Source organism: Lutjanus erythropterus, chromosome 1 (assembly GCF_056507025.1).
Source record: "Lutjanus erythropterus isolate fLutEry1 chromosome 1, fLutEry1.hap2, whole genome shotgun sequence".
Classification (NCBI taxonomy): domain Eukaryota; kingdom Metazoa; phylum Chordata; class Actinopteri; order Lutjaniformes; family Lutjanidae; genus Lutjanus; species Lutjanus erythropterus.
Genome location: NC_139317.1, coordinates 38,402,602 through 38,546,780, shown reverse-complemented (window position 1 = coordinate 38,546,780; position 144,179 = coordinate 38,402,602). Strand labels below are relative to the sequence as shown.

At 40.4% G+C, this 144,179-nt stretch overlaps 1 protein-coding gene across 1 annotated transcript; it reads left to right on the top strand.

The window, feature by feature from the left end:
* The first annotated feature begins 33,730 nt into the window (after positions 1-33,730).
* adamts18 (ADAM metallopeptidase with thrombospondin type 1 motif, 18) lies at positions 33,731-116,358 on the top strand. Its single transcript, XM_084721273.1, has 24 exons — positions 33,731-34,047; positions 34,326-34,407; positions 36,094-36,407; positions 55,190-55,463; positions 57,521-57,735; positions 59,009-59,092; positions 59,217-59,376; positions 62,609-62,714; positions 64,286-64,423; positions 64,529-64,682; positions 67,532-67,627; positions 69,059-69,207; positions 79,730-79,902; positions 80,906-81,036; positions 82,866-82,989; positions 84,235-84,479; positions 95,010-95,130; positions 97,699-97,825; positions 105,907-106,111; positions 108,940-109,134; positions 111,731-111,801; positions 111,933-112,098; positions 113,899-114,094; positions 115,412-116,358. Exons 1-24 carry the CDS (start codon positions 33,946-33,948, stop codon positions 115,525-115,527), a joined length of 3,744 nt encoding a protein of 1,247 aa, XP_084577399.1. The 5' UTR covers positions 33,731-33,945; the 3' UTR covers positions 115,528-116,358.
* Positions 116,359-144,179: the final 27,821 nt, after the last annotated feature.

Below are 144,179 nucleotides of genomic sequence, written 5' to 3'. Positions count from 1 at the left end.
GTCAGATGATACTCGATGGGTTCCCAGATTGTATTTTGGTCAGTGCATTCTGTCTCATTTGCTCCCCACGCAGACTGTTTACCTGCATGCAGCCAAAGCCTGACAAAATGTGACTGGTCAATACTGATACTAAAATCACGTTGTTTGCCCACAGATTCTGCATTCATGAACTGTTTAGGAGAGTACTGAAGAGTTTAAGAGCATATTAACGCTGATGTAAGCAGTTCTGGAGAACTACGGTTGATTGTTGTGTCTCTCATTCCCAGATTGTTCAATACATATGCTTTGGGTTGGGAGACTCAACAATCAACTAACGAAAAGCATCAGTATTTGATGACCTGGGAATGAGACAACTATCATTCTCTGGAATCACTTACCCCACCTTTAACTGTAAATATATTACTCCTTTCAGGATGCGTACAGCCCCAACAACCTTCCTGAATAACATATGTTAACCCATATGTAGACTGAGAGGTGAAACCAAAGGCAAAAAATATATGCAAAGCGATCTGTGTCCTGCTGCTGCTTGTTAAGATCATTGTTTGAGTACAGAGTAATAATTGAAGATGACACAAGCATATCAAAATCTTTATCAACTCTAAGGCTGGATAGTATGAGGACAATGTTTAAAAAGGCTATATGGATTTGTTCTGAAAGAATGTCATCTTATGTTATTGAGTGTTCATTGGGAATTAGTCACTTAAAAATAAAATATTGTCCCATAAAAGATGTAGAAAGATAATGTGAAGATTCCTGGGGACATTCTTTTCCCTGGAGAGATTTTGAAAGCCACAGGTGTAATTAATAAGTAAAATTAATGCTGAATGAAATGAATGTTATTAATCACACCTGTCCTTTCAAAAAGCCCACTGTTACCCTGTTCCTGTTACCCACTGGCATCATTGAAACTGATTAGGCAGAAAAGCAGAAGTTAATGCTTACTGACTCTTTATAATCCCTACCTGTATACAGCATTAATTTGATAATATAAAACATGTTTAAAGGCTAATAGTCTGCAGTGGTGTGCATCCTTGGCATGTAAACAAGCATCAGGCTTGGGATGATGTCACGTCTCGAGCTGTAAGAGTGTGTCATTTTGCCTCCACACTGTGAACTCACAGGAAAAGAGAGATGGAGAGTTTCAGCTGGGCAACAGAATGGCCACTCATTCACTCCAATCAGGGCGGAAAATTGAGAGACAAGAGAACCCCTTCCCTGCTGGACACACACACACACACACACACACACACATACACATGCACAAACACCCCCTCCCACACACACACACACACACACACACACACACACACACACACACACACACACACACACACACACTTGCACAGTGAGGATGACTGGCTTCCTGTGGTCCTGGCAACAGTTGAAAGTGGTCGGCGGGATCAGACGAAACGAGTTAGGCCTCTATTGTAACAGATGACTAGAGGAGCCGTGTCACCACTCCCCACCACTGCGCCGCAGGGTGGGCGGGGCCTGTCAAAGGATGAGCTCATGTGTGTGGCGGTCGCTCTTGTTGTCATTATTTACTGTTGCTGGTGTTTGGTCACGCTGGCATGCAGCTTCTTTGTGGACAGGAGTAACAGATCAGAAACCATGAAAAGTCTGTCAAGACATCAATGCATCTGTCACAGTCAGGAGCTGTTACTGTCACGTTGGACTCGACCTTTAGAAGTCCGAGGCTCCTGCTCAGGTTGAGTCACTGCACTTGCACCAGCGTGGGACTGGTCAGTATGTCTGTCAGTTGCAGAAAAATTAAAAGTTTACTGTAAACTAGCTGAACAGGTTAACTTGTCAGTGACAAGGTAGCCTCATCCTAAGGCATACCCTCTTTTATCATCTATTTTACTCTAAAGGGGACCATAATTTACACAATAAGCATCAAGTTGGTTTGAAACTAACTATGGAGACCATAAACACACTAGAAAACTGTTACTGGGGTCATAAATCAAGTGAGAAGTAGAGTAATTTTATCATAAGCTGTCATACAGTCTGACTTCATTTTGCAACCAGTGGAGTCGCCACCTGGTGTCCATAACAAAGAATGCGGATTTAAGGCACTTCTGCATTGGCTTCACTTGTCAGAGACTTTTCAGAAGCTCCACCCACAATTTATACACTCCATGGTTTGCAGTTTGCTGGACTGCCTCCAGGTGGCAATAAACTAGTTACCTACAGGTTGTCTTCACATTATATTGAGCAGAATGTAACTGCTTTTCAAATGGCTGCAGTAACTGTTGTGTTATAAAGTCATATTAGGACAAAGACATGAATATATGTGACATTTTAATTTTAAATTTAACTTTTATTTGACCTGGTGAGTCCCACTGACATTAAGAATCTCTTTTTCAAGGGAGACCTGGCCAATAGATCCTTGTAACAGCTGTCAGAAAAGCTGCAAGTGCATTTCAGCAACAGAGGTAGTGGTATCCCCCAGTCATCAGGATGAGTTATCAAGCTGCAAATGCTGAATTAAACATTTTATCAGCACCAAAATCACCAATATGGTTGTTGCATTTATATCATAATCAATATTCCACTGGTCAACGTAAGTTGTCCAGAATTCTAACAGGATAACAACTGTTTCAGAGCAATCTGTGTCTTTGGCTGCAAGCTATTAAACATGTTGACCAAACTGAGGACAGGATCAAACCTGCTCATGTTTGCAGTACCTATTGACAAGTTGTTGTGGTCCACCATACTTCCATTGCCAAACTGCATGCACAGCTTGCTGATTTCATTGTTCACAAACTGTAAAAGGGTCTATATATTCAGCAGCAACCCACAAAGGCGCAGATATAATTTGTAAGCACTGAAATTTGCAAAAAAGGGAACTTTCTATGAGTCAAATAGAGACCAATAAAAGTATTTTGCAAGTATTCAGTGGCCTGTTCAAGAGCTGCCACATATCAGTATACAACAATATCAGCATAAAAATTTAAATTAGCATTTGACACATTTTGACCCTGATTAGTCACAAAAATAGTAAATAAAAGTATTCTATTACAGAGCCCTGTTGCATACTCTTGTGGACAAATGCAATATCAGAGCACAGACCATCATACCAAATGCACCGAGACCGAGTTCATACACCTAAGTTTTAAGATTAAAAACAATTTTAAAATCATTACTAATGTTGTGAACACAGCAGTTTGTGTGGCTTTTCTTTCAATAATGAGAGCCTGTGACCTCTGCAAGTTGAACACAGACAATAGAAGCTTCTTGCTGCATCATAGTGATGCATGGTGATGAAGAGTATAAAATGACACTTATTTTTTTCGTTAAAGCTGCTAGAAGCAAGATTATGGCATGCTTGCCTTGCCTCTAGTCACACAGCTCTTATTGCAACAGAAATAATGAGCCATTGTCACACTGATGACTATATTACCTTCATTAGTCAACCCTTTCAAAGATTATAAAAAGAAGACCTTTGCTTCCATACTTGACTTGGCTGTGGTGCGTATGAATGAGCCTCAGTTCCCCGTCTCTTTGATACTGACATTAAATCACTTTCAGCCCAAACCACCAGAGACATGAAGCCTCCCACAATGTAGTAAATCCTTAAATCCGTAATGCTCCTCTTCAACAATAACTCACTGAACATCCGCAGAATTCCCCTTAAATCTGCTTTAAAATGTGTCAGGTTTTATGTTCTCGTACTTAACAACAACAAGGGTGGATGGCAAAGTCATGAGTGGATGACAAAGAGTAAACATTATGTTTTAACACCATTTTAATGTTCAGGGGTCTTCAGTGTGTCTGTGCTGGTGTTAAACTGGGACTGAATTGTCTGTGGAATCCTGATTGAGAACTCATCTGTTAAGTGTGCGTTTACAGCTGCTTCTGCTCAGAGCATTAAAGTGATTTACACATGAGAAAAGACATTTCTCTCCTTCTAAAACTTTCTAAGACTTTCAGATGTGCTCTACAGCAGAGACACAAACTGCATAAATCAGATAGGACAGAATATCTTCCCCGACAGAGGAAACCACATATCTAAAATTTGTGTAATGATTATACACTGATCTTGGCCACTAGTTTCAGATTTTTCTGTGAAAGCAGTAGGTACAAGTCTGTATTTTCTACTGTATTTGATGACAAATAACAAAGTTGTGCATTACAGTCAAGCAGGCCTGACATGTTTCACCTATTTGACAGACACTTTCTACCTAGTCTCAGAATTTTTTAATAGCAAGATGAGGAAGATTTTGAAACTCTTATCATCACAGCAATGCTTTTATCCTCCCTCTCACTGGCTTTACTTTACAAGTTAATGTATGAGCACTTGCATGTCTCGCTGGATTATGCTGCATTGCTTTGGGGCCACATTAGTCCCATGTTCAGCTGTTTTGCTGGACAACCCTATGAAGTTTTTGGCTGCAACCAGCTGCTCAAGACCTTGAGGTATTTGATTTGCGGTACCAAATCTTTACACACTTAACCATCATGTTCACAAGTCTGGTAGCTCTGCCTCCTCCACCACGTAGACTAGAGTCAGATGGTGGCCATTGAGGGTGAGACGTGTCCAGCGTTTCACGAGTGTTTTTAGTACAACATCTGGGTACGGTGCCCTTTTTTTTGCTGTGCATGTCGGTGTGAGCACACTTATGTGCTTGAAACAGAAAATTAAGGTACAGAGGTATGCAAAATGAGGGGCAGCACAAGCTTCTGTGATCTATTTGATGCCTTGGGAGCCAGAACAGGCTGGTATGTACACTTGTTTGGCCAGTTCATTGAGGCTGCATTGTGTCTGAGCCAGGTGTTTTCGTATGTGTTGACATGAGTGTGGATATGAACCTGAGTTGGTAGAGCTAAATGTCAACACTTGTCCAACTCTAAGACCTTTTCACCCGCTATACTGATTCAGTTGTCGTGTAATTCTTGTATTTGTCATGTGCTGACCACATCTGCAATGGCCGGCATGCTTATTTCACTATAATTGGGATTTAAAAAAAAACAAAACAAACAAAAAAACACTTTTGTTTGAACTTGACTAAAATAATATAAAGTTGTCATGCACAAGTGCAGATGGCATGATTTTAAAGAAGTGCATTTAGTCTCTCATGCTCTCAGCATGAATTAAAATAAACAGAAGCATCTGTGTGGAACTGGAGCACCATGTTTCATCTCCGCAAATCACCTGGCTTCATTGTCTCTTGAATATAGCCCTTTTGGCTTACATAACCTATTATTTATTTTGAACCTCTTAATTCTGTCATCATTAATATCCTCAGGAAGTCACGCCCTGGCAGAATCCCCTGCCATCCTTTGAACCCCAGCATTTAAACAAAGACTTTATCTTTTGTGATTGTGCAAAGGCTTGTTCAGACAGTAGTTTATTGTGGTGTTTTTGAGCACCTTGAGGTGTTTTAGCAGGTAGCTTTGGGAACACTGCCTGTTGAGGATGACTTGAACAATGGTGTGCCAGTAACAGCTAATAAGAAGTAGGTCGCTACATGCAAGATGGTAAACTATGCTCCAACACTAGGTGCAAACAACATTTAGGGCAAAAGTTAAATTATTTTTTTCTTAACTTCTAAACTGCAAAGTCATCACAGTCATCTCTCCATTAGAATTCAGCCATGCAGAGTCAAATGGAAAATATACCAGTCTTCATTGTTTATATCATGCAGTTGGTAGACTAACAGTCGACGCTTTGTTTTCTTGCTACACAAGCCTTCAATTCAGGTTGGTAATTTGTGAACACCATGTCCATCCTGCACATGTCAGCACTGTACCGCTCATGGTTTGAAGTTTTTCTCGCTGTCACTGCCGTGCTTCATCAGCACACTGTGAAGCTTCAAGTGTCAGGGCAACTGCTTGCCAATTTTGTGACATCATTCACGTCACGTGTTGCTACACATGGTGATGATCTGCGATAGTCATTTGTTACACTGTTTGCTTAGAAAAGTAGAAAAGTATTAAAATGGAAAATAAATCTTGTGACAGGCTTCCTTGGGATACAAAACAATGTGTGGCAGTCCAGTGACTGATGTTTTAATGTTGTCTTGTTCATATATATATATGTATACATTGCAACACAGCAAACTCCTCAGATTTATGGCCTGCAGGCTTGACTCACAAAAGACATTGTCAACAAAACAACAGTAAAAAGAGAGAGGAGGAGGAGGGGGTTTCCCTGCACCAGGGAGGTGAGGATGAGGAACACTGTGTTACACTACTGTTCTGTCTATTTTGATCTGCTGCTTGATTTATTATGCTGGCACTTGAGCCACAAACAGGGCATGAAGAATATGTGTGTATTGCATGTTTCCCCACAGAAATTCCCAGCAACAATTTCATGTGCACCTGCTGACATTTTTATTTGACCAAACATATTTCCAACTATTCTCATCCTAACTTGACACAAACCGATGTTTTGTCACTACCCCTAAGTATGTCATGTTAGGTCAATGAACACGAGCTCCGTCTTTATACTACATTGAAAACCTGGTGTGTCTCAGCTGCTGATTTCACTTTGCGTGGCACATCTGTGCAACAACGCTTTTGTACCTTCCTCCACATGGCTGCATGTCCCACCGACAGCTTTTCAGAAGTGTTCCAACAGCGGAGCATTTCACCCACTAGATTTTGTTGACTTGCTCAAATTTTGTTGATTTGGTCCTCTTTCTTTGTTTCTTTGGTTTCTACCATAGATAAGTAAGCTACATGGTTAATTAGTTTCTTTTCAGTCTGTTTTTATTATTGTGAGTCTGCGCAGGGTCTTTTATTTTGAAAATTGACCAGATTTTCTACAGTTTTTCTGAGTCTGACTTCCTGCCCATTCATTCTGTTCTGTGCAGATTGATGCAGCATCTGTTGAAATTAGACTGGGAGTGTATTTGAAATGGAGTGGAAGAGAGAGCGGCATCCGGGACACTCAGCTGGTGGAATCACCAGTAGCAGTACTGCTGGTGGTTCCAAAATTTTGACACAGCTGTCACACAACACAGCCATGCCCGGTGGATCATACAGCCGTGGATGGGTTTACATTCAAATCACTTGAAAGCCAGTGCATATCTTTCAGCTGCTAACAGGTACCATGCGCATCTGCATGAGTTGGTGACAAAACGTTGGTTATTTGACGAGTTGGGAATGAACCTGAGCTGATATATTGGAACACAGCATCTCATTGTCTCGTGACAAACACAAACTTCTCAAATTTATGGCTTGCATGATTGTCTCATAAAACACAACCAAAGCATGAAGGGAGGTGATAAGGGGGTTTCCTTCCACCGGGGAGGTGAAGATGAAGTACACTACAGTGCTGCTCTGGCTGTTTTGGTCTGCTTGATTTGTCATGCTAATCCCGGGGCTGTGCACCTGTTGACACTTTTATTTTACCTCAAATTCTTGGAGAAATGCAGAAAAGCAGTTGTATAGATTCATCTTGCTTCTTCGGTGAGTGTAAGAGAACTTTCTGTGCTTGCAGACCCTGAAAAACCTTGAGCTTTAGCTTTTGTTAACTCAGCAGGCCTGAGACCACAAAGTGAAAAGACTGCATGGTGCAGCAATATCCTGCTCTGTATTGTGTAGGTTGAGTAGGGTCAGGGACAATGAAGCTGGTGTGTGTGTGTGTGTGTGTATAATCCCATTTGAAATGATCTCACCTCTCTTCAGGTCACTTCATCATTGAGGCCCTCCATCTTTTGTCCTCTCCTCTCTCGCTGTATTTCCTTCTGTGTTTTTCTTTTCATTGAAAAAGCAAATTGGCTTACCCACACACACACACATATACACCAACACACACACTTACACACACACAGTGAGAAGAGAGGAGATAGAAAAGTCAACATCGCCGGCAATAATCCAGTGTTGTCCCCTTGGAGGACGGGGTGTCAGGGGTTTGTCTTTGCCCATTGTTCAGCCGCGGAGGCCAGAGACAGGGGAGGGTTTCCAGCTCCTGCCCCCAGACAATGGGGCCCTTGGAGGGGGCCAGGACTGACAAAGTACAACAAGGGCCCTGGTTCAGATAGAAGGGGTCAGAGGGGTCATTTGACTTCACACCTCAATGTGTTTGACTTTTGCTTTTGGGTGCCAGAAAGTGACTAGTCTTCATGGACTCCTATCTGAAGTTGTCTCAGGTGAAGCTTAGGGGTATGATGGATTAAAATTGCTGTGTTCTGATGTCAACATCAGAGATTTGAGCAATTTTAGCTCTTTACAGTGCTGCAAGATATCTTATTTTTTGCCTAATACAGCACTTTAGCTCCCTATTCTTGAGCTATGATCGTCCTGCCAGCAAGACACCATTTAACATAAAATAAATGACCTCCCTGCGGCTCAAAGTTCTCTTATGCTCTCTGCCTCCCTTCTACTTTGTGGCGCATTTTACAAACAAGCTATACATATTTATAAATACATCAAAGCGTGGCCCTTCCACCCTCGGTCCGTCAGAGAAGCCACAAATTGAGATCCATTTGCAGAAGTCGGACGATGAGATTATCCCTAGAAAGACAGGTTCTAAATACGGCCGGGCCGACGTGCCTTCCCCCCGTCGCGCCCTGGTGAACCTGCTGGTTTTTCTGCTCCTGGCCACTCGGTGTATTTTTACAAGAGATGTTTATCCTCAAAATGCCGGTTGAGCTGTAATTTTGGGTCGTCCATCCGTCTCTGTGTCTGTCTGTTGCTCTCTTGGGGAGGAAAGAGGTTGTGGCTGCTGACCGCCAGCGCAGGCTGGGCCTGAGCTGCTCCTACAGCTTCTCCTCTGAGTGATACACTAACACTGGTGCAACATGTATCATCTCTCATGTGGTCAAAATGCTGCTTCTCTTCTCTGGCTACTTGAAAGAGAAGAACTGCTAGTTGTTGCTGTTTCATTTGAATTTGTGATTTGAAGGCTGCAGTTTGGAAAATATGAATTTCAGTCCAATAACATACAGCTGTCTATACTTTCCTATGACACGTGGAGCATGAGTCATCTGCAGCGCCTTCACACTGAAGTCTGAAGTCCAGCAGAGTATCCAACCCTCTGTCATCCCAGATTATTGAATACGACTGATGCTTTGTCACAGCCCCTTGGCATCTCATACCTATGGACTCTGAAGCCTTTTGAACGTGTGGTTGTCATGAAACAGTTGCAATTTGGTCAGGTTTAGGCATCAACGCTATTTGGTTATGTTTAGAAAAAGATCATGGTTTGGTTTGTAATAAGTATGTTAACTTATCTACATTATGTTACATAAGTGAAGCGTCGCAGGATTAAAGTCGCATGATGCAAGTCATGTGATGCAAGTGTGATGAAAGTCCAGTGTTTGTTTAGCCAATCCATCCATCCAGCTGTTTATACTAGATCCAAAGCCCAGGACATCTCATATAGCCCCTATACCTTATCTGTAGGAGTCACCAAGGGGCGTGGAAAGACACTGGTAGTCTATTTGGCAATTTTGGAATGAGTATGGGCTGGAATAGCCTCCAGTGATAACTAGACTACTGTAATCCTGTTTAATAGATGATTTAGGGTTGAAGAGAGTTGTTTCCACCCCCTCCTCCCCAGACATGGCAGAGACAGGCAGTTAATCAGCTGTTTATAACTGTCAGTTGTCTGTCAAAGTTAAGCCTGTTATCCTGAAAACAAAAGCTCACTGCTCTGAGAATACACACTCTGGATGATGAGTTAACTCTCTTCCTGTCTCACTGCCTGCCAGACTCTACTGAAATTTTGTTCAATTTAACAGTTCTAAACATCTACAGGTTCTGCAAGATTATTAATGATTTCTTGCAACTCACAAACAGACACTAACTCATTCTGCAAACATTCTGCATTCTGCTCTCTGATTAATGTGAAACGGACGTACAAAACAGTCGGACATTTCCAAAGGGGGACACTGCGCTGTAGCATTCATGTCAAGAGAAGTGAGTCTTTCAAATCAACATTTTCTTGATCTCTGATGACACATTGCGGTCATTTTATGTTTTATTATAGTTTTATTACAGTCATTTGCAGTAATATTATGTTTTGATACAGTATACTTGCAGTGCCGACTAGAAAATAAAGTCTTAATCTATATAGGAGTCAAGTTAATTTGGTACAACTGCTGTAACCTGGAAGCAGGCCTTGTGCAAAAAAAAAAAAAGACAGAAAGAAAGAAAGAAAAATGTGTTGTCCCTCAGTCCATTTTGACTTTGACTTTCCTTTTTTCAAGGCAGCAGTTTTTTGATGCCATCATACTGTTGCTGTTGCGTGCAAGTATTTGTTTCCTGATTTCTGAAAAAAAAGAAGAAGAGAAAACATGCTTAATTGTTCTCCCTCAGCATGGATAGATAAATGACCTACATAGCCAACATGGGAACTGCAATTTGAGTTCATTAGTATCAGTAATCCATCAGTCTGTCAATTTTCTAAACTGCTTATCCCATTCAGGATCGTGGGGACCTGGAAGCTATCCCAGTATGGACTGGGCAAGAGGTGGAGTACAACTTACTTTATTTTCATTATCAATTAATCATTCAGTCTATGTATTGTAAACAATGCTCATTCCAATTTCCCAGAGCCCAATGTGACACCTTGAAATTGTAGCAAATCCTGACACCAGCAAATGTTTGAAATTTTTGCTTGTAAAATGACTGAAACAATCCATCAATTATCAGAATAGTTGGTGATTCATTTTCTTTCGATCAACTATTCAATTAATCTACTAATTGCTCTACACTCTGGACACACTGCAGAAAAACACATTGACATTTATTGGCAATTTTAGAAATTCTAATTCCACTAAATGCCATGTCACGTTCTCCCATTGGTTCTTGGAACGAGCGACACGTGTTTCCTTTGTTTGCCCCCATAGAAAAAAAAAATCTGATTTGAAAATTATGTGCAAGGACATCTTTACCCTTGTTATATAATGAATCATGGAACATTTTGTCAGTGCTTATCAAACCTCAGAGTTCAAATCAGGCCTTCTCTGAGCCAAGGACACAGCAGCAATCATATCAACCAGTGTCTATGGTGTAAAAAAAAAAAAAAGCAATGGCAAGCAGCAATTAGCCCATTTTACTGTGCCATGACAGCACAGCTACGGACCTGCACTCTGTCACGTCCCCTCAGAAAGCGAGTGGGCCTGACCTAGCCTGCAGGAGGAGGAGGGCGGGGTAAAGGGGTATGAGGGCAAGGGGGACACCAAGGGTGACTATGGGAAATCCCAGCGTGCAGGGCCAAGCCAATGGTCGTGCACTGATGGCGAGCCAACAGACAGCGGGCTGTGTGTTGACTGAGATGGGTTTGGGGTGGAGGTGGGTGTGGAGGAGGAGGGCAGACAGGAGGGACATTGGCAGGCAGCACATCCCAGATGGAGAGAGATGAGTGCTGCCAGTTGTCACGTTGTGTTTGTAGCACGGTGGAAAACACAGAACCACAAGTCTGGGGCTCCTGGCCGGACCTCGTTATCCCATCAGCTCTGAAGTGACTCACTGAGGCAGACTTTCTGTGGTGCTGCTGTCACCTACTCACTCCTACTCACTCTTGTAGCTGCTGCACCTTCATCCTCCCTCTTTCTTTGGATATTCAGACTCTGAATGCTACTTCCATCATTCTACTTTATCTATTTAATTGCCTACATTTTTTTCAGGACTAAATTTCACTCGCAAAGGAAAAGATCTGTGTTATTTTACTGATGTGCAATTGAGTTAAACTGTTTTGTGGAATTTCTTAAAGAAGAAATTTTTGAAACAATCTAAAAGGAGGTAAATCACTTCCATTGTAGGCTACAGTGTAAAAAGACACCCTCATCTTTCATTCTGGAAAAGTATTGAAATAACATAAAACTGTGTCATTTATCTATGGGCGGAATTAGTCATTTTGGGGCCTGAGGCAAACAGGCATGGCCCCCTCCACATCCCTTGAATAAATAAGTCATAAAAATAAACTTTCATCCAGGGTGGAGTGCTGAGGATGAATTGAGAAATGTCACAGCTTCAAGAAAAAAGCTGTTCTTTAGTCTGGTGGTACAGTCGCAGACACTTCTGTATCTCTCGCCATTTGGAAGCAGAACAGGCTGTAGCTGAGGTGGGTATTATTGTACCTTTGCTTCATTTTTCAATGACCACACAGAGCTGTATGTTTACACAAGCTGCCTATTGTCTTCCTGAATCATTTCCCCAGATGTGTAGTAAGATCATAGATTAGTCAAAGCTGGTGTGGAGGCCCAGAGACACTCATGAAATCAGCATTTTCATCATTTTAGCTTATGGATTTTTAGAAAGACATAATAAATTAGTAAAAACTAAAAAAAATACCTAAAAAAAATAGTTTTCTTAACCATAAGTTTATGAGATATTCTTATGGGGCCCTTGGTAGCCTAAGGCAATTGACAGCCTTTGGCTAATGGTAAATCCCCCTATATGTATCATTCATTTGCAGATTTTCCACTTGTTTTTTAAGTTAATTGCACAATATGTAAGTTCTGCCACTAGAGGTCTCTCTCACAATAACAAAAAACATAGTTTGATGATATCGTGAGGCATGGGATCATGGAAGTTGATGTCTTCACTGTTAACAAAAAAAAACACCATTACGGATTCAAATCTATATGACATGACTTGGGCAAAAACCTGCTCATGAACAAGGAACAAGGAAATCTTAAAGTTCTGTTTAGTCATGTTTGCCAACTTCTGGATTTCTTTGGGTTTGGTCATTACATATGTCCAGCATCTAGCTTTAGTGGCACATAGTGGTGAGGTTGGAGATTACAGCCAACTTCATACTGCTAACCTCACCCTCCCCTTTCAAGCAGAACTGACAGTGGCTGTGAAACTTGCGAAAAAACAAAATAAGACAACAAGGCCATATTTAGAGCCTGTGTTTGGTTTGACCATTCTGGACTAATATAGAAACATGGTGATGCAACATGGCAGACACCATGGAAGAAGACAAGCTCTCTCTGCAGTTATAAAGAGCTCATTGTAAGGTAACGAAAACACAAGGATTCGTATTTACTGGTGCTTATACACAAATGAACTCTTACACATGAATATTATATTGTATTCCTGCCATATTCTGCCAACAGATCCCTCTAAATCATATCCACTGGACTTCAGCATCTGGTACTTCACTATAGCTTAACATTATTAGGTGAAATAAAGAGAGAATAAAGAGAGAAAGGAGTTTCTGATCCAACCTTTGTCTTCAGATTTAGTCATTTATTCCTACACAACTGGGCTGTCCGCTCCAATCACTGTTTTAAACAGTAGTATGTTACTGAGCTGTCGGATGCCTGTTTGATTTACGTGTCTCTTGCTGGATCTGACCACAGTTAAAAGTACCCTTTGGAGCAGTAAACAAACACAGTTTTGTTTACAGTCTACATTTCGCACAAACCTAATACAAAATGCATTGTGTGTGTACTGAAGGTCTAACAAAAGTGTTGTATAATCTTTCCACCTCATACAACATTTGCAAGCATTTAAATCTACATGTTTTACATTCTGCATTGGTTTGTGGCCTTCTTCTGTGGTCTTACTTGAAAAAACATGGGATACACTGTAACTAACTGCAATATACTATAAAATATGAGTAAATTTAACTAACCAGTTAAGACTATACCACCTCTATGTTGGTATAAACTCTCTGGACAGGCATGTCCACTGAGGTCAAGCCTCACCACTTCTGGTCTCACTTTCTTCCTCTGCCACATCCGTGAGCTGGTCTGCTCGTCTACTCTCCTGCCCAAAACAAGGTTAACTAAACACCTCTGCACCAAACAATGGAAAATATTCTGCTACCACTTTCTCTACTGTCCTGACCAAAGCTTTTCACAGATGGTACCATGAGGACAGGATGGAGGAAGATCTGCAGTCACTGGCATATTCAATATAATACAGTGAACAATACTGCATTTTCTTAACATCACAATAATCCATGCACTTCATTTAACAGCTGTAAGATACTACAAAAGACACTATGTCTAAAGTCTTGCATGCACACATGAGACACAAGTGATCAAATATTTTACATGACACCTTTAATTAGCTGGTAGAATCTACCTTTTTTTATCCAGTCTAGTTCTGGTCTAAATCATTGACAATGTGGATCTTCAGGTTGGGGAACAACTGACCACCAAAACTGACTAAATACAGAGGTTTGGGGTACCTATAAATTAGCCTGAGACAGCTTGCTATAGATGTGGAGGTATAAATATGCAATAACTGTAAGACATATGACAGTGGCTACAAATGTACTACATAAAATCAAAATAATATACAGGTAATCACACATTTTAATAATGAACATCATCCTGTCCCTAGTCTGAGCTGAATATCTTGTCGTGTGGCCTAGGCTTTAGAGGAGAACTGGTGTTTAATACACCATTGTTTCTACAGGCATTAATCTGTCTTTGGACATATTTGTCCTCTTTCATTCTTTAAGAGCACGAGTCAAAAGATCCTTGCGATGTACAGACAGCTTCACTTTTATATTTCAGAGTTCAGAGTTCCTACCAAAGATCTCACTTGGGGAGTTTGATATTTGGCCATAAAACACCTTCTGTCTGTTAAGCTTCCCTGAGTACACAAGGAGAAATGGTGCAGATGACACAGATGTGGCTCCTCACACATCTTGCTGACTTGTAAATATATTTACTGCTTCTGTCTTCCTTCAGTTTATATCTTTCACTCCCTCCTTGGTCTCACCGCTGACTTATTGCATGCTAACTCAAACAGCCATATTTCACGTTTCAGTTTAAACAATAAACATTAGGGGTCTTTATCACAGAAGTTTTTTCACCCTGTGAGTTGTTACCTTTTTTACTACAGAGGAGCAAAAAGTCTTAAAAACAAACCACTAGAAGGCTTGATATACTGTGGTGTAACTTGAGAGACTATCCTCCCAAGAACAAGAGTCTCCAGTCGTGATAGCAGCTCTATAAGGCTGTAGTTTACCAGTGGTACTGTGGGCTTGATGGTAACATCAGCTTGCTAAAATGCTCACAATGACTATGCTAACATCCTGATGTTTAGCAGGTGAAATGTGGTCTAAAACATAGTGAACAAACATCTGTCTTTTAGTTGTCTAGATATTTCAGTTTGGACCAAAGTGGTGGACCAACCAACTGATACAGCAAACCATTTTAGATTTGACTGAACCACACTTATCTGGAATAATTTATAGATTTGGTTTTTCCTAGTAAGAACTATATTGCAGACATCCTGAATGTTCATTCTAGATGTCAAAAATGCAGTTCTGATTGGAAATTGAAAGCCCAATAAATGAATGGCAAGAAATATAATTTTCCCTAGGAAGAACACTTGTATATAGGACGAATGTCATTGTGTATGACTGAAATTTTCTTTTTCGTGAGGAGGTACTAAATTACAGATTAATAGAATACATATCCAGTCTAGCCATTAAATGTTAAGATGTCTTTCACTGGTCTGATGAATAACATCACCATCCCTAGAACAATGACACAAAAATGGTTAAAAATAACAGAATCAGTCATTTCAGTCCCAAAACAACATATATGGCTGTAAGTAATTATGACTGTTGTCCGTCGAGAACAGTGAGTTAATTAATGTGATGCACTACACATTTTCCTACCAACAGTCAACGTTGCTTTCTTTTGACCACGGCAATGATCACACCCCAGCCTTAACCAAGTACCAGAATAATTAAAGTCCTCTAACCATAATCAAATAGTTAACCAATGTATGACCTTACCCACACTCACCAAACTGTTTCTGCCCAAACCTAACTAAAGCTTAAACATAAAAGTTTTATTGTTGCAACAGTGTATTCCAACAGTTTTGGAAAACACTAACAAAGTATGTCAGAAAATGCTCATAAATAATGTATTTTAAAGTTGAATTTGTCCTTCCAACAGGAATAATAATAATAATTGTGTTGTACAGTTTCCTGCATCAGTTGAAATAACACAACATGGCAATTCTTTGTTGAAGTGTCTAAACATCTATCCTATATTCTTTTTGTTTCAGGCCTGGTGTGTCTCTCCAAACTGTGAAAAATATGAGGGATCTATTTAGTTTGGTGGATTTTAAACTCTTCACTAGTCAGTGCTGTAGTTTGGTTTTCTGCTAGGTAGCAGGGAGAAAATCATCCTATTTACTCTACTCTTAAAGTAAATTTGGAATCACTTATAAAAATGGCCTCTTGCATTGATTAGCTGGTTGATGCCCCCATTATAATGTTTTATATACCCCTGTTCAAATCTGGGACCCTGCCTGCTGTCTCTGTCCTGTATAATAAAGTAATAAGTCTATTTAGCATTAATGACATAAGGCTGTTACAGATTCATCCTCTGCAGATAACACCAGCTTGAAGTCCATAAAAACTTTGAAAACCTCACACTTGGCTGTTCATTTATGCTCACTTTGTTCCAAACATTTTTTGGAGAGAATATCATCGCTGAACCGACGCTGTTCAAAAGACACCTCATCAAGATGAGTGACAAGTGTTGGAACCAAAACTTTCAAGATTGAAGTACTAATAACAGACTTTCCTGTCTCAAGGCAAGACGTTTTGTATTTCATTTCCTCTCTGGTGGACGACAGTGTCTATGTGCTCAGTGTTTACTTCCTACACGCCCAGGCTGTCGTAAGCGGTTCTCAGGTAGGTACTGTGTTGCACTGTAACCTGAAGGCGTCTACTGTCAGCTGTCCCCGATGCCTCACCCATGAGCAGGAGACAGATAAAAAAAGAAAGCAGTCAGCTCCAGAGGTCCTGAAAAGACTTAGATATGAATGGAATAGTGCTGACTGGGAGGTTTTGCCAAACATTAGCTCTTTTTATCACCTGTCACCTGACGCCCACAACTCTTTGTCTGCGTAAAGCCATTAGGCGGGTACCTGAGGCTGCCAGGGCGCCGTGTGACACAAAACAAACGCCCTCTGTTATTCTTTACCTGCAGTTCCTGGGGGAAGTGGAGTGAGGTAATGCTGCTCCACTTACATGATGTGTGCTCATGGAGATATATGCCCTCCATCTTTCACACGCACATGCACGTACATGGACACAAAGTGAACAAACAGAGATCATAAAGCTGTCTTGTCTGACTGAGGTGGGAAGACACAAAGTACAAATACATCCTTCCTGTACTTAAGTAGATTTTTCAGGTGCCTGTACTTTGCTTGAGCATTTATTTTTCTGACAACTTTTTACTTAATTCCTACATTTCAAAATAAATAATAATAAAATAATACTACTTCTTACATTTTCAAAACATTCAAAACATTTTCTTTACCTTTATAATGCATTTTAGGGGACTTCTTGATTACTTTTTTGCATTGTGTGCCACCTTCCCAACATTAAGACCGAACACAGAGAAAAGATGATTCCTTTTGTATCCATCAGTGCATATCAGGCACAAGAGACACAATGAGATGAAGTCAATGTAAATAATTTAACAAGAAGAAAATGACATAACAAGATGAAATATGCCATAAAAGACATTGCAAGATGAAAATGAAGTGACAAGATAAAAAAGGCGTAACGACAAAAATGATGTAACAAGACAAAACACATGGAAAACAACGCAACAGGACAAAAACAATGTAAAAGATACAACAAAAAAATAAAAAACGTCATAAAAGACATCACCAGATGAAAACACGTAACAAAAAATGACAAGGCATAACAATATTAAAAAGATGTAAAAGATGTAACATGATGACAATTGCATGACATGATGAAAAAGACTTAACGAAACAAAAACAAGATGTAGATGGTGTGCATAAAATAGATGTAAAAGATGTAAGATGAAAACAACCTAAAAATATAACAAGACAAAAATGACATAACAAGGCATAAGATGAAAAGGGTGCAGCAGGAAAAAACAACGTAAAAGATGTAACAAGACAAAAACATAAAAGAGTTGCAAAAAATTATATAACTAAAAGAAAGGGTTAACAAGTATGTAACAAGGAGTAACAAGATGTAAACAATGGAACAAGACAAAACAAGACATACGATGTAATAAGACGGGAACAGCGTAACGATGTAACACAACGTAAAAAAATGAAAACAGTGTGAAAGATGAAAAGGACAGAAAGGGAAACTCCACTGTGGTGAAAAGATGAAGTTCAGTTAGCTTTGCACAGAAACAGGGAGTAGAAATGTCCTTTGTACTATTACTTTTTACATTGTACCTTGAGTACATTTCAGAGCCTGCACTTTTTCACCTTTACTTGAGTAAAGAAGTTGAACCAGTCCTTCTACTATTACCAGAGTCTTTTTTTTTTACACAAGTATCTGTACTTCTACTTGATAAACAAATGTGTATACTTTTGCCACCTCTGCTGTCTAATGGAGAAGAAGAGTGGGTTGAATGTCCCAAGTCAACTTTTTCTTTCTGGGACAAACTCACTGCAGCTGCTGGGTCTGCCTCCTCTCATCTCCAGCTCAGGCTTGCCCTCTTCTTTAGGAGCATTAAGATATCAAAGGATTACCCCTATAGTCAGCCTTGTGAATATTCTGGTCCAGTAAAGGTTTATTAAGGGCTTTTATTAAGGGCTTTCTATTTTCACTGGAGAGCGGATGAGGGGAGGGGTTGACAGCTGCTTGGATTTTCTTTCATTAGCATAGTTTATACCTTTCAGCTTCACCGTCATCCCTCTCATCACTGACACAATACTTGGCCAAATTCACTATTGAGTCATCTCTTGACAGAGTTTGCACCACTGCCAAATTCCTATTTGTGTAGTTATCTGTGTGTGTTTGTGTCTCCGTGTGATCTAGTACAGGCAAAACTAAGAATGAGTTGATATCTGAAAAGCAGAGCTAGGATTTATTGCATGGGACATGTTTTTTAGAAATAAATGTTTACAGATAGTAAGCATTTTGCAGGAAAACGGTGAGTCAGTTGTGGTTTTGTGGCTGAGCAGAATCTCACAAACCTTTTAAGTCTGATATATACTTTGTGTACTGTGTACTGTATTAATGACAGCAGGGTGTAACTGGAGCACGGATTACAAACATGGTGTGTAGGTATTCTAAAACAACAGATGTGTTTTAATCCTGGGTGGTTGGACTTTAAAGTGTTTAGAAACCTCAAGCTGCCTTTCAGAGTCACGTTCTAAAAGCACTGAATGATGCCATTAGTGTACTCCATACTGACACTGACAGTGTCCAGAGGACACTTGACCAGTTGAGACACTAAGCAAGACAGTGGACCTTTAGGGCCCTCATTGTTCCTTAAACAAATCAGTTCTTATACCATTTTTTTCCAGCCATGTCTGAAGGAAAATGTAGTTTTTTGCTGTGACGTAGGCATTTTAATGCAAATGTTTAGCGCAAATGTTCCACCAAAACAAGTTCATCGCTGCATCCCAGGCTTAGCTCCACCCAAGACGTTGAGACGTGATTGGTTTATAGAAATGCAAACAAGGCAGGACATTTATTCCCCAATAGTATAATGTGTATGTGTGGAGCCAGACCTTTCTCCAGCGTTGGAAAGAAGTCTGACTATGCAAGACTACTGCCTCGCCAATCTCACAGTCTTTACACACCAACATCAATGCAAATAAATGTCAGGAAATTGCAAATAATTCAGAGGTTAATTTAGACATGTCTGAATATTCACATCAAGCGCAATGCAAATGTGCAAATTAATAATTACAGATCTTGTAAAGCAACAACAAATGTTCTGAGGAGAGCCAGAGGACAGTAACAGGATGGTGTTTTTGTTTTGTCTTCTGTGTCAGGTTGTTATTGTGAAAGTTTACTGGTCCATTCCACAGTTCAGTACTACATAGTTCTCAGTGTTTTCACATGTTTTTAGCAACTATGTTCTGACATGTATAATAACCTTCAGTAATGATGATGTGGTGCTCCTTTTAAGCAAAAAAGAGAAAAAAGAAAAAATGATATACCAGGGTACACACCCAATATTGGGAGAGAGATCATCATACTTCGTTCATACACCATTTGCTATTCCTCTCACCACACGCATGCTGAATATACACCCAAACAGATGTGGACATGGACAGCTGCAGACACCACAGATGCATGACCTACCAATGCATGCTTCTGCACCCTTGTGGAACCAGGCCTGATTGCATTGTAAGACAATGGTTTCCATCAACACGCATTATTACACACAGTTCATTCAGCGAATTTGGGGTACTGTGATGGTATACAGTACGGGCTTTCTTCCACTGTCAGTGAAACAGCTCTCTGGTGTTTGTTGTGGTTTGTTTACTGTTGGGTGATTTACTGGCCTGCTGCCTCATCACAACAACTCCACAAGAAGGAACGCCTTTGATACTGATCAAGGAGGTTTTTCGCAGTAACATACCATCAGCTCTGTAAAAGGAGGTAATGGACAGTGCATTATGTGTGTGTGTGCGTTTTGTGTATGTGTGTGTGGGAAGCCTGCCACTTACAGTGAAACCCCAGGGCAGCACCAGACCGTATCTAATGAGAATTAAACAGCGTATTAAAACATCACCCAGTCATCTTTCTGCCCAGCTTCGTCACAACAGTTGGAAACTTCCTATGCTTGGTGACTGGACAGCTCAAGCTGTACACTGAATCCAGTGATGGAAGAGTGTAAACTGCAGGCAGTTCATAAATTAAGTCATTTAACAATGTGCATAAAAATAAAAAATCTATGTCCATTCTTCTTTTACCAGTGCCAGCAGTAACCTCCGACTAGTAAACAGGATAAAGCCACTTTTACACTGGACAAAAAAACAAAAAACAAAAAAACAAAACAAAACAATAACGTGTTGGTGGTACTAGGGGGACCTACGCAACATTAGGTGGTTTTAATGTTGTGGCTGATCCTGCACCTCCATCATCACTGAATCTGACATTCAAGTATAGTGATTCAGAAAAAATGAAAATTGGAATTGTTCTCAGATTGTACAAATCAGCTTCCTGCTGAAATTTTCATGAGGTGCAAACCCCTTCCTTCCCAGGTGAAGTGGATAAGGAGTGAAACACGCCAAGCAGAGTGGAAGTGTTCAATCACTTCAATGTGAACTTCCTTATTCATCCTTGATTCTTTAATATAGTGGATAAATTCAAACACTTGTTGCCCTTAAAACAAAATAATCTCCTTCAATTAGTAAAAAAACCCTCCCTGACTATGAATGTAGTAACAGTGGTTTTATACATCAAATACCTTCATCATTGATTTACTCTTATTTCTTTTATTACATTAACCTTCATTTATTGAGCACTTGTCAAAACTTTGTTATAAAGTGCATTATGAGGCAAATAAATGGGCACAGCCAGACAGGAATATTGGAAATATGTGCTCCACCAACATTACTCATTAAGTGGGTAATAGAAACCAACTGGATCAATACTGGAGGAGCAGAGCCATTAAAAAAACTTTGAGGATAGGAATATGTTCTTGTTGGTTTCAGTCTTCTGTGGGCCTTTCTTTTCAAAATCATGGTCTTTAGTGCTAAGAGGTGATTGTCATCTGCCAATGACACAGAGGCCTATTTTTTTTATTTTCTGTTGGTGAAGTTTGAGTTTCTGGAGGCAGTGTTAGTTCCTCCCTTCCTTCTTTATTTCTTTCTTTCTGTCTTTCCAGGAAAGACCTTCAAGGCTACATTCACAAAGAGCAACTGAATATAGATTAAATGCAGTGATGCCTGCAAGCTAGTTCAGGCAGTCAACTCGAGCTGCACTGCAATCACACATGACTCGCCTTACACTCAATAGTACATACCAAATGCACCCTTCCAATCTGGTGGTCTATTTAAACCTCCCATCTCTCCCTCTGCCTGTCAATGCCATTGCTGCCTTGCATCAGCGTCACTGGCTGTTCATTCAGCACCACCACCACCGAGTCCACCTGCAGGCTCCAACAGGGGGTCCAAGATATGTGTTCATCGCTTCTCAGTATCTCAGTGTAAATATAATCTGTGAGGAGCGAGTTGTCTGACTGAAATCATTACTGTGTTAGCGCTGTGAAAAGTAGGGTTGGGTACTGAACATGGTACTTTTAATGGAACTGACCGATTTACGCCGTTACCACCGAGTACCAGTTCATGTGCCAAATTTCAGTGCCTGGGAGAACATCCGGGTAAGCATCTCAGAGTATAGAGAGAAAGAGACGGAGAGAGAGCAATGTTAGAGCAAGCAGCAGCAGCTTGCTGAGTGAGTGGGTCAGGTCAATAGTGAGCCGGAAGCAGCGGCTGCACTTTTCAAAACTAGACGCAGACGACATGATTTACCTAAACACAATAACAGTACACCTAAAATCTGAAGGGTGTGCCGTTTACATAGCCTGAAAGCTAAATCCCCCAGCAGCAGCTGCAGCCGACCTTAGCATGCCTGCAATGTCTAAACGGTGTAATTTAAACCTCCATGAATGACAAAACTGTGAGTGAGGCATCGAAAACTTCATCAGCATCTTCAGGTGATTAATTAGCTCCTTGTATATGTTGTTGTTGGAGATGTGAGATTAATAAGTATGTCCAAAATGTTAGTATGGTACCAGTGTTCTTGGATTGCAGACTGTTGACAGGGAAATATAACAGTATGTGAGCACAACCTTGGTAACAACAATAATAACATAACAGGAAGGATATCACATTTGTTTCCAATGCCACGTAAACAACAGTGCAGCCCTGGAGACAGGCTGTTGTAGAGATGGTTTGAGAGCGGAGAGTGAGGGATTTTATTTTGTGTGGTGTGTAAAATGCTCTAAATAAATAGCAAAATCTTCAAAATGAATCACAATGTTGAAATGAATAAGTTTTTACTTGGAATAGATTTTTTTAGAATAGAAATCACATTTTTCTATTACAGAGAGAATACAGCACTGAAAAAAGGTACGGCTGGGTACTAGTATTGAATGGTATTTAATACTGGTATCGGTACTGTATCTGTTCAAATGTGAGTGGTACTCAAACCTAGGGGGACAGTCATTCATGTAAAAGTAATTTAGATTTATCCTGCACCCACAGTTGTTTTCATTCAGGTATATTGCTTCACATGAGGCGGTTATTCTAGGTAGTATTTACAGAAGTGTTTATATGTATATGGATTGCATGTGCATGTGTCTGACTCTGAATGACTTCGATAGATTCTCCACACACATTTCACGATGAATACAAAGCACAGAAGATGATCTGAAAATAGTCAGGCCCCGTGCCACAGGCCCAGCAGGCTTTATTTTTATTCTGCCTGGCAACAAACAGTGAGACTCATCAAAAACACACACACCGGACAGTTAGCACCTCCACTGGCACCCACCAGCCTGTGTGATGTCATCAAAGACAGAAATCCCAGGTGCTGATGGGATAGGAAATGGTCTCTCTGGCTCTCCCCCGACTCCTGGCACCTGGCTGACAACTGATGACATCTCCCTTTTCATGTAATGAGCCCCTTGACTTCAAAGTGAAAGTCGGGGATTCCCACCTCACACACACACACACACACACACAAACACACGTACACAGAGCATAAGAATATGCATTCATCTAATTTTTCTTCCTGGTGGCAAGGTGTGAGATGATTATAGCTGTCATTTCCTTTTGGTAAATATTCTTTAGATGTCTCAAATAAAGGGTTTGGAGAATACTTGTTTTATGTCATTATGGTCACATTATGTGAAACCTGAGATATTTAACAACAAACCCAGCACACATGAATGAATGGATGTACTGCTACTAAGCAAATCTGGTTAATTCACCAGATTTTAATGTATTTGATGGCTGCATACATGATATCAAATTGCCTAAAGCATCCCCACCAGTTCATGATCCATCACATGGACATGTCAGGGATCATGGATCATTGTATTGTTCTTGTACTGAGCAGAAACATTTAAGATCAGACTGTTCATTCTTGTGTGACCCTGACTGGCTGCTTACATACGTGTTCAAATTTTCAAATCGTATGTTTTTGTTTTAGACATTACAAGAGAAAAAGGCTTGTAGGATGAGAACCATTGTGTTTAGCAAAGGTAAAATTGTCTTGGGTAATACTGACTGCCGTTGGAGTGTAAACTTCCTGAAATATCATAAAGAACAGGCAAAAGCAGAGGTCTGCACATGCTGAGTCCAGTAGGGCCAGGTTTAGGACATTAAGACTGTTTTTTTTAAATAGCCAAGCTCAGGTCAGACTCATTTAACTTCTCTCCTTTCATTGTGTCCATAAATATGCAGAGCACACAGGCTGGATAACATTTTGTTGTAGATTATATTAGAAATATGCTACATAGCCTTTTATTCACATGCCTTACAAGTGAGAGTTAACTGTCAGCTCGGGCTGAAAAATTGCAGACTTTGTTTGACTTTGTTTTTGGCCCCTGTGGGACTCTAGACCAGAGACACAAACTCTGATAGCTAAGATAAGAAGTATTCATAAGTAGTATTGTTTTGGACACAAACACTGCACACAACATGCCTCCACAGTAATAAAACAAACAACATAATAAATTGCACATAATCCACATTGCACATTACAAGATATTGCACATACCCTGTGGTAAAAAAAAACACCATGAAACTATTGCACAACCCCTGCAGCCTCAAACAGCACTATTTAAAAGTAGCAATGTCACTCTGCAAGAATTATACTTGTGATGAAATATTTTAACAAAGTACTCAATGGATGAAATTGTCCCTTGAGTGTAATACTGTTTTATTATTGAATCATTCATACCTCCGCCAAGGAAGTTATGTTTTTGGCTTGGTTTGTTTGCGTCTTTGTCAGCAGGATTACAAAAAACTCCAGGCCTGATTTTCATGAAACTTGGTGAAGGGGTGTAACATGGACCCAGAATCCATTACATTTTGGAGCAGATCATAATTATGGAGTGGATACATGAATTATTTGTCACTTTAGTTAACATTGTGAGAAAGGGCAATTGTAATATAATTATAAGTAAATGCTGCACTGCAACTAAACATACAATAAAACATAACAGCAACCCATAGAAACAATGTCGCAGTACATAAGAAATAAAGAATATCTAAATTATCCTGACAGTTTTTTCCAAGTTGATATAGCTAAAATAAAACAGAATACCCCAAATAGTTTGATTATTACTACTGATCCATTAATGTTCAAGTAACATTTTACTGTTGTAATTGGTTAAGGTATGATTTTATACTTGTAGTATAAAACATATACAGTAATAGAACTGTCATCTTCCTCTTGACAACAGAGAGACAGTCTGAGATCTCTCCCATTTGCCTGTAAGCTAAAGCACATATTCATTGTAAAGCCATAAAGTACTATTCTCTCCAACTCTGCATGACTGATATCACAGATGCTGTTTCAGAATTCGAGATGGACCATCTGTGAGCTAAACTATAGCATTTCATGTCTTTGATGCTGGTGGGGGGCAGAGACAGATGCCAGAAGGCCTGACTGCAGAAGAGCTACTCCCAAAAAGATGAGGATGGATCAATGACACTGACTAATGCTGGAAACACACACAGAGACATACAGTGGCTGCACGCATACACATTCATCAGAAGTTTGGCTAGACACTTTCAAAATCGTAGTCATTTGACCTATGTGATGGATCTTCCTAACTATCACATTCTTACACACACACAGGCTATATGTGGTCGGCCAGCACGCGATCTATTTCCATCCGCATGCAGGAGGAGATCACACGGGGCTGCAAAGGACGGGACGTGACTGACAGGCAAACATGCTTGCCACTGTGGCAACCGCTGACTCACCCAAAAATAATTCTGAAAGAACGGACGGAAATTCACCCCAAAAAGTCCCACAGATACAAGCAGCAGGGAAATTATAAGGTCTGAAATGAGGACCAGATACTGGATGAAAGCACAGGACAGGAGAGAAGAGACGAGCAGTGTGTGGAGCCGGAGCTGTGCACTCTGGAGCCCACACTTTGGAAAAAAGCAGTGCCACATGACAGGCAGGACAAACAAACAAAGCAAAGTGAAAGGAGGCAAAAAGCTGACATGTTCCTGAGGTAACAGCTTGCTCCTGTTAATTCTTCAGTGAAGTGTTTGACTATTCAGTAAATAAGGCCTATGTCTGATTAGAAACAGTTAGTCCACTTTCTCAGCCAGCTACACCAAACCTGGAGGGACAGGGCTCTCCCGTGGGCAACTCTGTGGTACAGTGTATTGACACATGTATAAGTGATGATGAGTGATGCCAGTGTATTTGAACCAGTGCAGACTGAGCCCTAAATAAGGACTCACTCATTGGGTGGGGTCTGGGGTCGGGGTTAGGGAGTTTTGCTTGTGTTTTTAATTGTGTGCGATCAGATCAGGATACAGTGATAAGCTGCTTTTTGGCACAAAGTAAATTGTGTTCCTGCTCAAAAATGGGTGAGATAGCATCAGTGGAAACAGAGCTGTGGAAGTAAAATGCCAGAGGAAAATTCACTTCAAATCAAGGCGTCCGCTATCCCGGTTTTCAAAGTCTCAAGAAAACAAGAACAACCTGCAACCTGCATGCTGAAAACAGCAAATTAGGTTACGTCTGGGATGCTAATGGTAAGAATGTAAACAAGCTAACAGCTGTTACCTTTTCGATTGCAGTGATGTGGTCGTTTTATTGCCAGAGCTTGCCTACCGTCGTGCAAATGTTCCACCAAAACAAGTTCCCCTTTGACACTATTTTGCAGCAGCATCGTCGCTGCATCCTGGGCTTAGCTCCGCCCAAGACATCTGTGATTGGTTTAAAGAAATACAAACAAGGCAGGGCATTTATTCCCTTATAGCAGTGTGTGCTTGTGTGGAGCCAGAGCTTTCTCCACTGCCGAGCACTGTGGAGAGAAGTCTGGCTATGCGAGACAAGCAGTGTTTTCACTCAACCTTTCAGTATTGGCTCAGCTTGCTAGGAACCTTGCAAAGTGATACCAAAAAGAGGAACCAGGTACCAGGTGCTAACTATAACTTTTGACAGTAAAACCAATAAAGAGTCAAGTCGAATGAGCTGTACCATGCAGTGGCAGTGTGGCACAAGATCCCTTTAGGGTGCATTTCTGCACAGAATGAGGACTGTGGATTTTATTTCTTACAGACTAGTCACTCTATGAAGGTATTGCTTTGTGGCCAGTATCGACACCAGCAATGATTGTAACGATTTCCATCTCTGCAACATAACTATGGCATTTTGTAGAGATAGACTGGAAACAGGACCATGCTAATGGCTCTGTGAATCTGCACTTAGTCACAGTGGTGCTTTGAGCTGAATTCTAATTTCAGCTAAATTAAATTTAAATAATTACACACAGGCCAGGACTGCATCTGTGTTAACAGCAACATGAAACCAAGTGTTTTAGATGTTCGCTGTCATGATAAATAGCTTCAAACCCACCTTGAAAATAAGAATTTTCAAGCTGTATGTTACCCTGTGGGTCTGTGTAGGTATTTTTTGCAGTCTACCAGTTCAACACCATTAACTTGTCAGAGGGTCTCTTTCCTCTGGTTCCTCTCACTCACGTTCCCAGGACAGAAGGCTTGGGGGATAGATCTCATCTCAGTGTGGTCTCTAAATCTTACAATCTATTTCCATCTCCGGCCAGAAAACCCAACTGCTTATATTTCCAGCTGCAACCAGATATGTTGTATTGCTTTTGGGAAACAAACAACAGACTGGCCTGACCCGCGGCGGTAACCCAACGACCCAACTGGGGGAGCGAGACATTATGAGAGTGGGAGAGACTGCTGAGGGCTTCAGACAGTTGGTTTAGCATGCCGTAAATAAGCACATCGTCTGTCAACACAGGGGCACGGCGCAACAAGCTGCGGTGAGCCGGGGTGTAACACTGTTCGGATTTAACAACATCTGTAGCCACCACCAACAGTACAGACTGCATTTTCAGGCGTCCATGCTGCGAGAGACACATCAACAGAAGAGAAGAAACAAAAGACATGATTTGAACCACATCCGCTGCATTAGAAAATGCTTCTGGGCCCACAAGTCTTTCCACTTTCCAGTCTTAATGTTGTCTGCACATGCAAACAGATTGGTGGACTGCAGCAGAGTAATCAGGGAGTCAGCTGGGGCGTCAAAGACGAGCCGCATATACAACAACTCGGGGACCTTTGCTAAGAACTTGCGGAAGCGGTGTGGTTGTGTTTCTTCACTAACTCTACATCACATTGTGCAGATGACAGTGCAATTACCCTCCAAAGTACAGTGCAGGAAATTTCCCAGCAACCTCAAATCACAGACACTTAGGCCAAGTACAGGGCCACCAAATTGCATCTTACATCTTAATGACAAGTCATAATGAGCCAATGAGGTATAATATCAAAATGATGGTATCTGTTCTCATGAAGAGTTTTATTCCATAATGTGACATCTTTAATTGGAAGAGTCAAACTATTTTAGATACTGAATGCACAATAAAAAATAGCTTGTTATATAAAGGAAAGAAAGTTCTTTCTCACACTGCCTTCATCCAATAATGGGAGCCAAAGGGCTCACTCAGCCCTGCTTAGCAGCACGCTCAAGTGTATGCCACATTTCTATTTTCCCAGCATGCTTTACCACTGCACATGCTTAACAGTGGACTCAAGAGAGACTGCCATTTTTACAGTCTCACTATGATCAGCTCTCACTTTTTCAGGATGTTGCAGGATGTAGAAGGAGACCCTTCAAATCAAACCTTGTATCACAATGAGACAATGACTTGTAATCAGGAATTGAGGTTTCAGCCTGAAACAAGATTCCATATTGTTAGTCCACAGACGGGATTAATATATTTCCCAAAAATTTGACATTTTCTATCTCTGGAATAGCTGCGAGAATGAAATGCCGAGTTAATTACTGATGATCTGTCACTGTCCATTGTATAAGCAAATGAAATTTGTTAAAGCAAGTCATTTGGTGTTTTCAAAGCCATACTATTAAGCTGAGACACACTGAAGGGAGCCCTAGTACCTCAGTTGGTAGAATGTACGTCCCATGGACAGAAGCTGAGTCCTCTGTAGCGGCCATAGCTTCGACTCCAGCATGCGGCCCCTGAATTATACTGCTTAATGTAAACTGTCACCCGTCATATGCTGCCATCTCTGCCAGTATTTCCCCCAGGGGTGTTCTGGATAAAGTATGGATCCACTGTTTTTGAACTCTTTGGGCTTTCATTTTGAATTTTGTCTGAGTTTCAAATTCAATCAAATCAAATCAATTTTTTGAAGTATTTTCCACACAAAGCTGGTGTCAAAAATCACGTTGTGTTTGCCTAATTTAGATGGGAAACAGTGCACAAGTGACTGTGCTAACAGCACTAATGGTCAGAAGTGTTTGAAATCATGGTGCATCATTTTTAATTATTGATTAATCAGCATTTTTAGTGCATTCCACCTGCACATGCACACAGCTGTCCCATCATCGCACATACAGAGCTGTTGAATATCCATCCATCTTCAACTGCTTATCCAAAGTCGGGTCACGGAGGGGACAGTTCCAGCGGTGGACCCCAGCTACATTAAGCAGGTCTTGACTGGGGGATTCCGAGGCATTCCCAGGCCAGGGTGGAGAAATAATTCCTTCACCCAGTCCACGGTCTGCCTCCTCCCAGTTGGACTTGCCTGGAACACCTGGGAGGCGACCAGGGGGCATCCTTACAAGATGCCCGAATCACCTCAACTGGCCCCTTTTTATGCAAAGGAGCAGCAGCTCTACTCCAAGTCCCTCACGCATGACTCAGCTTCTCACCCTATCCCTAAGTGAGATGTCAGCCACCTTCCCGAGGAAACCCTTTTGGGCTGCGTGTATCTGCGATCTTGCTCTTGTTCTTGTCCACTGAGCATGTGGAATTTTTAATTTCAAGATGGCTGAGTTTTTCTCACTTTACTGAATACAAAGGTTCACACATTCACCTGTAGAACATAACAGCTCTTCAGATCCTTGCGTGCAAAGCAATCAAGGATTTGGAAAACAGGAGGAAAATAAATCTGTTTGAATTAATAATATTTTGCCAGCAAATTCTTTACAGGCTAGTCAAACATGGTTTCACTGTAACACATTTGTGATTCCAAATACTTTCTTTATAGGAAATGTAAAAAGTGATACAGGGAATAGATATGTGTTTGCCATCTATTACAAATCTTACTTGGTTTGGTCTCCAGTAACGCTTCTTGCTTCTTCACAGAATGTTTTATTTGAACACCCTCTGCTGTTTTGGCGATTATTACCACGGGTATCGCATAAATGCCTCTGGTCATTCTTTTTAGCTTGGCCCACGCAGTGTCTTGCACAAACACAAATAACACTGTCCCCACCATTGACAAAGATGGACAACATGACAGCCCCTAAAAGTGAAGCCAAAACATCTTGACTGCCCCCTAGTGGCTGGATGCAGTATAGGTCCTAAATCCTGCCATCTCCTTGGTAGCAGATGGGACGTGGGCCAAACTGAAAAAATCAAAATGCATGTCAAATAATTTTTTCCAAAAGATGGTAGTTATTTCACTAACCTGGTGTATGGACAGGACCCCAATACTGCAGCCCTGATCACTACTGTGCAGACTCTGGTTCCAAATGATGTCAACAGTGTAGTGTTCATATCTGGGATATTTTGGCTTCATTTTTGTGCAGCCCCCACCATTGTCCATGACACCTCGCTCACACAGTGTGGATTGCACAATGAATGATGCTCTCAAGTCTGTGTTTCACACCTCGAAGAAACGTGTTAGTTGATCGTCTTACATTTTAGCAAGATACTATGAAATTGTCCAAGCAACGTGTCACTACATATTATAATATTGAAGAAATAATACCATGAATGATTAAAAAAATGTACAAAAACATACGAGCAGTGCAGACATTCATAAGCCCCATGAGAATATTGAGAGGTTATTAAGGTGATGTTTTATTTCTGCCAGAAAAGCTGGCAAGAGCTGTGAGGGGACTTATTATGCTCGGCAGAGTGTGAATATCTGAGTAGTGAGTTGGCCGTACTCTTCAGCTGTGCGTCTGTCGGTGCATTCCAGCAACCTATTCAGGTGTCTGCAAGCCACCAGAACGGAAAAGGCAACTGCTGAACCACCTGTTCACAACAAATAAGGATGACACACACATCTGTAACAACACAGGCTGGTGTGCAACCTGTCACTTCAGCAGGACAGGTTTAATTATATGACTCTTAAACACTTAAAATATGTGCCTCTATTGTGGCTAGATTAATTGTCTAAACTGCTGCAAATGGGAGAAATTTTGTAAACCATAACGATGCCTTCAAATGGTGTCAGAAATATTAGAATTTTAACATAGAAGACCCAGAGAAGTCCATGGACACAGAAAACATTAAATGTCAGACTTAATTTGAGGCATCACAGAACATGTTTTAATAGACAGACAGCTTAAACACTGTAGAATAACACATGCATACCACGTTTTCTACAAGCCGTATGTATAAACCATCCTCAGTCCTTGTTTTTATTAAGCTAACGTCTGTATTTGTTTTACATCCTGTGCATTTGTCCTCATTTGTTCTTGTTTTGTTCTTTGTTTCTAGATTTTATTCACATGCATTGTAATATTGTTTTTGTTACTGACTGATGTGATGAAACGGTGCTTAATATGGTCTGACGTACTTCAGGGATCGCTGCAAATGATCATGTCATGCTAGAATGGGTAAATATTGTGCCTTAGGCAGCATCGGGGAAATGTGCATCCTTTCTTGTTTATGCATCTTAGCTGCCACATTATGGTTCACTCAGGTCTTAAATTTTAGTTGTTGTGCAGCCTGACCACAACAACTAGACATTCTGCAATACAAAGAAGACGTAGGAGATGAAATATCCTTGTGTAAAATTTTGTGTGGAGACTGAGGCTGAGTTGTAGGACAATAAAAACAAAAGTTGCCATTTCACATAGACTGTGACCAAATGCGTGCGTGTGACACACCCTGATGAAGACTTGTTTTGAAGTGGAAGCATGTTGGTTTTCACGCTAGGATTCAATAAAGGCATTTTTTTTTACTTATTTATGGCTTTGAAGTGCCTCAGATTTTTCTGTCTGTCTGTTCTGACCAGTGATTATTCTGAAGAGCACGTAAACTGACATGCCGTTAGACTTTAGTGGCCCAGAAAATTCTTTATATGTTGATATTGATGCATAAAAGTATTTCTGTCTGTATCATGAGAAAATTAAGTATGATGGTGAGAACGGTTTTTCAGATTTTTTCTTTTTTGGTCAGCCTGTATTTTCTGTATAATAAGCCTGAAACCATGATATACTTAAATGTGTGAATTAATTCCTCTCTCACCACAATTTGTCAATTCACAAAAACAATAAGTATAGAACATTTGCCACTACATTTTATGTCTTCTAAAATTTTGTGACAGACTTTGATCAAAATGTTTGATGTGTGAGCAAAGTACTGTGTCATCCTTTCTATTTGTCTGTTTTTGCTGAAATCATTAAGTGTATTGCACTTGTGTTGAGCTAGAGGATGTAAGCATCACAAGTTTAGATTTTCACACTGCTGGACTTCTGGGTTAAAACATGTCCTTGTTATAGCACCACCATCTGGCTGATCTGTGTTTTTTTTTTTTGTTGCCAAAAATGTGTAATCTGTAGGGTTTAAATTCTCTAATTTGGAGTTATAAATGGTTAAGTGCAGAATGTGCATTTATCACAAAATGTCCAATTATCAGTTGAATGGTATTTTACATTTTTAACACAAACCAGTGCATGTATAAAAGTGAAGGTTTTGCACACTCACATATTTTGCAGGTAAAGTCATTATTTATTTTATTTATATTTTCATCTATATTTATTTTTCATTTATTTAGACAAATGAAAAGGCTGTGAACCAACTCCCATAAATGAATTTCCTAGTTCTACTTGCCTCACTGCTTTAAGGGTTATAACACATGGTGTACTGCCACGCTGGTCAGTTGTTCATAATTTTTTGGATGACCAGGGGAGAAATATAGAGTGAAACAAAGTTAAATGAATATAATTTATGTAGGTGAAATAATCAAACAAGAGTTTGCTGATGCTATCATGTTAACCTTACCTGCTATCATGTTAAGAACTTGAATAACTAACTTGAATAATTGTTTTTTACCAGTAGTTTCCCCAATTATTGTTAATGATTGATTTAAAAAAATGTGGAGTGGGGGTGTGTGAATTTATTTATTTATTTATTTAGCTTCAGAAGGTGGGCTGCCAGAAAAAGTTTGGGAACCACTGCCCCAGAGTGACATGTGGTGTTCATAATCTAGTTTTAGTACAGGGCTTTTGTTTAGGTATCAACAAGCATTTTTGTGCAAACATAATGTAATTAAAAATACAAAGTTTAATTTCACAAATCCAGAATTGGAGTAGTACAGTACTTGCACACACTTAACTTTCAGCACTGCTAGCTTTCCCCACAAACAGTAGCAAGAGAGACTAAATCAGCTGATGGTGTAGCAGTCTGTGTTTTCTGTATTTTGTTAGTTTACTTACTTTTAAATAAAAGAACTGAAATGGTCACGTGCCTATGTATATTGTTTCCCTTTCATTCTGCTTCTCCAAAGACCACTGTTTCTTTACAGAACCAATGTTAAAAGCAGTAAGTCATCTCTCTGCTGGGGGAACTTTCAAATTAGAAATTTACGAGCAGCTCCTGAAGGCAGCAGTAGTCCTGCTGCTGCCAGGAGGAGAATCTCTTTTCTTCTCTTTTATCTGCGCGTGGTAAATGATGCTGCGCGCTGATTGGCTGCTGGCCGCTGACTTGTGCTCCATCCTGAGGGCCGACTCTCACAGAGCCGGGCAGAGTGCTCAGTCAGCGCTCCTCCCGCGCGGTGCTCCCCGACACCGCTACCTGTCTGCCGCTCCTCCTCACACACACTCATTCACTCACTCACTCACTCACTCACACACACACACACACACACTCATGAGTGCGCGCTGCGTCTGTGCGCACCACCGGCCGCTGCAACCTGCAGACTTCACCTGAACGGGACCAGAAGCACTAAACAATGCGTGCAGATTGCATTATGCGGTATCGCAGGTTATTAGTACTTTTGCGCTCTTTTAGGAGGTAACGGGGGAGGTGTCAGCGCGCTGCCATCACCATGGATTGCCTTTTTCTTCTGATATGGACTTTACCCATTCCGCTGGTCGGCTGCACCTCACTCAAGCTCCTGTCCACCCTCTTATCCTGGAATATCATCAAGGCATGTGGCACTTTATTCAAAACGAATCAGTCCAACACCTGCACCAAAACAAACAAACACTTGTCACTTTTCGGCATGATTTCTGTCAAACTAACTGCTCTCTGCACTGAAGTGATCATTATTTGTGGTGAAAAGTAAAGACAAGTGATTGTCACCCCAAATTAAACTCAAGTGCAGCTCATGTTTCTGCAGAGAAGCTCCATTTATCACCTTTTGGCTTCTCTCAGTGCTTGCAACCTGTTGCTACCTGCCCATTTATGATTTTTTTTTTTCTGCAGACGCTGCATATTTACTGCTCACACACCTCCCACACCGTGTCGGCCAGCTATTCTTCCAGCGACAGCCACGGATTAAATCACGGTGAGTGCTTGTCTTTTGACATCTAAGGATGTTCCTTCCAACTGGCTTCAATCCATGTTTGCAGAGAGAAAGTGAATAAAATAAGATATATGGCTTCATGTGGGTCCAGTTACCAGACCAGTGGTTCCCAGAAGATGTTCTTGAATGAAAAAGTTGACATTATTACAATTTTACTATTGCCTTTTTGGCAAAAAATGTTAGGAACTCCTGCTTAGATCTTTGTAAATTGCTTACACTGCTACAATAGCTATGCAGGCATGACCACTGAGTACAGTGCACATTCTGGGATTCCCTCCTGGCTGATTTAACCTGCACAAACTGAGGAAAGAAGTTAAGATGAGAAGGATTTTTTGTGAAGAAAGCATCCTGATTGTCCCAGCAGTCCCATTATTGAAGAGTTCAGGTGCCAAACATAAAGTCAGATGCTTTAACAAGGCTGGAAGAGAGAGGAAACAATGAGAAAACTGCTTTTACTATGGAGTCTCTCATTGTATTGAAATGGTTAGCAAATAAATTATTTCAGTATTTTATGTGCCTGGAACACCATGACAACTGCATGAAATCAGAACATCATAATATTTACAACCCCTGGGTCTGAAGAATTGACCCACATCTGACATGCATGGAAGTATGATGTTGGCATTATGGCTTCTGTTAAAAGCCATCTGTGATCCATATGAAGCGCTGTGCTCAGAGCAACAGCTGAGTGCTGAACCTTTAACTCTCGAACACAAGCTTGTCATCTCAGCAACAGAAGTTTTGTTTCTCACTGGCAGTTCTGAAAGTTATCTGTTAAGATGCTGGGGATACGTCTGGAGTGCATTTCTTGGTATAACTGGCTACATATGACACAATGCTGAGCTATTTTGATCGCATTTATGATATAGTTTGGTAACAGAGTTTGTTTTTGTCGGTCCGAAACAAGATCATCATCTAACATCTTGGACTTTGAAAAACTGGGATGGACAGTGGTCACTATTTTATATTTTCAGCCATAGATTAATTTTAACTTAAGTCTTTGTTGTTATTTAATAACAGCAAATAAAAAATGTTTACAGGGGCAAGTAAATACTGACTTTGGGCAAGTAGATGTCTGACCCACAAGTGAAAAAAAACATGTTGAACCTTCACAGGGTTTCAGCCGATCCTTAAAAATTCTTTAAAAAGTCTTTAAAAGTCTAAAATACATTTTATTTTTAGGCCTTCAAAAGTCTTAAATACATTGTGACAAACCTTAGAAAATGATCAGACTATAGAGTTAACATTGTTTTTATAAAGCTGAATTAACTTTCACTTGAATCTGTTTTGGGCAAAAAATGTACCAGTAATGCTGTAACAAGTATGAAATAAAACTGTGCATGTGCTATTTTTGGTGGGATGCATGTATGACTGTCTTTGAGATGTCTTTACATGTCTTAGATTCAACTTGTTGAAACCTGCAAAACCTGTTATGGTGTCATTGTCGCTGTCTCTATGGACATTTAGAAGCAAGAGCTAAATGCAAATGTTTGCACTCTTTCTTTAAATATACTCTGGAAAACGTTGGAAATTAGTGACTGAAGCAGAAGGATAAAGCAGGAAACTGTGTATGCTAAAGAACTGAAATCAATGACAAAATAACTCCTGGAGCAAAAGCATCTGAGTATTTGATGTTGGCACTTTCACGTGATTTCCTGTCCTCCTCAGATTACGTGTTTGTCACCCCGGTGGAGGTGGACTCTGATGGGGGATACCTGACGCACGATGTGACCAGGCGAAGCCATCGCAGCAGGAGGTCCCTCTCATCTTCTCTGCACTACCGGCTCTCGGCCTTTGGACAGAACATGCACCTGGAACTGCATCCGTCCTCCGTGGTTGGCCCGGGGTTCACCGTGCAGGCGCTCGGCTCGGACGGCATATCCACAGTGATGGGTGATGCAGGGTTTCACAGCTGCCTGTATCAGGGATTTATCCGTAACCTGTCGGCCTCCTCGGCAGCCATATCGACGTGCTCCGGACTCGTAAGTCTTTGCCAGTAACTTTTTGGTTCTTGAGACATTGCAAGGTTTCGCTATGTGAAAAACTCTTTAATTTGATAACATGGTTGTATCCTTAAGTGGATTTCATGGTTTCTGCATGGTTGAGATGATTTACCATCCCTTGGGTTGATTGGACATTTCAAAACCAGGTTAGATGATCTCAAACATGCTAATAGGACTGTTTTCCATTTTCTATAAAGTTTCAAGGACATTTTGGAAATAAAAGGCTCTCACCCAACTGATTTTGTGCTCCACCCCTACCTCAAGCCTTACGCCTTTATGCCCAAGAAGCCCTCTGTCCTCTAATGACCTGATTGTTTTGATGCATCATTGTCTGCGCAATGCAGACCTCGCTAATATTGTAGGTGAACTGTAACATGACATCATTGCCCAGGAGTCTAAGCATCAGTTTCTAGTGCTTTGTCAGGCGCTTCTTTGAACATTGGGAGGAGCAGAAAGAAGAGAATGAAAGGATAAAAGGAGGAGAGCGGGAGAAGAGAAAAATGTTACAGTGCTGACAGTGCAGCACATGAAGAAAGGCCATAATTCAGTTTCACTGTTTATTGTAGCGCCAGCACACATGACAAACACACCCAGCGTACTGATCAGAGAGGACGGTCTTAGGAAGGCTGGATCGACTCTCTGTTTGTATCTGTCATGTGTACTGGCTTTAAAATCAACGCCTGCAGGGAACTGATTTGTTAGCTTGTGGCAGGCAGGGCATCCACAAGTCCAGCTGTTCACACCAGCACTAATTGCATGATTGCCTAAAATTGGAGGACTGGTTGCGTTGCCTTGTGGAAACGTGTCTTCATCACATTTTCCATGTCATTGGTTTTGTTTGTGTATCTGAGTTAAGTTTTGGTCTCTGCTATTTCCAGTTTTCCTCAGTCACCACACCCACTGGTTTGTAAACGAATATTAGAAAAAACAGGTCAACATTTTGGGAAATTTACTTAATTGCATCCTTTCAGAGAGTGAGGAGAAAATCTCAATATCAGTTTCAGGTCTGTGGGTTAATTGTGGAGCTGGAGTCAGAATGGCTTTAGTCTAGTTTGAAGCGTGGATTACACTCCCAAGTGGAGACCTGCGCAGGATGGATGTTCATAGGGAGTCTACACATGTATCTTCTAATGAAGAAGTATACAGCACATGGACCCTCACACACTGGTCATCCTGGAAAGTATAATCTAGTATTAAGACCCATTAGTAACTGCAGGCACAGTCGAAACCTAATTTTGTTTACCTGTTATCCAGAAGCAGGTTATATCCTCAAAGATATTTCTGTGATCTCACACATGTCTGTCTTCAGCCTGGAATGACAAAATGTTTGCCCGGCACAAAACTAACATTTAGATCCAATATTTCCCCAGGCTGCACTGCTGCAGGTAGGATTTAAACTTTGTTTTAGCCTACAGCAAACATAATTTCTCTGGGCAGACACAAGACATTTGTGTGGTCGAGGAAATACTTTCAAACCTGCTGCGGTATAACAGGCAAAAATGTTTAGACTTTTCACCTAAGGTTTGTGTAAAGGGAACACAAATTGAAGCTAACCTGCTGTATTTGTGCTAAATGCGAATAGCCTAGCTTAAAGGCTGGAAGCATGGGGAAAGAGCAAGCCTTCCAAAGTAATAGAAAACTTACTGACAACTCGAACATGCACTTTTTAACCTATAACATCTGTTAACAGAAATTAATAAGAATTTTTCTTTTAGCTAACCAAACAAACCGAATGCTGAATAGAAATAGTGAGCAAACGGATAAACTGAAAGTTACATTCCTGTTCATTTGTGAGCTCTAGACATGTTGGTAGGTGTGTTTGTTCAGTTTGAACAGAGGTTAGCTAGCTCATTTCTTTATGTCTTTATGCTAACCAAGCTAAACATGTTGTAATGAAGGATGAAACTATTAGCAGTTTCACGATAAATGAATTTCTTGATAGTATCATTGTTTAAAACTTATATCATCATTAGAACCATGTTTGATTACTACACTTTGAAAAACTCAGAGAATTCAATAGAAAGCTGTTGAAACTCTACTGCAATACTACTGATAACCCTGATATTTTTGGTTACTATGATCTTGATATGACATTTTCATCTCTAGTTGTGACTCCAACTCCATACTTTATGTACAGTTTAAAAAACGATATTGACATTCTCTGTCTTAAAATTAAAACAATTAAAAATGTTTCCCAAGCATCTTAGGGCGTGCTTGATTTGGCTTGAATTCTGAGCAAAACCAAATCAAAGAATTGACAATATCAGTGATGTTTTGGCTTTTGATGCTGACTTTTATTGACTTGTGTGAACTCACATTCAAGGCAACAGATATATTTTCCTTAAACCACATGGACTCTGTAATTACAAGATCCTTTAGCTTTCATTCGTGGTTTATGAGCTACCTGGACCCTCTGGCCCACCAGCCCACACGCATTCCTTGACACATCCCACACCAGCCTGAGCCAGATGGACACACTACACCTCCATAAAAGCCATACCTCCATCTATCATCCAGCCTTCATACCTCCTCTTACCTCCTCCTGTGCTGTCCCTGCTCTTTTGTCCTCTGTTTGCCCTGCCTCTACATCTCCTCTTGTTTGCAGCAATTAAAGCCAGGGTGAAGTTTGAGCCGCCTGGCTGGCACTGCTAATCTTCGCATTGTCCCTTTCATTAGGCTAGCTCCCGCTCACAATAAAACACCACTGACCCGTTCTCTTAAAAGCGCTCGAAGAACACAATGTGATTGGGTCGTGATTGCATCTGAATGGGCCGGGACGGACACTTTGATCTATTTTTTACTCCTCCCAGGCTTTTGCTTCGTTTTTTTTTCTTCTTCTTCCTGTAGAGCGACCTCAGGGCCACTGTTGGTTGGATGTTCACTCGGCTTGTTAAATGGACTATGGATAAGGAACACTGTTAGAAAAACGAATGAGACAAAATGACAAGTGCATCCAAAGGGAGCTCTGGTCCCTTCCCTCCTCTCAATGTCTTTCTCTTTGTCTGTGTGCTGCTGGACTGCTGTGAGGCTTAGAACAACTAAAGCAGTTGACCCCTGCTTGCCATCTTTGCCTCTACCCAGAATACACCCCAGGCCTGTGGTACTATTTATCCAACTAGATAATTTGGTGTGAGGTGCAGAGTTTTGGAGATATCGGCCATAGAGATGTCTGCCTACTCTCCAGTATAATGGGATTAAAGGGCATTTGGCTTGTTGTGCTCAAAGCACCAAAAAACTTTTTTGAAAAAAAACAGAAAAATAGTGTCTCTTTACCAAAATTATGATCTGGTTACTCAAAATAATCAACAGACCTTGTGAACAGGTTCATGTAGGACGTACTTTCTTGCTCCAGTAGAATCTAACAGAATTACTCTCTTTTCTACTAGAACGGAAGTAGTTCCTTTATGAAACTGCTCATGACAAGGTCTCTGGATTATCTTGGGTAACTGGGTCATGATTTTTGGAAAGAGACACTGGTTTTGAATTATTCAAATGTCTTATTATGGAGCACCACAAGCTGAGTGCCATTCAGTCCCATTATATTGGAGAGAAGGCAGATATCTGTACATCCAAAATTCTGCAACTCACACTAACGAAATCTGAATGGATTAATAGCACTACAGGCCAGAGAAAAAGCAATTTTTTTTATTTAGGAGTGAACTGCCCCTTTGAGCACCAATGAGGAAAGAGCCATTCAAGCCTGCCTGATGCAGTGACAGGGCCCAAGAAAAAGATTAAGGTGGGATTAAAAACAATGCTAAAGATAAAGAAGTCAGGAAAAAGACAGGAAGACAGAGAAATCTAGGTAGATGCAAGAGAGGGAAAAGCAAAGAAGGTGAAATAATGAATGAGAAGCGCTAGAAAGAGAAAGTGTTGTGCAAGAATAATGTGAATTCATTGTTTGGAAGCTCCCTGGGAGGCTGGACAGTCTATAGAGAGTTGGAGAGATGGACTCTGTTTATGTCAAAGGGCTTTGGAGAAGAAATGGGGTGAGAGCAAGAGAAAGGGAGAAAGAAAACGAGCTGCCTCGTACTTCATGTCATTGTCTCCTTTCAACAGGGCAGACGAAAGAAGAGAAAAGCGAAAAGAGAGTGTGTGAAATAGGGTTTTTGGACTTGACCTGCTTGTTAATAGCAGCAGAGGTGTCAGCACCAGCTACCCGGCCAAACTAAGGCGAGGTCCTTTTTTTAAAACATTCACCCAGACCAAGCAGATGGAAGTGGGATATTCAGCCGTTTAAATGAGGACCAGGGCGAGATGGTATTAAGAACAGGGCAGGGTGGATGGATGGATGGATGACTGGCAAAGAGGGATTTTCTACTGTAAATCCTTATTAATTGAACATGGTGTTATTTGTCGTGTTTTAATTACAGTCTCCGTGTCCTTACAAAGCACCGCACTCATGTTTCTGAGTGAAATGAAGTTGTCTGTCTCTCTTTTGCATGAGAGATGAAAGGATGTCGTTTGAGATGTAATGCTCTCTGATTTGTAAGAGGAGTGGAAGAGGAGGGGTGGAGGGGTCTTCTCTCTTTCTTCTTTTGAGGGTTTCTCATCCGAGGTCGCTCTGCTGGTTGACCCCAATCCTCTCTGCTCATGTGAATGGGGGGGTGGGTGGTTGTGGGGAGAGAAGGGGGGGTGTCAACCTGCACTCTCACACAGGTTCTTACTATGTAGTGCAAGTTCAGAGCTGCTCGCCACTCGTGTGAATGCAGAGAAGAGAGAAGTGATTTACTGCTCCACTCTGTCCTTCCAGCCCCTTCCCAGGATAGGATTCTTCTTTCTGGGGTGACGAGGGCAGATCTGAGACCTGCGCTGCCAGGCCTGTGCCTGTGAATAAAGTAGCCACTCTATACATATCAGAATGTTATCAGAAATGTTACGTTACTTTTTTGCAGCTCATGAAGTAATTAATGAAAATATAATACGCAAATAAAAATTGTGAAAATACACCATAGGATTTGCAGTCATCTAAGGCTGCATAATTCTGAGAATATTGAATATTTTGATTAATCTGTAAATATTCTTTTGAATAAGTGTCTGGGCAACAAAATCTCAGGAAACAGCAAAATATTATATAACCTGTTTTTTTAATTCTTGTTCTGTGTATCTTTTAATATGAAAAGCACTTTGTGCGTAAACTTCAGACAGTTGTACTTGACAAATAACTTAAAAAAGGAGTCAATTATACATTTTAAAAAAGATTTTGTTGATTGACTAATCATTTAATCGACATACTCATGTTCCGGTGGCCACAAAAATGTACTTTATTGAGTTTTACTCCTATACTGCGAGCCTTTCTTCAACACAAGGTTACTGTTCCACAAACTTTTCAGTGCACCTTTCAGTTCAACATGCTATAAAAACATTAGTGAACAGTCCTTGTCACTGGCTAGCTACCGGTATGTTGGGTCTACAAATGGGGCTTTTCCATTGGTACATTTGACTGTGTCAAGTCAATCCATGTCACACTGATTTTCAGTTTCATTACCTCTTTTAATGTGCTGAGTTCCACCCGAGATGGACTTTCTCAGGAGTGAGGCCAAATGGACACATCTAATGATGTAATGTATCGCTTTGTGTGCCACCAGTTTCCTCAACTAGCTGCGAAGTTTAACTTGTTTTTCTTTGGCAATATTACCCTCAGGAAACATTATTCACAATTCGTGGATAAAATGGACAACAAAGTGTTACAGTTCAGGAAGGCTGTGTTAATTTGTTTTAAATTGCCTCTTCTGTAATGTTTTTTACAAACGTTTACATTTGGGCCACCAAAAATATACCCTGGTCACCAAATCTAGGGGCTTATTTTAGGATGTACAGCACAATTTATAGTCTTTAAACTTATGGGGAATGGCTTAAGATACAATAAGTCAACTTAAACATTTTACCAAACTCTCTGCAAATGTAAGCATCTAAATTTGGTATTTCTATCATCTCTTTTTTCTTCTTTTCCATAGGAGTCGGTGGGCTTTACAAAATACACTATACAGCATCTTTGACGTTTCCCAGTATGGCTGCTTTAAATAACACCTTAGGTCATGACTTGGCAGTCTTCATTACTGAAACATTTGAGTGTTGGATTTACCTCATGCTGGGCCGGCGATGTCAGGTTGTGGCCAAGCTGACCATGACCTTTACTGTGACCTTTCCCAAGCCCCTGCAGGGCAGGTCAGAGACAGGTTAGACTCTATGGAAACTGAGCTCCAACACACCCCTGGTTCACTGTGACCAATAGTTGTAATTCAAGTGATCAGTTTTCTTCTTCCTGAGGAACATTGCAAGCTTTTCGATTAAAACATTAAGTGCAGTGTCATTTATTTGCTTGTCAGTGCATGGTATCCAGTTGTGAGTAAAAGCAGAAGAGATCAAATGCAGATTCAAAGTGAACATTAAGAAATACTAGTGATTGGCATATTTTGTCTGTTCTTGTTTGAATCATTTGGATTCAATCATCCAGGGTATCCTGCAGGCGCACCGCCTTGCCTGAAATAATGATTGCATCCACTAACATCAGAAGAAATCATTACACTTTTATGAAATCTATTAAGCCTCAGGGAAAATGAGCAGAGGCACTAATTCACACAGCGGAGGCCACATTTAGAATGAGTTAGCTGACTGTTTAGACCGTCATCTAGACTAAATTTATCATGAGACAGGATGGTTCAGATGTGTCAGGATCCGTCAGATACAAGCTCAGCTGGCATCATCGATTGATTACATGGTATATTTGAACTTAGGTATATATGTAGCAATTCACCAGAGACAATTAGACAAAGAGAAACAAAGAGAAATCAAAGTGCTTTGTCTTTATCTGCTGCTTTATATGCTGGTTGAAATGTGAAACACTGATGATCAGTGCAGCCTAGATGTGGGAATGTCTTGGCACTTGACAACTTGATTTGATTCTGATTCAGGGTACTATGATGCTTATGTTTATTAAATAATTATCACTGCATCTTGATGCATCAAAATTTCAAGCTTTTAAGCCATGAGATGCTGGTCAGATTGTATCCATCTGCAGTTGTTCTCATTCAGCCATTCTAACCAAAACTCAATAAGTAGCCTAGTTTAGAATAATGACATGACACCTCTTATTTTTTCCCTCAGAGTGCATTTTGATGTACTTTGTGTTTGATTTTCTTAATTTGCTTTGCTCCTCAGTTGCCTCTTTTTACTTTTCCAAGTCTTTAGTCCTTGCAAGCATCTACAATGAAATAATGCAAAGATTTTTTTTTACCATGGTTTGGTTTTGCATAAGCTCCAGAGACTTCTTGATGCGTTTTAGGAGTTGGCCTAATGACCCAGCAGCCCGCTAGGTGTCACAGTTCATAGCTTAAATGTGTGTTTGCGCACCCGTGTGTGAGAGAAAAAAACAGCAGAGAAAGTGTCAATACACACCTCCTCTTTTCTCTTCTTCAGCCCCCTTCATCTTTTCAGGCAGCGCAGATCAAACCTGTCTGATGGCCGTCGTTGACACGGTGCCGCATGTTGTGGCATCCATCGGCGACTGCCGTAAGAAGGGGGCTCAGCCCCCGACCCCTGTCTGCCTGTACCAGACACAGGGCTCCCTGTGGTGTGAAAAAGGCGTTTGCTCTTTTCCCGGGCCTCACTATTGATGCTGGATGCACTGCAGCCTCCGGAGGGCTTTGTGCTTGTAGAACACATCACAGTGTGAACATGTGAGAGGTTGAGCTCCAGTACTTGTTAGGAAAATGTGACATCCTCTTTTGCAAAACTGTTGCTGGCATCAAAGCCTCTTAAGTCCTTTGGTTATTTTGTAAAACGTGCATTTGAGGAATAATTGATTTGAAAGTCAGTTCTACTCCAGAACTGCTGCATGGGATTATGAAATGACATTCAAATATCTGAAAAAGTGTCTGTAAACTACATCTGGAAAATAAACGGATTTGGCCAAAAGACATATATTTAAACACTCTGTTTGAATATTTAACATGTGTAGATGTTGTAATCCCATTAGACTCCTCATGGAGTTGAGACAATATAAGGTTACTCATCTGTAGGGTTGGGAACTCAGACAAAATATGATGTGTGTGTGTTTGTCGGTGTTCTCCAAATCCCTTAGGCTTTTGCAGAGTTAAAATGACACTTGAATGACCGATTTCCAGCCAGCACTTGGGCCATTTGTACCTGTCTGTTTTCTGTAAAGGCCAACAAATTGGAACGTCTCCCTGCTACAATATGCCTTTCTGCCTTGGCCATAATTCAGCTCCTGGGCTGGGCCACAGAGGAGCTCAGAGCTTGGCGCTACAAGAGGAGAGTGGCCCGGAGCCGTTCCCTGGTGGTCTGGACGCTGACAGTGATGTAGTGCCCAATGTTAGATGCCAGCAGGAGAGGGGGCTCAGGCTCTCAGCATGGGTGTGGGATGTTGTGTGTGTGAAAGGGGGAGAAAAAACAGAAAAGTCTGCGTGCAAATGTGTATATGTGTGTGTGTGCTTGGACGCCCTTTCTAGTCTGTGCAAGGTCTCTCTCAAGACTCGCAAGACTAATGGCTGGTGTTGAAGTCTTCAAGTGGATGCTGCAACTTCTACAAACAGAGCCCATACATCAAATCTGACCTACTATTGTCACCACCGAACAGCATTTAACATTGCTGTGGTCAAACAATCCAGGCTTACAGTAAAGCTGGCAGTTACAGTTTTTTATATCGATGTATTTTCTTGTCTAGTCTTTGTTGGCTGGGATAAATACCACAGTAATGTTTACTGCTAAAAGACCAAACCAGTTCTGTTCAAGATCCTTGGAGTCTTTGGTGCTATCCAGGGAAGCAGTCCACGTTTTCACCAGTTTGGTGTAGAATCATGGTAATCAAAGATGGCATCCTTCCTCAGTGGGCATTGCACAATGCGCAAAGACCTGTGTAATATGACACGCCCACTTTAATTCCCAAGGAAAACCTGCTATTCTTTGGTTTGGGAACCAAAAAGTTCCAAACCAGTTCCTTTTTCGTGGAAACGCTAGAACAGTTGGATTAAGCACAGGAAGTGGAACAGTCCATATTCCATTATGGTAGAAAAGGCCTAACAAGGCTTTTTTGTTTAAAGTCGCTTCTCAGCTGGACCCACAGCTTGTTTGCTAGATAGGACTATGATTCCAAGAAACCTGAATGGAACAGTTCAAGAACCAGAGCTAGTGTGATGGAAAGGGCCCTCAGTGACACACTAACCCTAACAACAGCAGGGAGAGAGTGTATTTTCGGAGCAATGGGCCTTCATTTTACAGATTATTGAAGGTCGGAACAAAGGGCAGCCCCGGGGTGGGGAGAATTTCACTCATGACCATGTAGAACTAGAAGAGCAGTTGCTGTCACTGAAGGTTTTGATGCTTCAAGTCAATAATGAGTTGTTGGATAAGTTAACAAGAGTGGTTATTTTAACAACTGGCCACATAGGGTGCCTTCTTCTCTGTATTAATTGGTATTGCTGGTTGTGTGATCAGTTATGTTTGGGCTGTTGTGTCAGTGTCCTTAAACACAGTAAGAACCTGTGTAAAAAGACACAACCATGGTGCTTATGTAAGTCAGAAGGCAAATGACAGGTTTTTCATAGTAAATGGTCTTTTAAGACAGTGTTGGACAAATTATTGTCCACGGTCGCACATTCAATAGCTTAGTCACCACTTCTGTGGGTGCGGTGAGATGTCAGTCTTCATAAAGCTTTTGTAATCATTGGTACAACAGGTCATTAAACAGGGTATATAACAGTGCATTGTTCCTGCTGTGTGATAAATACCAACTGTGAGAATTTTATTTGAAAACATGAACTGGATGTGAAGGAAAAGACAGTTGATGAATCTGTTGCATCTGTTAAAAATGGAATCCAGACTTTCTTTTCTTCCTTTTGTTTTCTGAAATGACATTGCCTCCATCAGTGTTCAGTGTATACTAAGGGGAATGGTGCAGTAAGCAGAAATCATGAATAGTAGGAGGAACGTGAGGCATGTGGATAAAACAGATTACATGTGGAGCTTTGCCATTTTGACACCCATGCACACCTGGCCGATTTCAAGAAGGAGGCGTTGTTTACTTTTACTTGTAGAAATACAGCAATGCAACCCCTCCATGTAACCTTCTGAAAAGGGCTTTTCACCTCTTTTGTACTGTCAGGATGATACTTTTGAAGAAGACAAACCAATGTGAATAGAAATTCTGGTGTTTTTCAACCTGGTTCTTACATCCTTATATAATTGTGGCCATATGGATCATGCTAACTTTGTAGTTGTAGAGATTCAGGAAAGGTGATTGATGGGCAGGGAGGGCAGAAGCATTGTAAAACTTTGCAAAGAGTCCAACTGCAAGAAAGAAATTAGTCCCCTGGAATTAAACCCAAGGCTGAAAAAGACTGAAATTCCCTTAACCCTCTGCCGCCTTCATCACATTGTGTGCATTTTGCAAGCCTGACCTGAAGCCCATGAACAGAATGGCTTTTGGAGGGCTTCATAGTTGTTTTTCTAAATGGCTGAATTGAATTGTAGGTCCTTTTCACTCCAAAGCTGAATAGACTTGTGTTTAAGTGCAAGGCAGGTTGGACCCAGGTAGGATTACACACCTCGAGCCACTAATGCCAATGGGGAACATGGTTTCCTGCTTCAGTCTGAAGCAGGTAAATATTTTTTTCTTCCTGGGAATTGTTAATCTTTTGGTATTGTGTTATTATATTTAGTCTAAGTTTTCATAGGTCCTGGAATTTTTGTGAAAAATTGAATTTATGTCTTTTGTGATCACTGGATATGATGGCCTACTGTAGAAACACTATTTTCCTTTTTCTGACAAATGAATAGTTTTGCTCCCTTTACAACCTTCAGTTCATTCAGCTCCTGTGGGTGTTAGGGTGTGACAGGCAGACACAAAGAGATAGCAGACTTCCCATCCCTGCAACCTCCACCTTTCTATCCCCATGCTGCTATTACTGGAAAATGGACAAGTCACTATCACACAGATTACACCACATTTACGTGCATTTCAGCACAATTAAAAACCTTTAAGTTGATTTAAATTACACTTACACATCATTTGCATCACAGCAGCACTGTATTTCTAAGTCAGTAAAAGTGTTAGAGCTGCACTGTAACCCAGTTAGAGAGCAATTAACAGCACTTAGAAGGAGGACATTTCCATTTGTATGGGCTGGTGTGGGAGTAGTCCTCCTGTCTCCTGCTGTGTCTACATGGGATAACGAGTGGGACCGTGCCCAAAGGCTCCACATGACAAAAGACTCATCCAACACCTTCCGTGTCTCTCTTTCTGCATGCCCACTTCTGCTCTGTTCCCCAGACATGCTCAGAGGGTGTCAGTAAGTTGTTCAAAGACAATTAGTGAGCCAAAACAAGGAGTGCGAGACCTCAGGCTATTGACTCATTGTGATCCTAATCAGTCGTACAAGAAGACGGTGATCTAGACATGCTATCATTAATGGAGTTGGTTGCGAACGGCACGGCTACAGTCCTCCAGTCCTGTTGTATTTCTATGAATGCTACTGTGTGCTGTGAAATACAGTCATTTGAAGTTAAAGGAAACTGAACCAGAGTTATGCCCTGTCATTGCTGCTTGGCTCTTGTCTACTGTGCCATCTTCTTCTGATCCAAGATCCAAAATTACCATCTCTTCTCAACCCATTTCTTAACCCATTTTAAATACACATAATTCACTTGAGCAAACTGTAATTACTCAGATTGTGATTCTATTGAATACGTTAGATGCCTGAGGGGCCTCTATGCTCCTGTATGATTTTCCCCCTCACCACACACCGTGTTCACGTGACTCTCTGCTGAGCTGGAGTGCAGATGTGCTTTAGAGCTCCGTAATCACCAGCTTGGGGCTTCTCGCCGCTCGGCACTAGTCTTTAACAGCATGTAAGCACTTACTCATTTGCCTTATAATATCATGGTAGGAAACCTTAAAAGAGGCTGCAGTTTATACAGAGACAAGCTAAAGATGCCGTCTCTCCTGACATAAACCGCTATGTTGCCAGAGACACAGAGCTGTTTGTTGGAGTGGCTTGTTTTGGCTTTATCCAAGGAAGGAGAAAAAGTCCTGAGAAAGTTTTTTAACCCTAGTTTTTCTCCTGTGGAAAATAATGCCGTTGTTCATTTGAGGTGATTTGGTTCAACCTGTAATCTGCGTGAATCTGCATGCGAGAGTGAGAGAAATGTGTGAGTCTGTGTGTAAACGTGGGAGGAAAAGTAAAGCGGTGTTTAGCAGAGAATGCTCATCCCTTTAATCTAGCCAAGTCTTACAAGTGTTAATGTACGGAGATAACTAGAGGTCTGCTGTATCAACGCTACAGCTGCAGCCTTTCTCTGGTGTCTGTGAACTCTGTGAAACTCTATACACATCATCCCTCTTTTTCATCTTAGGCTGCATCCTTTAAGGCACAGGCCAGCATGTTGGCCTTGAGTTTTCACTAAATAATACTGGAAAAATTATTATTAAAAGGGTTTGAAACAGGGAATAGTGATGTCCATCTATAATCTGCAAGATGATTATTGCTTTGGCATCACATTGCAGTTAAATTGCCTAGAGATCACCAGTGGATTCAGTCAGCTGACATTTTTAATTGCACTAGTTTCTACTGACTAGTAGACAGTAGAAAGAAATTCCACCATGAGCATCACAGCAACACCAGGCACATCTATTATACATAATCAGGCTGTGTCCTGCTTCAATTATTTGGTTTTACACTCTTTCATTTACTACAAGACAGAGGGATGGTTACAACATTATTAACAATGTCTACTGGTTGGTAGGAGAAATCGTGTTGGAGGAAACACAAGTAGAGTGAGCTGAATCAGTCTTGTAATAGTCACCATGCAATATCTCAGTATTCCCAGAATACATATATGTAAGAATACGGATGATTAAAGCACACTAATCCATAAAGAGCCAAGTTACATTTTTGAGGAGGCAATAGCCAGGCAGACACCATCAAACTAGTGGCCTCTGGGCCACATCTGGTCCACCGAAGCTTCCCATCAGGCCAACAGACTGGCCATTGATGAAAGTTTTGGATTAAAAATAATAATAATAATATAATAATTATGTATATATATATATATATATATATATATATATATATATATATATATATATATATATATATATATATATATATATATATACATATGTATAATGCTAGCTTTTATCACAAACTGTGCCTGTGGCAAAATTAGGACTGCCACTAGCGATTATTTATCAGTCCACTGTTTTCTTCAATTAATAGTTATTTGGTCTATCAAAAGGCAGAAAATTGTGAAAAATGTCAAACAGCGTTTCCAAAAGCCAAAGGTGACACCCACAGATGTCTTGTTTTGCTCACAACCAAAAGATATTCAGTTCACCAACATAAAAAAGTAAAGAAACAGAAAAAATTTCAGGCTGGAGACAGAGAATTTTGACCATTTATTCTTAGAAAATAAATCAAATCCACTAATTAATTATCAAATAGTTGAAGATTAACTTAATAATCAATTATTCATTAATTCATTATCCGTAATTGCTAATCCTTGAAGGGTCAGAGTCTATCCCAGCTGACGTTGGGCGAGAAGCGGGGTACACACTGGACAGGTCGCCAGTTCAACACAGGGCTGACACATAGAGACAGACAACCATTCACACCTATGGGCAATTTAGAGACACCAATTAACCTATTATGCTGCATGTCTTTGGACTGTGGGTGGAAGCCGGAGTACGTGGAGAGAACCCACGCAGACATGAGGAGAACGTGCAAACTGGCTGGGGGATTCAAACTCAGGACCTTCTTGCTGTAAGGCAGCAGTGCTAACCATTGTGCCACCGTGCCGCCCTAATAATCTAATTATAATCAATTAATTTTTGGAGCACTAGGCAAACATACTGCAAAAAAAGAAAATGCTGTATTAAGTTACCACTAATTAAACTACATTAAAAGCATTTAACTTGTGAAGCATGAGTTGAAGTAGTCCAAGGAAATACAAAGTGTTTACAAGAAAGCTTGACACTGACCGCTATCATTTATCAAAAATGCATCTCCAAAACAGCTGTCATTTTAGACGTTTTCTGAAAGCATGTCAGTTTGAAATATTGCAGGGAGTAATGGAACAAGAAGGAGCAGCCACAGTGAGCAGCCAAAGTGTAGTTATGGCAGCTCTGTGTATAGTATCCATAGCCCTTTAGTGCAGAACTATAAATCGACCTTTATGTCACACTTGGTCCATTGGTGCACTTCCACTTAGAGCTGCAGTAGGTGATATTTTACTTTGTTAGGTCTAATGGCAGGTAACCATTATGCTTTTATTAGTTGTTCAGTCCTTGGTATTCACTAAAACATACAATTCATGCTGACAAAAGAAAATTTAACACACACAGAGACACAGACCTCCATTATTACTGCAGATGGAATACATTTCCTGTCATTATCATCACAGGCACTTCCATCTGCTAACAGCTGGAAAAGAAAGTAGAGAGCTGGCAGATGTGACACAGCAAAAGAGTGTGTGTGTGTGAGAAAGATGTAATGGACGGGAGTTGTAAGTTAGTAGTAGCTGTAAGTAACTTTCATGGTGTTGTTGCTGGAATGCAGTGGTTGCAGGTTGGGAGTCAGTTAATAATCACACCACCTTTGTATGATGGCATTAGATATGTGCCGCAAAAAGACAATCTTACCATAAAATCCCACATTAATGAAGTAAAAGCTTATTTTCATGTTTTCTTAGCAAGGTAATGTTCTAAAGGTGTTAAAGCTGAGAAAAAGTTATGAAATGGTCTTCCGGTGTTGCAGGATGATTACTGGTATTGTCTGACAGAAGGAGCTGTCAGATTAATAGAAAGACCCAAAGTGCTTCATCTCTAAAAGAGGAATATTTAATGAGGTGTATGTTTTTACATGTCAGGTCTGTTGTAAATGCCAGACAGAGAGACAGATGAAAAGATGGGTAAATGAGAGGTGACAGCAGTGTGCGCTGATGGGAGACACCTCCTTTGACCTCCTCGAGCTCTGTTTTGAATTCCAATCTATTTTTGGGAAGCTGCAGTCATTTTTTGCCAAGGACCTTTTTCTGTCTTAATTCAAGTCTTTTGATTTGATATGTATTTTATTCATGGCCCGGGGGGAAATTTTCCTTCTCCATGCGGTGCTGCAGGAGCAGGTAGCTGTGAAGTATCTATCTCAAGGTTGTTTTGGCAGGTATTGATGTGCTGGGTTTCAAACCATTGACACTGCAGAACAAAACTCCCGACCACTGGACCATGCGGGCCTTACATGTAGTCAAAGTAATGAAGTTTGACAGTTAACTTCCTGTAAAACTTCCCAATGCACCATGGAAGATTGATGGAAGGAGAGGATGATTTATGGAGAGATGAAAGATGTGCTGGCAGCTGGACGGTTTTAGAGACAGACGGCTGGATGGTCAGAGGGATGGATAGGAGGATGGATGGATGGTTAGAGGGATGGATGGATGGTTAAAGGGAAGGATGAGGCTGATGATGGCAGCCTGCCATGTATCCAGGCACTGTTTTGACAACAAGAGCCCCGCCATGGCTTCCCTTTTGTCCTGCCTCTGTTTATTTTGCCACCTGCTAGTCTGGGGGGAATGGGGTCAGTTCAACAGGAGCAGGGTCCTGTCACACACTCATACACAATGACACACATACACACACACGCACATCAGTAGGTTGCTGGGGAAGTAGATGGCACTCACACACACACAAAAAGGTTAGAGGTCACTGGGTCAATGGGTGTATGTGTGTGTATGTTTTTGATAACTTCAGTGAATGTATGCTTTTACGGATGTGTGTGTGTGTGTGTGTGTGTTGTGTGTGTCTGATTGATTGCACAGCTATTTTGTGTGCGTTTGCGGGATTGTGCGCTGAATTAGGTAGAACTCTGTGGTCAGACGGAATGTTTAAGGTTCAGCAGCTCAGTCTCTCAGTTCAGAGGGCGGCTAAGGCCACTCGACTAAAACAGAGACCCAAAACACTGAGCTAGTCTGCTGCTGTGACAGTATGGCAGTATGCTGGGCATGCTGATGTTGCTTGCTTTATACTGATTTTGTGGGAAAAACCATGCAAGTAAAAGCAAAATCCATTCAAATTTAGCATTTTTTTTTCTCCAGTGGTAAAGTCAAATTGTCTTTGAAGGAATTTAGTAGGAGGTTTTAAGCATATTTTTGTCTAAATGGAAGTTATCACTATATTGACATGTATGATTCCAGTGCATAATTTCCAGTGAGAAACATGCTGTCTTCTTTGAGAGACTGTTTTTACAGAGGAGTACAGAGGACTGGTAGATAGCTGAACGTCATGATGTCACAGTGAAGTTGACCTTTGACCATCATCACTTTATTCTATCAGACATTTTTGATTTTTTTTTTTTTTTTCAAAATTAGCATATGTGTTAGCGTATGAATTCTTCTTGTTCTATGTAATTCTTGATTCCAAGTGGACATTTGTGCCAAAGTTGAAGAAATATGACAGAAGTGAGATCGCAGTGACATTGACCTTTTATTACCACAATCTAATCAGCCCATTCTTGAGTCCAGATGGAAATTTGTGCCAGACGTAATCAAATTCCCTCAAGTCGTTCCTGAGATATCGTGAGAATAGTACAGACACAAGGTAACAGTCACCTTACCTGTTGACTGCCAAAATGAAATCAGTTCATCCTTCAATCTGAGTGGACAAGTGCCAAGGTTAAAGAAATCCCCTGAAGGTATTCTTGAGATACTGCTTTTACAAGAAAGGGATGTACATATGTACATACATACATAACAACATAATGTTTTTGGATACGGCTGTCACTATTCATAAAAATCAATGTGTGAATGACTATAACATTAGCTGACTATTTCAAAGAAGTAAGTGTATGATTTATAAGTGTCAGGAAATATATAAAGAAGTGAATGATAAAGATTTTTTATTTTGATTTAGATCTGTAAAATTTCCAAGAACAAAGGATTTACCATCAAAAATCTATCTAAACCAGTCCTCTTTCCCATTTGACGTTTTAGTGAACTGTAATCAATCAATTTCCCTATCGGCTTTTCTTAAAGGGGTAATTCTGCACTTTTCATGTGGATGTCCAGTCAGTGTTGATGGTAAAAAAGTCAACTGAACTAATACATTCCTCAGTATGTGCTATATATTATATATATATATATATATATATATATATATATTATATATATAATATATATCTATTCAACAGGTCATACATGTACTAGGAAGCATTGTGTGCGACCTTCTGATGCCCATGCTCATCTTGCTGTATCACCACCCTAACACAAATTCTTTGTTGGCCAGAATATAGCCTTAGGTGACTAGAAATCTAAGCTGAAGTCATCTTTAGTAGTAGGAAGGGCAACATATGTTGCAGTATTACAGCGCCTTTTCTTGGTCAATATGCACAAATATTACAAAGCCAGGAACACAATGTTGTAACTAATGTGAAAATGTCAACAGCACACACTGCACTGCAGTCTGCCTTGAGTAAATGATGTTTTGAAGCAAAGCCCTAACCTGGATTCAACTCCTTCTAGTCGGACACATGATTTAGATTTTGCAAGAATCAATTAAAAACAAATCTCAACTCTCCATAAAAATTGTAATTTCACGCCATTCTTTCTTCCAACTAAATAAGACATCTCCTCCCCTAAATAGCTGTATGCTGTCGCACTTTGCACATCTGCCTAATGTTAGGATAGAGTCAGACGGTGTAGTGTGGGTGGGGCTGATCTGGGTGGGTTTGGAGGTGAAATGTGTGTTAGCCCTCTAGTTAGAGACGGAAGGATTGTCGGCTTCACTCAACAGCTGCTTTAGCTGCACTGTAGCTCTGTCAAGGGCAGACAGTGGAGAGTGGGTAGCTATCAAATACCATCACAGAAGTGCTTTTTATACAGTATGTGAGGTTTGTGACTGCAGCATGATATTACATGATATGTATGAGGGATGTTATATCATATGGCAGCTGTCTGTCTGTGTAATGTATATAGAAGCCATACTTGCCAACCTTGAGACCTCAAAAATAAGCAGGACTATATAATCAAAAAAATGTTTCCTGCATTTTGGTGACTTTTAAAGAATGAAAATTTAGTAAGTACACTACAACAGTATATTTTTATGTTAAATGTTTTTAATTTTCCTTTCAATTCTCAGGACAGAATAGAGAATAAGTCACCCCTCTAAACTAATAGTCGTCAGTTTTCTTTTATTGTTCTTTTTTTTTTGCCATGTCTTCCCTTTAAAATTTGCTTCAAGAAATGGGAATTCTTCTTTCTGGGAAGTCTAGTTTAGTCTAGCTGTATTGTTGACTGGGTGGAAACAGTAAACCTTTGGAGTTGCAGTGCCAGAAACAGATTGTGATAATGAAAAAGGAAAAAAAGGTATGAAAATTTGGGAGAAATACCGGGTAATTGTAATTCCGGGAGGAAACAGGGAGCAGGCAATGAGAACCTGGAATCTCCTGGGAAAATCATTAGAGTTGCCAAGTATGGTTGAAGCACATTGCAACATGCAGTAAGTCTGTTTGACAGCCATGCAGCTCATCCAGTCCAAGAATTTAAGAAGACTGATACATCCCTGCATTGCTTGGTGGGGGTGATCGCATACCATTCAAACAACTGATGACATGTCCATGTGAGGACGGGGTGCAGAGAGACCAAGATATGTGATGATTAAATACAGAAGGGAGGACTTGTTCTAAATCTCACAAATTCACAAGTGAGTATTCTGTGTTTTTCACTCATTTCCCATGCCTTTTGTGTGTGTCTTCCAGTCAGGGTTGATCCGCGTGTCTCAGGAGGAGTATTTGATCGCCCCGCTGCCCCAACATCTGGCTGAACGACACAACTACAGCGCCCCCGATGGTCACCACCCTCACGTAGTCTACAAACGCTCAGCGGAACACATCATCCATAAAAGATCTAGCAGCCCATCTAGCACCGGTTCTTCCACACCTAACAGCTCGGACCATCATCATCAGCATCATCACCATGACTACCAGCATGGAAAGCTGCAGAGGCAACACTTCTGCGGACGCCGCAAGCAATGTATGTAAGGGAACCTTATATTCCTTGTACATCACCATCTAAAAGTTGTGTATTTATCCTGATGGAGAGAAGTGTCTGTATAGAGTTGTCAGTTCATTACATGCACCCTTCATACATACCAACAAATCATAAGCCACATGACTGCAGTGTGTGATATAAATCAGCCAGAACAGCATTTCTACCCATTATAATTTACAACTGTATTTTGGCAGGTTTCAGAAGTTCCACTGAAGTGCATACCATGAATTAACATTTTTGTGTGTTTCCCATTTATCTGTGGTTTACAGGCACACAAGAAGCAAACATGCATGCAACTACAGCATGCATCATTTGGATAATTATGCACAATGCTGTTAACTTTAAAGGGAAAATTCAGCACTTTTCATGTTGATGTCCATCAATCGGTGTTGACTAGTGTATTCAGCTGAAGCAGTAAATTTTCATTATTTTCATTGAGTTTATGGTAACACTTACTATGAAGACCACATTTATAGTGTGTTAGGGGAACATTCTTAGTGTTTTATGTGTCCTGTGTCTACACCTATAAGCACACATAATGCTTCCTTTGATATGTATAATGCGTTTTCATGAATTTAAAAAAATCTATGTTGCATTGTAAGTGATATTATGTAAGACAGCAAAATTCAGAGACTTACAACAGTTAATCCTATATAGCTTGACATTTTTTTTATTTTTCTTGCCTTGAATATATCATACAGGTTTTCCACCAAGGTTTCATTGCTAAAGAAGACACGTTTTGCTTGTAATTCTCTGCATTTGACATCTTACGTAATTATCGGGCTGCTCCTGACCCAAGGTTTTTCGAAGATGACCAGTAGTTTTTACTTCAAGCCATTAGTCGACTAATTGCATATTTATGATATTAAATTAATTATGTGACAGAAAAATGGGCAAGGACTTCACAAAATCAAATACTTGTGTACTTATCAACACAATGGATGATGTATTCTTACAAATGAAATCGCTAAGTTACAAACTCGCTTTCAACTGCTTTAAGCTGCCTGTCGCTGGGTCTTCTTCATTCCCTGGAGTCAGAGTAATGTTAAATCACTTTGGTGCTGTATTCTCGACCATCAAACTGGACTCCATTAGTCTCAGAGGCTGTATCCCAGTTTAATAACTGCAGCTAAAGCACAGTTAGCAGCACTGCGCCGGTGACTACACACTACAACTACTACAAACAAAAAAGTTAATGTTGCAACAATTTTGACAAGTTTTATTTGTTTAATTTTTTTTCAGCATCTAATGGTTAAATGAAAAGACTCTCGGCATTGACTAACGGTTTAGTCAACTATGAAGAGGCAGCCCTAATTATCCCTTATAATGCAACATAGACTTCTGCATTATATTTTACCACCGATAATGAAATTATGTGATGAAGCATGCATTATTATAGATGCATTGATATGTACCTCTCTTTATGGAACACGTACTATGATAACTTTGAGTCCTTACTACACTTTATCATTAAGGTGTGTATTGGTGAGTATAGGTAGTCATAATGTTTTATAAGCCCCATAAGTCAATGTCCAGTAACTAGATTAGTCAAGAGCATCCATAAGACACTTGAACTTATAATTCATTAAAAGTCACATGTTACTTAGTAATGTAGTGCATCAGAGAGCAATATGTGTTTATGAGTGTGGTCATAAAACATTATGAATGCATTATAATTATAATTTAACCCTTAACCATTGCAGTCATTAGATATGTACACGTTCATTTGGAGATTGATATCAGTATTAAATGTTTTTTAGTACTTTGCGTCCATTGTGAAGAGGCCACATCAGCCTGAAGCTACTCAGCCCACAGGCTAGTTTACAGTTTTATCTTTCCATCTAGTGGTGAGAGGTAGGAAGCAGCGTGGGGAGTGAATTTCCTGTCCTTTCAGCACCAGAGCTGGTACCCTTATCACCCGGCACGAGCCAGGAAAAAAAGACAGTTCATTCATTTGACCCTCACTGCCAAGTCTCTCTCTCACTCATGCTCTCCCTGTCTCTCCTCCCTTTCCGTCCCTCCTTTTTTTGCCCTCCTAGACGCTCCCAAGCCTCCCGCTGAGGACAGTTTCATCATGCCTGACGAGTTTGCGATACCTGAGGAAGAAGGGCCAGGAAGGGCAAAGAGATCGCCCATTAACACCAACAGGGTGGGCGGCCTGAACGTGGAGACCCTGGTGGTGGCAGACAGGAAGATGCTGGAGAAACATGGCAGGGAAAACGTCACCACCTACGTCCTCACCGTCATGAATATGGTGAGGGTGGGACAGAGGAGGAGAGGAAAAGGAGGAAATGACACATAACATATGACGGTGATGGTGTGAGGACACGTAAAAAATCTGTTGTATTCTCTCACGTATCTAACGTGGCAGATATTTAACAGATCAATACAACCTGCAAGACAAGGATCGTGTGACTGAGGAGCATAGCTGAGCAAGCTTCAACAATAGCTAGCTGCTCTTCTCTTTGTATATTTGCTGCTATTTTTCCTGCCAGACATTCAATGTAATACAGATATTGGAAAGTAATTTATCTAGGAGAAATTGTTAGAGTGAGACAATGCGACCTTTGGAAGAAGAAATAGCTTGTTTATTATCTTACAAATGAAAAGTTGGATTCATAAGCACTAAAATGCATCCTTGATTCATTCAGTATGCTCAAGGATTTTGCTGATATGCTGTACTTGGTCTGGTATGACAAGTAACTTATTGTGGCTAATGTCAACAAGAGTTAGCAAGCTTAAGTGTGCTAGCAGACTTTCTAACCCCTTTGATTTTAGGCTTTACTGCATTGGTCCCTTTACTGGACAGTTTTGCTAACTTTCCAAGGATAGTTGTGTTGTTCCTCATACTGTTGTTCCTTCTATTTGTGAGGGAAAGAAATTTTTATGATCTAGGGCCGAGAACATCAACTTGCGGGTTGTGTCTGGCCTCCCAAAGTGAGCCACTAATTCACAAATTCTCAGAAAAAATACGGTGTTAAGTTACTGCTAATACAAACAAATATGTTTCCTATGTCTGCAGCTTCACATTAAAAGATTTAACTGTTGAAACAAGAGTTGACTTTATTAGAAAGTATTCACAGAAAATGCAATGTGTTTGTCAGTACATTTAGCACTTGCTGCTATCGTCCATTAAAAATTTGTCTATTGTCAGTTGCTCATAGAATGATGGAAAAAAGGAAGTAAATACACGACTTCTTTATGGAAACAACAATAGTTTGTTTTTCTGCTCGCAAGATTTTGGGCTGTGTAGTATTAAATCACATTTGCTGTTACCACCAGTAACTACAGGTGTCACACTCACAAGGACGGTGCAACTGCATAATCTCTTCAAAATCATTTAAAATTGATTAATATTTCCTGACAAACAGGGATGCATCCTGCAGTTACAGATTTTACCCATCACTCTTCAGTGAACTGCCTCCTTGGGACCTCACTGGGGGAGGCTTGACAATCAAAAAATCATCACTGTTAGATTTTACACATGTGGCACATAAGATCCTAAAATGTTTCCTTCTCTTTCGCAGGTTTCCAGTCTTTTCAAAGATGGCACCATTGGGACGGACATCAACATTGTAGTGGTTAGCTTGTTACTACTGGAACAGGACCCGGTGAGCAGATTCAGACAGCAATTGAGCAATAATGAATCATTTTGCACCAGGCGCTAGTGATTGATTAGGTAATTAACTTAATCACTCTTGCTCTGTATCTCTATTTCTCTTCTTTAATTTCCAGCTGGGTTTGACCATCAATCACCACGCTGACCAGTCCCTCAACAGCTTCTGTCAGTGGCAGTCAGGTCTGGTTGGGAAAGGAGGTAAACGGCATGACCATGCTGTTCTCCTAACCGGACTGGACATCTGTTCCTGGAAGAACGAGCCCTGTGACACCCTGGGTAAGACAAAAGCTCACCTTAACAAGCCAAACCTCTTATTTTTCAGGGCAGCACTCCATAGTATGTAGTGCAATGACACTGTTCTGTGAAATTTGGGAGCTGTCTTCAGGTGTGACAAATCGGAGCCCCTTGCATGACATTAATGTTGTCATTTTGGGCTTGTAGACAGGTGTAGAAGTGATACTGTGGGTGCAGACGTTACAACAGCAGTGAAGGAAGTTTGACAGGTGCAAGTACAAGAGATTGGAAGTGAAGAATGGCTCATTTGTCACTCTGGGTTTTTAACACTGTCATAAACTCAAGTATGTGTGAATTTTCCTGTTATTCTTGAATAGTGACAGTGCAGATGCAGACAGAAAACATTGAAAAAGAGGGGTGGGGGTATGACATGCAGCAAAGGTCCTCCCCCAGAAATGCAAACATCACCTTGGTTGACTGTGACAGTTGCCTGTCAAATCTGTGTGAAAAACACCAAAAAAATAAAATATGTAAAATGCCTGTCTCTGGATAAGCAAGTTGAAAAATCTGCACAAAAAGTAACAAATGTTAAGCAAGAACTATGCTTCACAATATCTGAGAGGACCATCGTTCTACTTAATGCACTGGTCACACTACATGACTTTCAAACTCATCAATGCTCTGTTCTGTTCAAACGAGATAACTTTCTTTCTAGCAACCAGGAATCACGTGGGGTTACACCTTACAAAATAATGAGTCTGTCTGGTCTCCAAACTATATTTTGTCTCAAAAACACACACAGGAAGTGACATTAGATTATTAATATTAAAGCATGCTCCTGACAAACAGACCCCAGGCAGTTCAGATTGGTGGTCTCGCCTCCTTTACTCTAGTGTTCAACTGGAGCTCCAGGGCTGTGTGCTCAGCCCCCTCCTTGTTCATGCTGTACACCCATAACTGCAACCTCTGACATGGAGAGAAAACGTTGACATCGTTATCATTTGTCTGATTTCAAACAACCATGAGTCTTCATATTTGGAGGAAATCAACAATCTTTCAGAAAACAACCTCCTACTCAACATCAGCAAAACCAAGGAGCTAATTGTTGATTTTTAGAAAAGGGAGGCTATCAGCATCACAGAGAACGTGATGTCATGGACATCACACATCTCTACACTGGTAAAGAAAGCTCAGGAATGGCTATATTTCTTAAGGAAGCTGGCGCAATTGAAAGGATCCTGACTGAAAACATCACAAACTGGCGTGACATGTGCACAATCCAGGATAGGAGCACTCTTCAGTGGGTCTTTAAAGCACCCAGAACATCACTGGTAGTCATCTACTAAGCATCTGTGATACTGGGGAGGTGAGATGCCCACACAGAGACCAGAGGATACTAAACTACAATACCCACAGCCAATCTAATAAATCAAAGAGAGAGCTACATCAAAATCTATACAACCTGTATATTGAAAAATATCTTGTATCAGTGTGCAGCATGTCACAGTTGGAGCTGCTGGGGGTGGTTCTTAACCACTACTACTAAATTATAATTACTTTTTGCTATTTTTTTTTTTTTTTGTGGCTACATTATATTTTTTGCTTTTAAAGTTGGATTGTTTTTATCGGGGTGAAAAATAGAGCAAAATTCATGTATATACTGCCTCTGAAGACAGAAAGAAATCTCAGTTATTTAACAGACTTGTTGAACTCCTTACAGTTAGCTTCAATCTGCTTTTATGCAGTGATTTTAATACAGTTACATCAGAAAATGACAATAGTTGTCCTTTTTGTTTTTGATTGCATTTCTATGCTGAAGTTGTTATAGGTGTTTCTATAGGCTTTGTGTAGCAGAGTGGTTCTACAAGCAAGTCAGTGCATCATTAGATGGTTTCAGAGAGTTACAAGCTTCTGTAAATGCATCAAGAAAACAATACAGCATGTATTGATATTAGAAAATGTACTTTGTAATTTGTACTTTTGAATACTTAAGTATTTTTAAAATCATGTACTTTTGAATACTTACGTATTTTTACCAAGTACTCTAGTACTTTAACTCAAGTAAAATTTTGACTGAGCAACTTTCACTTGTAGTTGAGTAATATTTGACCAGGAGTATCTGTACTTTGACTCAAGTACTGGGGTTGAGTACTTTGTCCACCACTGATTAAACCTGCTTGATCTTTCGGGTGTCTTCGAGTCATCGGCGGGGTCTCACTACATTCTTGGATGGTGCCTTTGAACAGCTCACACAACACCGTTTTGCCTCTGATCTGTGGGATTTTGTCACCGATCTCCCGAAAACAGTCGGGCTAGTGCAAAATCCAGGCTACAATCCTGCAGTGTTAACTGCACATAACAATGCACTTAAGTTGAGTTTACACATGAATCTTAAGGCTTGCATAGGAACCAAAGGCAGCTGGAACAACAATGATGTGGCCAACTAATCTTAGCTAATATCTTAACCATATTGCTTTCACACCTCTAATTGCTAGTAATCTCAGTGCAGCACTTTATCTCATTAACTGAAGGAGGTAAAAGGGGTGAAACTCACAATTAGAATGATTTATTAGCTGTATGTAACGTCTGTGTCTTAAAAAAAACCCATCAGCGAAGACAAAGACAACACAAAACCGAGCCAGTTGAGACACATGTCAAAAGGAATTGAATTTAAGAGTAACAACACTGACAGTTATGTGCAACCCAGATTTTGCCAGTGTTGTTTAAGTTTAACGTCTGGCTCCTTAAGTTGTAGGCTCATTCATCAACCACATATTGATGTTTCTCCTGCACATGTTCTTATATTTTTGGATCCATCGGGAGAAACTTCTGCCAGGAAATGAGAAAAAAACAGTGACCACTACTGAATATTTTCATCAACTTGTCAGTTACAGTAAATCCCACATTGAAGATCACTTATCTTTCCTTTCCTAATGCTGTCAGGTCCGCCATCAGCAGTAGTTCTCTAAACTGATTGGCTATCAAAGTCAAGGAGCAAACTTAAGTGAGGTTTGCCAGGTCTTGTCAGGTTGCACTTTGCATCTGGTGTGAAATCCCCCTTCATTCATGCATGTATGCAGGATGCAAATATGACAGATATTTGTTGGCTGCCAAGTCTGTCAGAAGCTTCAACAGACAGAATGTGCTCAGTTACACAACAGAGAAGTGGACAAGAGGATTTATATTGTAGATTTAGGTTTGATTTTGTTAACCTTCTGGGAGTATACTATAGTTAATATCCATAATCTGTCTCTCCCGTCCTTTGTCCGTGTAGGTTTTGCCCCCATCAGTGGAATGTGCAGCAAGTACAGGAGCTGTACAATCAATGAGGATACAGGACTGGGCTTGGCTTTCACCATCGCTCACGAGTCTGGACACAAGTATGTGTAACAAAAACTTCACATAAGTGTCAGGACACCAAGTCATTTTCTGTATTCCACAGGTGTTAATCTGCTTTCACAGTCAAAAATGACACAAATATTAACAGAAATTTTACTTGTAGAGTCAAACAGATGAAACTGTGAGACTTTAGTGTGATTTTAGAGCAGTATATAGGGCCAATATACTGTCTAGTGTCTGTACCAGTCACTTCTTTATATTGGCTCTGTGCTGTGAGTGGATATGTCAACTAATGTAAAGAAGGATATGGCATCAAAAACATCATCATTCATGCATGCAAAGTAATGTAAGTAATCAACTGGGGATGTTTAATGGTGACATCTGTTAAAATGTACCCTATTCTGCTGTAGTATCTTATTCCTTGTCTAAAAATGTATGTAATTTTAAAATACAAAAACTTAAATGCAGACTCAATCAAACTCAAAACTTTTAAGTTTTGAAATAAGCTAAACAAAGTAACCTATGATTGTGTTGTTGTTTTACATCTCATCTTTAGATTAACTTGAATCTTTGATTTTTAGAACACCCACAAAAATTATATTTCAAAAAGTGTTCACTATGAGACATGAACCTCATGTTGCATTTTCTGGGTGCTTGAAAATGAAATGAAATGAAAATATTAAACTGAAAACTTTACTGAGCAGTTTGTTCATATGACAGTATTATGATTAATAGAGTGTCAAATCACCGTCCATGAATTTTGAACCTGGCCTTATAAAATGTTCACTTGTATTCTTGAAATTTATGCAAAGACATTCTAATTTAATTGGATGATATATTATTTGTGTTTTTAACATAACATGTCAGAAAGCTTGTAATACTAAAAATGTCCTAATGTAAGTAACATGGTAACATCTGAGATGTTTGTTCATGTGACAGTGTAAAATATGCAATGTATAATTTGGATGTTTTAACATAACATTTGAGAAAATGGTGGAAGTTCCATGGTGATATCTATTAGTTAAAATGTTTACCCTATTCACCAGCACCAGTGTCTTGAATCAAATGCACAGTGAAATAAGAGCATTACGTTATAGCACTACTTCATCCACTCCGTGACACTTTAGGAGAGGATAATGGAAAACGCCTCAGGCCACACGGCTCTGTGTTTGTGTTTATACGTTTCCATTGAGATTGGATGCCTTTTTGTTTTTGCTATTTAGATTTCATGTTGCGGTAAAAGTCTTGTGTCTGCCTGGCATGCTCTCAACACAAACTAAGAACAGTGGGGATTTTTTTACGTCACCCAGGTGATGATATGTCAGAATATCTTTAAGCTGTAACATCCTAATGAATGTAGCCAGCTAAGTAGAAGTCATGCCCGGAAACAGGTTGACTCAAGGCCTAAAACTGCTCAGTGACAAATTAACAAAGAAGTAATTGTTAAACATATGACACAGTGATGAATAGAGCAAGGGAGAAAAGTTATACGCAATATCAGCCATGTGAGATTTTGCTACAAGCTCTATTTTCATTTTATTACATAGTGGAACATAAAAATGCAGGTAAACTGTCATGTCTTTGTGCCTTTTTGTCACCTCTTTCTTTCCAGTTTTGGGATGATCCATGATGGTGAGGGAAACCCTTGTCACAAAACAGAAGGCAACATAATGTCTCCCACTTTGGCTGGAAACAACGGGGTCTTCTTCTGGTCCACCTGCAGTCGACAGTACCTTAGCCGCTTCCTTGGGTAGGCCTCGACTGCCACGTGCAAGGGCATGAACACTGTTGAATATACCAGTCGGTTGTCATTGCTCTCTTTCTGACACACGGGTGGTTTTGCTGTGTTCACCAGAACAGCCCAGGCATCCTGTCTGGTGGACGAGCCAAAGCAGATCGGTCAGTACAAGTACCCCGAACAGCTTCCCGGGCAGCTGTACGACGCAGATACGCAGTGCAAGTGGCAGTTTGGCTCCAAGGCCAAACTCTGCAGTCTTGATTTTGTCAAGGTGAGGTATTTATCATGCATTTTTAGCATTAATTAAAGCTGCTGTTATCAAAAAATGTTCCATTAAAATCCATAGAGAATTATCATTGCACTCTGTTGTTCCTTTCATATCCATGGGGCATTATAGCTTTATAGCATTAGAGCAGCTGTTTTCAGGAAAATTAACTAAAAAAGAACCCACTACACGCTACCAGCTCAACACTAGAGTGTGACACAGGATTGGATGTCCACTACGGCAAAAATTCTTCTGTCCTGTCCCAGTCCAGTTCAGTTCTTATGTTTCTACTGCAAAGTGTTTTATTCATGCCATTTGGCCAGCATGTTGGCAGACCCAAGAACACAGGTTAGAAATGAGCATATTTCCATATTAGAAATGTATATTTATATATAAATACTGACTTGTTGTTATCATGATGTCCCTCCTGCCCAATCTTGACTTTTTTTTTTTTTTGACTACCATCCTGCTGGAATACAACAGGAATCCCATGACCCACACTACAGAAAAAATGTCAGCCTCTACTCGCAATAGATGGCAGAGAAAAAAATTTACACTTTGCTCGTGAACAAAGTGGAGCATTTAGCAACTGAAGAGCCAGATAGTTCTCTCAGGAGTTGGTGGAGCCCAAAACAGAGACAAAAAGAGAGTGGTTATTGGACATACATTCATCAGGTGGACACAAATACTACCAACAATTCAAACTCCTACCAGCTGGAGATGTTAAACTTTGTCCCAACAATTAATCAACTCTATCAACTTTAAAGGTGATATTGAATCTGTGTTTTGTTTGCAGATGCTTCTAGTGCCCCAGAGTGGCCAAAAATTTATTGCAGATTTAACCCAGGTCTATTTTTTGAGAAAGGTCTGGCAGCATAATTATGTTATATGAACCAGCTATACTATAGCTATATATAGCTAGCTAGCTATATATAGCTATACTATAGACTAAAGAAAGCAGGGTAACAGTTTCTGTCATTATCATGTCTAACAGGCATTATAAGCACAGTCATAAGACATTAAAATGCATTTATAAGGTTTAATAAAATCATTTATAAATGTTTTTAATCATGCATTACAACTTATAGCAATGCTTATAAAATACTATAAGTGGTGGACATAACATATTATACTGTAAGTTCAGCATTCGTAATGCGTTATAGCTCCATGTCAAAGGGAAAATAGTATTTAAAGTACTTAGTCCTGGGTTAAATAGCGCACTATACCATATACCACCCTACCATAGCTTTAGCCAGACACAGGGATCTGCTTGAACGAGTCACTTGTTAGAAATTCTAGGTTTCTGAAATGGAATAATGTCTTATAAACATCACACAGTGCGGTCACTTTACTTAAAACTCAATCATGCCCTTGCATACTATTCATGTTCATAAGACCACCATTTAAAATACTTAATAAACCTTGTAATAAGTTGCAATGCATGATTAGAAACATTTAGAAAGAGCTGTGTAAAGCCTATGATACATTATAATGTCTTATGAATGTACTTATAATGCATTATACACATAAGCTTCATAGAAAGTGTTACCGAAAGAGGAGCAAGGAAAGGACGGAGGATCAGTCCAACAATACACCATTAATCTAATCCCGTATTGTGCAGTTACAATGAACAGCATCTACAGCAGTTGAATAGTCCTGGCTTTACGTGGACTCAACCATTATTCATGTGTTCCTTTGCTTAAACCAGGACTCACTAGCTGAGCCTCCAGTAAGAGATGGAGAACCCAGATCATATAGGGGCCGCAATTGTCTGTTTTACAGCGCTAATGATGCATTGCTAAACTGGCACTTTATTAATTAGCATGATCTTTGCACAACAACCTTGAACCCCCCACATTTGACCCTCCATTAAAATGCATTCCATCATTTCAATAGGAATCCCCAGCACCCCACCTCCCCAACACCCCCAACACCCCGAAGCCTTGGTATAAGCCTTTATGTTTGGTGCATTCAGTGATGTCGATTCACATGTAAATGATGTTTAAAATACTTGGGGGTTTCCTCTCCGGGGCTGTAATTGCTGGGAAATCGACTCTGCCAAATCATATATATGACGGATTAGCACACATGGCATCGCTTTGGCTATTCATGACTTCTCTAAGTCCCTGCTATGTTTCCCTAACAGAAGATCAAATACTACATCTGCATTTCTTAGACTTGTGTTCGAGTCGGTGGGTGGTAAATTAACCTACACGCTGATTAACAGTGGATTTGGGGCTGCCTTTCACACTTTTCCCCCCTGTTTTTGTGTCCCTGATGGGCTCATGTACAATGATTTCCAGCGTGCTGGTGTGGCTGTCAACCACCTGCTCGGTATCAGAGAAGTAGACCAGCGTGAGGACAAAGACTCAAACACACACACACACACACACACACCGGAGATGCTCCCCTGCTCTTACCCTCCCTCCCTCCTTTCTGGTTTCTTTCTTGTTGCCAGTTGCAGTTTGGGCAGGTTGCCAGACTCTGCCGCCTGTCTTTCGACCCTAGCTCTCCCTCTGTGCTCACTCGCTGGCTCTGTCTCTGTATTGTTGGGTCAGATGACACATACAATTATAGCCCGTTTCATTAAAGAAGCACAGTGATTAGATTTGACACCGAGGCTTTGTGGAGAAGCTTATCCCCGGTTATCAGGGCGGTGGGGGCTGATCGACCAGCGTGATGGTGGTCCTGGCAACAGGCAGGTGCTGCCGGGTCAAGGAAGAGGAAAGAGGGGAGGAACATGATGCCAAAAGGCTGTTAGTTTACAGTCAGAAGAGAACTGATGGTGGTAAAAAAAAATACCCCACCACATCTGATAGATGTCTCATCCACTGTGTGTCTGACTTGTTTGACAGGACATCTGCAAGTCGTTGTGGTGCCATCGCACAGGTCACCGGTGCGAGACCAAGTTCATGCCTGCTGCAGAGGGCACCAGCTGCGGTCCTGACATGGTGAGGAAGTGTCTTCTTGTTCTTGTGAAGGATGACAGCAACCAGCCACTCATTCTGCTGCCTGACTATTTTACTTTACCAACACACGAATGAGACACCATGCATATATTTCTAATTAGTGATGAATGGACAATCATGTGCCTCATTTGGATGTATGTGGATGAGCATAGATGACAAATGCAAGAGGATAAACAAACAAATTAGACGCTGATAATTGGGTGATAAGGGATCCAGAAATGCTTTGAGAAATTTAAAGGACAGTTCACCAAAAATTAAATATACATATTTTCCCCCTGGCCTGTAGTGCTTCTTATCCATCTAGATTTTTTAGTGTGAGTTGCAGAGTTGTCAGCTGTAGAGATGTCTACCTTCTCTCCAATATAATGGGATTAAATGGCACTCAGCCTGTGATGCTTAAAGCACAAAATATATATATATATGGAAAATTTAAAACCAGTGTCTCTTTCCAAAAATCAAGACCTGGTTACTCACGATAATCCACAGATTTTGTTGTGTGCAGTTTCAAAAGTTGGATTAGAAGACCGATACGCGTCTCTTGTTGAGAGTCACTCCTCTCACTTAGAGCGAATATGTCTATTAAATGTCAAACTGTTCCTTTAAACAAATCCTCAGTTAGTTTGACTTCTTTAACAGCAAATGAGGGCAAACCTTGAAAAGTTCCTACCAAACTGTCAGTTGAAAACGTGCATCACAGTTCACACACTGTGACTTCTGTGACTTCTGACTTCCTGATTTAACTTTGATCTAATGTGTATTATTGTAGCTGTGTGTGCAAATACTTTTCTTGGCATTAACCAACATTTTGGGTGGTTCAGATACACTCTTGGGATGTTTACAGCCTGTCTGATCATCTAACTGCTAATTTCCTGCTGCATCAGACTTTGTTTTAGTGATGTCATGGTGTTTCCACTGTGCTGTAATTACCCCAGTGAGTAAAATATCCTGATAACTGATAGAAATAAGAACCAAGTTGCAATAACCTGAAATCATCCTTTAAGTTGAAGCATTCTCACGTTCCTGAACCAAAGTAAATCCTTGCAACAGAGTAGACAGCTGAAGCTAGATTCTTTTATTTCATTGTCAAGTTTCCCAGCTGGACACAAACTTCTTCACGTATCGAAATATGATATTAGTAAGGGAGAGAGGTGCTGATGTGTGTGAGAGCAGGCTTTGGCTTGGATTGGCTCGGGTGTGGTGCACGTGTGTGTGTGTGTGTGTGTGTGTGTGTGTGTGTGTGTTTTGGCTGTAGCTAAACAGTCGGGTGGGTGTCCAGGTGTGGTGCTGGGCATCTGTCCAAGCCAGGAAACTCAGGCAAGAAGCCCGGGCTTACGCTCAAGTACCGATAAGAACACTTTCTGCCCGTCTTTTCCTGCTCTTTCATTTCCTTCCCTCTTTCTTTCTTTCCTCCAGTGGTGTCGGAGGGGTCAGTGCGTTAAATACGGGGAGCACGGTCCCAGGGCAATTCATGGCCAGTGGTCGGCCTGGTCTCAGTGGTCTGACTGCTCGAGAACCTGCGGAGGAGGGGTCATGTACAGGGAGCGCTCCTGCACCAGCCCGAGGTATGCACACACATGCACACACACACTCATTTCTAATCTTCTATTAATCTTATTCATCAGCACCCTTTAATGCTATTAAATCACCAAACAGATGACAAAGTGATTCATGTTGTCACATGGCTGTTTCTACAATGAAAATCAGAGTTGCACTTTGTGCCAGAAAGCAATTCTTGGAAGCTGCATGTCTCAAAATCCTTCCTTTCTGAACACCTGAAAGCTCTGGCTGCCAGGTAGCTGTCAGCGCAGATGTGCACACGCATACTCTACATGCACACACACACACACACACGCGCACCTGATAACGGCTCTCATCAGTCAGGCTGACAGTCCAGACAGACAGACTATCTCTCCCCATGCTCCAGACAAGGAAAACCTCCTAATAGCATGCTCTTTTCTCCCAAAGCTGCCAAGGCAGTCAGCAAACGTCCCCTATTGCTGCTCACTCACACAAACATAATTCTACATAATTCTGCAGACCCTGATCCCACAGAGCATATCTCTTTGTTAGCAAAGAGCTCTGTGCTTGTCATTACACGAACCTGAGAGATCCTCAGTTTTAATGTGTTTAATAACAGATGTACAGTTCAATCCTTTGTTGTTATTCCCCGGACAATTGGGGATATTTATTATGTGTATAGGCCTTTATTTCACTTTCATACAATAGACTACTAGATTTATTGTTGTTCTGTCATGATTGTGTGATCAGTTATTGATTTTTCTCCGTCTGTAGTTAGTTAGCCAACCCCCACAAAACTTCTAATTTAAATTTTAAACAGGACATAATCAGGCATATTAAGAAAAAGCACTGTGAAAAAAATCACATGGGAATAATCTTTTCTTGTTAACTTAAAGACAGAACCAGCAGGATTTGTCTGAGATGTTCATAAACACACCAGAAGGTCCCATAATCACATTTTGGGTTGGTGAAATGTCCCGAGCACAGCAAAATAAGGGCAAAAATAAGGAAATCCAGGCAGATGACAGGGTGTGTGCAGATACAGACACCTCCACCCACTTCTTGTGGGTCATAAGTGATAATGCCTTTAATGTAAATATACAAGTTTTATTTATTCCGGTTAAGTAAACTTAAAATGTCTAGTATTTATATTCAGAAAAACTTCAGAACCTGAGTTCTTCTAACTTCAAGTCTTTTGACTTGAAATGATGAGTTGAATGAATGTTGATGAGTTCAATCGGCTCATTAAAGGTATATGAAACATTTCTATCCCAGCATGAGTTAAATCTCTCCTGAGACCCTCATTTCTTATAATTTGATGAAAATAAATGATGAAAACTTGCTGCGTGTCTCTCATACTCTTTCAGATAAGTCATAGTTGCTGCTCACCATGATGAAACCTAGTCCCTCAAAATTTAATAAATTTACTGGAAGCAGTTTTACATACTGTCTTTGTGCCGATGCTGGAACAAAGTAGCTCCAACAGGAGCAGCTGCAGCTGTGAGTTCTTGAAATGAAGAACTGACTTTTCAAACTGAGAAAATATAGAAGGAATTCAAATGTGTTTGTAATGTTTCTCAGTGTGACTGAAGAGTTGTTGGTTCAACTTAATATCTTCCAAGTTTAATCAACGTGTTTTCTCAAGTACAACTGAATAAATATATAACATATTCATTTTGAAATCTTACAAAATTACCTAAACTTTTCAAATTCAGTCAACTTAAAATTTTTAGGCGCTAACTTTTTGTAACTTAAAGTTAAGATCATTCAGGCCATTTTAGCCAATTTTCTTCTTTCACTGTGTAGTGTGTGTAATCCACAGACCAAAGCCAGTCTTACAGAGGTTTTGTTACATGCTGATGTTGTGTCACACTTGTATGCTTGAACAAGTTTTGTTGTTGTTAAGGGTTTTAAGTCTTCTCCTTGAAGCATGTGTGTTTACACTGTTTAATTCCCTCCATACTGTAACTCAGGAATGGTCACGATGCAGATGGTGGAACCAATTAACAGTGTTTTTATTTTCGCTTGTGGGAGCCATGACCAATCAACAAGAAACAAAGTCAACACAAATTCCTAGACAGCACCACTAATGTTTTTCCTAGTTGTGTTCCTATGCAGCTGTCAAGAGAATTTAAGCCCTCTTGATATTTAATAAAAACAAGAATGAGGCGGAATAGATTTTTAGATTTAGTTAGGTTTCTGTTCAGCTAATGCTTGGCATATTTCATGTCAATAGTGACGCTGCACAAAATAGAAATATTACTGAAATCACAACATGGCCAAGTGCAATATCCAAATTGCAGAAGCTGCAGTTCTTTGAAAAAGGAAAAATGTGTGACAAAACAGCATTTTAGTGAAGTACTGTAGTGCTGCAGGGATGCCCTGGACTATAAATTGTTTTTTTCCAGATGTAAGAAAACATGTTTGTTTGGTACAGACCCAACAATTGTCACATAATCATGATTTTCTTTCAGTGAAAATGAAAGTTGTGATGCAAAAATGATCATTCTCACTTATATATTTTAAACAATATTGTGCAGCCCTACTCAGTAGTATTTTAATAGATTAAATTGTGGCTCTTCAAACAATTAAAGAAACTGCCTTTGCCACATAGAACTCATATGCCTGCATGAACACACACAACCACACATGACATATGACCAGACACTCAAACCACAATATGTTTCCAGTAGGATCATGACTAATGGCTCACAGCCGAGGCCACTGCACCACCTTGATTGGTGGACGGGCCTTAGACTTAATGTCAAGTAGTCTGCTGTTTGGTTTGTTCTGTTAATGACTGCCATCATTTAAGAATTAGTCATAGCAGGTTAGATCATAGCGGCATGTCTCATCCAATCCTACACGTCTGCACACATACGTGTGTATCCATGTGTGTATGTGCAGGTGAAAAGTTTTTGTCATGGAAAGGATACCAGGATGACAGGTGCTCTCTTAATCACTGCTGCACCTGTATACTGTCTTTTAGCCAAGCACAGTCTGCTTATACGACTTGAATATTAAAATGACGACATACCATTCCATCATCTTTTCATCTCACATTATCATTTATGCAGCCTCCATGGTTGTCAGTCAAACACAGTGCATACACTGAGTCACCATAGGACAAAATAACAGGCGCATCTGAACAATATAATGCGATTTAACCTCAGCCTCAAGAAATCAGAGTTGAATCAGAACAGTCAGCGCTTATGAACTAACTGGCTTTTCGACTGCTTACACCGCATGCACGTGAGCTGTCCTCAGCACATACACTTCAATTGACATTTCAACTGCACTGCCTCTAACTCTTCAACTGATAACACAACTACGTTAATCTTTTACTCTCCAGCTGATAGTTTGACTGCTGTCAGCACCTACATGACAACTGGCCATTTCACTGCAATCATTTCTTATTCCTTATAGAAGTTCTGCTTTCTGTGATTTCACTTTTACTCATTTTAATACTTAAAATTTAACTGACGCTTTAAACCCACCTTCACCTTTAAAACCAAAATAAAATTAAAAAAAAAACTTCTATCTCCCTCACTTTTCAGTGTTTATACATATCAACAAGCACATTTTAGTCTGGACGGGCAGAGACGATGATGTAGACACCCACGTTCGCCTCCTCAGTGGGTCTAATCCGTAACGACATGTCCTTCCCTGACTCGTCACACCCCAATCACACGACCCTTTCAGACGCTGTGAGGCTGGCTGCTGCTTGATCGCTTCAGTTTTAATGCCCTTTTTAGTTGCTTAGGTTTTAAAGGTCTTTTAAAAATTACATTCATTACAGACAGACATTATTTTTGTTTTAAAATGTATGAAAAAGCTGAAAATGTATTTATTTTTAGCACCTCAACCAGTATTTTAGCGTTACTTTAACTTTACTCAAGGCTCACATTTTTATTGACACACCAACTTCATTCACTACTTACAGTTAAACTAAATCTTCAAATTCTTTCTCTTTAGCTTCTTCCAGTATTTGTATATTGACTACCACCTCAACTATGCCTTCAACACAAATTTATATCTTTGAGCATATGTAAATTTTCTTGAGAAAATATAGACTTTTTCCCCACCATCATATCCCCTCCACTCAGGAGTCTGTCAAGATATTCAAACACTTCGACCTCCTCTATATATCATCCTCTTTACCCCACTAGCTCCATCAGTGCTTACTTAACAGCCGGGCAGACACCGATGGGGCTGTTCTGTCCGTCACAGCCAACTCATCTCCTAATCCTCGTGAGGGATCAAAGACCAATAGGTTTTCAGAGGGAGACTGGCCCTCATATGATACACATTATGCACCATGACTGGCAGACCATAAAGGGCCACAGAGCCCTTTAAACCAGGTTAGCTGTCAGGTTCATTTATCATTCCTGTGGCACTAAAGAGTGCTTTGCAGCAGCAGCCACTGAAATATGGGTTGATGCTGCTAAACTGTGAGTTATGGGGTCAGTGGGACAGAGAGGGGATGGAAAGATGGTGAGGGCTAAACATTAAATCCAGTAATGCCAAATCATGATACTATTATCAGAATATATACAAAGGGCCAACTAGTTGTCGGTGCCAGTTTCCATAAAGTACCTTAACTTTCAAACTTAAGTTGCAAAAGATTTCCCAAAGCTAAGGGGTTCATTTAGGAGGGTTGCAGAAAGTTTCGTAGGATGTCTCCTTAACAAAGTGTTTCGACTAAGGCTTTCACAGTAGTTAAAGTCACCATGGTAACACTTAACTCATAACATCATTTGACAGAAGTCTACTCGACAGCATTACTGTCAGCGTTAGGTAGCTTCAAAAAGAGAACACAAAACGAAAAACCAAGCCAAACTGGACAGAAAATGACAATGTGGTTCTCCTCAAGGAACGTGGAAAGTGCAAGCACATTATCCACAGTAAATTTAACCCAGCCAACAAATACTCACAAGCAGAAGATGTGGCAGTAAGTAACGCTAACTGACAAAATCAATGCGACAACTCCTCCTGTGAAATGAACCGTAGATCAAGTAATGAGGGAATATGAAAATATAACAGTGACAGCAAGAAAGGAGATCCAAACATTGACAGGAGTTGACAAAAACTGGTTTCAAGAATGCATTATACTTAACGTCATGAAATAGAGTTATGTTAAAGTTTATATTTTAAAAATTGCGTATTTCAGTATGCAATATTAAGCCTCAAAAACATAAGAAAATGAGCAGTTTTCTGTGCTCTGAAATGCTCCGCTGTCTCGGTCAAACACCACTACAACCTGAAGACGACCTGAAACATGGACGCTCCGTCTAGCAGCTTTACTGGACATGTTCATGTACATGTTTGGGCCACAGTTCAGTATTACATAATTCTCAGTGTTTTCATATGTTTTCAGCAGCTATTTTCTAACATGTATAATGTGTTTAGAAGAGAAACTCTGAATTTTCTTTATATACACTTTAATTTTTTGACTAGCTAGCTACGAAGTTGCTAACATTGCTCACCATGGCTTTTCCCTGTCCTTGTTTGTATCTCCTCCTCCTCCTCTTCAACCATCACAAATTATATAACTTTTTAGAGACTGGTATGGGTCCCTTAAAATTTCTGAAGAAAATGGTCACTGAGGACCTTCTAGCAATGTATGAAGGGATATTAAGTAGCAAAGGGTAAACACACCAAGACTCTTGCAACATCCTACGGAAATCCTATGTAACTCTTTTTTCCCTCAGGCTTCCTTAGGCTGGAGATATACTTCCTTTTTAACCTTGAGTTTGCATTCATGTAAACATAGCATTCATTTCCGGACATACATAGCCATTGCTTCAAATCGACACACAATGTGCGAGGCAGCCATGGTGTGTATGTGAATGTGTGAATGGGTAGTTTCATGCAACCCTGGTACACCCCTGACAAGTCCCACGTGAAGACAATAAAATTAGGCTGACGTACGTCTTAATATGGCGTCTTTGCACCTCCCAACACCACCCTCAACCCAACCTCCACAACACACCCCTCCAGTAATATAATTCAGTCATCCAAACAGACCTTATGCTGCCTGCAGCTGTACCCCTGAGTCACGTTTCAGTCCCTGACTCATGACAGTCAGAGAGTGTTTGTCCGCAGTAATCTCTGCGATTATTTTGGCAGGGCCCCTCTGCTCTTAATCTGAGCAGAACAAGAAGGATTAGCCTGAATCTGACAGCTTGTCTCTAATGTCATCTTCACCCCCAAACTGAACTGTCTGGACAGTCTGAGCTGTCCTTCCCTGAAATCACTAGCACTTGACACTTTTATAGATTCTTTTCAAGCTTGCGCTGTGTGTACATGTATGCGCAATTCACATGTATGTGAATCCATGTCTCAAATTTTAGACAAAATCTGATATATATCACTTTGTCTGGAATTTGACTTTGCAGATATGACAGCTTCTTGTGCATGTTCACCTCTGCCCTACTACAAAATCTTCACCCGGCAGGAGCGGTCTTAAAACCCTTCATTTGACTCTGCACAAACTCATCCATTTTACGAGGCCAGCATGTATCTTTTGCTCAGTCTTGTAAAAGCGTTCTATGGGATCGGCCGATTAAAGCCTTCCCTTCTAGGAGTTGCTCCAAGACGGAAAATGAATCTTCTCTTCATGCCTTCCCTCCCTCCATCCCTCCACCTCCCTCCCTCCGTTCCCCATAGACCACCTGCCAGATCAAACACAGTCAACCTAATCCTCACCAACAAGCCTAGGAGATTAGGTTCACGATCTTGACCTGATTTTGTGGGGAGCACATTTTGTCACACACTCGATTTAAAGGGAGCAGGGGGGTGTATGATGAGGGGCCGATGGTGCTTAGATGGGACCTTCCTTCGTGCAGTCTCTCTCTGGACTGGTAAAGGTGTTTTACAGAGGTTTGGACGGCAGCAGAGCAGCAGAATGTCCGTCTATGTGGGAAGTCGAAGGGGGGGGCAGGACATTCCAGAAAAAGACGACTAGACCTCATGACCTCTGACCCACAGGACGCAGCTTCTGTCGACAGGAAGATTTTTCTTTTACTCTAAAACTGACAGCTCCACTACTTTCATCTTTTACTCTACAGCTGACAACTCAATTACTTTCACTTTTATTAGTGTAGACGCAGCCTCTACAACTGACAATTCAACGACTTTCATCGATTGATCTACAACTAATTGTGGATTTATGTCTATATATATATACTGTATGGGAAGTTGAGGGAAGGAACAGGTGGATTTAGAAGAAGATGACTAGACATAATGACCTCTGACCTACAGGAGTTCCGTCTCAGCTTCTGTCGCTGGGCAGATTTAGTGGGCTTCTGGGACATTTAAGCATCCTTAAGGGTCCTCAGGGCTGTGTTGGAGTGGGGCTGTAGAGACAGAAGAGGAATGCCTCAAACACAAACTGAAAACTTGTCATATCTGGTTTCTGTCTTGTTGTTGGGAGCAGATTTACAGTCGCAACGATACGGGAGGGAGAGGAGCAAAGAAGACAAATAAGAGGAGAGGAAGAGAAAGCAGGATGGTTGTGAAACTCAGGGACCAACTGTCCATAATCCATAAACTCCCTTCTCAAGTAAACGGTCCCTATTTAATGCTCGCCTCTGATCAAAAGGCCTTGACTGACGGAGTATGCGGTGTAGTCCCCCACTGGCCTGCCGTAAGCACATTACCATATGTGCTGCATTTGTCTGCTGCTAAGTCTTAATAGGATCAGGCCTTCAAAAACCTGGGCCAAACCCCACCCCAACCCCCCACCCAGGGACGCAACATCGGCACCAAGGAGATTTACACACACACACACACCTTGAATGGAGCTCCATCATTCTTGGCAGCCAAGTCGCAGTTTGATTGAGTCCAGGTCTGAATGGAGAGAATGGAGTAACACAACATGCATTTTTGCCTCTGCTTGTTCCTAACATTAATTTCATGCAGACTTTTTCACTTCTGTTGCATTAGTGAAGGACATTCAAAAGAAATATGCCTCTAGTTGCATTTTCCAAGTGGTGTTTAGTGTTTCTATTAGGCCTTTTTCAGATCCTTCGCCATAGAGTTTCATTACATCGTAACACTTAGCAAACTGTTTTTATTAGACATCTTAGATCAGCATGGTTCCCCCAGTCTGTGTGTTTGCAGGCCACTTTGGCAAATAGCTAAACTCAATTTTCTCTGCTGGTGGTTGGGTTGGAATGCCTGGCATGAGTTTAGAAAGCCTGGGAAGTCAGACATCCTAATGTTAGCTGAATGTCAAGACTCTGCTTGTCTTTTTCTAACAAGTGGTGACTGCTTTTATCATTTCAATGGCATATTAAAGCTCCATTACCTGTTTATATTCTGTACCAGCTATTCCCGTGTGGTTAAAGAAGTGCTGAATTTGTTATGGTGTGGAAACATCTGACATGGCATGCAAACTTCTTTTCGACAGTCCTTCTTTAAAACCACAAAAAAACTTTAATCCTCTTGCTCAGAAATGTCAAAGTTTTCTTCTTTGATCAGAGCTAATACTGCCCTCACTGACAGATAAGAAAGTGTCATTTTGATGAATTAAGGCATCATTTTTGTTGTGGATTAAGGAAAATGTAAGAGAGAAAGCCTTAAATGATAATATCTTTATTATGCTCTAATAGACTTTGTCTTGGCTCATCAGTCACACTGACTCGGGGATGCTGGTGTGCAAAGTTGCCTTGTGAAGCCTTACAGCTGCCGTGTCTAGTTTTTTTTATAAACAGACAAAGCTTAAGTTTATATTCAGTGTTTCTCACCAAAATGAATTGTGTGTGTCCTTGAGGTCTTTTTCAATGCATTTTCTTCCATATTTTCAAATTTTCAAATTTAATTTGGCAAATGTTTTATAGCTCTTTGGTTGGCTTTGTGAACCCTTCACACATATTCTCCATAACTGTGCAAAATGGCAATGGCAGTGGAATTGTGCACCAGAAAAGGACAATGAGCACATCAGCAAGATGATATTTCCTTTTAATTCTGAACACTGTTTCCAACTATGTATACAATATGTACAACAGACACTCCAGCTCACTGAGCTATTTACAATCTCAAAATACCACAAAGTGGTCTTGCAACCCTCAGACAGAGTTGGGAGCCATTACACCCTCCTGCATGCAGACACTTACGATGGCGTCACAGGTGACATTGTTTAAAGTATGTGAGGGTTCAATTTCCAGGGCTTAGAGAGTACATTGAAACTGAGCCCTTGTTTACATCTGTGTTTCCTAGCTTGCAGTCTTTGCATTTGCTGTCTTTACATGCTGCCGCCACCAATTGAGGATGATCTGAATGGTCCGGTTTTACAAAGTTTTACGTACTCACAAAACCCGCACTGGAACCGACCCATTACATGCAATAATCTCCAAGCCAAATGCAGCCCTGCCCCAACACAGCCCCTCACTTGTGTTTTTGGATAACTATCTGTCACCTGTTCTTCTGCAGCTGTGGATGTTTTTCCTCAGACTATGTTCATATAGCTTGCAGCCATTGAAACACTTTTTGGCACTTTTTACAAGCACCCGCTGACAATGTTATTCTCATAGTCTCTGATCCCACCAAATTTCTCCCAAACGTCTGACAAGGCCTTCAACAATGTATTGTTCACAATGTGGTAGTCATCACTGACTATTTTTGCGATTATGTCATGCATTTTGATGCAGTTTGCCCTGGCAGCTTGTCTCCATCCTACAAGGTTGTGTGTTATCAGTCCTGACAGTTGATAAGGCTTGATGATATTAGCCAGTTTATATGTTTAAAATACTGCATTCATTCATGATTTCTTCAGGAAAGAACAAACAAACAAACATTATTTTTCTGACCTGCTGCCGGCATGTATTTAGTTAAATTTTACCCATGCCTGTATCCATTTTGCCCATTACACAACTTTTTTTGACGGATACTCTGTACAAGACCCTGGAAAGGTGTGAAACTGGGAGCAGTTTATCTTGTTGGCCACACTCACACTTGATGCAAACAAATGCTGTGCATGTGTTTGAAACTTCCACAGGATACCTTTCAGTGTAGAAATATATCCTGATATGAGAACAATGTGTCTGTGTAGTAGCATCTAGTACTCTCAATAGCTTGAAATCTTGAAGTTTAAGTTATTGTCTGAAATAACTCAGCACCAAGTAGTATCGAGACTTCTCGAGTCAAATGATAGCTGCATTTGATCCTTTTCACACCCAAATCTATAAAAAATTAATGTTTGTATGGTAGCCAGTTACTACAATTGTTCAATTTAATGCATGGTTTGGTTAGGGTTGCAGCTACATACAATCTGTGGAGATGAAGTCGAGCATGGTGTATTTGACGGAGTTGGCACTTCTGCAGACTAAGATACGAGGCAATATGTTTGAAAGTATTGAAGTGAAAAGAGTATCAGATTAAGTACTCTACTGGTCTTGGTATCACTGTAAGAGTACTGGTACTGGTATCTAAATTTTTCAAATTATATCCAGCACTAGTAGTATCACATTACTTTTTCAAATAGTAAAAAAACCAGTATATTTCAGACCTTTAAACATGTCTCTCTCTCCTCTTCTTTCCTGTCTTGTCTTGTCTTCCACTCAGGCCACAGAACAATGGTAAATTCTGCTCAGGCTCCAGCCGTCTCAACCAGCTGTGTAACACTCGGCCGTGCCCTCTTAACACTGTGGACTTCCGGGCGCAGCAGTGTGCCGAGTATAACAGCAAGCCCTTCAGGGGCTGGTACTACAAGTGGAAGCCTTACACCAAAGTGGACGGTAAGTTTGGTCAGTTTATATAAGACCCAATATGTACGGTGTCTGTCCATTCATGGCCAGTAGTTGTTTTATGTTTAATGAATAATTTACCCTGAGGATATTTTGGGTGTATTTGTTCTGGCATCCGTCTTTGCAAGAGATTCTCTACCTTAAAAATACACCATACTTTCCCAGGATTATGCAGAATCCCCTTGATTTACTGTATTCTTGGCGCATAATGGACAGGAAAGAGAAATCTCATTGTTCAAAGAGCACAGTGCCACTAAATATATAGAGAGTTGCAGAATGCTGAGGGCAAGCTTTTTCTTGTCTTAATTCCGTCGATGTTTTACATTCTACACCCCGCTGTACTCTGCTAGTCCAAATCTCCTTCATAAAATGTTTCTGTAATGCCAACCTCTATTTACAGCTGCAATGATTAGGGCCAAAAAAGCTGGAGGAAACTATCACTCTGTGTAATGTGCATGGGAGACGTGTAGCCACCTGCACCCTTTGACACAGTGGGGATAGATTTAAAAAGGAAGCCTACAGGCCAGCTTTGTTACACAGAGAGAGGCAGAGGGAGAGTGCAGTGAAGGAGAGCAGTGCGTTTGGCCTCGTCCCAGCTCTATTTAAGCTGTTGATGAATGAGAGGTGATGTGGAGAGGAACAGATTCTGAACTGCCTTCTGGGACCTTGGGCCAAGTCACCTTCACCGTCATTTATTTTAATCAAAGACGGCTGCAGAGACTTGTCTGTGATAACTGATCTGAAATACAAAATAAACCTGCAGCCCCACAAGAACACCCCTGGGTGCGTTCATAGTCAGTTCCTGTCTTTTCCAATCCAGTCCCAGCAGGAGCTGCACATACTGTATGTGTAACAGGTTACGGTACAGTAGCAGCAGTGAATTCAAATTGACCAGGCCATGGAAGAAATCTGATGAAAAATTTCCACTTTTTACTGATGCTACATTTTTGTTGACACTAGTGTTATTGTATATGCTTGCATGTTCTGTGTGCAGATGAAGACATCTGTAAGCTGTACTGCATTGCAGAAGACTTTGACTTTTTCTTCGCCATGTCCAGCAAGGTCAAAGACGGCACCTCCTGCTCTGACAACAGAGGAGACGTCTGCATTGATGGAGTGTGTGAGGTATAGTATGGATTCACATTGCTTCTGGAAGAGGGTTGACCCGAACACCTCAAAGCTTCTACTGTTGCCATGGTAATCAACGTCCAAATCAGTATTTGAATGCTGAGTTGTTGCTTTATTGGTTTCACTGGTTCTCTGCAACAAAAATGAGAATAATTTAAAAAAAAGGGAAAAAGAGTGAGACATTGAGTTCATCTGTGGTGCTTTATTAGTCTCAAAAACCGCACACATAAAAAACAGGCATGTGCATGTGATATGAGCGCACAGAACGAGTAAAAAGGCATCCTTACAAGGGAACATTTCTGCGCCACATGCACAAATGTGGTCCAGCGAGCACAGGGCTGTGAGCGTGACGGCTTGATTCCATCAGGCAGGGCTGCATCGTGTTATGGTTGCGCCACGTCTACCTAAACTGATCGCTGCCATTCAAGACATTGCTTGTGATTCCACCAGCAGTGCCACAGCCTATCCCAGAAGCAGGTCTCCACTCCACTGCTCTGCAGTCTGTTTTTGATGCTGCATCAAGTTGCACAGAGCAGACTGAGAAGGCAGGGAGTGAGACACAGAAACAGTGTCGAGAAACCAGTCAATTTTCAAAATAAAAGACTATGTGCAGACACGTGATCATAAAAACAGAATAAAGAAACTATTTAATTACGTAGCCAATATAATATAAAGAGGACAAAATCAACTAAAGCAAGTAAATAAAATCAGGTGGGCAAAATGCTTTGCTTCTTAAAAGCTCCTGGTGGCATCTGCAGCTGTGTGTGAGGCAACCCTCCCTACATGCTTGCAACTGCAATTGCTCGCTGATAAAGATGGAATAGACAGAGGCTGATGTCTCCCCTACTGTCCTTGTCTCTCATTAGACAAATTATTACAGTATTAGCGAGGTATATAAGTAGATAATGAAGCTTAAAATATTCATGGACAAATCTTACTGAAGCTATGAACCCTTTAACTTTATTATATTGGCACTGAGGTCATTTTCTTTACATGACAGCTTATTGAAGCCATGAAGCTTTTTGTGCTTGACTGTCACAAAGTCGTAGGAGAGGCACAGGTAATGTGAGAATCAAGTAGCATAGTACAGTTTTGGAGGAATGACAAGGATTTGCAGTTCCAACACCTGGAAACTTGGAAAGAGTTCAAATGTTCATGAAATTTTGACCTGCTATGCTCATTTTTGTGCAGCGTTAAGTGTGATTCCAGTAGACATTTTGGGTGCGTTCACTTGCAAATAAGATGTTTAGATAATTGGGATAAACTGGGGTAGTGTTTAAAACCAGTCTAGATGTCAAAAGCAGTCACTTGTACTTGCAGTCCTTTAAGAAGTAATTCTTGCCAATAGGTCATCTAATTGCTTGTAGGATGCATGAGGGCATAAGAAAAAAAAGGTGCAGGTTATTTTGGCAAGTAAAAATGGATCCTGTGTATCCCAGCATGAATCTACATCAGCATATTTAATGCTAACATGTGTTAGCAGGTGTTAAATATCTGTCTTAATGAAGTGTAATGAGAGATGGAGAATTGGAGCTCTAATGTCTCAACTGTATTGCATATTCATCTTTTCCCTACGCTTCATGCTGCATTCATGGTCATATTGTCCTTATCATCCAGATGTCAGGTGAGGTAGTTATGTGAAGCACCAGATGTTGACAAAGATGGAATTAAAGTTACACCTGGATGAATACCGTCACAGTACATTAGTTTATTCCACTGACATGAGTACTTTTAGAAAAGCTGGTAATAAACTATATTTGTATTGACATCCTCTTAATTCCCCTTCTATCCACACTGATAGCATGTGTGTTTTTGTGTGCGTGCAGGCAGTTGGCTGTGACCAGATTCTGGGCTCCAGGGCCTCTCTGGATGCCTGTGGGGTCTGTAAAGGAGACAACTCAACTTGCAAGTTCTTCAAGGGCCAGTACACCCTTCAACACAGGGCTAATGGTAAGCTTTGTAGTCTGTCTCTATGTAAGGGAACATAAATGTTCAGTCATTGCAAGACAAAGAGACACATAAAGGGAAAATTTGGCATTTTCATGTGGATACCCAGTGTCTCATGTTGACGGTAAAGCGTGTGCTATATTGTCCAAGAAAACTTAATTGTCCTGCTTGGGGAGCTGTGAAGCAGTGCTCACATGTACCAGGAAGGCAAGCTTCTAACACACACTCCAATGTTGCTGTGTTATTACCACCCTAGTCTATAGCTATTACTTTGTTGGCCAAAACATAGCATTAGGTGACAAAAATACTCATCCAGCACACCCCCTGGCTACCCAGAGGTGGAAACTAGAAAGCTGAAATAGCCTGTAGTTCTTCCAACAACATCACTGTGACAACACTGGATGCAGGAAGAAGAACAGATTTTGCAGCTTTGTCAATATAGCACTCATTGAGGAATCTGTTGCTTCAGTTGACTACATCAACACTAGCTGGACATCCACAGGAAAAATGCCAAGAGACAGTTCACCCCGCAATCAAAAATACATATTTTCCCCCTTGCCTGTAGTGCTATTTTTCCATTTAGAGAGAGGTCTCTCTCTCAAATGTTAATGGGAATAAATGGCACTTGGCTCGCTTGTAGTGCTCAAAGTTCCAAAAAAAATCATTTGAAAAATTCAAAACCAGTGTCTCTTTCCAAAAATTATGACCCGCTTACTCAAGATAATCCACAAACCTTGTTGTTAGCAGTATCATGTCGGAACTATTTTCTTTCTACTAGAATAAACATAATTCCTACATGAAACTCACAACAACAAGGTGTCGTTTAGTCCCATTATATTGGATGAAAGGCAGACTCCTCTATGGCCGAAGTCTCTAAAACTCTGCAACTCACACCAAAAAAATCTAGATAGTTAAACTGCACTACAGGCCAGGGGAAAAAGTGTATTTTTGATTTTGGGGTGAACTGTCCCTTTAAATTTGGAAATGTTACTTATTATAGTTTTCAGCAGACAAACAAGAACAAAGACACATGTGTCCAGTTCTACGTTGTAATGGATTTACTTCATCCATGTGTAATACAACCAGATCAGAGACAAAGTTGAAAATATAAAAAGGTAGTGCAGGGATGGTGGTTTGTGACTGCATGGCTGGTTTGTGTGATGGATCATGGAATAAGAATTATCAAACAGCAATAAACAAATATCTTTATTCAGCATTAACTTTCCTTCCTTGTCTTTTTTGCTCCAGAGTACTACTCCATGGTAATAGTTCCAGCTGGGGCACGAAGTATTCGCATCCAGGAAATGGAGGTCTCCACCAGCTACCTGGCTGTCCGCTCCCTGAAGAGAAAATACTACCTGACCGGGGACTGGACTGTGGACTGGCCGGGGAAGTTTCACTTCGGTGGGACCGTGTTCGACTACCAGCGCTCTTTCAACAAGCCAGAGAGCCTGTATGCCGCTGGACCTACTAATGAGACGCTGGTGTTTGAAGTAAGCCGCCGCTGCCGGGTGATGTCCGTTTGTGGCAATTGACAGTGACAGGGTCCCTGGCAGAGCTGCCGCGCCGCTTTTTTCCTATGTCTGGATATGAATGGGCTTAGATGAAAAAAAGAAGTTTGGGTGGCAGGGAGAACAGGGGTGGTTGTAGCTGTCTGCAGTGCTTCTGTGGAGGATAAATTGTGTTTGGTGATTCGTTATGTCAGGGATGATCTGTGGATGGGTTGGTTGTGTGGAAGGCTTTAATCAGGAAAATCTACAGCTTTTTGGGGGGTTCAAACAGCCTGTCATGTTCAGATGAGTGACAGAGGAAAGGAATGAGAATTACTTTAAAAACAGCTTAAATGGTCAATTAACCCCGAAGACACTGTCAACACATTTCATTGGTACTATGTTGTTGCTGACGTTGATGTGCAAATGGTGTTTTAAGACAGAACGTGAAGTGAATTTTTCCCCGAACATTATTGGTTGCTGGAGTGTTTGTACAGCCTGTGTTTATTTGCCTCAAACAGCTAATGATCAACTGTACAGACGTCAGCTGTAGCTCGTTGGCAAAATATGCATTGACTGTGTGTGTGAAGTGTATGGTTGTGTAATTGTTTGTTCTTTATTTGGATCCCCATATCCTTCCAAAAAAGTGGTCACTAGTCTTCCTAGACTCCACACAAAAACAAAAATAGTAAAAAGAAAGCCAATTTAAAATCACACAGCATCAGTAAGACAAGTCTATAACAATCTATGTGAGATTCATCTTTTTGATTAGTTTTTGTTTTAGTGTTACAAGAACGCTGCCTTTTTTTCCTTTTTCCTTACATCTTTATGAATTTAAGTCAGAAAGTAAACACTTATTCTCCTTGACTCGTGCCACTTTTGGCTATATGCAATCATATACAACTTTTAAAATCAACTTTGCACTCTGAACACAGTTTAATGTTTCAGTGATATTCTTCATTGTCTTGGAGTGGCAGCAGACATTTTAGAGGCAGATATTTCAAGGGAGTTTTTACTTGCCACTGTTTCCTAGTGCTTGCTCATGGTGGGAATATGGATGAAACAGTGATGAAAATTTCCTATTGGTTAATAAACTTGTAACAACAATGGTGTTGGTAATTACACCAGACATTTTGAAGGAAAATATTTGAGCAACGATGCTCAGTGTACTTTGATCTTTAACATGAGATCTGTAGATCTTCCCCTTACTTTGGTTAAAACAAATGCAACAAAGAAGGCTGGTGTATTATTAAGTTTCAGGTTGCCAGGTCTATCACACATCCCCCACACTGGACCTCAGCAACTGCAGCGGACATCCACAGATGAGATGAGTAATGCTAATGTTAAGAACATGCTGGTTGCAAAGGCTGGCTTGGCCTTTCCATGCTAACCTTAGTTTTGTCAAATTAGCACCAGCTAATACCTTAATGGTTAAAGTTGAGCAACAAAATATTCACTTTTATGTCTGCCTGCACCCTACAAATATTTGGCATTCTAAGCCTCCATATAATTGCCCTTTTCAGTCTGTACAACCATATACAATATACAGTACAGAGCAGACACTTTAAGTTTATAACTGTCGTCATCTGACTAAGTATTGATAAAAATGAGATTATGGGACCATGGACAAGTAATGTAATTGTGTACGTCCAAACACAGTGTAACACTGGATGGTTAGGGTCTGAGTCAGTGTCTGGGTTAGGGTTATGTCTATATGGAAGGCGCCCTGAGGTCCCTGAGATAATTTCTGCTATGATTTGACACTATATAAATAAAAATGAATAAAACCAAAAATCTAAATGGCCAGATTCTAGTAAGGGTAAGGTTAAGTGAGAAAAGATGTTTGGTGTTTTTTTTTTTGTTTTTTTTTGTCGAACTCATCCTTTAAGTACTAGTAGAATGACACAGAGGACGATGTAGGCAACATGAAGAGGGAGATGCGGCACAATTAGTCTAACTCAGCCTTTGTGCCACTTTCACTATTCAGCTCAGTCTCACATGGCAGAAGCTCACCCCTTGTTTATATGCAGTTCAGCCTCTTGGTACTGCTGGCCCCAGTATAAGCACAGTCACGTGTTTGTCCATGTACACATACTCAAAGCCATGGCCCCTATGGCCACTGAGCTCAAAAGTGCTTTGTTGCAGCCATGTGATTCGAAGCTAACAGAGCGAGTAAAATCCCTGCGTCAACCACTCTTTAGAGGCAGGGATGAAAAGTATAAAATCAGATGGCTGCTTGGAGTGAGATGTTCTGCATACTAAAGGAAGTGATTTATGAGCTGATGGTACTTTTTTTGCCCTACGTTTGTAATCAGTGGCATGTCAGAAAGCAGAGCTTGGAGGGGAGGGCGAGTCTTTACCCGTCCTGAAGCAGCAGAATGTGATGCTGGACAGGCGTATCCTCCTGAGAGCAAAACTAATATTGGACAAGTGGCTGAGGCATTATCCTTATGACTCTGCAGGTTTAAGTGAATGGTGGTGGGATGTGTGGGATGTTCTTCCCACATAACTTTGTCAGCGAATGCATTTATTTTCTCTTGAACTCTGAACCCAGGCTGTGGAAACAGAAGTGGAAACCAGGTGAAGAGTAGACATTTGTTTTTTTTCTCTCCCTCCATTATGGGTGAAGTGTTAGTCATGTAAAAGCTAGTCTTCCCTCAGTCCCTTGGGCTACTGAAATACTGCGGTTAAAGCAGGAATGATTGGCCTGTAAATCCAGGAGGAATACCACTGTGATATTTCTAAAGTGCATGACTGGTCACTTGTTTGGCCATCAGGAAATGGCTGAGTGTTTTTGTAGCTATTTTAGAGATGAGACTTATGTTTGTGGGCAGTTTAGTGGAATAACTGCTGCAATTGGCATTTGAACAGCCCATTGTTGTTTCCTTCTACATGATGAATGCTTGTGGAGATGAAGACTAGTAACAACAATCTAATATTGTTATTCCCAGAAAAGGTAACAGGATAGATTTAGATGATATCTTTGCAATTTTGCTCTTACTTTTTTGCAAGTTGGCTAGGAGGCTTTCTGTCAGACAATCAGTTGACCCACTACGTTTCTTAAGACTGAAATATCTCAATAACTTTCACATTCTACTGAATTTGCTGATCCACTGAGTTTTCCTATAGAGCCATAAGCAGGTCACAATTTTCACTTATTCTGGTAAATATCTCAACATCTACTAGATGGATTAGCACAAAGCACCAAAGTACCACTGTAGCCTCACAGAGGTACGAGCACGGATGTGGACTCTTAAGTTGAGTTTCCATCAAACACTTTCAGTATAGTAACCTAACCCACTGCCTACAGTATTCTAACCATAGTCTGTGTTGTTAACAGGGCTTTGTGGCTAACCTCTTTCACCTTTTCAGCAGTTAGGAAACAATTGTGGAGACTTTTCTTGGTCTTGTGAAACTGCAGGATTTATTAACTGACACACTGTAACCTATACTGTACATTTACTGCCAGTTTGACAGCTTAGTCTTAACATTTTCCTTTGCTCCACGCACATACACCGTAAATCTTCTGGTGCTCACTCCTGCTCAATCACACTCTCTCTGCTCACACACGTTTTGTGTTTTTTTCTGCTGGCCAAGACGACTCTGGCTGCTTCAAATCTGTCCATTCCATGGGGTGCAGTGTTTTAACTCTTGGAACAGAGGGGTAACAAAAAAAAACCCAGACTGGAATGGTTCTGTTAGTACCATCTACATCTTTTGCCAAAGTAAATGTGAAAATAACCATTTTAGTGTGTAACAAACTGAACTTAACTGAACTGGACTGCTTGGTGGAAACACGGCTTTAGTCTCGTTGTACTTTTGGCTTTTGTTCATGTTGGTAATAAGATGGTTCTCAACAAGTTGACTGCTGAGATGTGGGAATGCTTAAACCTCAAAGGGTGCAATAAACATGAGCAGTCAGATGCTGACAATCGCACAGCTTTTAGAGAAGCCAACAAGTTAGTCAAGTACTGAAGAGAAACTCAAAGTGAAAGGTATAATTGTGCCTCAGAAATACAGACCAACATCTTGGTTCAAGTTTGAGCTGCGGACTTTAGTGTAGTTGTTCATGCAGATAGATTTCCTTTACAATGAAAGATCATTAGGGACACTTCACTTCATTTGGGGTTTTACTTAATATGGCTAAACTAATGGTTTGCTTACAGCCAATTATCAGACCATTTGTGTTTCTTGCCCTGTCATACTTCATGGTAGGGATGTCACCACAGTCCCACCGCTTAGTTTGGTGTGATTAGTTTTATCATCACCAAATTAGAGACCAGGACCCAAGTTGTAATAACCTTAAATATTCTTAATAAAAAGAAGGGACTTTACAAAGTCTGGTGGTGCTCTTCCTGCTTGTCCATGTGTCCCAGTCATACATCTGTCCAGCAGAGCACTCAGCGGTAGCATGCTGCTGATCTGCAGATGACATGAGCATAATCTCTATAAGTATGTCCTGTAATTACAAAAAGGAGAAAGAGGTTGATAGAGAGAGAAGGATAGGGAGCGGGGGGAGAGTGAGATTAAAAGATTAAGAATTCTGCAATTGAACTCTTTGGATGTGAGAAGTTAAGGTCAGGGCACAGGGACTTTAACTGCAAATGAAAAGAGCCAAATGAGTCGGGGGGTTTTTTCACTGCTGATCTTCATCTGTTTCACACATTCTACTTAACTGGCGCTGTCACAGAAAAACTGAGAGAGTACACGGGGGAGGGTATATGCACCGATCACTCCCAGACCCTTACTCAGCTTGAAACACTCAAAGAAAAACAAATGTTGAAGAGTGTGAGAGTCAACTGTGACAAGGTCTTCACATCTGCACAGCTGCTCAGCTGGTAGGGGGGAATGAAGGAGAAGGGGAAGCTAACAAGAGGAGGAGGAGGGAACAGACATAACATATGGCCAAAGTCTCAGTGGATACCAAACAGGGTTATTCCCCCTGATTTGACATTCTTGTGGTATGGCGAGGCGGGGTCATGCCAGTGCATGGCAAAGCATTGTGGGTCCACAAGTGAGATTGATATCTGTGTCTGCCACATGCTAATTCATCATCATCTCATATGACTTGATGAGTGGTGTGGTGGTCGGGTTGTGAAAACCAAGACACTCTGTGGTCTGATGTTGTTGCGCTGCAAGAAGACAGACTCACATCAATCAGATGACATAAACCTCAACCGAAAGAACAGATGAAGATATTTACAGCCGTATTAGAAAGTAAAAGTCATTCAGGGACTGCAAACATTTGCTATTAATAAATATTTCTCCAAAGATCCAAAAAAAGATGAGTATTTAAATCAAGTGAGCACAGTGTAGGACTATTTCACTGCCATGTAACTTTTAATGCCTACATTTATTTCCATGTCAAGTTTGATCACTCAGAAATTCAATTTTATCTGAATAGCATCAGATCATCTCAGATGATCTCAGGGCGCTTCTCACATAGAATAGATACACACCATAGTCTTTATATTATAACCTGATAGTTCCCACCAAGAGCAAGGAATAAGGCAGTTGTGGTGAGGTAAAGTTCCTTTTAACGAGCAAAAACATCTGAGGATCCAGACTGTTTTTAATATTTTAACTGTATAACTGCAGTGCCCTTTGAGTTGTTGCCAATTTGAGTGTATGGCCATTCATAATCCATGCCCATTTGGATTTGGATTGCTTGGACCCAGGGGTCCAGTGCAGCCTTGTTGAGAATTACTCATTCGATTGATTTCACATTCAACACTGCTCTTGATTGGGCACTCAGCAGTACACCCCCCATGTGTGACATCCATTGGATGAACAGTTCTCGAGATATGTTAACGATTTTTACACATACATACAGACAGGCAGATTCCAGATTCCTTTGTGGCCTGTAAAGGCTCGCTGCAGACATATGTGAAAACATGCTTGACTCAGTCCGCAGAGCCCTGAGGCACAGAGACCTGTTTATTCAAAGTTCATTAATATCGAATGTGCGTGTCCAAATTGCACCACATTTCACACCCCATGTACTTGGGTCCCCAGCAATACGCCCACCACATGTGAAACAGATCGGATGAGCAGTTCTCGAGATATGTAAAAAAACATACCGACAAATAGACACAGATTCCTTCTTTTATTTGAGTTATTATTTAAGCACTCTATAAATACTTGATATGTTTACTGATGGTACTTTGTGTTGACAGTCCAGATAAGGCTCATTTTTTTGCTGTCTGTAGAGTTTTGGTAGATTTATATGTGCTGTGACAGTATTTTGCTGCTGTTTGTAGTTTGCTTGGACTACCAAAGAATTCAGAAAAGCCGAATGAGTTTTAGTTTGTAATATGGATAGACTGGATATTAGTCTGTGTTCTTGTTTGGGTGTTGGTTGTCAGTCAGGCTTGAGCTTTGGCTGCTGTTAACCCAAACTGAGGAACGGGTTTGGATATGTCTGAAAGAACTGAAAGTTAGCTTTTTATCCGGCAGACAATGGTAATGCTGTGGCTGGATGGGTGTATTCAACATTTCGGATGGCTTAGGAAAGGAAGATCAATTATTTACAAAGTTTCAAGGCTTCAGGGGTGTATACAGTAGGTCGTCTATGAAAGGGATTATAAAAAAATCCTACTGAATGTTGTTTTTATAGCTGCTGGTTCACATCATTGGTGGTTGTTTAGAGGAGAAGAAGGAATGTTGGTAAGAGTTGGTCTGCTTGGATAAGTACAAAGTCCCAGTGTGGTTAGTGGTAGCAGTTGTTTCATGGCAGTGGGTTTGGGTTTGGTTGGAGTGGGTAGCGTCAGCAGAGGAAGTGTGGGTGTTAAAGTGTCGCCAGTTCATAATATACCGTTTAGTAAAGTCGGGGACCACAATTTCATCATTTTAGGCTAGAGGTCCTCAAGTTGAGGGGTCATATGTTCATGACATGTTGATACTAGAGTGTTTTAGGGGAAGAGAGGTAGAATTCTAATAAGACCTTGGGTTTTTGCATCTTGAGGCTTAATAGACAAAATTTGGGGGTTTAAGTTTAAATTTGAAAAGATCTGGAGTATTAGCAACTGATAGTGACATACTGTGGTTCTTTTTTTGGAGAAGAATGGATAGGGCTTTATGTGCCAGATATGAAATAAAGCAGACCTTTGGATACAGTGTCTATTATCAGCATTTGGTGTTGTGACCTGAATCAAACCATAATCTATTTCTTGCACTTGGATGAACTTGGTTTCAGAATTAAATAGAATTTTCTTATCAGAGCACAATGATATGCACAGCAGGTTTTAGCATCAGTGTCTAATTCAGTGTGAAGCTTTTGCTGGGCTTTGAGTGACAACCATACAGAAAACAGGTAACATGAGCAGACAAGCTTGTTTTATTTCAGGGGTTTTTAAATAGAATTGGAACCAATCCGATCCAGTATTGGTATCAGGTGCTGATACTGACATGATTCACTCATATCAGACACGTAACTGATCCATGAACCGATCCAGATTCTGCTTCTTTTACAGTTCATATTAGGGCTGGGCAATATAATGATATCATATTGTGATAGATTGTTGGATATTGTTATATGGATCGTGCATCTCTATTTTAAAAAATCTGACGTGTACATAACTAACTCCTGACTATTTTTGGAACACTGTCATACACCTGTAACTTACGTCTCAGCTGTTTGCAACATGCAGACGTGTTTGTCCGACACTAGACAGCAACTTGCTCTTGCTACACATGGAACAGTTAACATGTAACACAGGATGATTGGTCCAGTCAGTGGAAGCACCCTGGGGCTGTTGAATGTGGATCAAACCCAGGAGGCTCTTGGCTTCCTAAGTTGGATGGTTGATGGTAGATTCTTGTGCTTTAGGATATACCCCAAAGAAAACACACTTGTCAGAGCTCATTGTTACAGATATTGATAGACTTGATATGCTTGTCAGGCATTGGAATGGCTGTTGGACTTAATACAGTTTGCCAAATGGATTGAGGATTAATACCCACCCAAAATGAACTAAACCGAGGTGGGCTGTGCAATGTTTTCAAATGGTTTAAAATGACACACTATAAGCTGACTATGTAAAATCACCTCAAACTAAATTCTTCACCATGGCAGTGAATCCTCACAGGGTTGCTGTAATGATAGCCTGATGCTTCTCCTGTAATGGGTATGTCTGCTTTCGTTCATCCGTTAGTCTCTGCTTGACTTGAATGTCCAAATAAATCTCAGAAATAGAAAAAGGTAACTGAGACTCACCAGCCAGTATAAAGGATGTGGTCAATATAAACTAACTCTTGAAAGAAAATGGAAATTGCCTCTCACATACGCATTGCGCTGTCCAAAAATGACCTTATAATGGTGTGGTCAGCCAGTTTGGAGAAGAGATGGAACAATGCAGTCCTTCCTAGAGCTTTGTGGTTAATGAGTAGTAGATCTAACAGCTCAGTGGGACCTAAATGACCTGAATTAGGCAGCCACGTTGGCAGTGGTATTACCTTCAGTCTTGAGCATTGAAATCCATTTGTTTCTTTTCCTCGTTCACTGCGCTTTTGTCATGCCTTTTCTACCAATACAGGTGAAATTAGACAATTTGTGATTTATTTGTTATTCTATATTTGTCTCAAAATTTGGCTCAGACAGAGGGTATGCATCACACTGCTTGTAGACTTTTTTTAATTGTTATTTATTGTAAACTTTGTTTGAAAAGAGACCAGTGTGTCCTCACTTCCTCCAGAAGTGCTGAAACGATTAATTAACTGCCAAACATTTGCTGTTGTCAGCCTCTCAAATGTGAAGATGGGCTGTTTTTCTTTTCTGTTTTCTGTTTCTGTTTTCTATTTTAATATAATTCTAAATGACATATCTTTTGGTTTTCAACTGTCTGTCAGGTAGAACAAGCTATTTTAAGATGTCACCTTGCCCTCTAGACTAGGCACTTTTTAAATATGACAAACCAATGTGACCCAATTTAGGTTGTAACAACAGATCTTGGAAAGAGTTGTATGGAATAACCATTCCTGACCTTTTTACTGCCATTTGTGCGTCACCTTGTATCTTGACATATTTTATTGAAATCATACATATTTTATATACTTCATGAATGAGAAATAAATGTATTTAGGCTAGGTTAAAGGGCCATGTTATTATTTTTATTTCCTATCATCAGGAAAAAAAATATCTAACATTTTACCCTGCTTCATAAATGAGATAAAATGAGCACATTTTGGCAGAATTAACAGGTTCTTAATTTTTTGTCTCATTGGTAAAATAATAGACACATTATAAATCTTAAATTTGATGAATTTCTTCCATAGTCTTTTACTTATTTGGTGACCCGTATAAAATCTCCTGTGACCCACCTGTGGGTCCCGACTCTAGACTCATCTCAGACTGAATCGTAAACTTGTTGCCCTTCACTTCCATCCTCAGAGAATCAGTCAACTCAATGGAGATGGCAGATCTGAAGGTCTGGACCAAGGCTAGCAATTTTCATTACTTCCAACATTTTCTAAATAAACCAGTGAATTATAAAGTTGAAAATTAGTGATTTATCAATAATGTAAATAGTGAAAGAGAAAATCAGTAAGAACACTAACAATCACCCCTGAAGTGGTCTCTACCAGAAGCCTCTCTTGGCTGTAATTGTTGACCCTTTGTATGCGGGTATACACCGCTGTTCCAGATGAAAGATGACCAACATGAAAGAAACATGACAACATTTTTTGCATCAGCTGTCGCTCCAAAAAGGTGGTGCTAGGTCGCACTATGAAAGCGTTTCAAAGATGACCTGAGATAGCCTCGGACAAAACTCTAGCAGTGTCAGAAGTTGACGATAACCATCTAACAAAGTGACGGCTGCTATGATCTGTCTACTAACCAACTAATAAGAATGCAAGACGTGCATGTTTATGTATGCATTTTAGCATACATAAGCATACTTAGCATACTGCAAATACTTAACATCATCTCAAGCTCTCTTTGCAAAATAGGCACCCCAAGTCAGCCTCCTTTCCCTCACCACAACCAGGTCAACATTCTCCTCCTCCACATAAATACCAACATAGCAAGGTCTTGATTCTTGCTTAACTTCATTGTTTACCACTATAGTAGTGCAGATGGGCGATAACGTTTTCTTAACTTGCTTCGTAGAGACAGTGGGTGTGACCCTCATGTTGTCTACACACATTAAATACATGTGACACCTTTCTGATTTGCTGTGTTCTACAAACATTAAACTTGATGAACACCCAAGTTCATTAGATCCATGTCGCACAGTAAATTTAAGAGATTAAGACTGCTGAAATCTTAATCTTAAAATCTTAATCAGTCTGTGGGGAGCTTTAAAATCTTCTGTTGTACCTAACTACCTAACTTAACTGTACCTATACCTAACTGGAAGCCTGAAGATTTGGGGAAGGAAGGTCCCTTACATTTGCTGGGAAACAGCTGTTGTAATGGATGACTCCCAGTTTAATGTGTAGATTAGAAAATGTTAATGTAAAATGGGGTGGTGAGTAAAGGTTAAAAGACTAAATATATTCATACATTTGACTTGCTGTGTCCTTTCTTGACAGATCCTTCTGCAGGGGAAGAACCCAGGCGTGGTGTGGGAGTACACCCTGCCTCGCACTGAGAGGAAGCCCGACTACAGCTGGGGTGTGGTGCGCTCGGACTGCTCTGCTCCCTGTGCTGGAGGTGAGACTGCGTGTCTGTATTGGTATGCAGGCCTGTAGCCTACATGTTTGTCTGAGTGATGAAACTAGAAGAACTCTGTGTGTTTATGTGTTCTTTCCATGAATTGACCATTTTCCAAACCAATTAATTGAACAATTTTCCAATCATAATGACATACAATACACAGCAAGCCTGTATGGAGTATATAAAGAGTTTGGAGGATGGTGTCCTTTGTTGTCTAGCCTTTCCAAAGCCAAAAACACAAGAAGGTGTTTATGTGCTCTGTGCTTAAGGTGCAGTCATAAGCCTATATGACTGTTACTTGAGATAAATTTACATTTACCAAACACATCTACCGCCCCTCATCTTAAAAGCTTTTTTCGCCTGTTAGTGAAAATATATTTTTTGAAAATACGTACAATTCTGTAAAATAGGTAGGAAAACAGGGTTACATTAGAATGAAATGAATGACATGAACAATGCTGTTTCTTCAGCTGCAAAGAATCATGATGTTTTTCCCATGATTTACAGCTTTATCACTCAACCTTTTAGCATGATACCACGTAGCCGTCAAGTGCATATTTAACACCCGTTTTATAAGATTCATTTTAAAACAGAACAGCTGGAAACAAAAGTCAGAGGGTGATGGCATTTTTAACCAAGTCATGGAGTATAATATTATCTTAATTAGTTATCCAACTTCAGCTCCTCCAGAATCCTCCAGTGGAACAGGAAGGTTGACTGTTCTCAGCTAGAAATGAGATCCCTCTTTTTGTCTCTCTCTCAGCAGGAAAACAAGTACCTGTTTCAACATTTTTTAAGCAGAAAAAAATGTAGTTTATTTTGGTCACATTTATGTCAAAGCAAGCGAGGAGGCTAACATTTCTATGTGTCTGCGCCAGTGACAGCCATGTCCAGAAGCATTAGGTTTTTGGGTTGTCTGTTCTTCTGTCGCATTCATATGAATGTGACATCTTAAGAATTCCTTGGGGGAATTACCTAAAACTGGGCAAAAATGTTCGCTTGGACTCAAGGGTAAACTGATTAGAATTAGGTGGTCAAAGCTCAAAGGTCACGGTCACTGTGGCATCCAGTCCATCCCATTTCTGTCAACGTGATATCTCAAGAACACCTGGAAGGAATTTATTCAAACAAAAGTCCACTTGGATTCAAGAATAAACTGATTAGAATTTGGTGGTCAAAGGCCACTGTGACCTCACAAAACACATTTTTGGCTTTAACTCAAGCACTGATATGGTCGCTAGAAGAGGTCACTCAATAGACAGCACATCCCAGCAGGCAACAGATGGTGAAGCACCTACTGCAATGCCAGCACAGCTGCCAGATGCAACCAGCAGAGATTTTCAAAGTTCCACCAAAATTAACATGACCCCCAAATACACCGAAACAAGATTTCAAACTGTAGCAGTTGCCGATCAGTTCTCACTATACATGTATGATTCCAGTGAATAATGTGCTGTGAGAAACATGCTGTCTTCACTTAGAGACTATTTTTGCAGAGGAGTGCAGAGGACTGATAGAGAACTGAACATTATGTCACAGTGAAGTTGACCTTTGACCTTATGAATATAAAGTGTCATCACCTCATAATTTTTCCCTATTAGAGATTTGTGTGTAATTTTTGTCATAGTTGTCATATCAATTTTTGAGGTACAGCCAAAAATGTGTGAGCTCACCATGACCTTGACCTTTGACCTCTGACCACCAAAATCTAATCAGTTCATCTTTGAACCCAAGGGAACATGTGCCAAGTTTGAAGAAATTCCCCCAGGCATTCTTGAGATATCACCTTCACAATAATTGGATGGCCTGGAAACCTAATGCCTCATAACATAATAATCATTAAAAAATGTTTTTTTCGAGCTTTTTTAAGATTTCTGAATCACAGAGTCAGTCATGAATGTGCACAAAATATTAGACTGACACTCACATACACAGAGGCAACTGCATGATCCCCTCCAGGATAATAATTGTTACAAAATTAGGATAAAACAATGAATGATAAATGACAGTGATATACAATTCTAGTTTTACCATGAAGGACATGTGAGCAGTATGTTCTTCATTGTGCTGCGGAAGTAAAATTGTAAAATGAAATAACTTTAATTTGGTAAAATATCACCAAAAAATCCCAACAATAATTAAATATTTTGAGTGTTAAATCTGCTGCTAGTATCACTGTAAACTGTGTGCTAAAGGAAAGCTTGACAGGTGAAACAACAGTAAATAAGGGAGTGGGATAGAATACTGTGATAGAAATCAGTTGTGTATTTGATGTGCATATGTGCCAGATATTATCTGTGCATTTGCCTGTTTCTTTGTGTATGTGTGTGTGCGTATGTGTGTATTTCTGCTGTCCACTGTGGTCCAGGAAGTGTGTTAAGGCAAATGAAAAGCACCTTTGTCAACTGAGAAGTTCAGACTGTTGATCCCAAAAGACACATGGCAACCCCCTGCTCACTTGTCAGTGGATGGCTGAGAAGTGTGTGTGTGTGTGTGTGATCCTTGTGGCTGCACTCTTTATTTGCCTCAAGCTCTCTCCTTTCTCTCCTCCTGTTTCTCCATCAGGTCGTATCTCCACCAAGGCGATCTGTCTGCAGGACCTTAAGGTTCAAGTCAACTCCACCATGTGTAATCCCCAAACCAGACCGACACTGGGCTCCCATCTCTGCAACACACAGCCCTGCCCTGCATAGTAAGTGCTGCTGGGTGTGTGTGTGTGTGTGTGTGTGTGTGTGTGGGTCTGGGCATTTCTTCATGTACTGTTGGCTGTGGGATATGTGGCCAGTGTCTTAATGTTGCCAAATTTTCAGGAACCTTAGGCGCTGTTTTTATTATAGAGACACACACACAAACACACACACACACACACACACACACACACACACTGTGGTTGAGCAGTCTAGAGGTTGCCTGTGGTCCATTTGCTGTGGTCAGCCACCACTCTGTTCTCCTCCTCTCTCTGTCCTCATCTCTTCTCTGCCCACTCTCTAATTTTTCACTTTTTTCCATTTTCCTTCTTTAGAAAACACATGAATGGTCTCACTATCTGCTGTCTTCTTGCATCAGTCTATCAAGGACACTTGATTTAAAAAGGCATTATTTTCATCGCGGTTCACTTGTTCAAAAGAAATTGAACCCTGTCCCAGCTTTGTCTTCCACTGAGGTCAGAAAACTGCTCTATAGCACTGAGGTCACTAAGGTCGTGTCCTTAGTAATATTTCTGTGTATCTGTGAATTAACACATATTGGATGTGTGAAATCACTCAATGTTGGATTTCTAAGGACAATTCTAATATTTTCAGATGAAAAGGGAAAGCAACTTTATTTGTCACGCATATTTTAACAACAAGGCAATTCAAAGAACTTTACATGTAACATAAAAAAAGCATCAAGACAAAGTGTAAAAGGAACATAAAAGCAGTATAAAAAATACATTTCAACACAATTAAATGAGTTGAATAGAAACTAAAAATACAATAAAACAGGAAAGTAAAAGTTCCAGCGTAGTTTAAGATAGAAGATACATTAAGAAGGAAGATATATTTAATAAAAAATAAGACTGAACTGTTAAGTTTCATCTTAGTCTTCCCTTGCAAGCAATTAGGAGAACCTACAGTAGCTGAGAAACCCTATCTAGAGCCAGTGTTTGGTTTGCCTGTTCTGGGCTACTGCTACTGTGGTGCAACATAGCGGCCTTCATGGAAGAGGATCCCTGCCCTCCATAGATACAAATGGCTCATTTTAAGGTAATAAAAACACGATTCACAAAGTGATTATAAGCTAATGAAAACATACTTATGAATATTATATTTCTTCTCTGTCACACTCTGCCAATAACCCCCCCCTTAATTTTACACACACAAATTATTTATGTATTTTGACTTTCCCATCAGCCTCAGCTATACTTTGTGTTTAGTGCTAATTCACAAATACTTACATGCTAACACACAAAGCTAAAATCTGAACATGGTAAATATATTACGTGCTAAACATCAGCTTGTTAACGTCGTCATTATGAGGATGTTAGCATGCTTACATTAGCATATAGCTCAAAGCACTTCACTGCCCAAGTACAGGGTTAGGGGGTGTGTCTACCACTGTGATTTTTCCTGCGTATTTTAATTATTTGAGGGCAGAGTATATTTACACTGTATAAATGGCAGCAGTGTAATGTTGTGGCAAACATCTATTCTGCACTGAGCGCTGCACATTTGCCGTTTTTTTCTGACTGCAGAGTGAATTTGGTAAAACACTGCACTTGTCACTTTTTTACACAGCAGCGCAATAACAGTGGAAAAGGGGGCAAGACAAATACAAAAAATTGTGTCCTACCTTTGAACCAAAGGATGGTACTCGCTCACCCACAAAATCTCATGAACCCACATTCACTGGCATGCCTGTCCTTTCTCCCTACGTGCATCAGTCGTCCTTTCATCCAGAGCAAGGGCCAAAGCAAGTACTGTACATTATGCCAAGACTTTTGTACTGCATATTTGTTGATAACAGATGATCTGTGAAATGATAAATTAACTGTTACTTCCACAGATATTCCATATCATAGCAACCAATCTGTCTCAGCTGAAAAAATGCTGCACCTCCAAAGCGCTCTGAAGGCTCATTTATGTCCCATAAAATGATGTAACCGTCACTGCCCACATACTTCCATGAGTTCTTTACACTGGCATGGAAGCAGTAAATCCTCTAGAGGATACTGTTCAGAGTCAAAAGTTTCCTAAAGAAAAAGGAGATTCAAAAGTTTCTGACACCAACAAACATGGTGACGTGGAATGAGGCTATAATAATGTACCTCTGGAGAGAGAGGCAAAAGCGGTGGCGGCGTTTTAGACAGTGATGGTCTGTGTAGAGATTAAATACTATGCCACAATTGAACTGCTTTGACACATCCTGTGGTCGCACCTCGGCTATTGGCTATACTGCTACGCTGCCCCTGCAGCTGGCAGTGGGACTGCACCATTTCCTCTGTATCCATAACGTGCACAAAATATATATATATATGTAATATATAAATACAGACTGAAGGCTCTGTCTGTATCCATGTATCTAATGTTAAGCATACATGAGCCTTAAAGCACTCAGCTTGAAAGAAAACACTTTGGTGGACATGGCCCGTTAGTCTTGCTTTTAAATACCTAGAATTTTTACAGAGTTTGATTGTTGGGTGGTGAAACATTTCTTTCAGTGGGTCTGTTTGGGAATTTGGACTTGTGAACTCAGTATTACTAAAATCCTGGCTACAGCCCTGTCATTCCCTGTCTAAAACAAGGTCCAACCACTTAATTGTTTTTGTCATGAACTAAATACAAGATGATGTTTCCAAGTCTGGAATAGACCTTTTACTAAGGCAACCCTTGAGAGTAAGAAAGAAAAAGAGAAAAATAAAGACAAGGCAAAAGAGACAGAAGGAGACATCAAAGCCAGGCTGCTTTCAGTGCATATTATCCTTCTCAAAAATTCTCAGCCCAAAGCTTCTTGACTTTCTCTGTGGCAAAATCACGCCCATGATTTATCTCCCGTCGTCTAGACATTGTGCTTAATGGCATGCATTTTTAAAGGACAGTGGGCATTCAGGGACTCGTGCAGAAAGCAAAAGGAGGAAACCAGGCTAAAGTGCAGTGGAGTAACAAGTTGAAACAGCACTGGATAAATGGCTTCTCTCCTATGTAGGCCTTCGGCTGAGGGAACTGGAGCTAGCTTGATTTACAGCACTGCTCCAAAGTACAGGCAGGGAACCGTGTCTTGGGTTCAGAGAGAGTACACACACGCACACACACGCACACACACACACACACAGGGCGGCATGCACACTTACAGTTCATATGCACACACACATTTTCCAAATATATGACGCAGAAATAATGTATTTCAGATCCAAACCACGAGGTAAAAATAGAAATACAAGCTGTTTCTGTTTGATGTTAATGATGTTGTCATTTTGTCCACCATTAGCCATGCCACAACAAGCCCAGACTGAACTTTCTCCTGTGTCAGGGGGTTGAACAAGCCAGACTAGCTATCGGTTACACCTCCAACATACAGCCTCTGTTTCTCTCTAAGTTTCCCACCACCCGAGAGGGCATTTCCTGCCCCTAATCTCGGGCATACCATTTCTCTTATCTTGGTGAAAGGTATTAAACAGCCTCGCTGCATGTCCCGACCTCCCTCCCACTTTTATTTGAGTGCAGAAAATGGTACAGGCCGGATAAATAACATCAGTGTGCTTGTCCAGTCAGGGAAATAAAGCAGTGTTTGACACCCGTGGATCTTATTATACAGTAGCTGACACCATTTCTCAGCTGGTTGTGCGTCCGGGCCAATTTATGGGCGCTGCACAGGAAGAGGGTCGAGTTGAGTGAGCGGCATGAAAGCTTTAATGACTGCATTAAGACCTCCAGGATGTATGGGCATGCATTCAAGAGCCCAGCAGAGAAAAGAAAAATTGACAATGAGGTGGGATGCATGTGTGTGTGTGAGTGTGAGTGTGTGTGTGTGTGTGTCTGACAGGAGGGGGGAATGTAAAAAGTGCCTGCTTATCTCTGCAGCGTGTATCTCGGGTGCTGACAGGCCTATCCATGTTTTATTGTGCAGAGACGGCGGGATTCCCACGGGGCCCGGCCAGTCTAGCCATGCAGAGCCAGTCAAAACCACCCCCCTCCACGCCCTCGCCCCTTTCACTACCATCTTTCCCCCTTTCGCTTTAAACCTTCATACTGCTGTTAGCCTGTCAGGGAAAACGGGGGATGCTCCACCGTGGTGTATAGCAGCAGTTTCTGAACATAAAAGAAGGATGCGAGGAGAATTTTAAGAAGCCAGTTCCATCTTCCTGCCCAGCGTGCAGTTAGCAAGAGATATGCTCATATCTCATAGATTTTCTTAAAAGTCTTTTTTTTTTTTTTTTTTGCTTTCTCCACAGCACAGCCCCCATCCCCACCTCCCTCTGCCTCTCCATCTTCTCTTCCTCTGTAGCTCCATCTCTGCTGTGTCTCTTGGCAGAGGCCATCTGTACAGTCACTTAGCTCAGGTTGGGGATTTCTCTGTGCATCACGCAGCGGGATACGTAGACACATCAAAGTGAGACATGTTGTACCTGTGCCAGAAGATGTGCAGAAAAATAGAGACAAAAGATGGATGCACAGGATACTGACCAGGGCCTGTATTTATCAGACTGGTAAGAATTAAACTGTAGAATGCTCTGAGGAGCCAACTTAGGATAACAGTGAAGAATAACAAACATTTATCAAATATGGTTTTTGTTTTTTTGTGATTTGATTTTTCCTTTTTTGACAATCAGCACCATTCAACATGTATTCAGTTGACAGTACACTAGTAACAATAGCTAATAAAAATGTGCACAGTGTCCAGTGGGAAAATGACTGTAACAGAAAAAGGGAGGATAGGAATGGAGAAAAATAAATAAATAAATAACAACGGAAAAAAAATCTCAGGTACTAATAAACAAACAAACAAAAAAAAAATAACAGCCATTGAATGTACTGTATTTATGAGGTATAATATATATGTAATAAATTAATTAAATCATGGTAATAGTGTGTTTGATGAGATTGCCCAGGTTAGAAACAGCATGTTGGGAATTTAGTGCAGACATAATGTCTGAAATAAGTGCCAGGTTTTGTGTTTTCGTTTCCACCCACTTTAAGAGACAACATGTAAAAATAAAAGCATAAAAATGGCATTCATTCAAATAGAGTTTGGAGCGCAACAGAAATTTGATAAATAGCTTTTATTCCTGTGAGTAGGAAGAAAATGATGCTTTTTATTTTCTCTTTCATTTGAGACCAACATTTTACTTTTACTGATTTGATTTATTTTGGCCCAAATTTATAGTCAAAACATATAAAAGCTCCCATGTTTCATGAGATGAAGTAAAAATTAACCTTATTTCTCTTTTTATTCACAAATGTATTAAAATCCCTGTTAGTGAGCATTTCTCCTTTGCCAGGATATTCCTTTTTGACCAGTCTAAGGCACACCTGTGCAACAATCACGAGCTTTTAGCAGCATCTCTATATGCCACAGCTGTCAGGTGGATGGATTATCTTGGCAAAGAAAAACAGTTGTGAGCAAAATTTGAGAGAAATAAGTATTTTGTGTGCACAGGACCAGGCTTAGATTTTTTTTATTTATTTCACCTCATGAAAAATAGAAACAGAAACAAAAGTGTTGCCTTTATATTTTTGGTGAATGAGACGTGTCCAAGAAATAGGCCTTTTCCTTTGTTGTACTCAACTGTGCCTGTAAGCCATGACAGTTGGGCTGAAACTAATTATTTTTAAGTCTGTAAAATGTAAAAAAAAAAATGGTGGAAAATGCTCATCAGAATTTCCCAGAGCCCCAAGTGATGTCCTCAAATAGCTTCTTTTGTCCAAACAACATAACCCAGAGACTTTTCATTTATTATCATAAATTTCAAACAAAAGCAGCAAATCTTCACATTTAAGAAGCATTTTTTTTTGATAACTGTACTTTCATCAGTTATCAGAATTGTTGGCAACAAATTTTCAACAACTAAACTGGCAACTAAATGGAATTCAGCCATCAGTGATTTTATTATTTACACTTATATCCAAAAAACATTCAATAAATACAGCTGCAGCATTACCAGCACTGTAAAGAACTTAAAGAAAGGAAAGCAGTCAGAGCCTGTTGGGAACGCTGAATGATCATACTGGAGTAAAGGGCTAAGAAAAGAGAAAATACAAGGAAATGGACAGAAGGAATGGTTTTGCAAGTACAGACGGAAAATGTCCGTCTGTACACCTAACCACACAAATGTAAAAATGTCTCAATCTGGGTTTAAAAATACTCTGTGAAGAGTCCTGGTTAATATGGTTATAATAATAATATAATAATGATACATTCATTTATGTAGCACTTTTCAAAACAAATGTATAACAACCTGTGTGGCAGAGATGGTCATTTTGGTATATAATTATGCAGAACTTAAACTTAAACCTGGCCTCCAATCAAACTCAACATTAGGATAGGAGTAAATGTCCATTCTTTGGTGGTAACTGGTTTGCAGCCATACAAGTACTTAAAAACGTGAGCTTCTCAGAACCTCCCTTGCAGTATTGCACTCTTTTACCCCAAAGTATGTCAGTTATTGAAACATTTCAGAGATACAAATTACAGCTAGGTCAGTGGTGGTTTGCAGCGAAGCAAAGTGGCACTTCAGCCACTTTTCCCCAATGATATATTGTTATTTATAAGCCAGGCAAAACACAGGGAAAAAAAAGCAAACAGTCCCCGAAAATCCAAAACCGATGCTTTCAGGTCCCAACGGTTCACATCTTTCCCGTTTCCAAATTGCAGTTTAGTCCCTGCTGCTTCATTTGTCTGTGGCGTTTGAGAGAGAATGAAAGCATTTTTCTTCCCCTGAAGCAGGTCGGCGGCGTAGAGGAATGGTCTTTGTGGTAGCGAGTCGTCTCAGAACTGGACGGAGCCATCTGCCCATCTCTCCATCTCCCTCTTCTAAGCCTGTGGTTGTCAGACCACTCATTTGCTGTAATCTCCCCCTTCAGCCCCGATGCCAAGACAGAAGCTATTTTAGAAGCAGCAGTAGGCTTTCATCAGTGGCGAAGCAGGATTTCAAAGACACTAAAGGAGAGAAGAGGAGAGGAAAAAAAAAACACTGGACGAAATAAGAGGAGATAGAAAAAGATAGAAAAAGGAATGTAAAAAAACATGAGATGACAAAAGAGAGGAGTGAGATGGGACTACAATCCCATCTGTCTACAGCCTTATTGTACGCTGCATATTACAGTTGGCCTTGGAGACCTGGGAAAGCTGTTATGGAGAGTTGTATATACAGTATGGTTTTCATGTTTAGGTTCAGATACGAATGGTATGGAGCAAAATGGACGGCTATGGATATATGTTTTAACATGTGTATTTTCTTTGTCAGTCCTTAACTACCAATTTGTGCAGTGACGAAGATCAATGTGTGAAATTATTTTAAAAGCAGCAGGTCTAGGTTTTCATGAATCATAAATGTGAAGAAAAGCAAGAAAAACCCACCGAGTTCACCAGTTCAACCGCCTAATAATACCTGGTGTCCTGATGTCTTTGGTGTGATAGAACTTACTGGAAATTTAGGGTGAAATCGTGTTTTTCTGTGAGTGTTTGGGCCCAAAATAAGTGCAGCAGATTAGAGTTTGAACCTGCGGTTGGTGGCCCTGATGAGGACCTCAGTCATGTGGTTGGTATCCAGATGACAGAGGCTGAGTTTACTCTATAGCACATCCTTATAATGTGTGTGTATGTGTAAATGTGTGCTTATATGCTAACCCTAATCCTTCACCACTTATACATACAGGCCTTTCATCAATAGCCATGTTTCCACCCAAAGTACCAAGAATTCTTAGACCCAGGAACTACCTTTTGAGGTTCCTTCAGCCCGCTGGTGTCTGCATTTCCACCACAGTCAAAAGAACTTAGGCAAATTAGTCTGTTTTTACACATCATTTTTGCCCGTATTTATATAGCAACATTGATTCCATTTAAATTGACACTAAAATCAAAAATACATCTTTTCCTCCTGGCCTGTAGTGCTAGTTGCCCATCTAGGGGTCAAAATAATGTCCCTGTAATGTAATTTAACCTAGACCCTGGTCGCACTGAGTTTCTTTAAGTTTCTTGTCTCAGGGGAAAGTTCCTGCAAGGGAAACACTGCTAATGTTACTTTTTCATTGGGTTTCCTCCGCTCACCATTTCCCTCTTGGTGTCCCTTTACAGTTGGGCGACAGGAGACTGGGGACCCTGCAGTCGGTCATGTGGAGGAGGTCAGCAGACCAGGACGCTGCGCTGCCTGAGGAAGGTGACTTATCAGAGGGAAGAGGTGGTGGCCCACTCCCTCTGCCCAGTCATCTCTCCGGCACAGGTCCAGCCCTGCCACACCCAGGCCTGCCCGCCTGAGTGGAGCACTGGATCCTGGTCACAGGTAAGTTTGAAAACACTAGACATATGAGAGAAATATGTTATAGATGGATTAGCACAAAATATGATACAGCTCTTCATGGTCCCATGTCAATGAATGCTGTTGACTTTGGTTATGCTCTGACTTTTCCTTTTGTGCAATCAAGAGGTTGACATTTGTGGTTAGTGGGGAAATGTCTTGACAACTGTTTTTTGTGCAGTCACCCATATTCATCCTGAATTGTAAAAACTTTGGGGACCCCCACACTTTTTATGTAGCATGCCAGGTCAAATTCACTTTGTTTTAATTAAATTTATGCAGTGGTGGAAGAAGTACTCAAATTGTTAAGTTAAGTAGTAGTACCACAGTGTAAAATTACTCTGTGACAAGTAAAGGTCTGACTTTCAGAATTGTGCTCAAAGTAAAAAATGTACTCAAGTACAGTACTTGAGTAAATGTACATAGATAGCATTGAGTTTATGAAATGCTTGCAAAACTGACATTTTCAAGCTTCAGTTGCAGTTTGTCTTTAGTGCTAATTAACAAAATTAGCCTGCCATCCAAAGATGACGTGGTAAACATTAACTGCAACATTAGCATGTTGAACTTTTCACTGTGACCACGTTAGCACATTGACATTAGCATTTTACTCAATGTATCCCCATGCCCAAGCACAGCCTCCCATATGCTGTAGACTCTTGTTATAATTTTCCAATTTACAAGACAAATCTTGCTGCAGGCTAGCAGCTTTTTGGAGTTTGTTGATACACAATGTAAATCCACAGGGACACAATTATCAGTATAATGTTTGGTCTGTGAAGCTACATAACTCATGGCTGTACTCCTTATTAACGCTTTCCAAAGTCTGGAGTTTGATTCTAATTTGACACAGAGCAGCTGACCTCGGATGAACTCTAAGATTTAGGCTAAATTGTACACAAAGAAATAGATCTGTTATATTTTAGTTGTTACAGGACTTTTTCACAGCAGATATTTTGACTTACCAAAAGAAAAGCACAGCACAGGCTTTGTTCTATTCAGTCCCGGTAAGCCATGATGGTGAGCTAGCATGAACAATAGCAGGACCCTGAAACTGAAGCAGCTAAATTGATTTCAGCCTTCATTCCTTCTATTATTTACACCTGTGTCCTTCATCTTGTGACATGTGAAAAAGTCCAGTAGTTGCTTCTATAGGCCCGCTCGCTGTTCAAGCATAGAAATGTGGAGAATTGAGATATGACAGTAAGTTTCAAAGGAAACCTCATTTCACTCCTGATGATCATGACCTCTGGTTCACAGTGTGTTTGCTTACTGTCATACTTTAATTCATTTATTGACTAAAATTCATCTAGAGCATCGCCATCCTCAGGTTAAAACACATGTGTAGACATCTGCATGACAGAAACACGTCTGTGCCTGAGAGGAAATGCACACACACACACACACACACACACACACACACAAACACATACACACACACCCACACACACACGCACACACACACACTGGATATCCTATGAACACTGTCAGATGTTTCACTCAAGCTAAAACAAACGCTCTGCTGCCCTCTGTTGGACATGTGAAGAACACTGGAAAAAAAGTGTTGAGCATAAGTGTGCCTCTTGTCAAGATATAGATGAGCCATATTCAGCTTTTACCCTGTGACATCTGCTTTTTTTTTACTTTGAGTAGTTAAAAAAACAAACTCTTTGTCCTTTTCTAAAATTTAATTTGAGCAGTTGCATCAGAATGAACTCTACATGAATGGAGTCACCAAATACACCCATGAATCACAAAGCAGCTATAAGAGATCATTGCCTGGTTTGCAATCAACCCTTCTTAGTGATTAGTGCTTACAAGATTTCCAGGATTGTATTCATTTACTGCATGGAAAAATGTTTTTTCCAAAGCCTACATTTGATCTGGACATTTAAGTCTATGGCTATTAACCAAGTATGACTTGAAGTTTTTGGCTGGTTCCTCTGTAACCACAGCGTAGACGTGGCCTTTATTTGCTCATTTTCCTGTATACAATATTAATAGTCTGGCAGCAGATCTGTCAGTTCGTCAAACCTTCTGGAATGATGAGTCAGTGTGACCTGCACACTCCGGACATTCAGCTGTCATTCAGCCATCCCTCTTTAGGACACTCGTGTTGTGGGCTTGGACTATTGTGCAACACCAGTCTGAGTTCAGTCTGCGGTCATGCAGAGACAAGGCCACGCTGCCGGCAAAGATCAATCGGACCTTTCAGCGACAAAAGGACAACTGGGATTTGTGTGCGTGGATGCTCGTGTATGTAAATGGATATACACAGATGTGTACGTGTCTGTTATCTAATAAATTAATGTGATGTTGTCGTATAAACTGCACCGATGGCTGTGGTCGTCCGTCCCAGGGGAGCAGTTTGACTCTGTTGTCCATCTCTGTATTTCAGTTCGAATTTACAGCAGCACTGTTGGTGGATACTTTGATGGGTTGGGGTCACATTCATCCCAGAGTTATCGGTTTATTGTATTTAATGTTAGGCCATAATGGACTGTCATCAAACCGGTGACCTTCTGTTTGCTTGCACACCATGTGGTGAATTGCAAATGCATTTACAGTGTCTGTGCCAAGGATTTACCCTCTGTTTGTACGGGCTAGTGCTTAAACATGATGAGAGCTGAAGGTTAAACAATCATAAGGAAGTATAAAGCTAAGATATAGAGTGAGTGCATCCATGTACGATTTAAAAATGTCATTAAACCTTTGTTTATTGAAATAAATAATGTCTTGACAATGCAGTTATCTGTGTTTTTGACTTTTGTTCCACAATGACTTCTTTACCTTCTTTCCTCGTCCACTTGCAGTGCTCCAAGACCTGTGGCCGTGGACTGAGGAAGCGGAGCGTGTTTTGCCGCAGCACTGATCCCGGGGCCAAGGCGGTGGTGGTGCCTGACAGCATGTGCAGACAGCACCACAAACCCAAAGCCCAAGAGACCTGCGTCCTGCGGCGCTGCCCCAAGAACGAAAGGCTGCAGTGGATCCCCACTCCCTGGGGAGAAGTAAGAAAAAAAAAGACATGAAACTCAAGAAGCAGTAGCGATAGAAGTGACAGTTGTTTTTGGTTAAATAATTTTGAGGAAAAATCTACCCTGAAGCACTCGAAAACCAGGGATAGATGCTAATATTTTTAAGCACTGGCCCCACAGGCCACCAAAGCCCTATATTTGGTGCACATTTTTTGTGGTTCACATGCAAACTATGCAAAAATAACACAGGAAAGGCAATTTAACACAACTTAACACAGCCTTCCTTAACTGTGACAATTGTGTGGTCCACTTTTCCTACCTGTAACATTGTGTTGGCGAAGGATAAAACTTAATGGAATGCTATATGGAATATTTGGTAGCCATATTGAGTCATGAAACAGTTTTTGATGATGCACCTTGATTTGTTTGTCCATTTTGCTTTTTGTTGGCAAATACTGTATGTCTCCAAATGTTGAAGGCATAACTGTCACACTGAACCGCTTTCCGATTTTCAACTTCATAAAACCTCTGGAGTGAACATCGAGCTTTGATGTCCATCATTCAGAATTAGAAAAACAAAACAAAGGCTTCTTTCAAGTGATCCCATTTTACAAAGTAATTTAACAGTCATACAGGGACAAATCCATCACAGAACAGAGAACAGGGAACAGTTTCACAGCCAGCAGCCTCACCAGACCAGAATGCAATGCAACATCAAGACTCTTGCTTCCTCTGTACTGGAAAAACAATCAGTGCTGCTCAACTTTATATAACTTAAATTAGCTTGTGGAAAGACAAACTGGCAAATGTTTGAAATGGACAGTGGACAATGGACATGGAACTGGACTGGAATGATGAAAATAAAAATGAACAGATGATTTTATATTAGTTAGTTAGTTGCAGCTCTAAACACAGCTTTCTGTTCACAATATTAATATACTTACAAGATGGTAGATCATCCAGACTCTTTGAATTTAATAATTGACCCATCCTTAGCCCCACCCCTGTACTCCAATAACATTGAGCAAGCTTGGTACCCAGGGTAACTTCTGTCAATTTTCTCATTTCTTCTTTCCTGTACAGAGATATGCTATGGCTAGGCTTGTTTATGTTGAAAAGAAACCAAATTTTGAAGATGGTAAAAAGATGTTGCTAGGGGCTCTGTAAAAGCAATTTAGTCTACCTCTTAAGTTAGCTAATGTTTGCAAAATACTAGCTAGCTAGCTGCACCTGAAAACTGATGTTAACAATTTAATGCTGGTGAACGAGCTTATCAGCATCAATCATTTGCTAGCTGGTTAGCTAGTCTTTTGTTAACATTAGCTAATTCAAGATGTGACCGTATGTTGCTTTTACACATCCCCAGCAACCATCTTCTAGATTTGGTTTTTTTCAACATATAGGTCCCTAGCACATAGTATAGTAAAGTAGGAAAGTGGACAGCTTACTCAACTGTAATTGGAGCACAGAGCACAAAGGGGCGGGACTTGAAATGAGTCCAATTAGTTTAGTTTAGTTCAGTTTTATTATGCATAATTAAAAAAAATACATGATACAGTAGGCTTATTTGAAGACTCCACGGAAATTAAAGAGGAGTATAAAACAATACAAAATAATAAAAGTAATCGCAAAACAAACAGTAACAAAGTGTATATGATAGCAGCAGTAACAATAAAAACAACAATACTGATGATATCAGTAGGTGTGTGTGGGTTTGTGAGGGGGATATTAGTTACTGTATTAACCTGTGAGCGACAGTAAAATTACATATCATTATGAGTAAAATAAATTAAACGTTGACAACATTACATCAGGAAAAGCAGTTACAAAACAGTTTAATGCTTTTTTTAAGCATCTTTCATACTAATTTATAGAGGAACAACTTTTTGGGCAGTACTTGCAAAACCCAGGCGTTCAACCACTTATCTGTCCGCATTATGTTGCCAGCTTTGCTTGGCAATCTTGCCAAACTACTCCTGGGATTATGAAGGGTTCCATGCCAAAAGAATTATGCAGTCAGATGCTTTAATGTAAACATAATGAACATCCTACAAAACTTAGAGGTGCCGCATACATTTTCTGAAGAATACTTTTTATATCTTCTATGTTAAATATATGTTTTTATGACTCTCTATGAGTATTTGATGATGATGAATCATCACTTCAGATAGCATATTCTTTGAGTGGTTGTGCCAAAGATTAGTGAATTCTTACCTGCTGTGGTGGTATGAATTCCTCTTTATTCTTGTTTGTGTAAAGTACAGTTTGAGTGAGGGAAGCGAGGGCACTCAGTTAGACACTAAACAGTTCATGTTGCTGAATATGGAATAAAAGTGTCTGCAGCACAAGACTAGGAAGGTCAAACACAGTGAAGATACTTTAGTTCTTAGATTACACTGTGGTTTGGGTTTTGAAGAAAAGCCAGAATCACATACATACATATACGCTGTCTGCTTATCAAAGGTAATGACTGAAAAATACTCAGTAGAGCACTTAGTATTTTGGCTCTATTACTACAACAATAAGTGACCTTGTGGTGTCTGCTGCTATGGGAACCCATCACATTACAGACATGCACTCACAGAGTTCATTTTCTAAAATTGTCCCTCCTGCCTGCACTTTGTTCCAGTGCTCCAGGTCTTGTGGCTCAGGCATCCAGAAAAGAGAGCTTCGCTGCGGGGAGAGAGACTCACATGGAGGGTATGTGCCTTCAACTGCGCACCTCGCACTTTAATAGATCCGCACACATACTTGAGTCCCCAGTGTGACGTCTGTGTATTGAACATTGGAAAAGTCATTTTGGGCAGACAAACATGTCCTCTCTTGCACAGGTATGTGGAGTTCCCCATACGGAGGTGCAGGAATATGGCCAAACTGTTGGTGGATCTCCAGCAGAGCTGCAACCGAGGTCCATGCCCAGAGCTCCCCCGGGTCATCCCTGGCAGAACCACCTCCACTGCTGTGGTCTTAGGCTGGTACTCCTCTCCCTGGCAACAGGTACATTTGCTCATGCTTTGATCCAAAACTCTCTACATGACAGACTTTTAGTGCTACTCGTTCATTCCAGCTGACAGGCTTCCAATTTGGAGCTTTTCTCCCACATAGTTGTGGACTACACTAAATGCTTCCCGAGACACGACTGGATGCTCAAACTAGAATCTGTCATCATCACCATGATGACACTTAGATCTCACATCAGAAAGTGGAATAATAGATTTTATCTGTTTGGGAATATGGCTTAGGACAGTCAAAAATGGATGCAATGCTGGTGTATGTGTATGTTTTTCTTCTTTGTATTGGTACATTGATTTAAAAAAAGGTGTCTTTCAAGTTTTTTCAAAAACCAAGAATACAAGTTCAAGAAATTGAGCAAACAGTGTGTTTGCCTGCTCTAACATAGCAGCGAAAACCTAGTAGCATGTCATCAGCTGACTCCATTAGTTTGCAGGGTTTCAGGTTATGGTCCTGAGTGCAGTCAGAGTCAACAGTAATGTTAGCAGCTCTTCCCTGGTCTTAAGCGGATTTTGGAAGTGTAACTTTAGCTTACCTTAGTCTTTTAGTGTTACATCATGTAGCAAACAAGTACATATGTAGGACCCCTGCTCAACTCATGAGAATCATACTTTTGTCTTTCTCTATTTGAAATTGACATATTGTTTCAAAAAAGTATTTGGTAAATCAAACACTTTTATCGTTTGGACTAAATCCAAAACACTCCCAAACAGGGGCAGAGACAGTTTTCTTTTTTACTCGTCTTTTAACTTTATCTCCCAGTCACCATGTTTGTCATCTCAGCAGCCTTGTCCATCAGTAGCGAGACTGACCTCTGGTGGCATGTACTGCACACTACAGTACATTACCTCAGTACAGCATCGTCATATGATCTTAACAGAAAGAGCAGAGTGTTTTTGATGTTATTGAAAAGTGTTAGGATTTCTTAATACCCTGCTGTGCTCTAATACCTTAATACCACCCAAGCCAACCATCTCTCACTTATCTGATTTTTAGCCGCCATTTTTAGCTCTATCTATGAAGCTAAAATTAGCCATAGAGCTTAAGTGTTTGTGAAAGCATGGATGTATACACATATGTGATCCCAGATATTGTGAATTCGTGCTTGTTTGTTTACCAGGCACCTTTCTCAGGGAGGCCCAGGCCTGGTGAGGAAGGCAACGTAACGTCTGGGACAAAACTAATCAATAAAAGATATATGACTGCGAAGTGCTCTTGTGCTCTATCTATGTTTCCCCAAAAATCTCAGAGGCAGACTGTACAGCGGAGGTGGTGGGAGTTCACAGACATAGAATAGTTCTTAGCCAACTGTGGCTGCCTGTGTGGAATGGGCCTCAGATGCAATCCAAAAGCTCCACTCTGTTACAGAGCCTATTGGGGCAGGTTGTGTAGGCTATGTGTTATATCATCTATTATGCAAAAAGTCTTAAGGGCAGCCTCTTATAGCACAGTGTCTTATTCTGCTTGATCTCGAGCTTGTGATCCCTGTATGTTTCCACCAGAGAAGATATCTCCTGACAGCTTGCTGGAGGGCGAGTACATGCTGGATGGGATGTTTGTTTTCTTCATCTGTTCTTTGTCTCTGCATAGACTTTTCCTCCATCCCTTCCCCTCCCCTCCTCTGCTCCTTTTATGATGATTCCTTTTTCTCCCTGCGCTTCCACGTTTGATCTCCTTCTCCTATTTATATCTCCCTGCCTTTTTCTCATTTCTCTCCTTCTCGTTCTGCCCTTCTCTTTGTTTCTGACTGTCTCTCTGCTGTGTTTCTCCTGCCTCCCGTGTCAGTGCTCTGTGTCCTGTGGCGGAGGAGTCCAGACTCGGTCCATCCAATGTCTCCGGCAAGGTCGGCCCGCAGCTGGCTGCCTGCCCCACCAGAGGCCTGTTACTTCCAGGGCTTGCAACACACACTTCTGCCCCCCTGCTCCCCCAGCTCCGGCACAACGCCCTGGCCTGGTCACAGCTGTTAGACCAACACTGAAAGGTGAACTCCTGAGGGAAAAAGACAAATTCATCCAGTTTCATTTCCTCATACCTATTACATTACAGTACTGTGTGGAGTTTACATGGATGGGTTTTCCTGTCTTATTGATAAATTCCTCTCATAGTTTAACAGTAAATTGTGAATGTGTTTTCATATTTTTAAGCCACTTGGTGACTTAACAAACTGCAAACACCAGCCAACTAGCAGGGTAGGTCTTGGGATGGTAATGCCAGTCAAGTCAGTCAGTTTTTATCTAAATAGCCCACTGACTTGCCTCCTGGTCCCTAAAGGATGACCCCTATTGACTGTTCCTCTCGCACCACTGTGAGGCTGACATTTGTGGCTTTTAATGAAATATCTCAATAACTATTGGATGGATTGTTATGAAATTTGGTTTAAACATTCATACTCCTCATTCATCATCAAGTCACATTTTTGGTTAGGTGAGACTTTGTTTTATGATCTGCAAAACTAATGACATTCCAATCATTCAGTTGTGTGAAGTGATTTGCCATTGCTAGCATGCTAACAAGACTAAATTAAGATGGTGAAAGTGGTAAACAATACATCTGCTACAAATCGGCATAGTAGCATTGTCATTGTGAACATGTTAGCCTGCTCAAATTAGCATTTAACTCCAAAGACTGCTGTGCTTCAATACAGCACACATAGTAGAAGTTAGCCTTCAGAGATTTCTGTCAGAGAGCCCTTCATTGCAGAAATCTTTCTTCCAGAAAGCCTTTCTAACCCTTTCCACAACCTACTCCTGATGTGGACTGTGTCACTCTTTATATGTCACCTGACTTCCATAAGATGTCCAGAAGTCTTTTGGGCTTTCTGACAGAAGTATTTTTGCCAAGGCAGAAAGTTCTTCAGGCTAACTTCTCTCATGTGCATTAGCACCTCACTGACCTCCTAGCATGGCTGCAGACTCTTACTCTTGTTTTATATTTGATTGAACTAGTTTTGAAATGATAAATTGAGGTTTGATCAACAGAAAAATAAGAAATCCAAGTCATCCAAGTCATTAATCAAGTATGAATGGTAAAAAATAACTGGTTGCAGCTTCTTGAGTTTGCCAGGAAACTGAATGCCTTGGGTTCTAGTTCAAGAAAACATGCACTAAAAGATGTCACCTTGCCCTCTGGGAACTCTGATGGCTATTTTTCATGATTTTCTCTGACTTTTCTTTGACTTTTTTCAAGGATGATTAATTACTAGAAAAGTTATACACAGATAAGTGAATACAGTCGTGAGTTGCAGCCTTAGTTTGAACTGCTCCTAAAGAAGTGCCTTATTGTTTTGTCGTCTTTGCAGATGAACACTGCGTGGACCACTTCAGCTGGTGTCACTTGGTTCCCCAGCACGGCGTTTGCAACCACAAGTTCTATGGACAGCAGTGCTGCAAGTCCTGCTCCAACAAAAGGCCATAGAGCTCTGATACCTCCGAGCCTGTGGCTTCGACCGGGACCTCTGAAGGAAACCACACCGCAGAGGCCCTTTGGGAGCGATTACTCAACAACACATAGAACTGTGCACGACACTTGTGTGTTTTCTTCCTGGAGTACTTGACTAATGAATTTTGTAAAGAAGTAAAAGAGGAAACGACTTTTTTTTTTTTTTTTTTTGATAAAAGAAGGCAATGTGGCTGCTGGTGCTCGCCTGCCAAAGCGGTCAAGTCGTCATGTACCTGATCACATTGGAACTGGAAAAAACAAATAACAGCATCTGAAGACTTATTGATGTAATATATATGTTGTCATTTTGTTGAGTGTTTTCCTTTTGAAACCTCTAAAGCTACAAGCCATCAAGAGAACAAGAAAGGACAATAGCGTTTCTAGCTTGCTTCTGTGTTGTATTTTTAAAGGCATCTGGTTTCATACTCCTTTATTTAAGTTATTATGGTTCGTAATATATGATTTTACATTTTGTCAGGTGTACAGTGGATCTGTTGTGACATGTTATTTCTGTTTGGATATACCATAGGATTGTGCCAGTCACCCTTGGATCCACATTATGAGATTTTATATGAGTAATCAGTGGTCAGATGTCTTCTGCACTTCTCCTTCACACACTCTCCGCTTGTTATGTTTGCTACTGCTGCTGCTGAATCATACTGAGACACATTTTTTCGTGTGCATTCCATTCATGTTAACGCTACGAAAACAAGCCTATCAGTGTATGTAAAACATTTTATCCAGTCAGCGATGTAAGTGGTCGTTTTTATCTCTCCTGTACGGTTATGGTAATACAACTTGATCATCTGTCTGTCTTTCTTTTTCTTCCCTGCGTTCTCTCCATCGATTACAGCCACAATGAGGGGAATGAAGTGCCGCGTTGTCTGCAGGCCTGGGGGACGGGAGAGTAGGGTGAAGAGGGACAGAAGAGGATGATTGTAGGGTGAGCGTGGGTGCAGTCTACATAGCAAGAGGCTTTGCTTGTTCAGAGAGAGCAGTGTAGGTGTGTTCTCCACAGAAGTCTGGTCAAAATGCAGCTCTGATGAAGCACAGATTTATGAGCGATGACAGTCACAGTTGTTAATCAGCCACCTCTTGAGCAATGTCTTTAAAAAGAACAGCATAAAAATCTTCACTTGGCTCAGACACAAACATGTGTGCCCTTTGCATAAAAAACAGGGTTTCCACAGGCCGTAAAAATGTCGAAAACCTGATAATCAGAATCTTAGGCCTGAAAAATGATTTTGACAGATCTTGAGAACTGATGGCATTATGAAGTTAATGTTACTTTTGTAAAGTTGCATTAATTTTATTCCAGTTTTAAATATGTGTCTGTGGAAAGATTGTACTGATCAAGCTGTAGCATATAAGATGACACCCCAGAACCATGCAGGAAGTCATCCTCAGAAACTATTTGGAAAAGGGCAAGCACTTTAAAAAAAAAAAAAAGACAATTAGCAGGTGACTGGATGAACCATCCATCTATCTTGTCTAACAAAGGACAGATTTTCTATTGAGAAAAGCCTTCAGTGCCATTCTGTCTCTTCTTTCAATGAAGAAACTGTTGGTGTGGACACAGATAACTTGAAGCCTGGCGAGACAGATGCATCCAGCTGCCTCGCAAAGTAATGTCACAACTGCAAGAAGATCAACTACAAAATTTATCAAAGCACACCTAGCTAGTAATAAGTAATACATTAAAACAGTTTCTATTAATGTTATGTTTATGTCATATAAGTACAAGTTCAGTGAGATCTGGCTCGAGAAAAGAGCACATTTAGTATTGTGTTGTAGCCTGATGAAATAATGGATTTGAAGCCTGCTGCACCTTGTGCAAGAAAACAGTCAAGTTAAGAATTTATGAATTTTAGGTATAAAGGCAGTAGAGTTGCATGTCTGAGAGACAAAAAACAAAAAATACTTTGAAATGTCACCTTTTCTCTTTTTACATTGGGAGCATTGACAATGCCTGGCTTCAACGCTGAATATGAATAATTTCATTTACTCTGAAATTAATTGACTGATTTTTCTTTTGTACTCAGGTTTTCCAATATGGATGTGAAATACTCCTTAAATTGCATTCATAATGGTCTTAAAAAGTCTTAAATTTAATTTGTTGAAACCTGCAGAAACCCTAAATAATCTAAATAATTTGAAACTCGTCTTCATGTTCCACTGCTTCCATAAGCGTCTTCTTTTTGTTCCATGTCAGTCTGTTCCAGTAAGCATTAAACCGGTGGTTTTCATTGAAACTTTGGTCAGTTTGAGATTCTCCAAATGACTGAATTTCAATGTGTAGTGAATCTGAACTACACCATATGATGAAATATAGTCACTGAAATGCTGTTGAAACAACAGCTCTAATTGTCCAAGATGTCTAAAAAAAACTTTTCAATCTTTTTTTCCCATTGTAACCTGTAACACAGCAAGCTGATGATTCTATGAGCTGCAGATTCACTCAGCATTTATTTATATTCAGCCTTTATTTATACAGGATAACAATGTGTTAAAGCTACTACAAGGAATTTTAATATTTTGTTGATTATAGAGTCCCTTGCGGACAAAAGTTTCTTCCACCTTCATAACCACAAACTATAACAGCAAAAATAAAAAAAAATATCTAAATAAAAATCTTCTCATGCTTTTTTTTAAACTGGCTAACACATGACTCAGTTTATCTTTTAACTAACAATTGATTTCAGAGAATCACGACCCAGTGGCAGACATTGAGAGCCAATCTTCTTGTGGATGGTCTCATTAACTTATGTCATTAAATTATGTCATATAGAGGCATAAATAATAAATTGAGACTCTTTCATGACCAATTAAAAACTCCTTGGAGTAGCTTTAAAAGCACAAAAAGAAATCTAATTTGGTGCATATAAATATATAATAAAAATAAATATATATATAATATAAATAAAATATCAGATCAGAATGAAATAGGATTAATTTTGTTTATTGACATAAGTATTACATAAGTAACACAAAGCAGCCACAAATAGAAAATCATGAGTGTGCTTTGTATAATTGTTCACAGATTTTTTTTTTGGTTCACAAGCATGTGTCTTTCCATACACAAATTAATTCTTCACAAAAAACATCTGGCATCTGGTACTAGGTGGGTTATTTTGCACCTTTATTGGCCACCAATCAATCACAGCATGGATGCACTTATCCAGTTGATCCAACCAGCTCACTGTATCTGCTCTGCTTTCCATGAGTTCAAAGGGGTCTGTAAAAATAGCTAATTATTCTCAAAACTACTATGAATCTCATTTCTTTTCAAAATTTAATTAAAAAAATATATGCCAGGTGATGAATACAAAAACATATTTGGAAACCAATTTTTTTTTAAGTACATGATATATATAAAAAAAATTGTGAATCCTCTCTACATATCTATCATTGTTCATATGGTCTAACAATCCAGATGTTTTTCCTGTGTGTATATATACATATGTATGTATTATCATTATTTTTTACATTTAAAATATTATTCATTGAACTATGAAGCCTTTTGTAATAAAAAAAAACCGATCATTCAATCAAATGAAATCATGATGAGTGAATGAAACTGGAACGAACACTAATAAGCCTTTGGTAGGGGTGCGGCCGGTGTGACAGTGGTACCGTCCATATGGTGAAGTCCACCCCCCCACCCCCCCCCCCCCCTCCCCCTTCAGAGTGGATCCGTCCATGCATGTCAGAGGTTAAGGAGGGAAATAATGAAATGAAGGAAACGAGCGGAGTTCGAGTCGAAAGTACTAATGAACTGAATATAGGTCCAAAAAAGTGAAAAGGTGGAGCAAAAAAGGTCAGAAAGAAAAATTCTAAAAATAAATGAACTCACAGCACGGACATAAAGTTACATGTATTAGGACATTATGAGTGCTCGGTCCAGGTAAAAGCAGCTGGAGACACAGGCTGTATAAACTTGATGTGGACAACACCATCAGTTTCTGCGGACAGTCAGTTTTTATTACAAAAAAAACCGAGGACTGTGATGCACGAACACCTGGAGGCTCTGTCCCTGATGACCTGAGAGTGGACTGGACTGTGATGTCCTGGATGTCTGTCAAAGAAGCAGGACCGAGAAAACTTGCAGAAAGGTAAGACTGTTTTACGATTAGCTCAGGTTTATGAAGTGCTTGTGAGCTCTTTGTTACACCATAGCTTGCTGTCGGTTGTTTTCAGGCTGTGTTTTTGTGAATGTTGCCGGTGGCTTAAACGTTTCTCTTGTTAATGGTTGGAAGTGGTGCTTTGTATTGTTAAAGAGCTGTTGGCTTTAATTTAGTGTAACTGCTAAATCTGGGCTGCCCAAGGTAGAGCATGCAGACCAGACTTCTGACAATACAGTACAGCTGCAATAATTCATAGATTATCAATCAGTTATCAAGTAAATTGACAACTGTTTTGATAATCAATCAATTGGTTTGGGTATTATTTTAAGAATTCCCTGATACCAGCTTCAAAATTGTGAATATTTTCTGATTTCTTTACTCCTTTCTAACATAAAAATGAATACCTTTGGGTTGTGGCCAAAACAAAATATTTGTGTTGTCTTCTTGTGCTTTAGGAAACACTTATCAATGTTTTTCAGCATGTTTTGACATTTTATCAACCAAACAACGAGGTAAATAAATCAATAATGAAAATAATCCTTGTTTGCAGCCCTAGAATACAGTTGAATAAGTGCGTGCTTTTGGGCAGTCCCTCATCATTAAGTTTCAGTTTTGGTCCTCTAAGGGAAAAAGTTTGGGCACGCCTGTGCTAAACCCTGTGTTGTTGAGGTACAGATGAACAGATTGTGTTGTTGGGTTTGAGTTTTGCTGTACTTTAAATCCTGTTGAGATGCAGGTGAATGTGTGTGTGCTGGGGGGGGACACGTAACACAACCCTGGTACACTTGGCATATGCTTGTCTAAGGGTTTCCAGGGTTTGGTCGCCCATTTATATATATGAAACTCCAAGAAAACCAAGTGTTAGGCTGCCAGGCTAAAGCTAAAGTTTGTGAGCCCACCTGTTTCCTCTCAGGTCCGGCTCTTGTCTGATGCTCATCGCTCGACCAGCTCCACATCCTCACTGCTTTTCGTCAGTCCTCCGCTGACAGTTCGTTTTGTACACACTGACCACACGGACAGTGACTCAAAACAAAACTTTGCATGGAAATTTGATGGTCCTCTTGTTGCGGCACTCAAACAAACCTCTCTCTTGGTTTCAGATCCCACACCTGCTCCCCATCAACTCACTTAATTACTTTGGCACGCTGAGCTAGTTTTGCCCATTTTTACAACACTCCCTCTGTGGTTTTGGGCCACTTGGGGGCAGTGCAAAAAGTGCAAACTCAGCCCTGACATATGATCTCCTCATGAAGATGACATGGTGAACAAAAGAAAAATAGACATGGAGCAACATTAGCATGCTAATATTAGCATAGCATAGCATATAATATTTGGGGTCGTGTTTGTGTCCATCTGATGAATGTAACTCAAACATCCTCTTCCCTTTTAGCTTTGTTTTCCTCTCCACCAACTCCTGAGAGATAGATCTGACTATTTAACTGCTAATTACTCTCAACATGATTTTTTTTCTGATAAAAATGAAAATTGGAATGCAACATAAATTATTTTGCAGTCTTTTTTTTTAAATAATCACAGTATTATATCGTACAGCCCTGTACAGCCCCCTAAACGAGTCTTCCAGAGAAAATCTACAACATATTCATTTTTTAAACATGTTTCTTGCAGTGTCACATGGTTATATATTTTCTTGAGAATGCAAAAAGTTCTGATAAAAATGTTTTTCTGGAGCTACATGCCATGAACACAGTGTTTTCCATTTTTTGATGCAGTGTTTATTGACTGCTCAGTTGTGCTTACATACAGATCGGCTGTGTCTACGTTCTGAAAGCATTGTTTGATTCTGACAACAGATAACATGGTTTTGAGGCGATTGTTTCATTTTGTCAGAGGAGTCAGAGGTTTTGTGAATGCAGTTTGAAGATTTGGTTTTGTGTTTGCAGCTCTGAGAAAATGGTGGAAAGTTTTAAGAAATGTGTTTTAGCGATTGTGGAAAGTGAATCAAAATATTAAAGTCCCTGGTTGTATAAGCAAAACAATGAGCATAAAGATGTTAAAATGCTCCGCCTTTCACATCATGATACTCATTAAAGCCATTGGTATAAAAATATTTATAGAGCGCCTTTAAAGATTTGTATGGCATTAGTGTTTCCTTGTATGCTGACCTGTTTTGCCCTCCCCATGTGCAAAGCGATTGTTATTTTCGGTTAAATACTCGCTTGCCATTATCTGTCTGGCCACTCAGTGGGGATCTGCTTGCACTATCATTGGCCTCGTTGGGAACTTTAGACACTTGATAACTTTTTACCCCCTTCAAAACTTTCATAACTTGAAGCGTGCTGAGATTTATGCTACCAAACAGTGTTTTTCTTATGGTGATTATGCCACCCTTTCTCGCACTGCGGGGGCTGCGATTGCTCTTTAATCAACCCGTCTGCATGAATCATGGAGCCTGGAGTCCCCACATCGTCTCGGCTGCATGTTGTTTACCGGCATGCTGTGAGCCAGACACCACAAGCTGGGGGCCCACGCACATGCACACAAATATGACGGCTGGGCTAACATACAAATACAACATGTTCATTGAGCATCAGGCTGGCTGTGGAGGTGTGTATTTACTGTGCCTGAGAGTGTGTGGGTGACAGCATGCTTGTGCAATTTGGGTGTGCACGCACGTTTTGCATGCTTTCCCAGATGCATGCCTGCGCTTGCTGGGTGAATTCATGCATTTTGAGTGTGTGTATGTGTGTGTGTGTTTACGTGTACAATACATATGTATGTCACTACGTCCCAGCTTATGATGTCTACCTCTCAGTGGGGCAGCAATTTTGCTGCCGAGCTGACGTGAGAATTTCTATTTCTCCATCCTGCTTTCATTTCCAGATGGGACTCAATTTCCTCCGTCCATATTGGTGCATAATGACATATTTTGATTATCTTAGTGTGGGGAGCCACATCAACCCCTAAGCATTACTGCAGCAGAGAAATAAAGAGACCAAGACGTGAATAAAGAGATTGAAACTGAGGGGTGTTTTTATTTGGTATTCTCACTTGAATTTAGATCTGCACCCACGTACAAGACTGGGTTATGAACCTTAATATTTACAAGAATGTGTCAGTAGCACTGGTATTGAAAACCCCCATGGTTCAGATTATTGTTATTCTTCTTATTCTTTGAACAGATAATACATAATTTAAATTGTGATTTGTGTCATTTTAGACTTGATTTGGGTCTTTCTTTTCTTTTTTATTGATGATAGAGAAGTTTGGCTTGTTTTAAATAGACAAAAAGAGTATTGCAGTGAAGTTTCACAAAAAGTATTGTTTCGGTAATGGTGCCAAAATGCATTGGAACTGATACAGAAAAATTAAAAGCACCCTGCTCTCATTATGTATAGATTAACTTGACTGTTATAGTCATGCTAGCAGTGTGGCTCTATATCCAAAGTTCCTTTTTGGACTTCCCTATGATAGATAAAACAAGATAAAGTTCCCACCAGGGTGCCCTTCCAATGGAGAAAATGTGATGCAGTGCCCGTTAGGATGATCTATCAGTGGACAAAATCAACCATATGACTGCCTTAATTTTTTTTTGGTGACTATGTGACCATAAAATATTTAAATAGTTAACAGTTGTAATAATTGTACTTAATGTGCAACATTTTGCTCAACAACAATGTTTAGACTCATAATCATAATCCCTTTTATGACCCACTAGAAGTGTGTGGTGGTGGCTGTATCTGCAGAAACCCTGGTCTCTGCCTGTACTAGGAGTTTTGACACTTATTTATATTTTTTATGTAGTCCAATACTGTAAAGATGTTCCATCAGTTTCTTCATGTTAGTTCACTTAAGCAGCTTCTTCCAGTAAAATCAGTGATTGTACTGTAATTTTCTTTTTGATAAAATCGATTTGTTTTTGAAAAAAGTACTGTCCAGGAACCAGATTTGAAGCCGAGGTATTGATATCAGTACCAGTATGAAAAGTTTTTTTAATAATACCCAGCCTTATTGGCATTGACTTTTGTTTTCGTGCAAATGTCTCAACAAATTCTGGATGTGCTGCCAGCTTCAAGCTTCTTGCAAACATACATGTCCCCTTCAGAATGAATTTATATTCAGCATGTTAACTCTGGCATTGTGATGAGCATGTTAGCACTGAAACCACCACTGTGCCTTAATGCAGCCCTCACAGAGCTACTGTAGACTCTTAGTCTTGTTTAAAATTCCTGTTTCATCCCTTCTGTTTTCATGAACAATGTAACAACCTTCCTCTATAAGAAAAGATTGTCTGAAGCAAAATAAGTGCAGCAATTCACCCTTTCTGGGAAGAGGGAACACAATGTGCACACTGAGCCAAAGTAGATGCCCTGGTCTGTCAACTCCAAAATAGGCTTGTCTCTCTTAATACCTTTCCTACCCGGGCTGATCGATGCAGGTATTTCTTTCCTGTTTTCAACATGCTCTCGAGGTCCATCTTTTTTTTTTCCAGCTGGCAAAGCACCAGTCGTTGTCGGTCCAGCTGTAAGTCAGGGCCGGCTGTTATTTCCAGCTTCAACATTCCTCCACTAGCCGACTGTCAGGCAGCCCGGCTAAGACGGTCGTTTGTGCGCGCTTGGCGTGCAGTGAACCTTGATAGGACCCCTCACAACTGACAGTCAGCCTAATCACATCTTAACAGAGTTCCATCTTAGTGTGTGTGTGTGTGTGTGTGTGTGTGTGTGTGTGTGTGTTTGTGTGTGTGTTGAGAGAAAGTGAGAGTGATCTCTCTATTTCTTGCAGGGCTTACTCTGAGGGCAGGCTTCAGAACAAGTGAGAGCTGTCATATTTCAACGCCACCTCTCCCATCAGTACCTCTGTATCAGGCTGAGTTCTCTAAGCACGTGGCCACACATCCTGAAAGATAACAGACGCACACCCTTACCCCCATTTCTTCATTTTTCCCCCCTCTACCTTCCTCTCATCCCTCTCTCTTTCCCCTGTACACGCAGACAGTGTGTCTGCCTGCACAGGGGAGCGCCTGGTATTTGCTGCAGGGTGATTGCAGGTGGATCACGGCATTGGCAGGGCTTTAGAGGTGCACGGTTGCGTGGGAGTCACAGTGTGGGGCTCATTTGTTGCTGCCAGGCGTCTCCTCCAATGCTAAGAGATCTGCCCCTCGCAGATCTCCGTGATTAACAGCTCAAAAGACAACTGACAGCTCTGCGTCAAGCCAAGCCTTTGTGTCTCTGTCATGCTGGATGATTTAAGAGTCGGGTAAAGACCCGTGGATATCTCGCTTGCGCCTAACTAAACCTCCTTAACTCTGCCGAACCCTCGGCCTGATCCTTGCCCATCACACACTCCCAGCCTGCCTCTCATTAGCCTCCTCCTCCATCCATCTCCATCTTTTTTTTTACATCCTCTTCACCTCTGCACTCCTTCCTCTTCTCTGCATCACCATGGCCATCCTCCTCCACCTTGATTCCTCTAGACCCCCCCCCCCCCCCCCCCCTCGCGTTCATCACCTTTCTCTCACTCCTTTCATCTCATTACCCTTGCTTATGCTTTTGTAAACTCTGTCTGTAGTGCAAGTTTGTAGTATTTGGCTTTCTGAGCGCCCAGATCACTTTATGACCCTGCCTGCTGTGTGTTTTCTGTCTGCAGTGGGTGTCATCTGGGAATCTGCCACAGCTGCTGTCTGTGGAAGTCTTCAAATTCAGTTTTAAAAGGCAAAGCTTCTCTCTTTTGGGAATCTTCTTGAGCTTATCTATTCAGAAGCAAAACTCTGTGTTTTTTTTTTTTTTTTTTTTCAAAAAAAGGACCTTTTGACCCCAGGGCTGTCGCAATAACTGTGATTTTGAAATGCTGCGCTGTTAACAAGCCAGCCGCAGGGCAACCAACCGCAAAAACTGCTGGGTTTTTTTTGTCCTTTTTTCCCTTCTTGTTTTACACTTCACTGAATGTTAAATTAATGAATCAATGCTTCAAAAATTTGACAAGCAATACTATGGTCTGTATTGGTTCAAGCTGCAGGATGGATCAAAACTGACTGTCCGTAACCTGACTTCAAACATGAGTCTGTATGTTTTGCCATGTTTTATGTTGTTTTAGTGTTTATTTAGCAGATTAACTTGTTGAACTTGGTGTTAACATAGCTAATGTGGCTCGTACCACATGTAGCAATTTTGAAATGCCATGCACTTTACAAGCAACTGCAAAAAACACTTTGTTTTGTCTTTTTTGTCCTTCTTGTGTTACACTTTAGTGCGTGCTAAGTGAATGAGTCATGCTTCAAAAATTTGACAAGCAATACTGGCCTGTATCGGTTCAAGCTCAAGGATTGACACCATATATCCCTAAACCCACTTTAAACTTGGAAGCTTTAATATTGTTTTAGTGTTTATTTTGTAGGTTAACCTGTTGTACTACGCTAAGGGACTAATGTACTTACTACCACAGGCTGGGGTGATGTTGGACTAATGTTGTAATACTGAGGAACAATCAAGAGGGACTGTGTCAAAGTTAAGCCGCATTTGAAGCCAACTAAATATCATAGTAGATGGGTCACAGGTAACTGTTTTTCATGTTTCTTGTTGTTAAAGTTTACGTTGCCACACAAGCTGTCTTAGCTTTGTTGTGTGTAAGCTGGTCATTCTGGCCTGTGATCCTTCTCACTGGTGTATGTGTGTTGCCGCTGTATATAAATTATAATTGCTAAACATGCCCTGAAGGTAATGGTATAGCTATGTGTGAAAAAGACATGGTCAGACTGCAGGAATTCATTTGCAATGTTGTGTGACTAGTAGCAGCTTGCTCAGTCAGACCATACAGTTGCTCGCTGGACAGTGAGGTGAGATCCACAGATAAAGTTACACACTTTAAAACTACTTTATTTATAATGAATTAAGGAATTTACAAAAACAGACAAAAGAATGGCGCTAATACTGCATACTGCACTGTAGTCTCACTCACCAGACTGTGGGTATAAGCCTGCCACTGGTCATTTGTTTCAGTTGGCATCGCGCTTTCTGTGTTTTCAGAGTCCCTGAGAAACAGCGATAACCTCTAAGCTAGCAACCTACATGCTAAAAATGGTATATTAGCTCCTGGGAAGCTGGAAGTATGAATATAAACAAGCTAGAAGCTCTTACCTTTTCTTTTACTGCCATTTTAATGCTTGAGTTTGTCTCCCCATGTTCCACCCAAGACAGTTTTGATTGGTTTAGAGAAGTATGAACTAGCCAGAGCGTATTTTTTACACAGAGCAGAATGATGTTGTGTGGAGCCAGACCCTTCTGCAGCAGTGAGACCTGTGGAGGTCTTGCTATGCAAGACTAACCACGCTGTTGGGCCAGCCTAAATGACCGCAGGGCAAATTTAGTCACTGTGACAGCCCTATTTGACCCTGCTAATCTGACCCTCGAAGAATCAGTTTTCACCGATTAGTTGAACATTTTGCACCAAGAACTTTGCACCATACCTGTTTGTCATACTGCAGCAGAAGTCCTGTTAAACACTATTGCCTGCGGTTGCTTGAGCACCACATTGCAAGATGTATTTTCCACCTGTTCATTTGTTTTTTTTAGACTTTGTCGACCACACAAATGTAGAAATATACTAACCAACATTACGGAACATTTTTCCTCATCTTCACTCAGCACTTAGATATGTTTCATCACATTGACATGGGGCGTTTTCTTTCTTTTTTGCTCATACAAACTCATTTTCTCTCTCTTTGGAGCATAAAGGTGGACATACCAGCTGCCTTTCTGAGCATCTCTGCTTAGATCCATTGAGTAAAAAGCTTTTACTTAACGTATTTTCTCCTCGAGGCTATGAATATTATTGATCTGTGTGTTTGCTGCAACTCTCTCTCATCTATCTTCCTTTGAGCGTCCGGTTTCTCATCATTTTCCCCTGAAATGTAAGAATTGATTAGGATCCTTGGGGCCCTGTAGGCACCAGCTGTAGCCGTGCCCACCTGCCTGTTAACCCTCCGACCTTGAGGAAACGGCATCTGAGGAGCTGCGAAAGGACGGTACTGCTCGTCTCTCTCTCTCTCTCTCTCTCTCTCTCTCTCTCTCTCTCTCCCTCTGTGTTTGTCTTGTCATTGTCTCGCTCTCGTTGCGTTTGTTTGGTGCGTGTATGCATGTGCATTAATCAATGTAAAGCAGAGAGCTCATCCATTTCATTCTCAGAGGAGGTGATGTTTGTTCCTCCTCCTCCTTCTCCTCCTCCCTGGAGACACATTGCTTTGCTTGACATCAATGTATTCATATAAAGCCATATACAGCACACATATATATATATATACACTCACATATATGTGTGTGCACACTTTGAAATAATATCCTGCCGTGTTTGACAAGGGAAACAGCTTTAGACTGCCACACACACTGATGGATCAGTTCCTCGCCTGGCCACCAGAGGGCAATGCTTACCCAGTAATTCCACAGTTATGCACATTTTGTCTTTCTCTCCCTCCACATTTTAAATGCAAATTACAAACAACAACATAAACAAAGAAAAACAACAGCAAAATAAATCATACTCTCTAACACCTAAGATGAGATGTATGCAAATAGATTCTCCTTGATTTCCTTGTCCTCCCAGGCAAAAAGCATTGACTTCTCTGACCTCTGTCTCCTGGTTAAACATCATCACACCACTACAGTATGCACACTCCCAAACTTCATTTTGACAGGCGTCATTTCAGTATTTGTTGCACAGTCATATTTTATTGATGAAGTGCGTGCACACACACTGGCCACAGGGAATACACTTTGCACAACAGATATGTAAATTCCAAACCTATCAATTTTTCAGAGTTTTTGGTCTGGAATGCCAGCCGAACCTCCGAGGCGATCCTTCATTTTTGCCCCTTGCGGATAAAAAGATGAATAGGCGAAAACAAGCCAGACTTGATTTTTTAGACCACCAGTGATTTCCTAAGTAAATGAAGTGCTCTCCAGCACGTTGAGGGCAAAGCTGAATTACAAATAATCAGGGGGAAACATCATCAGATGGAAAAGAAACAAGGTCAGAACTATTACCAATTAAATATTACTTTTTTTGTGCAAGGCAAGCAACAAAAGTGTAAAGGGGGGAGGGAGTTTAGTGTTCTCCTTCATTGTGGGAAAAACAGCTAGAGAGTGTGTTTGTAGGTAATTGGCCAAGGTTATAAACCTCGATAAATCAAAGCCACGCTACTGCTTCAAACAAGGACACAGCAGTGGTCATGTTACAGCAGATACATTATTTTCGGACACATACTTTACTCGTCCTCGTACATAATGACGGTACTTCCCACCACTGGCTGGCAACACTCCCCATTACTTGACCTACCCCTGTATGTTCTGTTATATTGAGTGGCACACACAGCACATGAAGAGCCTCCACATCAGGCCTGGCCTTCAACAGGACTTTCATCTAATTGAGGCCTTTATGAGACTGAACAGATTGCATTTTGAAAGTGAAAGGCCCGACGCTTGAACAAAATGTCTCTGAAGTCGTTTCAGAGGGAGATTCGCTTCAGTCGGTGCCGCTTCAACTCAATGGAGAGAATTTTCTGAACGTTTCAAATCGGTCTGAAAGGACACATGTCTCCAGCGCTGGTGTGTCAAGTTGATCTTTACACAGATCGGTTTAATGGATCAGAATAATTTGATAAAATCTCATGAGCTGAGACGAGTTTAGACAAAGTCAAATTGCTGCTGCGTCTCATTCTACCTCAGCCTCACGTTGCTTGAATACCTCAGCTCTGCATGGGGTCTGCTGCGCAAAACCTACAACAGAGGTTTTCAAAGTGGGAGGCGGGACTCCCCAGGGGGGCTCCAAACTGTTTCAGGGGAGACTCAACAACTAGAAGTGAAAAAATATTAGTCATCACAATGAGATCACACAGAATAGCCTAAATGTGTACTGGGGAATTTTATTGTTTTGCACACTTTCGACAACATTTTTTAAATGTATGTTGTGTTGTCTAAAGTGATGTCAAACAACAAGATCAGGTGATCTTCACAGAATTAAATCATGATCCCAACCCTTTTTTCAAAGGGAGTCATGTCAGAAAAAAATTGGACAACCAGGAATTGCGTGAGTAAACTAAGGGGAGCTGAATTTTTCAAGCTTTGGCGGAGGGGAAGCCCACTCTCTTTGAAATGCCCCAGTCTACAGTACTTACAGCAGGGGTGCAGACAGTGCTGGTAGTGCGTTTGCACTGGTCGAAGAAGAGGCCCTTGCAAGTGATAAAGATTGCCACGATGGAAATATGCCAGTGTTCAAAGAACTCGCATTAAATAAGACATGATGCCCTTTTCTATATATACCCTTAAAAACATTGTCATTTTTTTGTCATTAGCACTCAATAACAAAATTATATGCTAATTATATGCTAATTCTACATGAACTTTGGCATTTTTTATCACATACAGATATGTAATGATGATTGCTCAGTAATAGAGATGATGCAGTTTCCACGTCGTTCTGGTTTCCTCTACAGAAAGCCAATGGTATTTTTCCACTGGATTTTGGATTAACACGCCTCTGCTGTGACAAAATGTGTGATACTTTCAAGTTTTATTCAGCCAGATAATCTTCACAAATAAAAAAAACACTTTAATGATTTTTGAAGTGCAAATGCAATTGCCCCAAGTTAAAAGCTAACATTAGGGCAAAACCAACTACAGTAAGGTCTTATGACTTCACATAGGGCTCAACAAGCAGGCTTGCCCATTTGCCTGGGACATCTAAAATGCCATGTTGGTGAAGGAATTCAACCGTTAAAATATTTTGAAAATATTTTAATCTTAAAGTACTTTTTCATGATAAATGGCAGAAAATACTATCAGCAGCTTCTCAGATTTTTTTTTAAATTATCTATAAAACTGAATATTTTTAGTTTTTGGACTGACAGAATGAGACAGTTAAATACATCACCATGGACTTTGATGGACATTTTTCTCTTTTTTCTGAGGTTTTATAGATACTGCAGCCCTACATTAAACATGACAGTTAACTTGAGTCTTTGTTGTTATTTGATAACCTCGAATAAACAAAATAATTTGTACACATGCAAGAAAGAATTGACTTTCAGCAAGTAGATCTCTGAGCCACAAAAAACACTGATGTTGAACTCTGTCATGTCAGCGCCGCTAGGTGACCAGTGTTCGCTGTGAAGACGTTTAATGTCCCTGACAACCTGTGCAGTCTCATTTAGCCACTTGTTAGCAGTCCCCTTTTGATAGATACATAAGTGCTTCAAAATTCACAGGTGTGGTATTTGCTGACGTATTTTATGTTGTAGAACAAAACGTGAAAATCTCTTAAGTGTCTGTTAACCACAGACTTTTATTTCAAGCGTCTCACTGAAAACCCATTTTAAAAGCCAATTAAATTCGAGACAAGGGTTCCAGAAGTGCTAATTAGCAAACTCTTTTCCAGGTTTTAGGACAAATTTTTTTGATTACTCTATATGAATGTTGTTTTCCAATTTTCTCTTGGACTTCTCTACTTTCCCAGTCCTATTTCATAACAAGTAACTAGTGTGCACTAGCGGTAGTCATAACTACAACTGTGATTTACAGGAAGCTTCAGAAAATTGGTATAAAAAGGTGCCACAGGAGTCTGTCTGCATGCTGTCTTGTGTTCGATAAAGCTTGCATCTTTAAATCAGCAAAAAAAAGTATTGATGTTTTGTGACGTCTCAAACAGCACAAGCAGAAGCTATTTACTACACTTAACACTGCGTGCACAAGCTGTTTTTTGCTGTGTGCTTGCGTGCAGGTGTGCACAGACCCGTGCGTGCGTGCACGATGAAGTTGCGTAGGAATACATCAGAACTTTTCTTAAGACAATACTGACAATTGCAGGTAGATCTCAGCCCGCTGAAGTGTCTGTGCCTGTCAGAAGCGGCTCTGAAATGGAAAGATTTATATATATATACAGACAGAGACGGAGTGAGAGAGAGGAGTCTGACAGATTTCAGTGACAATGTGCCTTACAGCCACTTCCTCAGTGCTTTTTACCCAGTGCCTCTGGTGAAGTACACACATGAAAGTGAAGGAGGCATCGCATGCAGCCAAAACGGCGAATGGCACCATTACAGATACAAAACAACTGTCACCTGGAGCCGGAGTCAGCGGATTTGACAGCTTACCTCACCTTACCTTCAGCAGTTTGTGTACAGTGAACTTAAACGGTGAAAATATGACAAGCATAAAGCCGAAAAAGCTCTCTGACACACGTCCGCGCAGCTCTAATACCGGCACAATAAATAAACCCCACTTTGCAAATGATTCCCTTTATTAGACGCAGCACTTATAGGAGCCTGGAGAATTCTCTAAATATATCCCCACCTCTCTTTTGTTCTCTCTGGAGTTGTATGAACCTCCGTCGACAGCAATCACCGCTGCAATAGATACGAACCCAAATGAAGCAAATCAATCAAACCGCTTGCTCCTCTTCCTCTTCCTCCCCTCCTCTCCCACCAGCAGAGAAAACAGCTGCTGTTAAAGTGGAGCTAAAACGGTAAAGTTTGCTTCCATCCGGGTCGGGTTTCCTTCGGAGAGCCGTGGGGGTGCGAGTGGGTAGGCAGGGAGAGGTGGGCAGGTGTGTCTGGCTGTGCTTGGCGAGGTTCAGTTTCCTAGTTACCTTTGCTACACCTCAGCTAATCATCTAACTCAGTGGTCGGTCCAGCCAGCAGGAGCCTCAAATACCTCGCCCCTCCCTCCACCCTCCCCGTGTTGGCCTCAATTAGTGGGGAATTAAAGTCCTGCTTCACGGATGGGATTCATGGGGGACGCCGCTCCTTAATTACAGCAGCTCTCCATGTGCTGCTGGGGACTGATTGCAAGGCAAGACATCCCACAACCCAGCACCCACCCTCATCCCAATTTGGGGGGTGTCTGGAATACAGTGTTGTTAAAATCAGCAGGCAGATGCAGATTAGTCATTCAGCTGATACAATGGCGCAGAGCTACAAGTGTCACTGTCATTTTTGTTTTTTTCATTTTCTCATCCTGCTGCCTACAAGAAGTCATGGGAGACAAGAGTCTTTTCTTATTTCTAACGCAGACACAGTCAGCAGCACAGCTGAAGTTTTGTTTTGAGGCCTTGTTTTTGTTGCTTATTACAAAGACAGCAAAAAAAAAAAAAAAAAAAATAGTACAATAGTAGACTTTTGGATAGAAGAATTTTTCTTTCCACCTCCGTTTGGGTTAATTGTCTGTGGCTTTTGCATTGCAATGGTAGAAATGCATTCAATATTTCATACCATATGCCACATACATTTCCTATTTAAATTGAAGGTAGGGCCTTGTCCCAAGTTGTTTTCTTTTCAAGATGGAGGGATAAGATTAACGTTTTTCTTATTCCTCACAGTACATTAATCATAATGTCTTCTCATGGCAGCATTCCTGAGGAGCAACATTAGATACTTCATACATCACACGAGAGGACTGTCCTTGTGACAGTGCGGGATGTAAAGATTAATGTCGTCATCCGTAGCTGAGCTTTAACCTCTTGTCTGTGAGTAGATGCACGCTTCCTTTTACGCAGTGATGTGCTTGGTGGGTGTATCCTTGCTTTTTGTGCTTCTGCTAGGGCTGCATGATGTGGTAAAAAAGTCATATTGCAATTATTTGACTGAAATTTTGATTGCAATATGCCATGTGGTTTGGCGAGAATGATAAGTTTAACATCACAATTTTCATTTTCAAATCATGATGTTGTGATGTTTGTTGGTGCATTTATCAAACAAATAGGGTTTCTTACATCTGGATTTGTAGGCCAGGACATCTCTGCAGCACTACAGTACTTATGTATAATGCTGTTTTCTCACACGTTTTTCCTTTTTCAGAAAGTTGCAATTTGGTTCTGGTTGACCATATTGCGATTGCGATTTATTGTGCAGCCCTAGTTTCTACCATGGATAAGTACTATGTACGATAATGGTTGCATAGTTAAATAATTTCTTTTTTGTCTGTTTTTATAACTGGGAGTCTGCATGGGGTCTTTTATTTTGAAAATTGACCAGATTCTTTCTGCTCTGTGTGGCTTTACGCAGCATCCATCAAAATAGAATCAGTGGAGTGGCGAGCCACTTCTGGGACACACCAAAGTGCTGCTGCTGGAATCACAAGCGTCGAGTACAATAGCCGCAATCTGTTCTGGCAAAAAATATGTATTTTTGTCCCTTTAAGAGAGATTCCTATTCTCTCTGTCCAAAATGTAAAATAGAACCTGGTAGATTTACTCACTGTTTGTGGTCTGTCACAATAATAATTAAAAAAAAAAAAAATCTAGTTTGAAGCCTGACTGGAATTCAGATACTGCCTGCCCTGTTGCAGGGCCTGTCAAATGCAGATCATAAAGGCATCAGTTTGCCAGATGTTCCCAACATTTTTTTGGCTCAGAACCTCAATTTTAGGTCATTAGTTCAAACATCTTTTTTGTAGCCCAGCTATTTAAAATACCTTTTATGTATGATTTTGAGAATTATGAAAGAACATTTTAGTCTACGACCATCACTATGATACTGAAGAGACACTGATGTTCATCTGAGCTCACCATGTCTAATGAGATGTTGTGCCTGCGTGTCATGCTGCAGCATGAAGTACCAAACCAACAGGGATAGCTGAGTATACATACACATCTCATCTCATCTGTCACATCTGGCCTGGAAAGGTGCTTTGATTTTGTGCAAACAAGAACACGGAACTCAACTTTACACAAATACAGTAAGTGCTTTTTAGTAAGAACTATATGTTCTAAAACGCACCATGTTAGCTTTGAGTAATTGACCCAACAGGAAGATTTACTTCATTCACACTGTAACTGTGCTGAATGCCAGGTTATGTCGATGTGCAGTCCAGTCAAGTTCATGAAATTCAAGCATCATGCTACATAATTCATTCATAAAAACTATTTTATCCAAGTTTCTTTTTCTAATTTAAAGGGAAATAAATAAAAAAAATCTCTTGAAATAGATTTCAAAAAGCACTGGGAAATATTTTGGACAAGAATTCCTGGATTACTTGACGTACTTGAGATCCAAAAGATAATTTGAATTTTAAAATCTTGGTCCAGACACGTCCTCATCATTAATTGTGGAAGTTGTTCAACTTTTTGTTGTACGTGAGTATACTTGCATGCAAGTGTCCTTCAAAAGCGGGCTGAATTGGTCTCGGTGTTCTCTTTAACATGTCCATTTATGTGTGTATGTGGGTGTATAATAACACATGTATATCTGCCAGTGGCTAAAGCTGTTATCTTTTATATTTCATCTCTGCACGTGGTGTTGACACAAGTTTAGAAAAGTAAGCTGGTGAGTAAGTGAATACTTACAACCTTGTGATTCAGTTTGACCCTGCAATGTGCTTTTCATCTCGTATCCGCAATGGGGAAAAAATGCACTAATCCAAAACCTCATTTATTCCAGCAGTAGCTTTACACTATATATTTCATTGACTATGCTGCCACAAATGGATACTTGAGAGCATTGTATCCGGAAATAAGGCATCAGCTGAACCTACACTTGTGTTCTCGCAGGGCCTTGAGCCTCTGATGGTTTGATATGCATTCTTTATTTGTGAGGGCAGAAAATTACACAGCCTGTTTCCACAACCCACATCTCAATGTGGCTTTTTGTGAAAAGGTTGGAATAATTGCTCTTTGTCCCTGCACCTGTGTGATACCAAAAAGCCAGAAAACCCTCCTTGAATTTCTATGAAAAAGCCCACGAGAGCCACTTGTGGCATGGGAGCAGCGGCAGGCTGAAGTGGCTGCAATATTCTGGAATTAGCAATGATAGCTGAATACTCTGGGAGGCAAGTGGGTACACATCTCCTCATGTTATTTTTACATTTCATTTCCAAAAGTCAGAGGTAGAGGAGTGAGAGGGAGGCAGGTATAAAATGTGCTGAATTTTGCCGGTACTGTTGTAGCGCCCACCTTACATCATGTCTGAAGTTAGAAAATGTTAGCAGGATATGAAGATAATATTGATATTATGAACTGTATTTTAAAGTACACTGATAAGATGTAACAAGCCATGACTGTAGTAGAGGTAGGCACACATTACAACAGAACTGTACTGTAAACTAAAGTGTATTATTTCTCACTGTTAGACCATTATTGGAGACTAATGAGGAACATATTACAACATAACTGTACTGTTCATATGTTGTTTTTAAATTGTGAAGTAGCAGATATGCGATTTCACTTTAGTTTCCAGTACAGTTCTGTTGTGATGTGCTTGTAAGTACTCTCTAAAAAGTCAAATAAATGTCAGTGGGAAATAATACACTTTAGTTTCCATTACAGTTCTGTTGTAATTTGTCTCTAATCTGACAAAAAACATATTATTTCTAGTTTTTGTCCAACTTGATACGAAGTATGGATTGTTCTGTTGTATTAGTGTACTATAAAATAAAGTGCGACCAAAATGTCAACCTTCAGCCTTACACATTTTTATTCTGAGCTTGTATTTTCCTGTCACATCACATATCCCTTTTGAATAGAATCGCCTGTGGTGAATTAACTAAACTATTTCAAAGGAGAGGCTCAGCCCGAGTCTCACAAACAGCAAAGATGGCCTATTTCTCTTTCACTGGGAAGCCACATGCAGACTGTATCCACTGCATGGCTCTGACAAATGTCACCAGGCTACCTTTCACATTGGATTTTTGCACTTGTATCAATAGTTAGGGAGGTTTCATAAATCAGCTGAGACAAGCTTTTCCCAGTCTTCTCCGAGCTTAGATTTACAGTGGTGTCAATGATGGCGTGACAAATGAGGACCATTGTCACTTTTGAAGAAAAAAGGAAAGGGGAATCAAAAGATGGATAAAGGCTGAAACAAAAGGGAGGGTTGAGGAGATGGGAAGGAGTGTCAAGACAATACCGGGTCAACAGAGTGTTTTTTGTTTTTTTTTTTAGCTTTCCTTAACCTGCTGACCCCTGCTTAAACGTTTATTGGCATGTTTTGATGCATATCACAGGGTAGACGTGTGTATAGATGCAGCGCATGTGACCGTGTGTTTATGTGTATGTCTGCAGCCACGTGTGAATCATCACCCCCGTCACTGGTGAGTGATAGACAGGAAGAAGCAAGAAAAACAACAGCTGCTCTGCGACTGTAAGCACAGCAATATATCAAAGGTAGAAATAAATGTAATGACTAATTGTGGGTATGTGTGCAGCGTATTGTGGCAGATACCACCTCTGCTGCATGGGATGCCAATCAGTCAGAACATTTGCTGAAAATGCAAAGAGACTAAATGAAACATTTTCACTAAAAACCGATGATGACACCAACCCGCCACCATCTTTTGCCTAAACCTGCATTAGCATCGATTTAGAGTTGTGTTTCTGGCCATAATATTTATTCTTTTAGCTCTGTTTTTGGTTTCCATCAGCTCTTGAGAAAAATCCCTGTAGACTCTTTAGTTGCTAAATGCTTCACCATGTTCACTAGCTAATCAATAACTTTGTCTCTCTGCTGTTTGATGCTGGGCAGGTAGAGCACACTCAGTGTTTACAGCTTTGTGGCTAAAAAGGGGTGCCTGCCGTGGCTAGAAACAAGATTGAGGAGAGCAGCGAGAGTGAATAAAAGCAGTGAAGGTCATGAGTTTTTACTTTTTAAACTAAGGTCGGTTTTAATTGCAGTATTTAGTTTTAGTTAAGTGTGCATTTTCTGGCATTTTGAGGTTTTAGCTGATTGCCACTCTGGTGGTTTGTCCTGGTCAACATGAGGTCAACAGTAGGTTAAAAGCGCTTTTATGCCCCCTTATATGTTCATTTCAAACAATGTAAACATCACTGCCGGCATACTTTCATGTTTCCTTTATGCAGTACATTCACTAGAGGGCAACACTCAGAGGCTAATGTTACCCAAAAGAAAAAGAGTCAGAAGGTTTCTGACAATGACAAACACGGCAACGCTGGTGGAGGTTGTGATGATGTACCGCTTGAAAAAGAGACAAAAATGTAGGCAGCTCCTCCCGTGATGTAATTGAGTTTTAAGAAGGCTTTCAGTCAAAAAATCTTCCAGCATGTAGGAAATGTGTTTTTGTAACTGAATAGAGTACATTTATAAGAAACCCGTACTTCAATAACAGACAGTCCAAGGACATACTACAGATGTCACAGCACTGGCCACTGTTTGATTGACAAGTGATGTCAGGCTGGATCACAACAGTCACACCACAGCAAGAGAGTGCTAGTGACACAATAAAAACATGGACACACATGAACAGTGTAGGCTAACTGTGACTGAGGGAGCAAGTGAGTGAATGAATTAATAATAGACCTTTTACACAGCAGACATGTTTACATGAAACAGTAGTGTCAACACAGGTGTTAACTTTGATGCTAATTGAGGTTCCATTCCATTCTGGTCACTCAGAGTCAGGATGCTGCTGTTGTGTGGGTTGGCTCACTGGAAAGGCTCTGCTACACTAAATGGAACAGGACCTTAATAATTGCTAGCACCCATGTTTCATATGAATATGTTTACTGTGAAAAGTGCATAGTACCAAACACAAAATGTAAGGAAAGACAATTTTCTGCCATTTGCACACACACGGCAAACAATGTAGTGTTTTCAATTCAGAATAAATTATTATCTCTGACAATTTTTGGGCCACTTGGGGCAACGCAATAAGCTGTAAGCACAACACCAAAGTAACATTTAAAAGTTGATATGGGAAACATGTTAGCAAGAAGTTTCTCATGATATATTATTGTCATATCATAAAATGTTTCACATTATGTAATGATAACTTGCATTATTATAATGTGATGTTATAAAATATAAATTATCACACTGTGACCCAAAAAGTTATCATGTTACAACATGAAAGGTTTCACTGTATAACAAGATAAATAACATGCTATAACAGAAGCCTGCATGTCATAAAAACAAGAAAATGTCTCATTATAATGTGAAAAACATAAGACATTATATAGCTATAACGGTAAACTTTTCAGATTATAATGAGACACTGTTCTGTCTTCTTTTTCTGGGAGCTGGAAATAATGCTATTAGAATGTTGACAGTGAATTTGCCAATTTGGTAGACCAACCCTACCATGAGCGACGCCTTTCACATTGCAAATAGTCACTTCATCTGCTGTTGATATAAGAATATTGATTAGATCAGCTTTAAAGACCCAGATCACGGAGATTTTAAAACATAAAATCAAGTAAAATACACTTATGTGAACTTTCTGGTGTCCAGCCATTCAGTTTGGGTTTTATTTGCTGTGGTTTTGAGATACCCAATTCTGAACCATCTGCTGCCAGCCTGATCGAGGTGAATGGGATTTTGTTTGTTGCTGCACAAAGCTTTGAAAAAATCCATTTGATTCAATTTCAGCCCCATTGTATTGGGGTGGCGGCAGAAACCCAGAGACTGATATCACAAAACCTCAGCAGATGAAACCAAAACTATTTGCATGGCTATGGGGGTTTGGTTGAAGCTACAGAATCCCCGTCGATAACTCCAAAATGTCAGAAAAATGTCTGCCTGCCCCGTCCGCAGAAGGATGCAGCGAGAAAGGGCCAAATGAAGTTCTTCCATTCCTCCATAATTAAATGCTGACACGAGCATCGGCCTCAAAACAATCCACAGTGGCTCTTGTCACAGTGGTGTCAGAGAGTAATGCCACTCTCAGTTTTGCCTGTTTGACACCCTCTGTTTAATTCTGAAAGCAGTGGCGCTGAGGCTTTGCTAGTTCAGACAAAAATGAGGGGAAGGGAAGCAGCGGGTCTGTTAGCAGCACAAAATTAAAATGTCATTATGTATCTCTATTCTTAGCTGAGGCTGCTGCAGGGATCTCCCTCATCTCCGGCTTTGTTCGGAGAAGTGGTGTGTGGTTTCACAAAAAGTTCACAATTTCATGTAAATCCCAAAAAGGGACTAATGTGCCATTGTTACATGACATCAGTTCCAACAGGATTTTAATATTGTGTTCGCAGATTATAACTTACATGAATGCACAGGCAACTCCTTCTAATAATAGTTAGAGCTGTGAAAAGGATTATCTCGACAAGATAACGGCGAGGTATCGAGGTGTCACAGTGAGGTTTAATAACATCAAAGTGATGTTTTTGTTGAACTCTTGTAATGTTCTGGTGACTAGAGAAGGAAAGGTCTCATAAACACTACAAACTGCTTTCTAGAGAAAATGGAAATTTTCATGATTACCAAGTTTTTCCTGTTACCTGTAGTGTTATTTATCTATCTAGATCTTTTTGGCGTGAGTTGCTGAGTTTTGGGGATATTAGCCATAGAGGTGTCTGCCTTCTCTACAGTATTATGGGACACCTTTACTTGTCCAGTCTTTGGTGCTCGTCTTTGGTTTTGTGTAATCTGAAGCAAAATATCTGTCTCTTTAACCAAATAAAAAAATGCTCCACCATAAAAAAGCTAGTCGCTAATTGTTGTCTGTCTGTTGTTTGGCACTGGGCGCAAAGCAGAGGATTTTAGAGCCTTTTTGCAGAAAACAACTGACTACAGAATTGTACTGCTGCCAGTGCTGATCAGTATCATGCTATAACATGAAAAGTTTATTGTCAGAACAAGATGTTTTTCACTTTATAACAAGACATTTTCATGTTTTGACAAGCGATTTTATGTTATTACAACCCAAACCTACGACAGAACTGTTCTCATTATGACAGTATACTGTTTATCTTCTTAAAACATGAAAAGTTGTCAGAAAAAAAGTCACAATGTCATAATGTGACAATGTGTGTGTTATAAAATATGTTGTCATGTTATTACATGAAATATTTGTATGTATATAAGAAGAGTTTCTTGTTACAACACGATAATTTTGTTGTAATACCATGAAAATATCTTTTTTAATGCATTTTTTGTGCTTTATGTACTACATGCCAGGTGCCATCCATTTCCATTATACTGAAGAGAAGGTAGTATTCTCTATGGCCGTTTTCTCAAAAACTCTGCAACTCAGACCAAAAGAATCTAGATGAATAAATAGCTCTACAGGTCAGGGGACAAATATCTATTTTTATTTCTGTCCCTTTAAGTCCATAGATGCATTAATCAGTTATCGAACATGCTTCTACCATGTAGTGCAAATGAGTGTGTATGGGCAGATCAAACAAAACACTTATTTGTTTCACATTTACAACATCTTATTCATTTTGATTCAGTGTGAATACATTCAAATCACACATCAAAAATGTGGTCAGAAACAACAAATAAAAATTGTTGCAGGGTGAAGAGGTGAACAGACTCATTCTGTTGAATCTACACACCATATGATTTGTGTATTTCTCAAAATGGGCACTTAGCATAATTAGTGATGCTTTTGCAGGTCAATCAGTAATGAAAGCATTTCTTCAAAATGTCACGCAATTACAGTTTCTTTTAAAGGTTTGTCGGGGGCAAATAGAACAACTCTCAGCTGCTGTGCCATTAGATATTTTCCCTTTGAGCTTAAGGATAGGAAAATTGATGATGTATTTGAAAAAAAGGCAAATAACTTATTTATGTAAATTATTCTATTATCATGTTAGAGTTAGTTTCTTTCAGTGTTTGTTTTATATGCACAATTTTTGTACCTATAAATTATGAAGTGAATGATGTTAATGATGCTGAAATATCGAATATATTTACTTCACTAAATCATAAAATGGCCATGATATGTAAGATTAAAGTTTGACGATAATGATAAATGTGTGTTTGTCAGTCCATAGAAACATTTGTTATTAGCCACTCAGCCAAATGAATGATTTAAAAAATCAATATGTTTCCTCTCCAGTGTCTCAGTGTCAAACACCACTGTGACCTGAAAACAACCTGAAACATGGACGCTCAGCCAGAGGACAATCACAGGATGGATTGATTTTTCCCTCTTCTGAGTTGGGTTGTTGGAGCTGAAGTGAGCTGAAGTGAACTGCTGTGATTCTTTAGACTGAGAGAGTCACTTAAGGTGTGTTCATAACTGACCGCTGGGGGAGTTTCGTTGATGTTCGTGTGTCGGTTCGCAGGGGTCATGTAACATTAGGGGACCAAGGCTCCAGCACGTCACCAAGGTTTCTGGTCTGCCCCAAAAGCTCCTAAACACAGAAATGGTGAACTCCACAATTTAGTACGACAATAGTTGCTGAGAACGTGTGAAGACACTAACATATATAATGAATTGAGAAGGAAAACTCTTTTTTTTTCTTTACACAGACTTTAGGGACACATGTCCATTTCATGTTTATTCACTTACATGGAGCTAACATAAATACAGACTGTTCGCTAAATGAGTAAGTGTCTGTTCATGAGTTGTAAGAGATCATTAATAATCTTTTAGAAGAACTGGATGTCTAATGGTTAAATTGAGTAATGTGTCAGACTCTGGCAGGTGGTAAGGCAGTCAGTCACTGAGCTCCACAGACTATTGACAGTTTGTTGCTTGTTAATGTCAAAGTGTATGTTGCACCGTGCAGGTCCGGTGTCCCTGCAGCCGTGAGTCTTGGAGGGAGGAACTCACTCCAACTTGTGTGTGTAGTTTGCATGTTCTCTCCGTGCTTGTGTGGTTTTCTTCCGGGTCCTCGGGTTTACAAACGTGCATGCTAGGTTAGTCAGTACCTCTGATCAAGGTGCTGGCTCAGATTGGAGGTAGTCTCTGGCCGCTGCACATAAAAATAGTAAATAAAGTTGGCCTTTACCTTTAATATGCTGTCTATTGCTCCAACTCCCTATTTGGACGGCAGTTCTCATTTTTAAACACTAAAGTGTTGTATATTTCACATTTAAACTGGCAAGATGCATGTTTTTTGTCTCTTGCTTGAACCTATCATTGTGGAGTAAATGTTGATAACACTATGTAATGACTATAGAATAATGACATCATTTAAATTGGTTTCCTATAAGCTTTGCTTTGACTGTGCAATTTCGTCTGCCACAGGGTGGGAACATGAAGGCTCGATCACATACGGAAGAATTTCTACCTGCTTTCATGGCTCCATTATAGACTCGATGAATGAATAAACTCACCTTTCTTCTCCTGTTTTCTTCTGCTTTCTCTTCCACCCCAACGCCAACCCTGCTAAGCAATACTCAAACTACAGTGTTTCCTCTACATTCATTTAGGAGTGGCGGCCCACCACTCCTAAATCCTAGCCGCCACTCCTTCAAATTTCTTTCTTTTTTTTTTTTATTGTTGACGCAAATACACCACCGCCGCATCTCTCCACCTTCAAAACAGACTCCTGTCGGGTACTTGCGAGCACTAAGGTAAACTGCAGATAACTATCTTGCTCAGTATGGAAATATACTTGCGCGTGCTCATTTGCATGATGCTAGCGTTGTTTGGGGGGCGCGGTCGTCAAGCACGTCAAGCACCTAGGCGACAGGGCAGAGTCAGAGGAGCGAATTCCCGAATTACAAATAAACAATAAAGCAGTGAATTACCGGCTGGAGAAGAGGTAGACGTAAGTTATTAGCTTGAGATAACTTGACATAGATTTTACAAGTTAAACAGACGTTCACAATATGTTGATGATCAGCTAACATTACGTAACTTATCGGTAGTTTAAGTTCATTTGGCCCGGTTCCAACTCAGTGTCGCTAACATGAGTAAACTAATTGATAGTATTAGGCTAACGTTAATATCTACACGCCATTATGTAACAACTGACTGCATTTTTCAGATGAGTTTATTGAAATATTTCTCTAAGAAGAGAAACGGAACGCCTGCCCCCACTGCTCCACACAATATTATGACAATTTTGCTTTACCTCTTCAGTGAACATGCTTCTTTCTTCTCTTTTATTTCCAAAGTTGTGTTGATGGTTTCTTCACAGAAATTTGGAATCAAATGCAGTGTGTCCTGTGCTGTTGGTAGCTGCTGGGCTCTGAGGGAAAACAGAAAGTGCTGAACCATATCTCAGTCTTCATCAGCAAATAGAGTTTGTGCAGCACTCATGGAAATCTCTGTGCTCCTACTGAGTAAACTATTCTCTGAAGAAGATTCTCTGATAAGACGCAGCTGACAGTTCTGGTAAGAACATATAAGTGGATGTTGTTAATTTTGTATTTCAATGGCAAATAATGAACTTTTATATTTAAAGTTTCAGGCTAGAAGTTAGGCACTACCTAGGCATGGTGGTGCTTTTAGCTAAATGCTAACATCAGCATGCTAACATGCTTAAAATGTGTGAACTGCATATTGCTCAGAAGGCCCATTATTCTGAAATCCCCAACAGTACAAAAATGTTCCATTGAACTGAAAGTCCATTTGTCTGACTTTTTTTTTAAGGCCCATTGCTCAGAAAATACACACCATCCCTGCAGTTATTAGTTCAGTGACTGCTCTGTCCATGGTACTGAATCCATGGGGGCTTTGCCCTTCATCATAAAAGCCACTCTGTGTTTTGCCAGTAGAACAGTGGAGGTATTTTGCTTGCAGTAAATAAAAAAATAATAGAATATTAAAACATTATTATCTCGAAAAATTTCATTAAATCAAACCGCACTTATGATTTATAGTTGAACTCTCTTCAGCTATAGCCATTAATTGTATGTATAAAGTGAAAATA

Excerpts from the sequence above, each read along its gene's own strand:
- adamts18 (XM_084721273.1), top strand. The coding sequence starts at position 33,946 with ATGGATTGCCTTTTTCTTCTGATATGGACTTTACCCATTCCGCTGGTC. Across the intron at positions 36,408-55,189 it reads TATCGACGTGCTCCGGACTC|TCAGGGTTGATCCGCGTGTC; the intron begins GTAAGTCTTTGC and ends TGTGTCTTCCAG. Across the intron at positions 109,135-111,730 it reads TCCCCACTCCCTGGGGAGAA|TGCTCCAGGTCTTGTGGCTC; the intron begins GTAAGAAAAAAA and ends ACTTTGTTCCAG.